This window comes from Vitis riparia, chromosome 16 (assembly GCF_004353265.1).
Source record: "Vitis riparia cultivar Riparia Gloire de Montpellier isolate 1030 chromosome 16, EGFV_Vit.rip_1.0, whole genome shotgun sequence".
Taxonomy (NCBI): Eukaryota; Viridiplantae; Streptophyta; class Magnoliopsida; order Vitales; family Vitaceae; genus Vitis; species Vitis riparia.
Genome location: NC_048446.1, coordinates 6,003,462 through 6,147,640, shown reverse-complemented (window position 1 = coordinate 6,147,640; position 144,179 = coordinate 6,003,462). Strand labels below are relative to the sequence as shown.

The 144,179-nt window shown below is 34.6% G+C and overlaps 2 protein-coding genes across 2 annotated transcripts; one reads left to right on the top strand and one right to left on the bottom strand.

Annotated features, from left to right (window-relative positions):
* Window positions 1-6,650: 6,650 nt before the first annotated feature.
* LOC117933190 (leucine-rich repeat extensin-like protein 3) lies at window positions 6,651-8,128 on the bottom strand. Its single transcript, XM_034854583.1, has 2 exons — window positions 8,062-8,128; window positions 6,651-7,700 (listed from the first exon to the last, which is right to left on the bottom strand). Exons 1-2 carry the CDS (start codon window positions 8,062-8,064, stop codon window positions 6,651-6,653), a joined length of 1,053 nt encoding a protein of 350 aa, XP_034710474.1. The 5' UTR covers window positions 8,065-8,128.
* Window positions 8,129-52,458: 44,330 nt separating this feature from the next.
* Window positions 52,459-128,117, top strand: LOC117934277 (polycomb group protein EMBRYONIC FLOWER 2). Its single transcript, XM_034855948.1, has 22 exons — window positions 52,459-52,553; window positions 53,211-53,345; window positions 65,966-66,113; window positions 66,518-66,573; window positions 67,103-67,217; window positions 67,311-67,470; window positions 67,563-67,631; window positions 68,610-68,749; window positions 76,570-76,632; window positions 76,761-76,882; window positions 88,700-88,764; window positions 96,490-96,542; window positions 96,674-96,727; window positions 96,811-96,870; window positions 107,665-107,711; window positions 107,831-107,949; window positions 109,800-110,052; window positions 123,995-124,043; window positions 125,003-125,086; window positions 125,560-125,639; window positions 126,360-126,449; window positions 127,756-128,117. Exons 2-22 carry the CDS (start codon window positions 53,311-53,313, stop codon window positions 127,880-127,882), a joined length of 1,989 nt encoding a protein of 662 aa, XP_034711839.1. The 5' UTR covers window positions 52,459-52,553; window positions 53,211-53,310; the 3' UTR covers window positions 127,883-128,117.
* Window positions 128,118-144,179: the final 16,062 nt, after the last annotated feature.

Below are 144,179 nucleotides of genomic sequence, written 5' to 3'. Positions count from 1 at the left end.
GTGATCTGACGGCCCAGATCACGCCCGTGTTGATCCAACGCCCAAATTTGAATCCCAACGTTAACAAAGAGATCCAACGGCCAAATTGCTTCCAAATTGTGATCCAACGGCCAAAATTAATTTTAAACGGTAACTTAACTTTCCAACGGCTATTTTGGCCCAAATTTCATCTATAAATAGCCAATTTTGCATCAATTTCATCCATTTTTACATGGATTCTTCATTTGCTCTCTTGTTGCTCCAATTTTTTCCAAGATTGCTCAATTATTCAATCATTTTAAGGTATGTTTGTTTGAAATTATAATTAATTTTGTTTGCAATAATTAATTCATTTATTTTTAATTAATTAGTATGTTTACATTCAATTGTAATTATTTTGTATATTTTTATTGAATTAATTTAGGTTATGATATATTTATTTTAGATGATTATTTGTGATTTAAATTCGCATTTAGAATTACATTAAACTAATTAACTTAGCTAAATTATTTAATTAATTTAATTAACATAGTAAATTATGTAATTAATTTAATTAACATGATTAATTATGGAATATTAAATATACTCAATTTTTTATATTATCGCGATTTATTTTCATATTCAATTATGATTAATTTCAATATTTAGTAAATTTGTCATAAAATTACATTTAGATTTTAAAATATTTAATTAGTTAAATTAACATGAACTACTATATATGGTATGAATAATTTCAATATTTAGTCAATTTGTCATAAAATTACATTTAGATTTTAAAAATTAACTTAGCTAATTTATTTAATTAGTTAAATTAACATGAACTACTATATATGGTATGATTAATTTCAATATTTAGTCAATTTGTCATAAAATTACATTTATATTTTAAAAATTAACTTAGCTAATTTATTTTAATTAGTTAAATTAACATGAACTACTATATATGGTATGATTAATTTCAATATTTAGTCAATTTGTCATAAAATTACATTTATATTTTAAAAATTAACTTAGCTAATTTATTTAATTAGTTAAATTAACATGAACTACTATATATGGTATGATTAATTTCAATATTTAGTCAATTTGTCATAAAATTACATTTATATTTTAAAAATTAACTTATCTAATTTATTTAATTAGTTAAATTAACATGAACTACTATATATGGAATATTAAATATGCTCAATTTTTTATATTCTCGCGATTTATTTTCATATTCAATTATGATTAATTTCAATATTTAGTCAATTTGTCATAAAATTACATTTAGATTTTAAAAATTAACTTAGCTAATTTATTTAATTAGTTTAATTAACATAGATTTAAATTTAAGTGTATTTTTCTTGCAATAGATTTAGCATGGTTAGTGAAGGTGGTTCTGGCGTGCCAGGGCGAGATCCGGCTTGAAAGTATTGTTCAACAATTGAGGGTAATCGAAATGGAACAATTTGTAATTTTTGTGGGTTGGTAATGAAAAGTGGAGGCATCACACGATTCAAGTCTCATTTAATGCATAAGGACCCGCATAACAACGCCAAAAAGTGTCCAAGAGTGCTGCCCGAAGTGAAAAAAGAGATACGATTATTGGTGCATGACAAACAAAAAGCAAAAGCAAAGAAAAATGCTGATATTGAAGAAATTCGTAGTCAATTACGTGGCACAATGGGGACGCATCATACACATTTGGTAAACGAAGATGATGGTGATGAAGATGCTGAGGATGAAGATGTGTATATGTATCAGACAGATATGCACCCAGACGAGCGAGATGCATATCGAGCTGCAGTTCATGCCTCGAAAGCATCTAATTGGGAACGTGAACAATATGAGAATATTGTAGGAAGCAAATGCAAATCGGGAGAGTCTTCTACTGGTATACCGTCGATGATGCAAAAATCACAGAGTATGCGACATTCGCAGCATTCACCCCCTATTGCCCCTTCGCTTTACAAGTCTTCTGCAGGAAAACAAAAAAATATCAAAGATATATTCAAGGGTGGTGCAATTAAAGAAACGATGGGACGCTTAATCAGCAAATTCTTCATTTATGAGAGTGTCGCACCCGCAAAAGCAAAGTCTCATCACTTCAAGAATATGATTATTGGTGCACAACAAGTAGGTAATTACTAATTTATCAAATGTTATATTGTGTTATACTTTTAGTAAGTATAGTATTTTATGACATGTTTTACATATGAAGTGTAGGAATGGGAATCGAACCTCCATCTCCATATGAAATAAAGAACAAATACTTGGAAATGGAGTACAAAGAAATGGAAGCTTATGTGGACCAACAAGGGGAAAAATGGAAGACATATGGGTGCACAATAATGTCAGATGGATGGACAGGGCCCACGAAATTAAGTATTATTAATTTCATGGTTTATTCTAAAGGGACCACAATGTTCCTTAAGTCAGTCGATGCATCGAACTATATCAAAGACCACAAGTATATATATAAGCTTTTGAAGACTATTATCAAAGAAGTCGGTAAGGAAAATGTGGTCCAAATTGTCACAGATAATGGGTCGGCATTCATGAAAGCAGGGAAACAATTGATGAAGAAGTATAACTTATATTGGACTCCGTGTGCGGCACACTGCATCGACTTAATCTTTGAAGACATCGGTAAAAGACCCAATGTTATCGAGGTGATAAACAATGCTCGCAAGATAACTAACTTCATTTACAATCATGGTTGGTTACTAGCACAAATGAGAAAGTATTGTGGTGGAGACATTGTTCAACCAGGAGCTACAAGGTTTGCTACCAATTATATTGCTCTTGACAGTCTTCTCAAAAAAAGGGTTGATTTGAAAAAATTGTTTATGAGTGATGAATGGGCACAACACAAACTTAGTCGAACAAAACTTGGACGAGAATTGGAGCAATTATTGTTTGACCATACGTATTGGGACAGATTGACAAATATAGTTTCATTATATGAGTCATTATACGTGGTGCTTCGACTTGTGGATTCTGAAGTTGTTCCCACAATGCCATTTGTGTACGAGCTTATGCACGTGATGAAAGAGAACCTTATTCGTCAAGGAGCTGGAGATTGGATGTTCAAAATAATACAAGATCGTTGGCAGAAAACACTAAAACATCCACTTCATGCAGCAGGTACTTAAATACTATATATCTTTATAAGTTTTTACTTTGTATTTAAGTTTCTTTAAAAAAAAATACTAACTCTACTAAATTTTATTGTAGCATACTTCTTGAATCCAAGATTTCAATATAGGCGTGGAGTTGGTAGTGATCCGGAACTACTTCAAGCTGTCCATGATGTTTTTGCAAAATTAGATCCAACTACTGAATCGCTTGGTCAATTTGGAAATGAGGTGAATAAAAAATTGTTATTTTTGTCAATAAAACAATAATTTCATTCATCAATTTATTTGAACGTTTACTAACAAATTAAATGTTGAATACATAGCTTGTACTTTTTCGAGATGCAAAAAGAGGATTCGGTGATCGAGCGGCAATTACATCAAGGTCAACCATGGTGCCTGGTGAGTCTTTATAAGAAAAAATTGATTATTATTATTGTAAATTCACCACATAAGTATTTATATGATTATCAAATTCGTTGCAGCTGAATGGTGGTTTATGTATGGGAATCAAACACCTACATTGAGAAAGTTAGCCATCAAAGTTCTCTCACAAACTGCGTCATCTTCTGCATGTGAGAGAAATTGGAGCACGTTTGCTCTCATCCACACAAAGCAACGAAATCGTTTGGCTTACTCTCGATTGGAGCAATTAGTGTTTTGTTACTATAATATGAGGCTAAAGTTACGCGATATGGAGGCAGAAAATGATCGAGTTGCTGAAAAAGATTACCTTGATCTTCTTGACATTTCAGCCGAGGTGGGTGAAGAAGAAGATAATCAGTTGTTCCAGTGGGTTAGGCCTATACACTTGGATGACGAAGTTGGAAATCCTGATCCATGAATTGCCGCTCATGCTCGAGAATTTGGAGTTAATGTTGAACGTGTGTTGTCCGAAGAAGTTCACTCTGAAAGTTTTAGCAAAGATACTGATGATTCACTTAATGCGACATTGCATTCCCACCAAGAGATTGACTCCACAAGTGATGGCCATAGTAGTCGACCTAGTGTTACAGGTACTTCTGCTTCTGGTTACGATGGTTCAAGAGGTGGAACTGATGATGGAGGTGATAATGGGGGAGGAGATATTGATGAACATCGACATAGTCAATATCCAATCAGCCAATTTACTTGTGAAAATGATTTCACACACTGCACACAGGATGAAGACCATGGCTCTAGAAGAGCTGGTCCAGGCATAGGAGCTATTGGGAGGCCTTATAGAGGAAGAGAACAAATGATGGAACCATATAACGAGGAGTTACTTTCAGGGAGTTTTGAATCTATGAGTATAGGGACTCAATTTAGTGACTCCTCGAATGAGGCTAACGTCTACCCTCCTCATGTGATGAGTTATGGTCAACCTTCAAGTTCAACAGATGAAGAGTATGGTATGTCACATTATTCCCCTTCCAAACAAATTCCATATCAGATGGAAGAAGGATTTGGCGCTAACACATGGGTGAACTTTGAGTATCCTATCCATGTAGAGGCAGTAGGTAGGATTCAAGAGATATATGCATGGCATGTTAGAATTTATAACCAATATTATCGAGGCTCATTGACTTGGTACCAATATTGTCTCCAACAGCAAGCCGGGGTTCCTTCATCTATCAATCCCATTGAACCACATCGATCCTCATTTTGGTACTAAAGGGACATTGCAATGTAATGTGTACAAATTATTGTTATTTAATGAAATGAAGTATTTGATGTGACTTTATAATGAGAACAATTACGAAATTAACATTTCTTATATATCGATATGATATAATTACATCTAATATCGCAAATTATATCATATATATATCAAATTTTTCAATAAAACAACTTTAAAATGTCTATTATACTTCTAATTATATTATTATGAGGTTTTTCTTGCATTTCCATGAGTTTTTAACAATTTTAAGTCTACCAATAATATCCACCGATATATCTCCGATATATCCAAAAATATCTCCGATATATCCGATATATCCGTAAAATCGAATTACCGATATATCCATGATTACCGATATTTTCATCCTTGGTTATATGGTTCATCCAAAGGAGAAATCAAGCTTTAAGAAATAATAAATGGTCTTATCAATACACAAATGTATAACTTCCCAAGAATTTCAATTTATGCACTCGCAATAACACTATGCCTTAAAAGTGAGACTTACACTAAGTGGTTAGTCTTAAATTGTTCTTTTTACTAGTGGACAGAACAATCAATGGTATATCAAAGGCCAATAACCCCCTTGTTGGCTAGCTTCATAACAATAAACGAATCATATGATATTTTCAATTTATTTTGTATATTGAGGAACAAATTATAACATATTTTAGAAAAAATATTACTTGATCCATTTTAGGGAATTTAAACATTTTGACACTTAAAAAACAAACGAAACATAAACAAAGAATTATAAAATGAGTTATTGCACTATTAACCCTTACCTTGAAAAAGTCACTCAAAAGCAATCCTAAAAACTTAATTCCGCATCTTTCTTTCTACTCTTCTTGAAATCAAAGTTCTCTAAAGACTTTTTTCCCTCTCATTTTGGCTTTTCAGTCTTTGAAAACACAGATAACTCATAATAAGATAGAGATAATGGAGCGGTTATATGGACAAAAAATTATCTTACATATCTTTTTTTTTTTTTTTAAATATATAAATATACCTAAAATCAAAGTATGTCTTTTAAAATTTTCAAAATGCATAAATATAAATCAAGGTAGGGATATTACATAAAATCCATGGGATGGATTGTATATCCAATTTGGAAGATTTTAAAATACCACCTTTGGTTTGAGCGAAGTTACAATTTCTTCTATTCTGTACTACACCTTTAATATACAAATTTATATTAAAGGTATCCAGCTTTTCTTATATGTGTGATTTATATGTTGATGCATTCCCTCTGGATTGCAATTGAATGGAATCTATGCCTGACTATGAAAAAGCTACAAAATTCATCCTGGCTTGAAAACTGAAGTGCTCATGCCAAGATACGCTCAAAATCATCCCTCTTCTTGCCCAAATGATCTATTAAATCTATACACATGGGTACAAAGGGACTAGTATTATCTAAAGACTAAAATAAACATTATGGTATTATCTAAAACCAACAATACCCACATCGAAGGAAAGAAATACCAAAGAGATGGATTGATTGCAAAACTATCAAATTTATCATTTGAGGATTTATTGTCAATTGCAGCGGGCAAAAACTTTTATTTGATGGATCTAACGTGATATCAATAGCAATCTTATTCTACTCTCTCATGAAATGAAAGATCTCATGCATTTTTCTGATCTGGAGCAGCTGGTTGGGCAGGGTTATGATGTCATGAAGGAGGAGCTGAAGACATGTTTGATGGGGATTTCATAACGCCAAATGTCTGTAGTGATGCTACAGTAAATGTAGGGCCGTGCATCTTCTTGGTTTGCTACGATGATATGTAAAAGATGCTGAAGGCATGGCTGATGAGGTGTCCTGATAGGCCTGACTTGAAGCGGGCTGGAGTTGCTGGAGGCATAACTGATGGGCTCTCCTGATAAGAAACCTAGGGTAGTTGATACCATGCAGCTGGAGGTGCCGGAGGTATGACTGATGGGTTCTCCTGATAAGAAGCCGATGGTGGTTGATACCAAGTAGCTACAGGTGTTGGAGGTATGGCTGGTGGGGTTGCTTGATACGCCTGATGCCAAGGAGTTGGAGGTGCTGGAGGTGCTGGAGGTGCTGGAGACATGGCTGGCGGGGTTGCCTGGTACCCCTGGTTCCATGCAGCTGGAGGTGCTGGAGACATGGCTGGTGGGGGTTCCTGGTACGCCTGATACCAAGAAGCAGGAGGTGCTGGAGACATGGCTGGTGGAGTTGCCTGGTATGCCTGATACCAAGCAGCTAAAGTTGCTGGAGGCATGGCTGGTGGGGTTGCCTGGTACCCCTGATGCCAACCGGCTGGAAGTGTAGGCGGCATGCCTGATGGGTTTTCCCAACCTGAAAAAGATGGTGCTTGATGCCAACTAGGTGGAGGTGGTGGAGTCATGGTTGATGGATTTGCTAGGTGTGAAGCACCTGGTGTTTGGTGCCAATTCCAAGGAAATGAAGGTATTGCATACATGGCTGATGGGTTTGTATAGTATGGAGCACCTGGTGGTTGATACCAAGCAGATGGAGATAGGGGAGGCATGAACAAATACGAAGAGAAAGGCTGGTGATAGAATAAAGGTATTTGAAGCACTCTTGGCAGTGCAAAAACGGAATTGCGCTGTAGCTGCATTGGAGGTTGTTGTCCTGGTGTGCGCCAGCAGCATCCACAAGGTGGGCTAATTCCCTCGTCTTGAATACTTGGTTCCATTTGATTGCTATTGAGGAATGGTGGAGACACAAGACAAGTTCCTGGCAAGGTGGATCCAGGACAGGGCTGTTGCTGCATTGGAGGTTGTCCTGGTGTGTGCCTGCAGCATCCACAAGGGGGCTGGTTTCTCTCATCTTGAGTATCTGGTTCCATTGGATCGCTGCTGGGGAATGTTGAAGGCCAAGTTTCTGGCCACATGAACCCGCAACAGGGCTGTTTCTGTATTGGAGATTGCTTGCTTCCGGATGCGAGATTCTGCGGAATGGCCATTAGGATAAGCCATTAAACCAACAGAACCCTAGCAATTATAATCATTATGTATTGACAAAAAACAGAAGGAACCAATGTATTCATCATCACAAGATCTCGTATATGCAAAAACCTGAATTCAATCCTTCGAAATGATCACATCAAGTATTAAAATATCATTCATTAGACTCATGGGAGTTTGCATTCATTAAGTTGAACTAAAAGCATCTTCCAACTCTGGTTAATTAAGCAGAAAAGGAACTTATCCAAATTGTGAGATTGCAGTTGAATGATATCAAAACTAAATGAATTCGAGAATCTTCAGCAATGAAAGAAACTAAAAACCCAAGAAACGCTGAAAATTTACCATGGTGCTCCGCAGTGGTTTCTTGAGAATTCTCCCACCCAACCCCGTTGCTTCTTCTTCTACTGGTTTTGAGTTATCTATCTATATGAACAGAAAACATGGCAATCATATATGGAAGGAGATAAATAGAAAATAATTATTTGGAAAGATATATTTACGCAGCAATTAGAGGAAGATTTTGTTAAGGTCAACTTGGAGAATATCCTCCCTCACACTATATCCTTCTTGAGTCAAAAATCAATCCTTTTTATAGGGGATTTTGGAAAAAAAAAATGCAATTAGTTGTGCAATTCTATTTTTTCAAGCAACTTCAAAATTCATTGTCATTTCTCCCAACCATAGATTTGAAAATATTTTCTTGAAGTCCCATATTTTAAAAAATATTTTTTAAACTACTATATTTTTTCAAAAATAAACCACTTCCAATGTATAAAACTAACCTATCACATTTTTTTACCCTAAAAATTAATGCCCAATTTAGACAAAAATGCTCTTACTTTTTGCTTATAAAAATAATCATTTCTTTTAAGATACATATGTAAATAATTAAAATATTAAAAGGTATTTATGTCAAAAAAAAAAAAATATAGAAGAGATTACTTTTGTACATTTGGAATCTTTCCATCCCCTTTAATCAATTAATTTTTTTAAAATTCACATGTTTTCACGGTGCTATAAGTTGCATGGAAATTAAACATTTTTTCTTTCCTAATACTATTATAAATATAAAAAATTTTAAGAAGTTAGATAAAAAAAAAAAATTAGGTTTCAAAGACTGAAAAAATAAATAAATAAGAATTTTTTATACATATTTTCAACGTTAAATGTTTGTTTAGTTTGAGATATTGTATTGGGTTGATAGACATGTATTAATAAAATTATAGGGAAAGAAACCAATAGGAGATAAGGGCAAGCAATAAAACTAAAAATGAGACAAACGATGAATTGATCTTATTTTGCTTTAGATAATGCTACTTTTTGCCTGGTTATGTATTCTTATTATTATCAAATCTCCAAGCACAAAAACTTTGAATTTATAGTACCTAAGAGTATTTAAGTGACAAATTCAAAGGAATGACTGAAGATGATAAAAAGAAAATTTTATTTTGTTATTATATTTATCTTTAAACATTTAAAGGGGGGGGGGGGGGGGGGGGGGGGGGGGGGGGGGCTGAGAAATAAGTTATCCAAATAAACTATGAAATAACCAAGACTGCAACCGTCATAGGGGCATCTCTCTGCCTAAGTACTCCATAAGTGGCAGCCACTACATCTAATTAACCTAGCCTAAACACTCGATGACCCATAATATGGGTGTTAAAAATCATTTATGCTCTATAAGGGCCAAACATACCTTTTATCAATTAGTCCATTTATATGCCTCAAGGTGTTGGGTTTTTCCTCATGTGGAAGACCCAAATTAAGAACCCAAAATTTAAGGCCTCTTAGGTCTTTATATAAAAGGGTTAGAAGAAGAATCCCTCTTCTTCTTCTTCTTCTTCTTCTTCTTCTTCTTCTTCCAATTTTTGCAACCACTAGAAGTAAAAGAAAAAGATAGTAGAAGGAGAAAAGAGAGAGAATGGGAGAACCACCATTTTTGAAGTTAGAGAGAAAAAACTCAATTTTTCTTCACTATCTTGATTTCATCAAAGGTCCGATCCCGCTTCGTCTGTGGGTCGATCGACTTGAAATTTGGAGGAGAGATTCATGACTCATTGATCTTAAATCTGAACAATGGAGATCAGATTTGGAGTTTTGGACAGTCGTCTTTCAATTCGAGAACATAGCCTTTATTTTGGTGAGTTTTCTATTCAGATAGTTTTGATCATGAGCTCCAATTAAGGTAATCAGTGGTTCGATTGAGCTGATTTTTGGTGAGCACGTTCAAAACTCATTGATCTTCATTCTGAACGGTAGAGATTGGATTTGGAGTTCGAAAAAGTTATATTTCGGTCCGAGAACAATAGTTGTATTTGGTAAAATTTCTCCATTATCTTTATGCAAAGTTGTTGAAATTGTCAAGATTAATTTGTCTTAAGATACAGTTGATGTATGCCTCTGGTTTTATCTAGAGAGAATTGTGTAACCCATTGATTATATTAATGGAGTTTTTAAGTGGCCTAAGGGTCCCATGGTTTTTACTTCTCACATTGAAGAAGGTTTTCCATGCTAAAAATATTGTGTTTATCCCATCACCAAATACCAGCCACTGTTCTCGGACTGAAATATAACTGTTCCGAACTCCAAATCCAATCTTCACCATTCAGAATGAAGATAAATGAGTTTTGAATGTGCTCATAAGAAATAAGCTCAATCAAACCACGGATTAACCTTGATCGGAGCTCATGATCAAAACTGTCCGGATTGAAAACTCACCAAAATAGAGGCTATGTTCTCGGACTCAAAGATGATTGTCCAAAACTCTAAATCCAATCTTCACCGTTCAAATTTAAGATCAATGAGTCACGAACCTCTCCTCCAAATTTTAGGTCGATCGATCCACAAATGAAGCGGGATCGGACCTTTGATGAAATCTGGACAATGAAAAAAAAACTGAGTTTTTCTTTTTAACTTCAAAAATGGTGGTTCCCCCTTCTCTCTCTTTTCTCCTTCTACTTTCTTTTTCTTCTACCTCTGGTGGTTGCAAAAATTGGAAGAAGAAGAAAAAGAGTGATTCTTCTTCTAACCTTTTTATATAAAGGCCTAAGATGCCTTAAATTTTGGGTTCTTAATTTGGGCCTTCCACATGAGGAAAAACCCAACACAAGGTCCTCCTAAATAGCTAAGGAAAATTCATATTGTTGAGCTAAGATGCCTCACTATCCCTACCTAGTGAAGTTGATGGTTAAATCATAGAGATGGACCAAATGCAAAAATATAAACTCTGCGGTCCTCAAATTGTTGTAAGAAGCTTAGGTGGATTGATCTTGGATTTTCTTCACCTTGGCCTTGGAATCTAGATACTTAAAGGGGCAATACTAGAGAATTAAACTTAAATCAAAGTTGAAAACTAAAACTATGAATGCTATAACTGAAAATGAAAGTTTACACTTCTTCAACTATAAGTTTCTCTAAATTTTTCTCTCTCTATCTTGTTGCTCTTACTTCACCTCTCTTATATAGTGAAATTATAGGGGAGCTTCATTTTAAGAAACATTAAATGAAAAGTAGGATAGATAATATCTAAGAGTGGCTTTCTTTTTGTCACGTAAAAGGATGGTACATAGCTAGAAAATGTAGCAACATAGATATTTCTAATCTTAAGTTCATATAATCTTCTATCATATTATAAGGTTTAGCCTTTCATTTTCATTTCGTTTACAATTTTTACATTATTATTTGTATAGAAAAGGGTTGTCATCAATAAAGAAAATCATGATAAATTGTCATTCAATCACCATGGAGGATCCAAACCATTTGTGTTTCATCGTGAAGGTAACATAAAGGTGAAATTAATATCTATTTTTAAACAACTTTTTCATACAGAGCATGTTTATTCTTAGTAATAATTTTGGTTTTTTATGGCATATGCATAAGGGAGAGCTATAGAGGGAGGTCGAGTTATTTCATGACACTCACTATAGTGCATGATGGATTAATGATACAACTCAATCCTCATATGTAAGGTCAATAGTATAAGAAAAACAAAAAACACTTTTGTGGTAGATGATATGATCATATGCTTAGTAATTAAAATTATATCTTTTTATAGGAGGAATTGTGTGAAATTTGAAAGGAGAGTACATAGGAAGGGATCAATCCTCTTATTAACTCGGAGATCACACAAAGAGCATATATGAGTTTTGGGATATGAGCCTCAACTTTTGTTCAAGTGCCACTACATCATCCGACATGGAGACAATTGAACTCTGTGATCTTGTTCAATCACAAGCATAATAAATCATAGAATTGTAAGAGTTCAAGACTATAGTTTCAACTTAATTAGTTGGAGCAATTAAAGGAATTCATGAAGATTTTCACCGCACAACAAGCCACCGACTCATCTCAACCACCACCTCCTCCATCAAACTCACCTCATGATATGGTTTAGCACTATTAACTTGGACAATTTCATTTTGTACAACGTTTAGATAATATTACCTTTTGATACAATTTATTATATATATATATATATATATACTAGTGAAACAAATGTTATGATATATTTTATTTCTATATATTAGACTTTTACATTATTGAATGCTTGATTTATTCAATATATTATTCTTAGGAATTGTTGAATTATATAAAATATCACATATTCTATACAAGTTTAACTAATAAATTCATGAGTTTCAAGTTTAATGGGTTCAAATAATACAATCATATATTTTAGGGATGAATTATATTCGTTTCCAATTAGAAACATTTAGGTACGAATATATTTCATCCCTAAAAATGTCTAACTTACCTTTGAGACAACTATTTCATCTCCACAAATGTATTTCTACATTTTGGAATGAAACTATTTCATCACCAATAATCCTATCTATCTTTTGAGGCGGTACTTTTTTATATCCAAAAATCCTTATACACCTTTTGGGACACAATGATCACATCTCTATAAATTTATGTAAAATAAAAAATAAAAAAAATAGTAGTAACTTTTATATAACATATCAGAACTGTTTAGAGACTTACATTTAAAAACATAATAGATTTAAAAATTGGTTAAAAAATTAAGGTGCAAAAAAAAATTATTATCTCAAAGTTTAAAATTTCTTAAAGTTAATTTTAAAAACATAAGAAAAAATTATACCAAAAGTTCAATGCTAGAAGTGTACCTAAATGGATATTGAGTAAAATCAAAATTAGTTAGAAATTTCTTCGCTTTAAAATTATTTATTTTTTATATAAATGAGGAAAAAATATTGAATTAAATGTGAAAAGTCATAAAAAAATATTTTATTAACTCTAAATCTATTATTTTTAATTTTTTTTCTCTTTTTAATTTTCTTTTTTATGTTTTTTCCCTCAAAAATTTTAAAAAACCAAACATTGTATAAAAGAATACCTTAGACACAAAAATAAATAAATAAATATTGAGCTCCCATGGTATCTTGATCCTCTTAAACATTGGCATCATTTACTTAAAACTTATATAAGAGCAACCATGAACATGGAAATAATATATGTACAAAAAGCAGAAACTTTTTAAGTCTCTCAAAACAATTAATCATATTTTTTCATTGTTAGATAATCCTTGTCCTTTTTTTTTCTAATTTTCTTAGTAAGACAAGTAAACATGAAACATATCATACAAAAAATTGTAGAATTGTTATGTAGATTTTTTTTCTCTTAATAAAACACATAAAAATGAAACTCATCATACAACAAAATAAAATTCTAATATAGCTCTTAAATTAGTTGTATTTTACTTAAAAAATTAACAAAAACTTTAAAATTTTGATAGATTTTGTTTTATATTATAATAGATTACTATATTAATTCATAACCAAAATTATGTTATAATAAATATTTGGAATTTTATAGCAAGGATAATGGTAATATTATATTACATTACACTACATTATTTAAAAAATTATATTATAAATAATAACTATTTCTAATTTTATATTAAGGATAATGGTAATTATAATTGGACCCTTGAACCAAAACCAATTTCAGAGAATTGGACGAACAATTCAAAGATGGATGACTCTTACTGAACCAAAAACTTACCAAAGGATGAATAAAAACTTGAAGTGGATGATAAGCTCGACATGAGAAAAGAATGTTTTATTCAAAGAGTATTAGAAGTGTGACATATTGGTGTCATATAATTAAGGAGGAGGATTGCTTTAAATAAAGATGAATTGCATGTTTTTTTAGATGCAACAAAAAATGGAGGATTGTTGTCAATATGTTTGAGAACTTTTGGAGCTCTTTCAGGTTGATAAAACAATTTGAGATAATGGAGGAAACTAAAGTTAATATTTTTAATTTACTTTATATATTAAGATTATTGATTTTGACTAGGCATGATTTATCAATAAAAAATGTGGTCTTACCCCTAAATTAGTTTAGCTGCCAATAAATTATAATTCCTTTGAACAAAACTAAAATTGCTTATAAATATCAATAATATTTAACTAAAATTGCTTGTAAAAAAATATCATTTAAAAAAAATACCTTCTATTAAACATTAATTGAAATTTATAAGTAAAATTTTATTTTTATTCAAACCATTTCAATTTCATCTCATTTAAGTTATTTCAAACATATAAATGAGAAAAAAAATTAATGAGATGTTGATTTCCACTTGTCATCCCCTACTTATCAAATATGACTTTACGGTAAAGAATAAATTAAAACTAACCTTTTAACACATCATCGGATTCTCCTGATCAAGTAATCGGAATAATTATTTTGGCATATTAAAAATTAATTGAAAAGTCTTTATTTTAATTGATCTTTAATAAGTGGTATTTTAATTTCTCCCAAATGATACATAACATATTTAAATTATTATTTTACGTCTTTATTTTCATTAGATTTATATGATTTTTTGTAATTAATTTTTTTTATCGAATAAATATTATTTTTCTTAGTCTTAAACAACTATAGAAGATATTCTTTTAAAATGATAATATAAAAAATCCTTTATATATAAAGGTAATATTATTTTATTTTTTTCCAATCTCATTCCCATTATTACCAAAAATTAAAATGAAAATAAATTAAGCATTGTAATTTAATAGATTACAAAACAAAAAAGAAATTTGGAGGTACTGTTTCCTATATTTTAATTTAAATAGGATAATCTATGGAAAAAGAAAAAGGAAACGGATATTTTTCAGTTTTAACCTTGGACTTCGGTTTTGAGAGTGGAAATGCAAATATTCTATTTTGGATTTAATTACTTTATGAATTTTGACTGCCCAAATTCCAATGTTTTGTAACATAAAAGATAATGCTTAGCCACTAAATGATAATGTCCATCTGTTGTAAACGTTTATCAATTAAAATGTTTATCATTTTTAGTTAAATTAGGAGTAGGAATGTTTATCCTTTTTAGTTAAACTGAGAGTAGGAGTTTTATGTAAATATCCACCTCTCTTCCTATATAAGTTGTACGTGTTTCACATTCTGCAGATAAGAAATTTTAGCCTTTATTCCACAACTTTTATAATGGTATCAGAGCTTGATACCTGAAGAAAATATATCATGGCAGAAAAATCTTCGACTCACACAAAAATGATAGAACCATCTTCACCTCTTTACCTACATCCATCTGATAATCCAAAGGCAACCATCACGACATGTGTGTTCCATGGTAAAAATTATGATATGTGGGAGAAGGCTGTTAGAAATGCATTGAGAGCGAAAAACAAGCTTGGGATCGTTGATGAGACAGTAAACAAACCAAAAGGAGAAAATGGAAACGAATTGAATGCATGGGAAGCATGTTACTAGATGATTATATCATGGATGTTTAATGTGATCAACAAGAGTTTACATTCGAGTGTAGCTTATGCGGAGACTGCAAAAGACATGTGGGAGGATCTCAAAGAAAGATATGTTGTTGGACATGCTCCAAGGGTTCATCAACTCAAAAGTGAAATCGTGAACTTGAAACAAGAAGGAATGACAGTTGCTACATATTATGCCAAAATAAAAGGCATGTGGGATAAATTAAATCAATACATTGAGATACCAGAGTGCACTTGTGGAGCAGCTCAAGCAATAGTAAAAAGCAAAGAAGATGAGAAGGCACATCAGTTTCTCATGGGTCTAGATGACACTACATTCGGGATCGTGAGATCGTCTATCTTAGCCCTTGATCCCTTACCTACTTTGGGAAAAATATATGCAATGGTTACACAAAAAGAACGCCATCATAGCGTGGCCAGAGGAGCTGATCATGCTAAAATAACAGTTTTTGCAGCGAAGATAGAGAAACCTGAAGGACAAACAAATAAAAGTGGGAGTTGTACACATTACGGAAAGACGGGACATGATGTTGCAGATTGCTTTCAACTAAAAAGATATCCCAACTGGTGGCCAACACGCCAGATGGACGAGGAAGGGGACATGGACATGGCTGCAACAGTTATGGTGGAAGATGAGCAACTTTAGGACGGGTTCATTATGCAAATGCAGTTGCTGAAGCAGATACGCAAGAAAAATGACAGTTCGTTGGACATGATGTGGAACGTAGTATGATCCTAGGACTGAATAATGACAACTTCCAAAAACTCATGGCTCTACTCAAAAATGGAAGCAGTAATGCTGAAAAACTGACCGATAAGAATAAAATTGTGGAAGAATGGATATTGGATAGTGGTGCATCCACGCATATGACAGGAATGAGAGATTTGTTCGATTGGCTACGTAAAGGGGAGACAGCATGTGTGAAACTGCTTGATGGAACAAAAATAGTAGGAAATGAAATGGGATATGCGAAGCTCTCTAAAGATTTATGCTTAAAAGATGTTTTATACGTCCCTACCTTGAAATGCAATTTAATCTCTATAGGCCAATTATTAAAAGAAAAAGATTATATAGTCACATTTATTGATTCATTTTGTGTGATACAAGATCACACTTCGAGGAATCCGATTGGAGTGGGTGAGCTAAGGAATGGAGTGTACTGCTACAAGCCATTACAAGAAGAGAAGGCGAACGTAGTGAAGTAGAAGAAAAGTACGAATTGTGGCACAGGAGGTTAGGGCATCCTTCAGATCGTGTTTTAGCTTTCATTCATAGTTTAGGAAATAATGTGATGAAAGGAATTAAGGACTATGTTTGTGATTCATGTTGTCGTGGAAAACAAGTACGAAATTATTTTCAGTTGAGTAATAAAAGAGCATCTAAAATTTTTAATCTCATACAGGTAGATATATGGGGTCCATATCGAACTCCCACTACTTCAGGGGCACATTATTTTCTTACCATTATAGATGATCATAGTAGAGGGATGTGGATATATCTCATGAAAGAAAAGAGCGAAACCAAAGATATTTTACAAAATTTTTGTTTTATGACCAAAACGCAATTTGATAAACCGGTTAAATACATCAGAAGTGATAATGGATTAGAATTTTGCTCAGGACAAATGATGAGTTTCTATAAGAGAGAAGGAATATTAAAGGAAAGCAGCCTGGTAAACACCCCACAACAAAATGGGAGAGTGGAGAGAAAACGCCAACACATATTAAATATTGCAAGGACATTACGATTTCAAGCTTGTCTACCAATAGAATTTTGGGGAGAATGTGTTTTAACGGCAGCATACTTGATAAATCGAACCCCCACACCTATATTAGAGGGAAAGAAACCTTATGAAATATTATTTGGCGAGAAACCGAATTATGAGCACCTAAGAGTCTTTGGTAGTTTGTGTTATGCCCATAAAAAGTCACGTAGTAATGATAAGTTTGATGCTAGAAGCCGGCAATGCGTATTTGTAGGTTATCCCTATGGAAAGAAAGGATGGAAACTTCACGATCTAGAAACCAAAGAATAGTTTGAGAATAGGGGTGTAATATATCATGAAACAATTTTTCCTTTTTGTCGAAGCAGCAAGGGAGATAAGGAACAAAAAATCTAGAACAATGGGAACATAGAATCTTACATTGAAGATGATGATGTCATAGTAAGGAAAACATGTGAAAGAGAGTGAGAAAAATAGTGAAAGAAAGAAAAAGGAAAAGAGTATGGAGATAGGAGAGGATCAAAGCCAGGGGAAGATGCTTGGTAGGGGACATAGACAACACAAAGAACCAAGACATCTCCAAGATTATATATGTTATTCGGCTAGAAGCTTAAGCACACTTTGTTCCAAGGCAAGCTCAATCCAAAAGGTACCCTTAGGTGAGCCTTATCCTATTGCGAATTATGTGACTTATACAAAATTTTCTGTTGGCCATCGAGCTCTTCTTGCAGCAATAAATATTGAAAAGGAACCAAGAACTTACAAAGAAGTGGTTATAAACAACAGATGGAGAGAATCCATGGCAAAGTGATTACTACTCAAAAAGTACTCTTTTGTAGCTTGAAACTAACTATTTTTAAACACTTTTGAGTAGTAGTTAATACATTTTAACTCAATTGGCACATTAAGGAACTTAGCAAGGGTTACTAATAAGTTTTTGGCAAGTTTTAGCATTTTTAATAGTTTTTTTATCATTGAAACAAGCCAAGAATGAGGGAGAATTTAGTGAAATCCATGGCAATGCAAGTTGAAGCTCAAATACATGAAGATTCCGAGCTTTGGAGCACTTCATAGCCTTTTGCCAAGCTTGGCAATAGGTTGCCAAGCCAATCAGAGATGAAAGGAAGAAAACCAGATAAAGAAATCCAACAACCAGCATCTTCGCATGGCTATGCGAAAATTTCGTATAGCATGCAAAAATCAAGATGAGGAACAGCTGCAGGACTGAGTGAAAGACAATTTCGCACAACATGTGAAACCACTTGAGGCAGTTAAAGAATTTCGCACACCATGCGAAATTTCGCATGGTATGCATAATCTTCCTATGCACCGACTCCGTTAGAATTTTATCTCCAGATATTTTGGGTAATTTCCTATTTTCTCCTTGTAATCAAAATAGATATTTACTTTTATATCTTTATATATTTGTTGTGTGTAACATCTGGGAGACACACAGGGATATATTGAGAGAACACTTGTAAAATTCTCGTAGGAAGAAATATACAGAGTTTTTGCTCTATCTTCCCTTCTCATTTTGTTTTCAATTTTCTTTCTAGCCAAACAACCTCTAAGGATGATTTCTCAGGGGATGAGTGGCTAGGTTTTACGTTTCTTGGAGTGAGGGAAGCTACGTGAAGGACCCGAATGCAAAGATGGGAGTTGTCCTTGCTTTAAATGAAAGTAGTTGTTAACCATTAATGGTTTTTATTTTAAGGTTTAGCTTTAAATCCCTTAAAAGCACCTTGAATGTCCAATACTTGGTAAGCTTTTCGGATTCTATGGATGCTTATTGCTAGATCCATGGATGTCTATTAGTTATCATTTACGAGCCATTGGAAGGTGGTTCAAGGTGAGGGTCTTTAGTGTTTGAAGCCATTAATGGGAAGCAACTATCATTTTCCATGAACCCTTTGGATCAAATCTTAATTGCTAAATATAAAACCGGTTCGGGAGATAACCATCCTTTATGTTATTATCCCCAACGCGAGGAGAAGATCCGGAATCTCCCCCTTTGTCTAAGGAACCCGATCCTAGTGACCTAAAGCTCCAAGAGACCTTTTCTTTGTAGTTAACTTCACTTATTATTTATGTTTAACCTAAAATCAATCTTTGCAACCACAATTCCATTTTCTTTAAAAGTTAATTTTCATAAGGAAAAGCATCATTTTATTTCCTTCACTTAAGTCAACTGTACGATGAAAACTCATCCCTGTGGACGATCCTAGAGCCACTATGCTATGTTAGCTATGCTACCCTAGTGTAAGGTGATTTAGGTTTTATAAATTTTGTTGATAACACCCGTCTAGGCTAGAAGCAAATGGCAAGAATGCAATGGGGACGAACCACAAAGGAAATTGAGGCGTTGGAGGCTACAGACATGGAAAGTAGTTGACCTATCGCCAGAAAAGAAAGCAATAGGATGCAAGCAGATATACAAAATAAAATACAACGTAGATGGATCAATCGAGCAATACAAAGCGAGGTTAGTGGCGTAGGGATTTACACAAATTGAAGGAATAGACTATCAAGAGACGTTTGCTCCAATGGCAAAAATGACAAGTGTAAGGTGCTTTCTAGCTATAGTGGTGGCGAAAAGCTGGGAATTACACCAAATGGACTTAAACAACGCATTTCTACATGGAGACCTTGAAAAAGAAGTAGTGTATATGAAGCTGCCAGAAGGGTTCAGGGCCATTGGAAAGAACAAAGTTTGCAAGTTACAAAAATCGTTGTATGGATTGAAACAAGCATCGAGACAATGGTTTGTGAAACTCACAACAGCTTTGAAAGAATATGGTTTTCAACAATCATTGGCTGATTATTCACTATTTACCTATCGACGTGGAAACATAGTGATGAACCTATTGGTATATTTAGATGATTTGATATTGGTTGGGAATAACAACAAAGTATACGAAGCTTTCAAAAACTTTCTTGACAGAAAATTTGGAATCAAGAATCTGGGACAACTGAAATACATTCTTGGAATTGAGGTGGTAAGAGGCAATGATGGATTATTTTTATCACAACGAAAATATGCTTTAAACATTATAGAGGAATGTGGGCTGTTAGGAGCAAGACCAGTAGAATTTCCAATAGAAGAAAACCACAAACTAGCACTTGCTAATGGGAGATTGCTAAATGACCCAAGAATGTACAGGCGACTTGTGGGACGATTGATATACTTGACTGTAACAAGACCAGACCTGACATATGTTGTTCATGTTTTGTCACAGTTCATGCAAAGCCCACGGGAAGAGCACCTAGATGCAACTTATAGAGTCGTTTGATATCTGAAGAAAGAACCAGGTCAAGGAATAGTTTTGAAAGCAAAAAATTATCTTTAGCTTTATTGTTATTCAGATTCGGACTGGGCAAGTTGTCCATTAACAAGACGATCAATCAACGGATGTTGCGTTAAACTTGGGACATCACCAATTTCATGAAGGTGCAAAAAGCAAGGAACTATATCAAGATCTTTAGCAGAAGCAGAGTATCGTTCAATGGCAATAGCAGCAAGCAAGTTAACATGGCTAAAATCACTTCTTGCATCATTAGAAGTGCTTCATGATAAGATAATGAAATTATACTGTGATAATAAAGTTTCTTTACACATTGCAGCAAATCTCGTATTCCATGAGATGACCAAACACATCGAAATAGACTGTCATTTTGTTCGAGAGAAGGTGCAATCAGGTGAGATAGTGACAACATATCTTCCTTCAAAGCTACAAGTAGCAGACATGTTCACCAAAGCACTTGGAAGACAACAATTCCTTTTCTTATCAAGTGATTCGTGCCTAATTGGTGTCTCAGCTGATTCGTGTCCAGCTGGTGCTCCTTGATTGAGGGATTAATCAACAAAATTTATAACCTATTACACCATATACTAGGGTAGCAAAGACAAAGCTACTATAGCATAGTGGCTCTAGGATCGTTCACTGGGATGGGTTTTCACTTTGTAAATGATATTAATTCAAAACTGAATTGGTGCCTTTTCATTTCAAGGTTAGCTTTAAAAGAAGACATAAGTTTGAACAAAGATTGGTTTTAAGCTAACCAAAAATAATAGTAATTGATTTTACTTACAAAGAAAAGTGTTTCTTAGAGTTTAGATCACTGGGCTCAGATTCCTTGTACAAAAAGGAGAGTTCCGGTCACTTGTTTCTTTTCCTCACATTAGAGAATTAACATATAGTTCCTTCTCCAACCGATGTTGTACAGATGCTTCCCATTAATGGTTTTAAACACTAAATCCCTCTCACTGATGCAACTTGCAATGGCTCATGCCTCTCACATAGCATTTGCCATTCAAGGTGATCTTTAACCTTGGATTACCCGTCAAAAGCTCACAAGAGATAACTAATGGATGTCTCCTTGGAGTCCAAAAGCTTACCAAGTGTTGGCAATTCTAGAAAATCATACCTTCAAGTCACCTCCCAGAGGCTCGCAAGAGGTAAACTAGTGAATCTCCATGGACGGAGATCACTTGCCTTACCAAGTATTGGCCCAGGTGATTTAAAGGCGTTTTAAGTTAACTAAAAAGATAAAAACCATTAACGGGTCACACTTTCTCTTCATTAAAAACTAAAACAACAAAACTTCCAATTTATGCATGAGGGAACTTACCCGGCTTTTTTCACTCCAAGAGACAAAGAGCCTAGCCTCTCATCCTCTGAGAAAAATCCTCAGAGTTTGATTGGCTAGAAAGAAAACTAACGAGAAAACAAAAATATATAGGAAAAACAGAGCAAGTGCTCTGTTCGTTGATTCTATATATGATATATTATATATGATGGATTATATATTTTACAATGGATGCAAGGGAGTTTATATAGGAAGGTAATTTACCCTTCCTTGGATACTTCCTAGCTAAGGAATTACATGAGTGGCAGAATACAAGGAGAAAATGGAAATTTATACAAAAATATCTGAAGAAAAGATCTAAAAGAGTCGGTGCACAACTATCGAGAAGCACTAAGGACCATTTCGCAGGTGAAAATGAGGTCTGCGAAATTTCACAGATGCACAAAAAGGGCTGCGAAATTTCTTCGCAGCAAAAGCCTGGTTCCGCAGCTCTGCGAAGTTGGCTTTCTTCTTGTGGTGTTTGGCTTCCATCGCGGCGTGAAACTTCAGGGGGAATTCACAGCACTGTGCAAAAAGGCTGCGAAATATCTCGCAACAAAAGGGTGATTTCGCAACACTTTGCAAAATCTTCCTTCAGCTTGGAGTGATCAGCTTCCAACGGCTGTAACTTCCTCATTTCGACTCCAAATTACACACGGTTTGAAGCGTTGGATTCTTGACTTCCTGAGCTTTGAAATGGTATATAGAATGTAGAAAATAGACTTCGGGAAGTGCTTCAAAAGTGTGAAAGAAGACTGCAGCTGTTGTCCTCTGTTTTCTTCTTTCTGTTTTCCTCTTTGCTTCTCTCCTTTTTGCATTCCAGATTGCTTATGGCAAAGGACTATGGAGTTCCAAAGCTTTGGTTCTTCATGTATTTGAGCTTTCCATTGCTTTGCCATGGATTCCAAATAACTCTCCTCAATCTTGGATTGCTTTGGTGATCAAATTACTAACAAAAACACCAAAACTTACACAATTTGATTAGAATTGATTGCAAAGGTCCTTAACATGTCAATTGAGTTAAAAGGCAATAATTACTACTCAAGAGTGTTTAAAAGAGTTAATTACAAGCTACAAAATAGCACTTTTTGAGTAGTAATCACTCCCCCCAACCGACATATTGCTAGTCCCTTAGCAATGAAGGAGAGAAAAATAAAATAAAAGTACCATAATTTACAACATCATGCTGATCACTTCAAAAAATTTTAAGTGGCATGACTGATCAAACTCTCACATGGAACATTAAAGAAATAAAACTCAAACTTCAATAGGAGCTATCAAATAATTTGCCTAGTCACAATTCATAAAGAGTAGGCATTATGCAAATTTAAGCTTCAAAATAATTTCCACTCCCAAAGGTCCAAACCTTACTCTTCCACAAAAATCTATGTGTTATTTATTAGTTTCCGGATATAGTATGTCAAACTAATCTCTCCCCTCAACCTAGTTCTTTTCAAAGCTTAGCAAACTAATCAACCTCCAATAGGCTAAGAACGCACCTCTTTTCTCACAATTTTTTTCTTCTTGTAGGAGTGTAAAGCTTAAAGGCATTCTTTTCTAAATTGTCCATGTAACGGGGGTCCATCAATGACTCCCAACCAATCAAGGTTTAGGGCATCAAGCTTTAAGGATCTTTCAACCACTAGCTCCTCGGATTTCACCCCGAACTTTTGAGAATGAATTTTTAAATACCCAAGCACCTACAGTATGCTAAACTCCACCTATTCACCCATGTAACGAGCATTGAGGTCGGTGACTCCCAACCAATTAAGGCTTAAGGCACCAGGCATTAAAGATTTTCACCATATACCCCTCAGACCTTGCTCGAGTTTCAAGGCAAGCAAACATTTTTTCTTTCTTTTTTTTTTTTTTTTTCAAAGACTCATTGTCCTTTTATAAGGTGTCCCAACACTATTAAATGAGGTCAAATGTACCAAGTCTAAATTTTCCTAAGTCAAGGGGGAAAATAGTTTTTCATCTTATAATCAGAACCTAGTGTGCACAGTGTGTGGATCGCTTAAAGTGGAAGAACTGAGGTTGAATTCAATAGATGTTTCAACAATTCATCAACTTTAGTAAGCATAATACAAACTCTAATACAAGTAAAAAGACAAAAATTCAATTTCTCCCTTTTCATTTTGAAATTTTTTCTTTAATAACCATGGAGAGTAGAATAAAAAAAAATTTTTAAATTAAACAAAAAACAACTAAATTACCAAAATAACTTAGCATTATTAACAATACTTACTTCCTCAACTCTCCCCCCAACCAAGCTGAACATTGTCCTCAATGTGACAAAAGCGATTAAAAAATAGGGAGGAAGTGGTACCTCCTGAGTGACATGGAGTCTGAGTCTTATAGGAGAAACCACATGTTTCAAAAAAACAAAAGAGTTAGTGAGTACAGAAAATAGAAAAAATGTCAAGTTTAAACAAGAATTGATGTCTATATATGATTCTGAGAAAGTAGAATATAAGATATGATCAATGGATACCTCAAATCCCAGAATATAAAACATCATAACATGGAGCTATGTATAATATATAAAGACAAAAAGTAAAGAGATGATCAAGTAATGGTAAGGTCCTGTGGAGCTGATGCATCTGTGGTGGCCTCTTGAGTGGGTTGGATCACGACTTTGACCTCTGTTCTGGTAGTCTCCTTAGATGGCATAGTCTCCTCAGCTGGAGCTATGGGATTTGATGGTTTAAGGAGGTAAGATATGGAATGAGAGGCTTTATGTGTGTGATCTCAGGGTGCCGCAGGGTTTTCCTCTAGTCTTGGCCATGGCTGAAATGGAGAGGTGGCTGTTCATGAGTTCCAGAGGGTACTCAGCTGGTGCGTGGGGCTCTGTTGGCATTTTAGCAACTTTCCTTGGCTTTACAAGGTGTTTTTACAAACTTCCCTCCATTTTGCAAGTCAATTTCGGAATTTGAAGGCCATTTCTAAGCTTGAAGGTGATTTGGCAACCATTTTGAAGCTTTGAGGTGATTTCGCAGCCCAAAAGTGATGAAAAGAAGGAAAAAAAAATTCGCAGCCCATTTCGCAGCTGCGAAATGAGGGTCACTGTGCTGCAAAATGGCACTCGTGTGCCAAAAAGTGGTTTCGCAGCTGCGAAACACCCTTCCAAATGGCGTCTCGACTGTGAAATTCCCGCTCAGCTTTGCGCGCTCGTCTTCAAATGGCCATAACTTCTTCATTTCACCTCCAAATTGCATACCGTTTGAAGCGCTGGACTCCTGACTTCCCAAGCTTTGAAACGACATATGGTATGTATAATTTGAGCTTCGAAAAGTGATCGAAATGTGTCCAATAGTTGCCGAAATGGGGGTGCAGCTGTGACATGTCTGTTCATGGTGTGTGCGCTGAAGGATTTTAAAGTATGGAGGTTTCGCAGCCATTTCGCAGCTGGGAAATGAGTGTACGGGGCTTCCAAATGGCACTCGTGTGCCAAAAGTTGGCTTCGCAGCTTCGAAATCCCCTTCCAAATGGAGCTTTGGCTGCGAAATTGGGATTTTTCACGCCTTAGAGCTTCGCAGCCCACTTCGCAGCTACGAAATGGGGGCTCCTGTGCTGCGAAGTGGCACTCGTGTGCCATTCTTGGATTCGCAGCTGCGAAAACTTTCGCAGAGGATTGAAAAGTGTTGCGAATTGATTTCGCAACAAAAAGCCGTTTTCGCAGAGAATTCCTCTTTGGCTGCGAAATCTCGCAAAGCTTTTTTTCTCCCCTGTTTTTGCTCTGTTTTTGCTCTATTTTCGCTCCGATTTCTTCCCGATTTCTTCCTTTGCAATTCCTCTTGATTTTGATTATCCAAAAACCTATATTACATCAAAACAAATTAGAATTAAAGCATTAAAATCAAAATTAAAGCATTGAAATCAAAATTAAAACATTGAAATCAAAATTAAAACAAGTAAAAATAAAAAAATAAAACAAAAAGCTATGGACTAGTTAGTCTTAAGAAAGACTAAGTCCATCAAAAAATTTTGATCCTTGGTTTAGCTTGCCCGGATCCCATATGAAGTTTGCATCTCTCACTTGAGACTTGCTTTGAATGATTTTCCCATACAAAGCTTGGAGAAAAAACGGATGCATGTGTTTCTTCATTTCTTCCTTGATGACTATCCTCTGTAGTCCTCCTTGTACATTAACATCATAGTCATCTTTCTCTATCCTTTTCCCCTTTCTCTTTCCTTTGATTTCTTCCTTCTTTTCTTTCTCTGTTTCACTCTCTTCATCATGCTCTAGCTTGCATGTGGGTAGATCAACCTCTTTACCACTCCTCAGAGTGATCACTTCTTTGACTTCCCTCTTTTGTGAAGATTCTCCCTCCTTAGCCTCCATTTCATGGATACTCATGGAATTTTGATAAGGTTGAGAAGGCGAGTTTCCTTTTTCTTGCATTGTGTTGAGGTTGGCAAACCTTGAGATTGAATCTTGGAGATTATCTATCTTCTGAGATAGATCATGTTGCTTTCCATCCATCATTTTCTCTACACTGTCAATTCTTTTACTGAGTTGAGCATTGATGGATTTGTTAGTTTCAGCAAAGTCTTCCATGACCTTGTTAAGATTCATCATAGCTTGTTCAAGGTTTGAGGCTTGTTGTGGTACTTGAGCAGGTTGCTGATACTGAGGTGGCTGTGGTTTCCAAGAGAAATTTGGATGGTCCCTCCAATTGGAATTGTAGGTATTGCAATCACCAAACATTTCCCTCTCGGCTGGAATGGTAGGACATTCCTTCACCAAGTGCTCATAAGATAGACAAATGGCATAAGGCATAGCTTGCAATAGTGTCTAAGAGATGGCTTGCACTTCTTGCATGTTCCTCATTTCTAGCCCATCCAATCTCCTTTCCATAGCTGCAATCTCTGCCTTCATGTCCATGCCGTCATTCAAAATATACATCTCACCCTTAACTTTAGGTTGAGACGTCATTCTTCCCATATCTCGAGCATTTGGTTCATCCAATCTTCTTGAAAATTCAGCCACATAACTCATGAAGTTCATGGCTTCCTCTGCTATCTCATATTCAATAGAGCATGCACAACTAGCAATTTGTGAATTAAAAACAGAGAACACAAAAGAAAACAAAAGAAAAACAATTCAAAGAAAGAAAATTAAGGTAAACTAAAAAACTAAATAAAAGGTATACTAAAATATGAATAATAAAGAAATAAAAAGAGTTAGTAAAAGGAAAAGAAAAGTCACCAAACTTGTGATGAAGATCACAAGTACTCTAAAAAGGTGATATCACTGTAAAGTGGCACCATCCCCGGCAACGGCGCCATTTGATTCATGCCTAATTGGTGTCTCAGTTGATTCATGTCCAGCTGGTGCTCCTTGATTGAGGAAGTAATCAACAAAATTTATAACCTATTACACCATATACTAGGGTAGCAAAGACAAAGCTACTATAGCATAGTGGCTCTAGGATCGTTCACTGGGATGGTTTTCACTTCACAAATGATATTATTTCAAAGATGAATTGGTGCCTTTTCATTTCAAGGTTAGCTTTAAAAGAAAACATAAAGATGTTTGAATGAAAAAGATTTGGTTTTAAACTAACCAAAAATAGTAGTAACTGATTTTACTTACAAAGAAAAGTGTTTCTTGGAGTTTCAGATCACTAGGCTCAGATTCCTCATACAAAAAGGGAGTTCCAGTCACTTGTTTCTTTTCCTCGCATTAGAGAATTAACATATAGTTCCTTCTCCAACCGGTGTTGTACAGATGTTTTCCATTAATGGGTTCAAACACTAAATCCCTCTCACTGATCCACCTTGCAATGGCTCATACCTCTCACCTAGCACTTGTCATTCAAGGTGATCTTTAACCTTGGATTACCCGTCAAAAGCTCGCAAGAGATAACTAATGGATGTCTCCTTGGAGTCCAAAAGCTTACCAAGTGTTGGCTATTCTAGAAAATCCTACCTTCAAGTCACCTCCCAGAGGCTCGCAAGGGGTAAACTAGTGAATCTCCATGGATGGAGATCACTTGCCTTACCAAGTGTTGGCCCAGGTGATTTAAAGGCGTTTTAAGTTAACTAAAAAAATAAAAACCATTAACGGGTCACTCTTTCTCTTCATTAAAAACTAAAACAACAAAACTTCCAATTTATGCATGTGGAAACTTACCCGGCTTTCTTCACTCCAAGAGACAAAGAGCCTAGCCTCTCATCCTCTAAGGAAAAATCCTCAGAGTTTGATTGGCTAGAAAGAAAACTAAAGAGAAAACAAGAATATATAGGAAAAACAGAGCAAGTGCTCTGTATTTTACTTCCTTTGAAACTTTTACAAAAGGTTCATCACCCTCAGAACAGGCTCTTCGGGCTATATTTATATCAAAATTACATTGATGGCTATTACATGGATATTTTTGCCAAATTCCTAACTTAAAAGCTAAGGAATCCAATGATGGGTGGGTTACAAGGAGATTTTGGGGATTTAAATAACAAAAATCTAATGAAAAATATCTCCAAGTGTCGGTTACAAATATTAGGAAGCACTAAAGACCATTTCGCAGGTGAAAAATGAGGTCTGCGAAATTTCGCAGATGAACCTCAATGGCTGCGAAATTTCTTCATAGCAACCAGCTGATTTCTCACTGCTGCAAAGTTGGCTTTCATCTTGTGGTGTTTGGCTTCCATCGCGTCGTGAAGCTTCAGGGGAAATCCATAGCACTGTGCAAAAAGGCTGCGAAATCATTCCGCAACAAAATGGTGATTTCGCAGCACTTTTCTAAATCCTTCCTTCAGCTTGGAGCAGTTGTCTTACAAAGGCTGTAACTTCCTCATTTCAGCTCCAAATCGTACACGGTTTGAAGCATTGGATTCTTGACTTCCTGAGCTTTGAAATGGTATATAGCATGTAGAAAATGGACTTCGGGAAGTGCTCCAAAAGTGCGAAAGAAGACTGTAGTTGCTGTCCTCTATTTTCTTCACTCTGTTTTCTCCTCTTTGTTTATCTCCTTTTTGCATTCCGGATTGCTTATGGCAAAGGACTATGGAGCTCCAAAGCTTTGGTTCTTCATGTATTTGAGCTTTCCATTGTTTTGCCATGGATTCCAAATAACTCTCCTCAATCTTGGATTGCTTTGGTGATCAAATTACTAACAAAAACACCAAAACTTACACAATTTGATTAAAATTGATTGCAAGGGTCCTTAACATGTCAATTGAGTTAAAAGGCAATAATTACTACTCAAGAGTGTTTAAAAGAGTTAATTACAAGCTACAAAATAGCACTTTTTGAGTAGTAATCATCAAGCAAGTTGGGCATTTGAGATCTTCATGCACCAACTTGAGGGGGAGTAACAGAAAAGATAATGCTTAGCCACTAAATGATAATGTCCATCTATTGTAAGCGTTTATCAGTTATAATGTTTATCCTTTTTAGTTAAACTAGGAGTAGGAATGTTTATCCTTTTTAGTTAAACTGGGAGTAGGAGTCTTTATGTAAATATCCACCTCTCTTCCTATATAAGTTGTACATGTTTCACATTCTGCAGATAAGAAATTTCAACATTTATTCCACAACTATTGTCATTTTGTTTGGATGAGAGCACTACAACTTTGATTTTTTTTTTCCCTTCTAGGAAAGTGGGACCTGAATTCAAACACGAGAAAGCACATGAGCTCTTCAATTACCCTATATAACCAACATGATACATATATATAATTTTCATAAAAAGAAAATTAAAATACAATGTTTTATTCATTATAATAAAATTTTTATGCAAAGATTTAAAGTAATGAGAAAGCAAAAAATTAGAGTTGTGTGATTATTTTCAAATAATTGAATAGATTATGTATGCATTATGAGGGATGTGCATGCAATAAGCCAATAACTAACATCTCTTAGGAATAAATGTTTGTTTAAAAAAAATGATAGTAATTATGATAAATAATGCAAGAAATCTTGGAGAGTTAACTTAAAAAATGATTGTTTTTAAAAGTTATTACCAAAAATTGAGATGGTAAAAAAGAAAGATTTTTTTTTTAAGTTACATTAACGAATATATATTCACAATCGATCGATAATATTACTTTTATAGCTGATATAATTATGTATGCTTATAATATTAAATTTGAGGAATTAAGTATATATTTTAAAATCTGACACAATAAATCTGTGATACAATAAGACATGATTATAATTATTCACTCTTAAATTTTGGGGTTGATTTATTATGTATCCTTAACAAATACATAACTTTATAACTCCTAAATTGCAAGTGTGTTTGCATGGTCACACAACTCATTTGCTTATAAGAATGACTTTCAAAAGTTGACTAGAATGGACTTGAATGTTATTGATTAGGCTATTTCAATCCATCTTGTGCAAATAGGAGATGAGTTTAGGTGCCCAAGTGGGCAGACTCAACTCGGTCCAACAAAAGGAAAAATGGAGGGAATAGTTTTTGGGAGTTAAAACTGCCTTTAAACTACCATTATGTAATTATTAAAAAAAAAAAACATTCTCTCTCACTCTTTTTCTGTGAAAATTCAAAAGAACTCCTATAGGAAGGTTTTCTCTCTTGAATTTCATCTATTTTTTTCTTCATGAAAAAAAAAATTAATGCATTTATGTTATGGAAATAGAGTTGGAAATAGAGTTGTTCTCAAATTTTTATAGTTCCATTCAAGACCACAGGCAAAGAATTCATCGATGAAACAACTAATCTAAATTTTGGGCATTTCATAAGGTGATTAATCTAAAGCCTTATTTCCATCACTCCTAATGAAGAAGGAAACAAGCTACCTCTTGAGAGCTATAACCATAGGTATTAATGACACCTCTTTCACAAGAATTTTGAATAACAACTTCAATCAAGAAAATATTTATGATATTACAGGAAAATATATTTGATAATCAGAAAATTGTTTTATGTTTTCTATTTTTTTTTAAAAAAAAAAACATGGTGTCTTTAGGGAAAAAAAAATAATGGTTTTCAATTGTTCTCACTAGAAAATGATTAAAAATAAAATATTAAATATAAAAATTATTTTTAAAACATATTTAAAAATACTAAAACAAATTCTCAACTTTTATTTTATAATGCCCTAGTGTATTAAATACAACAATGACCTGCAAAATAATTAAAATGAATTCTTAACTTTACTGCAACAATGCCCTAATGGTATTTTATCCTTCTTTTTCTCCCCGGTGGATGATATGGGACACTAATGTAATGTCAATCAATCTAATTTGCATCATGATACAACAATGACAGGAAAAATGATTAAAATTAATTCTCAACTTTACTCCTATAATGCTCTCATAGTATTTTAGCTCTCTTTTTCTACCTAATGGACAGTATGGGAGGAATTAAACTTAAAGGAAAGTCTTGAAATTATTCTTAGGAAAAATGATGATGATTCTCAAATTCCAATTCTCAATTAACATACGCATGCATCAGAACACGTTAGCCAGGCAGAACAAGTAATCTACAATTTGCGCACATCATTATACTCTAGAATGTGAGGTTTCTAAGGATTGAATCACATTTGTTGCATCAGGTACAACTACCTTTACCGCTTCCTTTTGTTGCATCAAGTACACCTACCTTTACCTTTACCGCTTCCCTTTCCACTTACCATTATGGCATGTTTGCCCTTTGTTAATCACCATGCAACACACACACACACACACACACACATATATATATATATATATATATATATATATATGTTAAAAGTGTTCATATACACAAAATATTAAAACAATCCTTCAAACAACAAATTAATTATAATTATTTTATAAGTAAATAAATTTTTTTCATATAATTAAGTAGCAAAAAGTTTTTAATATCATTAATATATTAATTAAATATTAAAAAATTATACATTTATTATCATTTAATACAATTAAATTAAATATATAATAATTTTAATATTAAATATATTTTAAAATTAAACAATAATCAAATATCACAATATTATTATTGAATAATATTTATGTAATTTAATAATCAATGTACATATATACATATATATATATATATATATATATATATATATATATATATATATATATATATATTAATTTCTTCAACAAAACAACTTTAAAATGCCTATTCTACTTTTGATTTCATTTAGTAGAGCTTTGTTTTATATTTTAATAAGTTTTGATCAATTTTAAGCGTCAATCGAAATATATGGCTACGGGTCAGTGCTTGGAAAAAGGCCCTTCCTTTTGCTGTTAAGGGGATTTGAACCCCAAATCAAAAGGTTTGAGGTTCAACCCACTTACCGTCCAGACAAACTTGGCCTTGGTATATAATATCCACTAAATATATATATATATATATATATATTTAAACTCATTATATAAAGAAAATATTAAGAGAATATTTTAACGAGCAAATTAATTATAATTATTTTATAATTAAATGCAAAATTTTCTTTTAATTGATTACCAAAAATATAAAAATTATATAATTTTCTTCATAGTGTTTTTAATATTAAAAAATTGTACATATATCGTATTTTATTTTATATTGTTTAATACAATTGAATTAAATGGATCATAATTTTAATATTAATATATATTTTAAAATTAGACATATTATAATCAAATATCATAATATTAGATGTAATTTAATAATAAATGTACACTTATAAAATTCATATTTTTATTGATGCATACGATATTATTATCAAATATGATAAATCATATTATAGATATATCAAATTATGTAATAAAACAACTTTAAAATATCATTATACTTCTAATTACATTTTTATAAAGTTTTTCTTATATTTTTATAAATTTTGATCAATTTTTGGCTTATCAATATTTTTTTCCAAAATATCCGCAAATATATCTTCGATATATCCGATATATCTATAAAATCGAACTACCGATATCCGTGATTACCGATATTTTCATCTTTGGTTATATATGAGTAAGCCATAGTTTTGTGTCAGAATGGTCCATTTATAATGTATATATATATATATACCATTTTATGAAACTTATGTTCAAATTAGCCTCTTTGGTGCCATTTAAAAGTCATGTCATAAAAATATTTTTTTATATATATAATTTTAGTTAAAGCCTCAATTGGCAACTGAGAATTCATTTTTAAACTAAAGTCGCAGTTGTCAATTAAGGCTTCAATTTTTGAACTAAAGTCGTAGTTGTCAATTTAGGATTCATTTTTTTAACTAAAGACTCAATTGCCAACTGATGCTTCATTTTTTAACTGAAGTCTCAATTGACAACTGAGGTTTCATTTTTTAGATAAAGTCGCAGTTGTCAATTGAAACTTCAATTGATTTTTTTAATTAAAAATTATTAAATTACAATTTATTATTGAAATTAAAAATATATACTTTAATAATAAATTATTTATATTTAAATTTAAGAATCTAATATTACTTCAACAAACATAAATTGATAAATATAATAGATTATAAATGAATATTTTATTTATTAATAATCTTAAAATAATAAATTTATATAACATATAAATAATATATAAAATTGTATAATTTATTAATTTAATATATTTAATTTGTTGTTTTTAAATATATTAATTTATTTGTATTATGAAAATTTTATCTTTATCAAAATAATAATATAGATTAAGTCATAGTTGCCAACTGAGATTTAAGTTTTTTTTTTTAATTTTAAAATTAATTAAAAATTATTAAACTACAATTTAATAATAAATTATTTATATTTAAACTTAAGAATCTAATATTACTTCAACAAACATATATTGAAAAATAGAAGATATTATAAATGAATATTTTATTTATTGATAAATCAATAATCTTAAAATAATAAATTTATATAACATGTAAATAATATATAAAATTGTATAATTTATTAATTTAAGATACTTAATTTGTTGCTTTTTTAAATATTAATTTATTTGTAGTATGAAAATTTTATCTTTATCGAAATAATAGTATCGATTAAGTCGCAGTTGCCATATATAGATTTTTTGACAAAATTAGTTAATGAAATTAATTAAAAAAAGTCTACTACAAAATGCAATTTTTAGTAGTTTAATCAAAGTCACCAAAAAAATACCCAGTAAACATTTATATAATGGAAAAAAAACCATATATAATCTCACATGCCTCCTCAAGGAAAGAACCTATGTGTAACTAGTACTCTCTTCCCTTTTAGTCGTTCATCTCTAACTCTAGCTAGCAAGTACTACATGTGACACATGAAGAACATTTGTCTATGGTGGAGTTGGAGCTGGAAATAAAGGCAGTGGTGGAGGTAGCAATCTAGGTCGATGTAAGCCCCGTCCACCTCTCGGAATGGTTGGGGTAAATCTAGTTGAGTAGATGTGTCAATCTACATACATATATGGACAAATATAGATGGCTTTGGTGATGGTAGAACCAATGTCCTAAACTCAAGTCCTAATGGAGTAGCTAAGGAAGCATCTAGGTGAAATGAAAGGTGATCGACATATAGAGTAGCAGGCATTGAAAGTGGGTCTAAAGAGGTAGGTGGTTGTATTGATAGTGGGTCTGATTAGGTAGGGGATTGCACTGATGATGGGTCTAAAGAAGTAAGGGGTTGTAATGGAGGTAGGTCTAAAAAGTTAGGGGGTTGCACTGATGGTGGGTTTGAAGAAGTAGGGGGCTAAATTGAAGGTAGGTCTAAAGAAATAGGGGGTTGTACTGATGGTGGGTCTAAAAAGGTAGGGGGTTTCACTAATGATAGGTCTGAAGAGGTAGGGGACTACACTGATGGTAGGTCTGAAGAGATGGGTGACTATACTAATCATGGGGATAAAAAGGTAGGGGGTTGTGATAATGCCAACACTGACAAGGTGATGGGCTGACGACTAATATATCTACTTCCCCCTTGAGATGTCGATCGACCTCAAACAAGTGGTAGTCGAGCATCTGTCGACTGAGCTGGTGACCTACCTTCTCTATGCTCTACATGTGGGATACGATAATCTTCTCGAATAATGCACATAACATCAGTGGCCATACAAATAATATCAATAATACTAGTGCAACAAGCATCACTATTTGAGTCCTCCAATGCATGACCTCCTTGAGATATGATCGATGTCATAGTCTCAATATGTCACATAAAATGATATATAATTATTTGTTGGAATAAATATTATACACAATATGTACATAATATTAAAGTGATACAAACCAATAAGTGGGAAGATAAGGCAGTAGCCTGGTACCGCATAGGTTCAAAATCATGCATAGGTGTAATAAAGCAATGTGTAATACAACAATACCATGTCATGTATGGAGCATGGTAGCCCATATGAGGCTCTATAGTCTCCGCAGTGACAATGTGGTCACTTCTAGCCTCCTATAATGCCATGTAGCGTTCATGATACAACCTCTAATCAAACTGAGATCGATTTCATCGATCTATGGAATGAAGGTCAGAATCTATATAGGATGTCAGAGGAATACCCTATATGAGTCACAACACACGCTCAGGACGATGCCATTAAACAATATCAAAAAATGTAAGTGGTGACATCGTATGTCAAATATCCTAATAAACTAAACAAATGTCTGGAAGCAATGCTAGTATATCATTTGTGTAAGGCTGCCATAATACTTGACATATTCAAATCTTAGTATGTATTTAATAAAGTTTAAATTACAATATTAATATTAATAATCTTGTTAAAGAATACTACTATTTAGCTCAAACTTGATCAAATCATTGTCTATCAAACTCATCTTTGTATGTGACCAACACATGATGAGGAATGTCTGTATGAGATAAGGGAACTCTCCACCTACTCCCTAGTGCATCTGGCGAGAGTCTCTCATCTATAGGCACTAGTGTATGGGGAAGTGATCTACTAGAATGACCCACGTGTAATCACTCCCATAACCATAACTAAAAATGTAACAAAATTATGTTTAAATGCACATAATTATGACAAAATGACATAATTAATAAGACTTATAGTTATACCTGCAACAACTGTAATGTTCCTGCAATAGTTTATGCACTATCTAAGCTAGCTCGACATAACTCTCTATAAAGATGTGCTAGTGTTGCACTTCCCCAACTATATCGTGCAGTCTCATCAAAATCTCTTAACATGGGTAGAATTTCTAATTGGAGGTAGGTTTCCTTCTTATCTGAAAATAATGAACCACCAACTAACCATAAAAGATATGCTCTAGCATGGCATTATAACGTGAGCTCATCTAAAACCTCTGGTAGTAAGTGGGAGAAATGGGTAGTAATAAAATGAACTCTAAGGGATGCTCCACGAATATCAGTTTTTATGGGTTGAACACCCAATAACCCCTCACAAAGTGCATGCCAATTGATATTTGTAGTACCAGTGATAGGATGACCATGTACACGTAATCCAAATAAGATGGTTACATCCTGCAATGTGATGGTCATCTCACCAACTGGCGTGTGGAATGTGTGCGTCTTTGGGTGCCATCTCTCTACCAGTGCAATAATAAAAGGTCAATCAACCTTAACATGCCCCACTCAATGAAAGGTATAAAATCTTGATTGTATAATGTATGGCCAAACACAATCATCCAAAACCCATTTTCGACGAAACCTATGTCGACAAGTCAAAACATGACCCATATCTGGATCAACATGAATGGTAGATGATTGATATTGATGCTAAAGAGTAAGCACAAATGTATCCTCAAGGTCAGGACAAACAGGAAATGATCAAGTGTCCATGTTTGCATGTACATCAATACATGATATAAGCAAAATATGAATGAATTGACAAGAAACAACAATTTCTAACAACATGAATTTCATTATTAAAATTCTAAAAAATTTAGCAATATCTCCCCTAAACAATTGTGATTCAGATTTTTTCCAAGTAACCTAATATAAGCAAAATATGAATGAATTAACAAGAAACAACAATTTCTAACAACATGAATTTCATGATTAAAATTTTAAAAATTTGAGCAGCATCTCCCTTAAATAGTAGAGATTCAATTTTTTTCCATGTAACCTAATATAAGCAAAATATGAATGAATTGACAAGAAATAACAATTTCTAACAAACAAACGTCAATAAGATGTTCAATAAGATAGTTTCTACATATATTTTAAAATGATTAAGGTCAATATTAGTAAATAAGAAAATAACAGTACAATAAGATGTTCATGAAGTACATCAACTCCTCATATAATTGGTTTCTCTATTAGGACAAGAACATCGATTGTGACCCAATTGCTTGCAAAGTCCACATGTTTGTGGAGTTCTAATTTCCCTTGCATCCATCTCATTATGCAAACGACTTGATTTTAGTCAACCAGAAGTTAGACGTTTCATTAAGTCCGAAAGTAAAATTATTAGTCCATTATATTGAGGTCACTCCAACTCATCAAATATGTGAGAAAACAAGGAAGCTCATGTTAATAGGTAAGCATGTGTGGTGTAATAACCTTGTACAAATTGTCGAAAATCAATTGATCGACAATGACAAGAAGTAAGAATGTGTGAACATGGGAATCCTAACAAAAGTGTTTTGTTACATGTACAAGACCCGTTTGAAGGTTAACATGATATGTACGAGGTTTCCTATTACTGCTTCCAACAGAATGTCTAGTTTTAACATGAAAACGTCCCTCCACACGATCAAACAAAGCAACCTCATGTGAACTTACCTTAACAACTTCAGCATTTATCTTGGCATCAATATATGGAGTGAATTCTTCACCCGAAGCAAGTCGACTAGCACCATGCTCTCGCCTGACTGTGAAGTAACTGTTAGCCCGATAGAAAGTTAATTGGACTAAAGTTGTTATTGGTAAGTTACGAGCACCCTTAAGGACACTATTAAAAACTTCAAACAAGTTAGTTGTCATAATCCCATATTTTGCCCACCATCATGTGTGAGTGCCCATTTTTTAAGAGAAATATGTTCCAACCAATTTCTAGCCTCGACATTTATCCGGCCAATTGAATCCATGTGAAAAATAAGTTTTTTAACTTTACTCTCCATAGCAACCCTACACATGAGACCTTTAAAGTCTTATCTTTGAACTTTGTGTTGAAGTTACTCGCTAAATAACAAAAACAAAATCTATAATAAGCATTTGACTCAATCCATCCTAAATATGTCTCATTTACAGCAGCTATAATGTCAGGATGATGGTCAAAAATCAGACACAAGCCTTTCCTTTGTGTTACTCCAACTCTGATACATGCCAAAAACCAATTCAAACTATCTATATTCTCTCTTTCTGTAATGACAAATGCAAGTGGAAACAATTGGTTATTACCATCACATCCCATAGCAATCAGCAAAGTCCCTTTATATTTTCCATACAAATGTGTCCCATCAATACTAAGAACTGGTCGACAAATAATAAACTCTTTAATAGATGGAGTGAATGCCCAAAAAAAATGCTTAAAATTTTCTTCATTCGGGTTGTTTCCAGGAACCATTTTGGAATACATAATACATCCAGGATTTGACTATTCCAAAGCAAAAAAAAAAAAAAAAAAGCGAGACAACTCTGCATTAGACTTGTATCAATCACCAAAAAATTGAGTCATTGCTTTCCTTTTTGCTTTCATTACTTTTTGATAAGAAATTTGATAACCAAATTATTCTACAACAATAGCTTGAATTGCAGCAACTGTAATAGTCATTTCTGCCTTCACTAATGTTTCAACATATCAGATACAAAGCTAGAATCCAACTGTGAATGATCCTGATTAATACATAGATTGACACATGTATGAGGACCTTTGTACTTTGTGATTCTAAACATACCAGTATCTTTCACCGTCATTACCCTTAGTTGCCATTGGCACTTTGGTGATTTTTTACATTTAAGAACTAACATACTTGCATTTGATCTATAAACAGTAAACTCTTTGTGCGACTTTATGGAAAACATTTTCATAGCATGTTGCAAATCTGATTTTAAGGGAAATATTTGGCCAATTGACAACTCCCCATCAACATTTCCTAAAGTTGGATTTTTCCATAGTGTCCAATCACTTACAACACAATTAATTGGCTCAACCTTATTTAAAAATTGTGGTGTAGGTGGCATATGGTATGAAACGGGTGCAAATGTTGTCTCTAGGTTTTCATTAGAGATATTAACTTGGGTGTCATGTGGGGAGACAACTGATAATGTGTTTTCAACCTCAAACTCAACCTCACGATTATTAGACCTATCACCAACTTCAAGGTTCACATATCTTGCGTTTTCACATTCCACCAGGGTTCAAAAAATCGGTTGAGTCTGGTACGACTTTGCCCAGTCATGACGAGTCTGATACCAGATACAGATTTATAAGAAAAAGAAAAAAAAAAAAACAAGTTTGAAACAAACCCGTGACACTTTCATAAGTCTTTAAAAAGAGAAAAATCAACAAATGATGAGACACGGTTGAAGATTTACTTACTTGACCCTAAATCTACCATTTCCGGAGTGTAGATCTTTCATCTTTGGTGCGCTACCGGTGCTGCAACGGTGACTAGACACTGACAAGACAACCCTCCTCCCTCCAATTTTAACCCTCCTCTCTTCGATTGTGGTTGTGTGGTAGCAGTCAGTGTGTTAAGAAAAGTCTGTCAATCTGTAGAACGTGATCGTCATGGTGTGTTGGGGAAGATAGTAGGCAAATCGTGGTGTGTTGGGTCCTTAAGGAAGACAAGATAGCAAATAAAGGTAAAATTTGATTTACCCTATTTAAATCAACACACCCACACTGCCATAGTCACACCACGTTGAGATTATATTTTTAATTTATTGAATCAAATTATATAAATTGGTAAATTATATTTTGTTGACTAATTTGATTCATAATTTGATATTAGATTAAAAAATTACATAATTTGAATCAATTAAAAATATATTTAAAATTTGATTTACCTTATTACGTTGAGATTATATTTTTAATTTATTAAATTATGTAATTTTTTATTTTATAATATTAAATTGATTTACATGTATTTAAATTGGTAAAATTAGGAAATTCATGTATGCAATGTAAAGTAATGTTTAGATGTAATGTTATGAAATTGAAAAATTGGAAAGTAATGTTTATATGAAATTGGAGAATTCATAATGATAATATTATGATGATATTATATATATTTATATGTAATGTTTTTATTTTATATAGAGATTATATTTTCAATTTATTAAATTATGTGATTTTTTTATCTTATAATATTAAATTAGTTCACTAAATTATTTTTGTATGATATAGAAATTATATTTCTTAATATAAAATACATTTATATGGTAAACTTTATATGATATAGATATTGTATTTTTAATTTATGTTTTTATCTTATAATATTGCAAAATTAAATTACATTAAAAAATTAATAATTATTTAAAACATTTTTTTTTCAAATAATCATAACTATAAAAGTAATGATTTAATAATACGGATTGAAGGGTATGCATTACATAGTATAGAAAAATTACATTTATATTTGAATCAATTTTACTTTATTATATCACGTAGATTTTTATTTTATAATATTCTACAATTAAATTACAATAGGAAATCAATAATTATCAAAACAAACTTTTTAAAAAGAATTTTGTTTTATAAAAATATTCATTTATTTAACTATTATTTATTTTAATTAAAAAACATATAAATAAGTGGAGAATAAAATATGGTGAACTTAGTTGAGATCGTGTTTATTTATTTTTTAGTAGAATTTATTTTTATATGGTAACAATATAAAACATATAAGTGAGTGGAAATTTGAATATTATAATTCTTATATAAATGTATTTATATATTTAATTTGAAAATTAAGTTGTTTTCCTTTTATACATGGTTAGGTTAAAATTTCAAAATGACTTTAAAACATGATATTGGTTGGGAGCATGCAGAACCTATTGGTGGTAGTAAAATAACTACAAAGTGTAAATATTGTGGGAAAGTTATACATGACGGTATAACAAGATTAAAGCAACACATCACTCATATATCTGGACAAGTGGAAGGATGTCCACGTGTACCAGTAGAAGTGTCACATAGTGTTAGAGAACATATGTCTGATACTTCAAAAGAAAAAGCACAATTAAAGAAAAAAAAATGAACGACTTTTGAGTTTCTTAAATAAAGAAAATTTCTATGAAATTGATGAGGGTGATTCTAATGATGAAATTGAGGAAGTTGCTACGGTTGATTTTGAAAGAAGACAAATGAAACAAGCAATGAAAGAAAGTTGTCGAATTTTTAAAGAAGGTAGACAAGAGCATCAAAAGGGTGCTAGTTCCTCATAGCCTTCTAATGCTAGGATTAAGCGCAGACTGATGCGTAGTTTCAGTGTAAGAGAAGGAGCTAGCATACCTCCGAAAGTAATTGATTCCTACATGTTCTCATCAAAGCAAAAATCAATAAAAAAATTGTTTTCTACTAAAGGCATGAAGAAAGTGGGCAAAACTATTTCTAAATACTTTCTCTTTAATGCAATACCCTTTAATGCAACTGACAGTGGGCCTTACTATCAATCAATGATTGATGTCATAGCAGAAGCAGGTCCAAGCATAAAGGGTCCTACGAGATACCAAATTGGAAACACAAATTTGGAAGAGGGGGTGCAAGAGCTTGAGGTATATATAACAACATTGAAGGTTAAATGGCTTATATATGGGTGCACAATCATGTGTGATGGTTGGAGTTCTAGGACTAAAAAGTTTATCATCAATTCCATGATTTATTATGATAGAAGTATGATATACCATTCTTCAGTTGACACTACCAACATACCTAAAACAGCAGATTACATCTTTTTCCTTATGGATAAAGTTGTAAAGGAAGTTAGGGAGGAAAATGTTGTTTAAGTAGTCAATGATAATGAGGCAAGTTTTAAAGCAGTCGGTATGTTGCTGATGGAGAAGTAGAAGCATTTGTTTTGGTCTCCTTGTGCAGCCCACTGTATTAATTTAATGTTTGAAGATATTGTAAGCATGAAGCGAATTAAGGAGACATTAGATCAAGCAAAGATGATCACAAGATTTATTCATAATAGCTTGAAAGTAGTAAATTTGATGAAAGTGTTCACCAAGGATAGAGATCTGTTAAGGCCAGGAATAACCCATTTTGTCACTAAATTCATTTCACTTGAGAGTCTTATACGTTATGAGGCTGATTTGAAGAGAATATGCACAACAAATGAGTGACGTGAATTCAATAAAGATAGGAGCAGAAAAAGTCTAAGAGATAAGGTATCCAATCTTATCTTAACTGATCGATTTTGGAAGAAGGTAAGGGAAATTCAAACCATCATGGAACCTCTCATCAAAGTATTGAAATTGGTTTATCAAGATAAAAATCCCACACTATCAATCATTTATGAAGCAATGGATAAAACTAAATTGGCTATCAAGGCATCGGTTAAGCAATGGGAAAAGTATTGGGAAGTCATTGATAGAAGGTGGGAAGGTCAATTGCACAGACATTTGCATGTTGTAGGTAATAAAAAAATTCTTTACATATTTTTTTATTATTTTTTTCAAATTGTTATAAATTGATCATTATTTAACTTATGGCAGCATATTTTTTAAATCCAATGTTCCAATATTCAAAGTATTTCTCCAACCATCCGAAAATTAAAATTGGATTAAGGGAGGTTATCAAGATATTAGAGTCAGATTTGGATAGACAAACAAAAACTATTAACGAGGTATAATAATAGTTTGTGACCTTTATATGATACATTTTGTATATGCAATGTGCATTAACAAAAAAAAATGTTAATGATGTAGGTGAAATTATTTGTTGACGGCCAAGAAGAATTTGGAAGTGCACTTACAAAGAAAGCAATAAATCAATATCTTCCAGGTACTCAATACATTTACGTCAATTACAAATAAGAAATTATCATAACTTTTTGTTAAATATATTATAATGATTAATAAGTATGCATTTTCTTTATTATTGTTGAATGGTTGAACAACTATGGCGATGAAGGTCCACATCTACAAAAGATTGCTATTAAAATTTTAAGTCAAACTTGTTCTTCATTAGGTTGTGAAATAAATTGGAGCACATGGTCATTGATTCACACAAAGTTGCACAATTGTTTGGCAATGAAAAAGTTGCATAAGTTAGTTTATGTGCACTATAATATGAGACTTCGAGTTAAGAATTTGATGCAAGAGCGAAACAATGAAGATTTATACAATCCAATTGATCTAAATTATATCTTTAATGATGATGACATATTAGATGAGTAAATACGAGAAGGAGATGAGCCTATTTTATCATCTAATAATTTGGATTGGTTGGATAAAGGTCTTCCCCCTAATGAAGAAGGTAAAGAAAAAGTTCATGATGATGATGGTGCCACAAATCGTAGAGTTAGTAGGTGTACAAGGAATACTACACAAGAAAGAGATATTGATTCCTGTCGTAAATGTAAGGCTCCTAGAACAATTTCTTCAAGTTCTAGTAGTGATGATGGTGACAATGGGGGCAGTAGGCAGGGTGGTGGCACTAGTGGGGGCAGTAGAGGAATTGGTGGCACTGGTGAGGGTACTAGAGGAGATGGTAGCACTAGGGGCGATTATGTTAGTCAAGTAGATCGTAGCATGTCATGGGCACAAGGAGATGAAAATTACTATGCCACACAAGATACATATCATGGATATCGACCAAGGATATGGGAACAACAAAAGCATTTGGAAATACTAACTACATTTCCCAACGATGATGATTATTCTAGTGGGCATGATTTTCATAGATCAAATTATCACCATATTGATGAGCACTTACAGAATTTGGGTATAGTATCAAGGTCGTATTTTAGAGGAGTAGATGATAGATCATATCACAACTTTAGAGACCATGATAGCTCTTCCAGTACTTTCAGTAGAAATGATTTTGATCCATTTCCAATGATGCATCCAGAGGGATATTCAAATACTAGAACACAAGCTAGTGATTCCTATGGATATGATTAATATTCTAGTAGCAATAGCATTGCTTATCGAGGTTTTGGATACTATCAATATGGTGTTGATCCCGAACAACCTTTGAAACCATATTTTCCTGATTATGGATCATCAAGCCAATCATCTCAATCAATATATTTGAGTTATGAATAACTCTTTCAACCATATCCTCACTACGGGAATTATCATCTCATTTTGTATGCTCATCATAGGATTGATGATGATGATGATTTTGAACCCCCTCGTCATTCAACATGGAATTGATTATTGTATTATATGTTTGTTAGTAAAAATGTTATTATATTTGAAATAAAATAATTTTCTTTTATTAGCATTATCATAAATAACTTTGAGTGGATACTTTTATAACTATTTAACTATTGTTAAATGTGAGACTATTTTATTTTATTAATTTTTGAGCTTATTTAATTGTATATATTTTTATGATGATTTACATAATATTTTTATAATTTTTTGAATTTTCCAATTAGCTTATTTTACGTATCGTCTGATACCAAGCCGATACACCGAGACCGATATGCCCCGAGACCCTCCAAGTCAGTGACCGATACCGCGACTTTGAACCATGCATTCCACAACTTGTTGGGCCATCACCAAATCAATATTTTCTCTTTGACAACAATTTTCATCATCATTAGGTAAATGAATCTCATCTCTATCGATTGCATCATCTCTATCATCTTCCTCATTTCTCTCATTTTCGTCATCAACATCAGTATCACCTCTCAATAATCGTGTCAAATGACCCATTTGATTACTCAAATGATAGTGATTGGGAATTTGCTCTATGAATAATTGAACTGAAGACATTCCATACTTCGATGGCACCGCTAGCATACATGCAATTATCCGATCATTTCTCACCACTAATATTTAAAATTTGTTCATTTCAATTGGATGTCAACATTTCAAGACTAATTAATAGTGTCTGTCAACACCAATGATATCATATATCATCTTCAACAATTCCACAAAGGTCGTATGAATGGGCACATCTATAGGCTCAATCTCTACATTATTTCGAATATATCTCAAATCCATTTTTGTCCTCAAAATTGTTCCATTCCAATAACATAGTACTTCCACAGTGGAATCAGTCATAATTGCCTTCATGTAGATAATAACAAAAGGTTATTATATAAAAAAAATATTTATTCAAGTAGAAATTAATACTTAACGGTCAATGATTCATAAAAGACAAGAATAAACCAAATAAATATTGAAATTGAACAAAACCTCATGTCTAAATACCAAGTTTAACTCAAATGAAAGCAATTTATAAGTTAATAAACGTATAAGTAAATAGTAGGATGATATTATGAATTAATATCATAATATCAAAAAATATTTGAAAATGAAGAACTCATAAACATGAAAACCAACCAACCAATTTCCAACAAATTTTCTTGGGCTAGCAAAGTCATTCTCGTTTTATTAAATCTAGCAAAAAATTTCAAAATATTGGAAAAATGAATCAAGAGTGTTTGATTGGAGGTGTGCTAGTGACGACATAGTTGACCATTGACAAGGTACAGTTATCGATGTGTAGGTGGAGATACTCACGGTGCAAAAAAAAAGAGATGAAATGATAGAAAACACTTAGAAATTCTAAATACACCAAAACCTTAACTTTACTCTTTACTCCTCATCCTTCTTCACTTTTTTTTCATTTTCCTCTCTTCTTATCCCTTTCTCTGCTTTTTCTTTTTCTTTTCCCTTCTCTAAGCTTAAGATTTAATTTTTTTCTCTTCTTTAAGATTAGGATTTAGGATTTGAAGAAAATGAGAGCATTGTAGCACATTCACATGTAATTTTATATTAAAAAAAATAGTATAGGGTTTAGGTTGCATTTCTTTTATTGACTTTTAAATAAAAAATCATGAGTATGTCTTAGGTGGCCTAAATAATGGCAATAAATTATAGCATTGGTCATAATACTAAACATCAATATGGGCATCAGGACCCTTGTCTTAGGTGGTAGCATATTTGAAATGAATAAGAATTATTCCATCATTCCCTAAATATAAGCTTCTACCTAACAGTTTTTCCTTTGACAATTTATACAACCACATGGAAAAAAAAAATTGAAAGGCTACTAAGGAAGTTCCCTGAGTTCCAATAACATATATCACATCTAAAAAGATAAGTCAACTAAATCTATTCTATAGTTCTTAAAAATTCAAATATGAAATACAATTTGCTCAGCTTATTCTTTATAAAATTACTACATACTTATATACAACACAAAAATTTATAAAATATTTTTAGAAAACTTGAATAGATAAATTTCAACTTTGAATGTCAGTGAGTGCCTACAAAGAAGTTACTTTTTCTAGCAAAAAATGTCATGAATCATATAAGATATCAATGTTGGGGTAGGCTCCTATTCCTACATCTCAACCACTAGACGGGTGGACCACCATAAATGTAAGATTGTATCAACGTAACACTGTTTAGGAACAACTCAGTCATAGTGGTTTTGGGTTTATGCATCGTGCCAACATGATATGTGTATGTAATCTTCAATTTGTCTTCCAAAAAGGGGGGATGAAAATGATGAAAAGCATCATCTAACCCATGGAGAGACCTAAAGGTAAAGACGAATAGTTTGCTGCTCCCATCCCTTATCATCATCAACAAAGCTTCAACAGAGATCTAAAGATGGAGTTTGCCTAGATCATAGGAAGGTTTTGGGCCCTTAAATAGTTTTACTGCAAACCTCTATCCCTAGGTAGAGTTACTGCTATAAAAGTGAGAATTGTTTAAGTGATGAGAGCAACAAAATAAGCTTCAAGAAAGATGTAATGAACATCAAATTTTCAGTTCTGTTTTAGGCAAGATGTCGCTATTCCTATAGGAAAATCTTTATGAGCAAAACATTTCCCAAGTCTTGAAATTGGGAACCCCGGGAAGTAACAATATAAGTTATACGAATAGAATTTCTAGTATGCAAAGAGGTCTATGGATATCAAGGGATCTTGGTTGATTGTTGGGTTTCCACTTTGTTGAAGACATTGCAAAAGCTTCTTCAGGCATCAGCTCTATAAAAGCTAGATTATCATCAAAATGGAAAGGGACACAAATATAGAAGGACGTGCATAATGGAAATACAAAAAAGAAATGCTAAAAATATAAATCTCTCAAGAAGTTAACCCCTAAATAGAACCATGGAACACAACCTTAACCAAATTTCTCATGCATGGAACACAACTTGTAAGCCAAAAAAAATTCTCACACATAAACTCAAAACTAACCTCAACTTTGCAGCTCCAAAAATGTCTCTCATAGTGGCCCACTAGTGGGGCTAGGGTTTGAAGAGAAACTTTGGAGAGAGTCAACCACGAGAGGAAAAACAAATGGAAAAGTAAAAAAAAAATAACATAAAAAAATGTTGTCTCTACTTATGTGGACAAATGAGCTTTTTTTGAAAAATAGTTTTGTGTGAAGCCCAATCTTAATATTAAGTTTGGAGAGAAAGTCATTTTGGCCCAAAACTCAGTAACCCAAGCTAACAGTTGTTTGCTAAACCAAGCTAACAGGTGTTTGCTAAACCAACTTAATCATTAAAAATAATTTAATAATTTAATTTAAGTTATTAAATAGATTAAGCATATTTGGTAAAATAACTTAATATTACAATTTTCAGTTAAAAATAACTTTAACTATTAAAATAATTAAATAATTTTTAATCTTAAATTTTTTTTATATCATTTGTTCGCATCCAATGAAAGTATATTTAATCTTCACATTAATGATTCATTTTTTATAACAAATACATTTTAAAGTTATCTTAAATATCTATAATACTTTAAATATGAATGTTTAATAAACAAATTTATTAGTTAAGATCAATGAAAATAAATTTCCATTAAAGTTAATAATGATAAATATGGATTATAACTAATGAAGACAAATATGTTAATTTTAATTTAAAATAAATTTTAAGTTCACTTTATCAAATAACCTTAATATTTAAAGTAAAAAATAAGTAATAAATTTTAAGTTAATAAATTGTTTGGTAAAACTTAATATTTATTACTTAATAACTTAAATTGACTTTAAGTTAAATTATATTTAAATTATTGAATTAAAAAATATTACTTAATTTTTACTTTTAGTAATAAGGTTGTTTGATAAAATTAATTTAAAACTTATTTTAAATCATCAAATTAATATATTTATCATAAATTATAATTGAGGCAAAGGTGATCAATTAACAATGAAGGTTCTAGAGTAGCAAAGGAAATTGTAAAGGTAACTAAAACAAATGAGGTCAAAAAGGTAAAATGAAGTAAGTTAATTATTTTTATTTATTACTTAAAATTATTTTAAACATTAACTCATACTATTAAGTTATTTTACCAAATATACTTAATTTATTTAATGACTTAAATTAAGTTATTAAGTTACTTTGAGTTATTAAGTTGGTTTACCAAATGCTCACTTAAAAATAATTTAAATTAAAGTCAACTTAATCATTTAATAATAAGTATTAAGTTTTACAAAACATCCACTAATATACCAGCCAAATAAAAAAATATAATTTGTTTAAAGTACCAATTAAGCATTATCCAAATGTATTTTTTAAGTAGTAATCAAGGTCCATTAACTCTTGATCAATTGACTACCATTTGTTTGTTGCTTATCACTAAAGCATAGTTTTTGATCTAGAGGTATTAAAACATTAAAATTAGCATACTCATAATTTTATAAGTATGTCATATAACAATAAAAATTAAATATACTAACATTTTAAGAAAAATTAATAAAATGTAGATATAATGAGCATGGTTAAAATAAATTATCTTAAAAGAAATTTGAAAAGCATGCACTACATATATACTTAGAATATGAATCATAATCAAAAGTGTGGTATATGCCACATAAAAATAGCTTCTCAAAATCGAATCCTCCATTTGGAGCTTTGGTGTAAAACTAGATTTAAGATCCTAATATCTTGCTAATTTACACTCTCTTGGATGGATTCCATCTATTGGACCAAGAATGAAATGCTTTAGAATTGCTAAGAAAGGTAAGCAAGAATTTTAATTCCAAAATTGAGATAACTTTATTAAAATCTTAAAAGGAAAATATATATATTAAACCTAGACATAATAACAAGGTTAGTCTAGAACAGGTCACCTCATCTCAATCTCATCATGTTTATTTATATCTATTTTCATCCTCTTCCAAAAGAAAAAAAGAAATTAAATATTACGAAAAAGACCAGAGGAGTATAAGAAATTTTCATACCTGTCCCACTCTCAGCTCTGTTTAAATTTTTTTTTTTTTCGTATTTTTCAGTTTTTAAATTTTTAATTTTTAAAATTTTAAACTTTATTAAAAATAAATATAATTTATAAATAAAAATATTATAAATATTTATAATTTATTTTTATAAAAAGTAATATTTTATTTATATTTAAAAAGATAAAAAATGAAGAAAAAAATCAACTAAAATAAAATTTTTATTTAAAATTATATATAATTAGGGTGGGGCGATATGGGATAAAGAGGGATAAAGTCATACCCAAATTCGTCCCATATTTTTAATAACTTCCCAAACCCTAACCTATTTATTTTTATCTTAAATATTTTCCATTAGGAGCAAGATGAGGCAGATATCCAAAAAGACTTGTCTAATTATCATCCTTTAGACCACGTTGTCAAGACCCTCAAATAGAAATTTCCATGAATTTCCCCAAATTTATTACCTTGAAAATCAAATTCGCCTCGCCACACAAAAACTTTTGTGTTTAATTCATTAACAAGTATATTCAATTTTAAAAATAATTTAAAGTCTCACACACTTCCAATGGATCCCAAAATTTGGGACTGAAACTAGTCTAAAATTGACCTTATCTGTCCTTTCCTATGCATTACCACAATTTCTCATGTTAGGTAAACAAATTTTGAATTCAGATTCATTATAGAGTCCACATGATTTTTTAGACTCAAACTTGTCCAAAATGACCCTTTCGGTTGTTCTTTGTACATTACCACATTTTCCTGAATGTAATAATTTTTAAAAATATTTTTGTGTCAGGACGCAACCCTAATAGACCCATGACTTTGGGAACTCAAACCAGTCTAGAAATAATCCTTTGGTTTTCTTTCCACATTACCACATTTTCCGAAAGTTTTTCGATAAGGAAATAGACTCTAAATCATACAAGACTTAGAGCATTTTATTTTCATTTTTCATAGGTTTTGCCTTAAGAAGGTTTGCATTTAATTTTTTAATATGAGATAATATGAATCTCACCTAACTTTTGACCATAATTGGTGTCTACCTACTTGTCACGAGGAAATCTAATGGCTTCAAGTGATGTATATAATTATGAGAATGTTGACTTGGGTTTGTATCTGCTGTTTTCTTTCTTTTCTTTTTTTTTTTCTTTAATTTTTTTTTTAGTATTTATACCAACTTTTTTAGTGTAGGGGTTCAACTTAGTAGGTGGAACAGACCCAACCCAACGTTCGGGTGGACTTATGTAATTATTTTTAATATTTAAATTGAGTTTTGATTAAGTTTTTTAATCTGAAATAAGTTTGAGTTACGTTTGAATTAAAATTCAAATAATTCAAATCTAACTCAAATCTGATTTAATATTTTCATAATAGTTATAATTTATATTTATCTATTTATTTATAGATTTTACAAAAAAAAAAAATCAAATTAGAATTATATTTTGTATATTTTTTATTTTTAAAAAAAGACATAATTTGTTTATCTATATATATATATATATGCTCGGGTGCATGCATGTGTACATATATGGTGCATGTGTACATATATATATCTCTCACAATTTTCATATAACAAGTTTTAATATAATTTATTATTGTCTTTTTGGTTTAAATGCGTTTTACCCCTTTAGTCTTTAACGTGTTTTATACTTTCCTTTCTTACATTCAAAACTCGAGAGTTATCCCCAAAATTGTTAAAGAACAATAACCCCAAATTATAAAACTTTCATGAAATTATATAAGATTTTTATTTTATTTTTCACACTCTGGTTTGAAAATTAGTTTGAATTTGGGTAGAATCAATTTTAAGTTGGTAGCTCTGGAGTAAAATTTTTCAAATGCCCTTAGAATATAATAGCTACTAGTTTTGATTTTTTATTTTAGAGTCATGATTTTCACGTAAGATTGCGAAATATGACAACTTTGATCCTAGGCAATAAGTGTGTTTCTTTACATTTCAACCTTATTTTTAATTTAACATGCTATTTATTAACTTTTTAATAAGTTTAGGAGATAAAATATTGTTTTTTGACAAATTTGATGAGCAAAATATTAAGTTTTGAATGTGATGAGATAAAATATAAAACACATCCAATGTTGAGGGATAAAGTATACTTAACCTTACTTTTTTTTTTTAGATACTTTCGTGGATGCTTAACTTCCTCAATACCCTTAACTTTTTAAGAAAATATATTAACTAACTTACCTTTTATAAATTCTCCACTTTATTAGGATGTTTAAATAATTTTTTTATTTAGTTGATTTGTTTTATTTTTATTCTTTTACTTTAATTTAATTTTTATTTCTTGATTGTCATTTGTAAAATCTATACGTAATAAATTTTTTTTTTATAGAAAAATGCATAATATGCTTTATAGTTATTTTACTTGCAGCAATAATTATATAAATATATAAAATGATTAAAAATAAAAATATAAAATTTAATTTTAAAATTTATTTAAAAATATTAATAATATATTAAAAATATTTTAGGTTTACAAATAAATTTTTATTCTATGAAATATTATACTAATCCAAACCATGAAAACTTGTATGCAGTCACTGTCAACTTCGATGGGAATCAATTGATTAGCCGGGAAGAGGTCATTCATATTGGTGACAAGAGATCCCATGTCTGTGAATAAAGGGAAATGCTTGAGCAATTCGTCTAGCTCTTCCTAATTAGGCACGCCCGCAGTTGCAACAAGGCTGATTGTAAGTTTGGGAAGGATCTACCCAGAATGGCCATGGTCTTTCCCATAGAATGAAAAGGAATCGACAGTTGGCGTAGACGGAGGTGCAACAGCTGTAGGAGGAGTAGGCGCAAACTTCGAGGTCGAACCCTTCTTAGCACTTGTCTTTCCCTTCTTAGCCGTGCCCCAATATAAAAATTATTTTTTAAAAGTATTTTTAAAAACAGTTCTCAAATCCAAAATTTCTTAAATAAAATATTAGAAATTCAGCCACTTGAAAAATTGAAAAATTTATTTTAAAATTCAAAAAATTATTTGAAAAGAATGTAAGACTAATATTTGATGTCTTCTTCTAAAAACGGTGGTTTCATTTTCTGATATATTATTAAATAAAATGAAATAATTTCCTCTTATAATCTTTTAGTTATTTTAAAATTAAACACTTTTTAAATTATAAATAATTTTATTTTAATTAGTCCCCAAAATAAAAGAAAAATGTTTTTTATCTTCAAAAAGAAGTCGTCCAAGAGTGGAAACAAAGTCAATCTGTCTCTTTTCTTTTTTGAAAAACGGCAAGCGAATTTCGTTTTGATTTATACATTTGGATGGTTGGGATTCGTTTCTATAATCTCGAGTTGGCAGTACACTGATCCGACGGTGGGCTTCTTTAGCTGTGGTGGCCCCACGTTACCACACGGACGCGCCTCTACAGGATTACAAGAAAAACAAATGAAATAAAAAATAAGACTTTTTATAGGAAAAGCCCTAGCTGCCGCAGACGGAGTGGACTCTGCTAAGCTCGTAAATCTTCGAGTCTTCCCTAAGATCGAAGGTTGCTTCTGAAATCCGATAATTACTAGTTTAATTTTTTTTTTTCCTGATTCTTCATTCAAATTAATATTTATTTATTTATTTATAAATTGGATAATTGATTCTTTAATTTTTAAAGGTTTTTTCGCTCTTGAAGTTGGATCATTGGGTCTCTGTGCGTACATATATTGATATTTTGATTCCTCTCTGAGTGAATTCTTTTTCTTTTGAAAATTATTATTATTTTTTCGAAATGCTTGAATTCGTTGAAACTGTTGAATTTGTAAATTGCCTGGTTATTCTGTGTTTGGATTTCTGGAAAGGGAAGGAAAATGCTTGAAACTCTATAGAAAGGGGTGTTTTTTCAAGCCATTTTTGAAATTCTTTTTGTGGAAATTTTTAGCTATTTGCAACGGTTGAATTTTGAAAATGGCTTATGATGCCGTTTTTGGATTTCCAGAAAGGGAAGGAAAATGCTGGGGATTGCTTAAAGATGAATTGTCCTCTTCAACCATTTTTGGAATTTGCTTTCCTATCGTTTTTCTCGTTCTTTCCAAAAATTGGCAATGTATTCTTATGGAATTTAATTTAAGTATCTTTGGTTCTATTTAATTTTTTGGGTTAATGCACTGTGTAATGAACCAAAATTGAATATAAAGGTTTTTGAATGCAATTGCAGGGGTTCCTGTTTCTGGTTCCAGCCCTGGGGTGGATAAAAGACAGTTAAATTGGAAAGTTGAAGTAGCTATGAAATTATATTCGCACATTGTGTAACAAGAATGCCAGGCATACCTTTAGTGGCTCGTGAAACAATGTAGGTCTTTTAAGATGGTATTTATCGTTACTTCTGTATTTTGTATGGGTACTTTCAACTAGGGTGATGCTAATGTCCCAAGTAACTGTTCTCTTTATCTACACCATGATTTTTAGTTTTCAAAGTCTCATTATCTTGTTCCTACTTTTGGGAGATATTTCGGCATTAATTTTGTCCATCTTTCCCATGTAATTGAATTCCAATGTAGATATTAAGAAGATTTCCATGTAACTTTCCTCCCAAAGCAGGTGACTACATCTATTTTACATGCTTATAAAATTTTGCATGCGAAAAAGAAGATGGTAGTCCTTAATTTAAACGAAATTGCAACAGAAGATTTTGCATCGCCAAATCTATCTCCCTTCATATGTATGTGCTCATGTGGGCATGAGTGCTTGTGCAAATGCCCTTTGCAATAGATTTTGCCTACTCTCAATCTTTGTCTATTAGAACATGGTTGATGATGACTCACTTGGGATGTATCAGTTGTACCCTTAGAAAGAATGGTACTTCATGCCAATTTACCTCCTTGGTCTATCTCTAGCCAAATATGTTGCTACTCCTATGGTACATCTTCTTCCTCACCAAGATGTTGCACCTCTTCTTCCTTGAACTTTTTTTGAACATCTGAAAATTGTCTTAACTATAGATTCGTATAAATTGAAACTCAATCCTTTGTTCAATTGACTTGTGATCTACTTGTTTGGGATTCATCAATCTCAATTTGAAATGATTCAATGTTTTGTAGATAAGGAGTTTAAAAACAATCACACCATGAGACATGGATTGGCATGGAAACCTCATCCAGAGGAAAAACCACAAACATCCAGTATACCAAACAGTCAACGATAGGATGATCACTTACAAGAGCTTAGTCTTATTGAATTCCAATTGATCAAGCACTTGATCATACCCAATATGTGCCTGCTCTTTGTACCTCGACCATTCAACTTCACAGTTCCCAACTAGGTACTCATTTCTCCATAAAGACTTATGGACACACCTTGACTTTTCACCAAAACACTTAATCTGTAACTAAGATTTTCTTGAACTTTAAAGTTTCTACAAAACGCATGAAGTCAAGTTAAGATTTCTTCAACCTTTTGATCTCTTGCAGAATCCCATTGAAACTAGATTGAACTACTCACAATCTCTTGACCTCTCAAGATCTGATCTATCACAGCAGAAAAGGAATATATCTATAATTTCTTCAAGAAGCCATTTCAAAATCAACTTGGTTTCAAGTTTCCCATCTTCAACCTATGAGTCTCAATTAAATCTTGAATAAATGCACAAGTTCCTCAGACGATACTAATCGACCAATTTATAGATCATTATATTAAAAAATCTTCAACAACTCTTCAATGCTGAATCTAGATTCTCTTCAATGAACTTGATTTCAGTGCATATGCAATCAAGTCACTTCAAGCACACACAAGACTTGAATAGCTTCCTTAACAAACACGAATTCTAGATTCTATCTTAGATGATGGAGCTCTCTTAGCCTCACAATGGAGAACAATTCAAAACCTAAATTTAGAGAAGAACCTAGGAATTATCTCACTTGAACTCTATCTAAGATGTATGTGTTGATTTCTTTGGAATGATCTACAAGTATGCTATTTATAGGCAATACTGGTTAGAGATGAGAAACACGAAACAACTCAATTGGACCTTTAAAAACCAAACACATGAAGTTCGATGCTGAAAATCATTTAAAAATAGTTTTCCTATAGTTTTTGAAGAAACCTACTTGGCCTCGAGCAAAAGATATGCTTGCCCTAGGGTAGAATATTTGCTAGGTGGATTTAACGTGGTAAGAGAAATGAATTCTCTCAAAATTTTGCCTTCTTGGATAAAGAACTATAGGAGCTGGTTGGCTAGCACCCAAAAATGTAGGGTGTTTCACCCAAAACCTGTTGGGAAAAATCCACTAAATGGATTTTTCGATGACTAAAAACTGAATATTTTGCTTGAAATCTACCCCTTGTGGTGGCAATTTGACCCTTCACAACACATAAATGTTGCTTCCAAAAATGCCCTCTCATGGTTTGCAAAACCACTTAGTGGTTTCTTTTTCCTCCCACACTCAATGCACTTTTTGACTATATTTTATGCATCAATTCATCTCTAATGCTTGACAAACTTCAAAGCAATGATGAACATCTAGTAAGGTCAACAAGCTATAGAACATAGCTATGTGCATCTCAATAAGCACTCATCCTGGTCTTGTGGTTTGAAGCTAAATTATCTTGAACATACATTAGTTGCAATGCCCTTCAAAGTAAGTTCCATTTTCAATTGAGTTTGACCAAATCTTGAACCCTAACACATGCTAAGTCTTTGTGAGTGATCATATGGATTTAAGTTAGTCCTACACCTATACACAAGCTTGTAATGAAACATGCCATGACATTGCTAACTTAAAACCATACATTTACACATTTTTCCCATCTTCTATAAAACTTTAGGCTTAACTTCACCCTCCCCTTCATAGGTGGTTCTTTTTTTCCCCTAGTAACACATTATTTCATTTAGAATTCACTAAGGTGGCCACTCCCTATTATGAGAAACTTAGAGTATTGGCATCAAATTTGAGGAGAAACATGAATTCTTTCATATAGTGGAAAATGCCCATAGAAGGAGGAATTTTTTAGTTAGGATTAAAGTAAATGGAATATGGATTTTTCAGGAGGAGGAGATAAAGGAGGGGTATCTCAAACCTTTCACAACGTTTTATCTGGCCTTAGTGATTGGAGACTAAAGTATTAGTGAATTGTCATTGAGGAGGTTGAGTAGAGATGTTGGTGAGGGTATGGAGGTCCTATTTTAGGAAGAGGAGGTTTTGTCAGCTCTTCAATTGATAAGTGGGGACAAGGTGCCAGGCCTGATTATTTCTCTATAGCTCTTTAGCAACATTGTTAGGATTTTGTGAAGTAGGAAGTGATGAGTTTCTTTAGGGAGTTTTATGAGTATGTATCTTTTGAAAGAATCTTAAATGCCACCTTTTGGTGTTGATTCCTAAGAATGGAAGGTAAAGGACTTGAAAGACTTTCGGCCTAATAGTTTGGTGGGTGGTTATACAAGTGGCTTGCAAGGGTCTTGGAAAATAGGTTAAAGAAAGTGGTAGCATCGATTGTTTCTATCTCTCAAAAATGCTTTTGTTGAAGGAGGACAAATTTTGGATGTGAGCTAATGGCCAATGAAGCAATAGACTCAAGACTAAATAATGGGTTGAATGATGCAATATGCAAGTTGGATATAGAACAGGCATATGACCATGTAAATGGGGCCTATTTGCTAGAAATCCTTGACGAAATGGGGTTTGATAAAAAAATAGATGGTTGGATTCAATCAATGCATTTCTACAGTGAAATTTTTTCTTTTTGATAGATAAAATTTTGTCCTTGTCAGAACTTGAACTTGGAAAAACCTTCCCTAACCCTTTGCCACTTGAGTCGGGCCTTAAGAACTATAATGAGATTTTTCGTGTTAGTGAATGAAACTTTTTCCGGTTTCTTTCAACGTTCTAGGGGTCTAAAGCAATGGGATCCCCTTTACCCTTATCTTTTGGTTTTAGCTATGGAGGGGCTTAGTTATTTTGCTGAAGAGGGCAAAGGAGGGAGGTTACATTTCGGGGTTTAAGTTAAGTGGTAAGGGAGGTAAAGTTTTTATTTATTTATTTATTAGAAACAAATATAAGTTTTTATTGGTAAGTAAGGGAGGTAAAGTTAAAGAGGTATCTCACCCTTTATTTGCATATGACACTCTTATTTTCTATAAAGTGAACCAAGATCAATTAGTTTACCTTAGTTGGATCTTTATGTGGCTTGAAGTTATCACGGTCAAAGATTAATCTGCAGGGAGTAATTTAATTCTGCTGGGAAATGTTTCTAAGGAGGAAAAGGAAGCTCTATCTATTGTGTATTTGGGCTTCTCCTTTAGGGCATCCTATAAATTGACAACATGTTGGCATTTGATGGAGGAGAGAGTCCGCAAGAGGCTGGCGATGTGGAAAAGACGGTATCTCTCTAAAGGTTGGAGTCTTACTCTTACCAAAAGCAACCTTTCAAGCTTGCTCATTTATCAAGTGTTTTTTTTTTGTCATGCCTAAAAGAGTAAGCTTAAGGCTTGAGAAGATTTAGAGGGACTTCTTGTGGGGTGGGGTTCTTCAGAAAAAATGCCTCATCTAATGAGATGTGATATTACTTGTAGGGAGAAAAGAGGTGGAGGCTTTGGTATTAGAAAAATTTTCAATCCTTAGTAAGGTGTAAATGGGAAAGTGGTTATAAAGGTTTGCTTAAAAAAATGAGCCTCTTGGAAGAGGGTTATTGCTAGGAAGTATTGGGGTGGGTGTTGGAGGGGCATTGGTGTTCTTAGAAAGAGAGGATGGTTTTGGAGTTGGGTTGCGGAAGGCCATTAGTAGTGGGTGGGACATCATTAGAGGACTCTTTATAATGTGTAATGGTAGAAGGGTGAAGTTTCAGAAAGATATTTGGTGTGGTGATTCAACTATAAGAGAATCTTTTCCTTGTTATATTCCATATCCTTGACAAAAGAAGCTTGGGTGGGGGATATTTGGGACTGTCACGAAGAGGGTGGGCTTTGGAACACCCATTTCTCAAGAAATTTGAAGGATTAGTAGTTGGAAAGGGTTGAGGAGTTTCTCTCAAGGCTTCAAGGAAAGCCGATGAGAAGGAATGAAGATGATAGCCTACATTGGTTGGATGCTACGAAGGGGAAGTTTATAGTCAAATCCTTGTACTCTTTTCTGGGGTAGGAAAGAGTGGTTGCTTTCCCTTTAAAGGCTATGGAAATTGACCAAAGTAGTTTTTTATTTTTTGTTTGCATGGACCAACTGCAAAGAAGGGGATGGTCTTTGATGAATCGATTTTTTCTTTGTATGAAAGAGGGATGGATGGTTAATCACATTCTCCTTCATTATGCTTGAGCTCGAGGCTTATGGAATTTGGTATTCTCTTTGTTTGGTGTTGCATTGGTGATGCCATGTTCCGTAAAAGAGACTCTGTTAGGGTGAGATAGATCCTTCTTAGTTGAAAAAGGAAGAAGGTTTGAAGGGCTATGTGTTTTTTGGACAACATAGAAGGAGAGGAACGAAAGATTTTTGAAGGCTCCTTAATCATGTTAGAGATTATTGACTATTTAGATTCGTCTTGAAGGGGCAATTGGTTTTTTTTGCCCCTTTTTTTGTTGCTATTTTGGCTTCCTTTGTATATGACCTGTGTTCTTTGGTCCACCTTTAGTTAACTTTTTATTTCTTTATTTTGTTTACCTATCCACAAAAAAAGGGATTCAATGTACCTTCATTAGTTGTGCAATAAAAAATTCTCGAACTAGTATAACTAGCAAGGGAACTAAATAATGTCTTAGGAATGTCTTAGAACCAAGTGGTTAAGTGAGATATATTTGCCCATTAACATGATGAATCAACTATTAAGCTCAAAGTCCTTTGAAAATCCCACATTTTGAAAACTTGCATTGTGTGGGACAATCTTCATTTTTGTGGAACTCATTAAACTTGTTCACTCGCCCAAATTCCATGTTAGCTATCCTACTTTTTATCCAAGAAACCTTGTTGGCTTAGCCTTGTTGTCCCCCTCTTACTCATACCTAAGAGGCATATGCCATAATTTTTTTTTTTCTTATTCGTAAGTAAGAAAATATATTAGAAATGCCTAAGAAGAGATGCGCCAAAGTACACATGATGTATACAATATGCACGAAAAGGTTAACCAAGAAAAGGGAAAATAAAAAGCAAACTCCCTCTCCTTACTTGAAGCTTGACCAATCTACAAAGTTTATCAAGGACATTGCATGGCCCCTATGTACACTTTCACATTCCCAAAAAATAGACATAAAATAAGATTCGCTAGCTTGGTTTGGCTACTTTACTTCATTAAACAACCTCCTATTTCTTTGCATTCATAAGGTTTAATACAAGCACAAGGAGCAACTCTCCATGCATTCTTCCTCTTTCCTTTAAATGAACCAGGCCAACACAAGAGGTTTCCTCTAACTGTAGAATGCAACACCTAAATCACTCCAAAAAGAGAATAAATCAGTTGCCACAACATTCTTTCTTTGGGTAATGACCAAACAAATGATCAACCCACTTTTCATCCTTTTTACATGTATAACATCCATTCAATAAACTTTATCTCTCCTTATGAGATGATCTAGTGCCAGTAATCTTCTCCAAACCGCTTCCCATGTGAAGAATCCAACCTTTGTTGGTACCCAAAGATTTCACACAATGATTATGGGTAAAGACTCTCTACCTCCCCTTTGTAGGGATGTGTAAAAGGGATCTAAATGATCACTCTTAGTTTTCTTGCAACTCAAGTCATCTTCCTTATATCTTCTTATTGATAAAGTATGCAATTTCCTTTCAAAAACTCTCCCTCCCTCACGTTCTCAATCATCAAGCTGTTTTGAGAATTTGGGACTCCAACTATCCCCTTCTTCTTGACCTGCTCCCACACCTTTGCTACCTAATCATCTTTGGAGGAAATTATGGAAAATATCACATGGAACGACTTTTCCAAGAACAAGTCACTGCATTATCTATCTTTCCAAAATTTTGCCCTCTTGCTATTCCATGGGACCTACTTTTTATAACCTCAAACCAATTTCTGATTGCATTCTACATCCCAAACCAATGGCCTTCTTGCACGCTTTGGGAACACCAACCCCCTTTCTATTCTCCAATGTTCTAACCTATTTTTCATAAGGACTTTGTTAGGTTTATGTGCTAATCAACTTAATGTAATCACCTAAGAGGAGGGTGAATTGGGTGACAGTCACTTTTTATAAAATTTAACAATTTTGAATGCAAGTGATAATTATATGTAATAATATAACGTTACTTATAAAAAAAAAAATTGTAATAATATAACGAAAACAATATATAAACTATTGCTTATAAATTAAATAGAGAATAGAAGAGAAATTGAAGCTCAATATTTTATAGTGATTTGGCGCAACCCAACGTATATCCACTCTCCTCAATCTTTTAACCATGTTGAGGGTTCCACTAACAAGGCTTCCAACCCAAGCCTTCAAACTTTATACTTGGATTATGGTTTGGTTCCCAAGGACCCTTACAATAACAAAACTTTTAGTGACAGAGTTTTCAAACTATCTCCCTTGAATTATGGTTCCAATGGACCCTCTCAAGTGATACCCCATTCTTAAGCTCCTTAAAACTTGGTAATCTTCACAAGGTTAACAATTGATAGAAAATTGATTTTATAAAATCCTAGTACAAGTTTAAGCTCAAATTCATACAAGATAAAATTAGGGTTGAGGTGTACTAAGTTGAAATGCAAGTTTTGACCCAAAGTGCTCTCAAAGTATTCTTTAAGGCTTAATTAATGATTGAAGAACAATGTATAATAATTCCCTCTACAATAAATTAAGTATAAGAACCTTATATAGGAGTTGCATAAGTAAACTGGCCATTAGTATAATTGTATTGTAGGGGATCGTTGGGCCTTGTAGATTAATTGGTAGCACCAACAATCAACCACTAGCTTCAACTAATTGAACCAACCATAATTGGTTAAGTCTTTAACTTTACTGCCTAAAACCATCTCAACCAATTGAAACTTATGGTTGACCGGTTTGATCAATTGTTTTTTTTTTGATGAATAAAAAGCAATATATTAAAAGAAAAAGGCACATCAAGGACGCGCCCCAAAGCATACAGGTAGTATACAAGAGAGAAAAAAGAACCCCTTAACCAGAGCCTAACCAATCTACAAAATCCACAAAGGGGGGCTAGAGTAAAAAGAACCCCTAAGTCCATGCCCAAAGATTACAAAGGAAAAACGATTTACACCCTTGAACCGAATGCCCCTCATTTTCCAAAGCCCTACTGTTTATTTCCTTCCAAACAATCCAAAAAAGACACAAGGGAGCTGAAAACCACACTTTCTTCCTCTCTTTTCCCACACAAGGCCCAAGCCACCCCACCTATTGTGGATCAATTGTTAGAATCCCACAAATCTTGTAAGTTTAAGCTTTTAGAAAAATTGTTTGTCTAACAACTTGGTCAAATATATAAAAAATATAGAAAATTGATGTACAAATGACCTTTAACGACTCATATTATTTCAATATGAAAATTTAAGAGAAAAACTCTTTTTAATGATAATATGTATGTCAAAACATGAGCTTTTATTCTTGAAATAATCACTCTCATTTTTCATAAAAATCATTAAAAAAAATTGCATAAAAACTTTTGCATTTCTAGTGCAATATCCTTTTGGAAACTTGGCTATATACACTCCTTATCATTTTGAAAACCTTTTTAACCATGAATAATACTAATCAAAGGTGGTTTTTATTTAAAATGATTATTCATCCAATTTATAAAAGAATAAAATCGATTTAGGCATGTGTTATTTATCAAAAAAAAAAAAAAATCGATTTAGGCATGTGGATGATTTTGTGCTTAAATAAAAATGTAATGCACTATGAACCTAGTGCACCAACAACCCTACAAAAAGGTCCTAGAAAGATTAACTTGGAATTCCATCTCCTTGAAGTCTTCTCGATTTCCTTTTAGGTTGATATATCTTCTTGATTGCCTATTTGGAAACCTCCAACTTGATTTTCCAAGCAAAGCCTTGTTTATAGTAGAAAGATTGCGAATGCCAAGTCTCCTCCCCCTTTTTGCGAAACAGAAAATGGAACAATTAACCAAGTGAGGTCTTTTCTCTGGAGCACCACTAACCTAAAGGAAAATTTTCTGGATCTGCTCCAACTTGAGACTCATCTTTCTTGAAATGACAAATAGAGAAATGAAATAGATTGGAAGAGAGGCAACATGCTTTTAATCAAAGTAATTCTCCCTCATTTCGAAAGGTATTGCCTCTTCCACAAAGTATAAATAAGAAATGAAATGTATCTTAATTCAACCTTTCCTATGTCAACAACATCACAAACTACATCAATGATTGGGAGGTAGTCTTGGTGGAGCAGTTGCTCATGACAATCCAAGGAAAGAGAGTTAGTGCAGAAGTGGAGGGTAGGGTTTGGAAAAAGACAAAAAGTGGGTTTTTCATAGTTAAGCCTCTTTATAGTGCTGGGGAGCTTGGAAGTATAGTTCGGTTTCCAAGAAAAATAATTTGGAGTCCTTATGTTCCTCCTAGAGTGGGTTTTTTTTTGCTTGGGAAGTCTCGTGGGGGAAGTTTTAACTTTGGATTAACTCAAGAGGGGTTGGACCCTTGCTAATAGATGTTTCTTTTGTCTAGCCTAAGAGGAGTCTACTAATCACATCTTTATCCATTGCATGAAGACTAGAGTTTGTGGGAGTTATTATTCACTCTCTTTGGAGTGACTTGGGTTCTCCCTTGCTCGGTAAGGGAGACTCTCCTTGGTTGGTTTGAGTCCTTTGTGGGCAAGAAGCGCAAAAAAGCTCTAGCTCCTTTATGCCTTTTTTGGGCAGTGTGGAAAGATAGAAATAGGATAACATTCGACAATGAAGAGATTTCAGTTCATAGGTTGAAGTATTCTTTTGTGTGTAGTTTATGGTCTTAGACAAAGTTGTATATAGATGCTGACCCTTTATCTTTAATTGACTTTTTTGATTGGTTGGGCTCTAGGTGAGGGTGGGTGTGGTTTTTGTTTTCCCTCTTGTTTTGCTCTTTTTAGCCTTTTGGCTCCTGCTGTATACTTCTTGTATGCCTTGGGTTGCCCTTCAGGCTTCCTTTTTCTAATTAATATATTCTCTTCTGTGTTTACCCATAAAAAACAAAAACAAAAAAATCATAAACTACATCAATTCTAATAAGAACCTTCCTAACATCTATTGACTCACAAGTCTTGAACTATTCCCTATTAGGAGAAATGATGCAACACCTTGAAAAAAGAATGCCTCTTTACCTGAGTTACCTCTAGTAAATTTAGAGAAATGCTTTCATCTATGACTTTTATATCACTTGAATTAGAGGCTTTCTTCTTTTAGTTTTTGTAATGCTTTGTACAATTTATTCTAATGCGCCATTCCTTGTCTCAAGTGTAACGCTTGACACTTGAAAACTTTTGGGTTGATATGAACTTATCCTTCTTTGCTATAGTTATTCCCAACCAAACCTTCACTACAAACATATTTTGTATACTCATAGGCCATTTTCTTGGACTTATTTGAGTTTAAGGTTGTCCATACATACTCCATGGAGAGTCTCTTTATTATCATGGTATCCATAGGGTGTTTATAGAAGTTTGGTAGGGAATAGATAAAAAAGTCATGCCTTCTTCTTTAGATATATAATAACAGTGTTTTAAAAGGCTATTAAGGCTTATGCCTTGAGGCGAGGTTATGCAAATTAGCCTTGAGGCTTATAACCTTAAGGTTATAGCTCGAGGCTATTGAGGCTTAAGCCTTAAATATTCAAAACGTTTTGATGGGTTTAGGGCCTTTATGGGCTTTTTGTATATATAAATGACCAAAATTATATGTAATCATTATCTTATTATTGATGGATAAAGAAAAAAAGATCACTATAATTAATGGATAAAAAGGAAATTTGAGTTGACATTAACATTGATGGATAGGATAATAGAACAATTGGATATAATTTTGATTCATTAGAGGATCCTACTAGCGATAGTGATGGTAGTTTTGAAGATTATTGATAAATGCATGAGAAGAAGTTGGATTTTAAAAGGAAAAAAGAAAAAAAGAAAACTTAAATTAGAAGCTATTAAAAATGACATATAATTAATTTGATTATTATACATCATAGAAACTATTGAAAATGACATGCAATTAATTTGATTATTATACATTGTATGGTTTTCTTAGGATTTAATTGTAATGTTATTTTATTAGTATTTTTCTGATTTTAAATATTTTTTTCTTTTTACTATCATTATTATTTTTAAGTTGAGGCTTATGCCTTGTTTTGCCTCAAGGCTTATGCTTCACCTCATTTTGGCAAAAACACCTCAAGACTGCCTTTAGCCTTTTAAAACATTGTATAATAGTTGAAATAAATTTATTAAAATGATATTGTTTGAGTGTACCTTCTTGATCTTCAAAGTGAACAATAGCTTCTTTAAATACGAATAACTCACAAGAGACTTTATCTTGTATAGACTTAAGTTTTTGTCTTAACTAGACAGTTGTTTCTTCTTTTTGTGGCCTTAAGAAGAGCCATATTACTCAAACTCAGTAGAATAAGAGAGTGGACTTTTTCTCTGAGTTCATCTTTCACTTGGGCATTTCGAAATTAATAGAGCATGCGTCTTAATGCCTTGTTAATAAAATTTCTCTATCTCTCTAATCAAACTTCTCAACCTTGAATATTGCTGTTGTTATAGACCTAACCACCTTAGCTATCACCCATTTTCTGGGATAGTAGAATCCTTGTTGCAACAAAATTCTTTTCTTTACTCTTTAGGACTTAGTTAGGATGTCATGGACTGCAATTGTTGCTTGAGCATAGGACAATGCATGGCCTAGAATTGGCATGAGCCTTACTTTTTCCCAGAGTTTTAAAAGGTGTGCTTAAAGTGTGCCTTGGCCTAAGCCGCAACTACTTAGCGCCTTGCTTGTCAAGGCATGTGCCTTGTTGGAAAGGTGTACCTTGTCTACTTTATTTTAATTTTTTAAACACTTTCATTCTTGAAATTTCTAACTGTATATTGAAATTTATATAATTTAATTACCTTTTTGTTGAATGCTTTTTTTAAATTTTTGGAATTTTAAAGTCTTCATTTATTATATTAGATTTTGGATAATATATTTTTTTGATAGATTAAAATCTTCATTGTTGAATGCTTTTAAATTTTGGAATTTTAAAATCTTCACTGATCATATTTGATTTTGGAGCATATTTGTATAATTGATATGCATCCTAAGTCATGTTTCACTTCACTCAAGTGCCTACATTGTGTTGGGTCTTGCACATAAGCTGTAGGAGAGTTTTGCCTCTTCGGTGTGCTTTGCGCTTTCCAAAACTATTCTTTTGCCTACCTAATTGAACTATGTCAAGTTGGTATTCGGCCAAACCATGTGTTGTTTCCCAAGCCCAACCCACCAAGTCATTATTCAGAGGCCCATACACTTTATAATATTATTTCCAAGTATAAAATTACCTTATTTAGGTTAATTTCTGATTTGCTTGATTTTGGCATCCTAGCAAAATTAGGAAGGTTTCATACCCATGTAAGATTTGAGTTTTTATTTTCCTTTTTTCCTATTCCTTGGGGATGAAGATAAAAGGAAGGTGGAAAACATATTTTATTTCCTTTATTTATAAGTAAATCAAATTTTTATAAGTACTATCTCAAATGTTGTTATTTATATTTATAAGTAAATCACTTTGTTGTCTTTTTATGCGGTTTTGTCCCTCCATGGTTTCTTAATGTGATTGGTGCGCCTTTAAAGCAATTAATGCAAAATATTTCAAGAATATAGCAAAGGTCTTGACTTCTTGGCATCTGAGTGGTTGAATGATAGAGTGCTAGATACTTGCAATATGGTTGTTTGAAGTACAAATGGAAGTGTAACAATTTTCCTTTTTCCTTTTTCTTTTGATGGGTCATTTCATCACATTTCATGAAAAGAAAATTCATGTTTGCAATTGCAGCTATTCTAGAAGCGCAGATCAGATGTGCCGCCAAGATTCTCGTGTGCACTTATCTGCAGAGGAGGAAATTGCAGCAGAAGAGTCTTTATCCATTTACTGCAAGCCTGTCGAACTTTATAACATTCTTCAACGGCGTGCTGTAGGAAATGTAATGTATTTAATTGTCAATATTTCAACTTGTTTTCTGCTTCTGTATTTTGTATGTTCTATTCTGTTTTTTTTTCTTTGTTTTCTTATTAAAATAGTTTGGTGTAGTTACAATATATTTCCTTGGAAGTTTAATATGGTTTGCAATTATCATTATTTTGAAACATCATACTTGCCTTTCCTTGAAAGAGATACTTGATTTCCCAAAACAAATATAGTGGCAATGAAATTCTTGATAGTTGGATATACTAATTTTTAGCCATGAAAACTTCTTTTCTTTATTCCATTAAATCTTTGTTCAATTCTTTTGGTGCTAATAACCTGTAGATGTATTACTTATTTGAATGGTAATCAAGATTCTTTCTTTAATTTTATGTTTCTAACTGTACTCTTTTAATAATGTAGCCATCATTTCTTCAAAGATGTTTGCGATACAAAATACAAGCAAAGCACAAAAGAAGGTAACAATTTCATTGCTAATTTTACATGCCCCTTTGTGTTAAATAATGAGGTCTATTTAAATATCTTTTTCTCACACACTTCGGAGGTTATTATTCAGCTCACAAACTGTATATTTTATTATTTTCCTATTTTTATGTAGTCTTGTATGTTCTCTCTCTCTCTCTCTCATTGCTTATTGGAAAAAAAAAAAAAATGTATACATGTATAGAACACATAAGAGCGCACACACACACATGCAAGAGAGAGGGAAATTGACATTCGTAAATATCATCTATGGGAAAGTGGTTTTAGAGGTTCCTAATGGATCAAATTTCACTTTAGCACACTGTTGCAAAAGCAAATAGGGTTGCGGAGAAAAAACTTATAATTTTTCCTATCGTAGTCAAACTGCAATTGTTCAAGATACTGAATGAGTTTCAGTTGCTTAAGTTTTGAGGATGTTGGCTCTTTTTCTTAGCTGCATCAATAGCATAAAATCCAACTGCATTTTGAGGGCATTAACTGGATTGCTGCTGGTTGGTTTTGTAGGATTCAAATGACAATTTCTCTACCAGGGTCTACATATGATGGAGTACAAGCTCAGAGTCCATTTCCTTTGTATATCTTGTTAGCAAGACCAATATCTGACATTGCACTTGCAGAGGTATGAATGCATGCGTCTTTTTAAGTTATACTGATCAATTCCATGCATATCTTGAATATTATTTTCTTCTTCTCTGATGTTCTTTGGAGACAGTACCCTGCAGTTTATCGGTTCAATCGAGCATGCATTTTGACCAGTTCAACCAGAGTTGATGGTAGTCATCAAGCTCAAGCAAATTTTATTCTCCCTGATATTAGTAAGCTAGCAATGGAATCCAAATCTGGATCACTAACAATCTTGATTGTTAAGTGTGGTATGTAATTCTGTGTTGGATTTTTATTGGTTTTTGAGGATTTAGGTATGCTTTCCTTTGCGATACTTGGTCTAATTTCTATTTTCTTGCAGCTGAAAGCAAGGAGTCAATTAGTGGATTTGGTTTACCCAAGGACATAATGGACATGGCACCTTTTTCAAGTAAGAGGCTTTAGTTGCTTAAATTTTTGATGTCTTCATAATTGCAATGTGGAGGATCTAGCTGGTGTACCTGGATGCAGGGTGGGGACACTGCCCACCACCAATCTATGCCTTTTGTTGGGAGCCTATTTCATATTATCTCGAGTTTGGGACATGGTGGAGGAAAGATTTTAGAAACAGCTCATTATGTGGAATAGATAGCATCTATTAAAAGGATGAAGACTAACTCTGATAAAAAAATGCTCTGTCGAGTTTACCAATTTATTTAATGTCATTATTTGTCATCTCGAGAAAGGTGATCTAAGGCTGGAAAATTTCCAAAGGGATTTATCCTTCAAGAGTAGGGGCTCTTGAGAGAAAGTTGCATATGGTGAATTGGTCAATAGTTGTTGCTTCGGGTTTATCACATATTGGTAAAATAAGTACTATGGCTTTCCTTGTGCTTCCAGGTTTATCACATAAATTACACTGTAGATGCAGCTTTTATGATGAGTACCAATAATGTGTCACTTCCTAATTGATGCTAAAAATTTGTCCACATCTTGAGTCTGTGATTATGCTATTATACATTGAGTTTCCTCTCACTTGTGCCCATTCAATTTTGACCTGAGTAACTTTTATAACAATTTGCAGGGGCTTGGGTTTTGCAATTACCTGAAATTAAAGCTCAGTCATATAAGAGCTATAGAGAGCTAAACATTGGTAGTATTTAATGGTTAAATACGTGAGAATCTAGGTCTTTTTTTTTTTTCCTTTGGTTTGATGTGTACCAATCTGTTTCTTGGCATCTTGCTAATCAATTCAGGATTAAGAACATTGTTAACGTCTTGTTTTGCTCTTTATTTTACCATGTTTATTCTTTACCAAATTATAAAATATTTTTCAATTGTTGCAGTTCTAATCTGAAGTCTTATTTTAAACGTTCTCAGTCTCTCTCTTTCTCTCTCCCCAATTTAATTCCAATTTTTGACTAAACAGCAAATGTTGGAGGACACTGCCTGTGGGGCAAGATACCAATGGAATCGCTCTATTTGTCATGGAAAATGTCTCCAAACCTGAGTTTAGGGCAGAGAGCTGAGATCATATCAACTGTTGACTTGGATCCATGCTTCATGAAGGTACAGCAATAATAGAAAGCTATTAGGTAGCCCTTTTTGTCTAACTACTTAGATTTGGTGATTATTTGGATGTTGTCATTGGTGAGAATTTGTGTCCATTTTGATGACCTTCCTGTTTTTTTTTTTTATTTGAAATAAAAAATTTCTATATAAAAGTAAAACATCTTGTGCAAAATGTATGGATTTGCTTTAAAGACATGCCTCTGAAAATCACTTTAAAAATTTAAAACTTGAGGTTTTGATACCTCAATTTTTTTAAACAGTTTTTCAAACCATCAATCTTTCAATGCAAGTCCCTAAGAGCTCTTGTATATTATTTAAAAGTTACTATTATTTTCTTATTTTAAAAAGAGAAAATATGAAGTGTATCTAAATGGACACTTAGTTTTACATTAATTATTTATTTTCTTTGGCCATTTTTTTTTCATAGAGCACTCTGTTGATGCCTACTTATGTGGTTACTTGGTTGCTTTTTTAAGGTTTTCATTTGTATTTGGTAATTGAAAACTTAGGAATTGGTAATTGATGTCCATGAGGCATGTCATTATCATCATCCATTCATCTTCTCTTCTTTGTTCCCTGAACAGTGTTCTAAATAATCAATGTCCTCTTCTTTAGTTGTGTAAGGGCCCTTTGAAGAGAAAAGTTCAAATTTAAGCCTTATATTCCAATTAATATGATTCTCTCCCAAAGGGAAAGGAGTAGACAAGGGAGAATAACCTCAACAATGAGGAGATTTGCTCAGATAATTGATGACTTAGGGCTTGTTGATCTTCTGTTGCAAGGGGGATTATTTACTTGGAGTGGGGGTCTGAATAATCAGTCCTGGGCTAGACTGGACAGATTTCTTGCGACTCTCAGCTGGCTTGATCAGTTCAGTAGTGTTCTATAGAGAAGGTTGCCTCGGCCTACCTCGGATCATTTCCCCATCTCACTAAAGGGTGGTGGCTTAAGAAGAGGACCCTTTCCTTTCAGGTTCGAAAATATGTGGCTTAAAGTGGAGGGGTTTAAAGATCTTATTCGTAGTAGGTGGCAGGGGATAGAGGTCAGAGGCAGTGCTAGTTATAGATTGGCTGTAAAGATGAAGGAGATTAAACAAAATTTAAAAGTTTGGAATAGGGATGTGTTCGGGAGACTGGAGAGCAATAAAGCTTCAGCTTTCCAACAAGTGGAATACTAGGATCTGGTGGAAAGTGAGAGAAGTTTGACAAAGGACGAAACGGTTTCTAAAAAGGAAGCCAAAGAGTGGTACGCTAAGTGGGTGTCCTTGGAAGAAATCCATTGGAGACAGTTATCAAGGGAGTTATGGTTAAGGGAAGGGGATAGAAATACGGGCTACTTCCATTGTATGGAAACTGCCCATCAAAGAAGTAATTCCTTGGACAAAATAAAGATAAATGGGGCGTGGTTGTCAGAGGAGCAAGAAGTGAGGGAAGGGGTAGCGAATGCCTTTCAACAGTTGCTCTCAGAAAATTCGGAGTGGAAGGCAGATATAGGGAGACTGCAGTTAAAGCAGATCAGTCAGCAAGAAGCGGAGTGTTTGGAGCTCCCTTTTTCTGAGGTTGAGGTCCATTCTATTTGATGGATATGAATGGAGACAAAGCCCCTGGACCGGATGGTTTCATTGTGGCTTTTTGGTAAAGCTGTTGGGAATTGTAAAAGAGGAGATATTGGAAATGTTTAAGGAGTTCCATGAGCAAAATTCTTTCCTCAAGAGCCTTAACAACACGTTTCTGGTCTTGATACCTAAGAGAGGGGGGGCTGAGGACCTTGGGGATTTTAGACCTGTTAGCCTCTTGGGGGGGCTGTATAAATTGTTGGCTAAGGTGCTGGCTAATAGACTTAAGAAGATGATAGGAAAAGTGGTCTCCTCTGATCAGAATGCTTTTGTCATGGGTAGGCAGATTCTAGATGCCTCTTTAATTGCAAATGAGGTAATTGACTTATGGAAAAAAAGAGGAGAGAAAGGCCTAATATGCAAATTGGATATCAAGAAGGCGTATGATAGCATTAACTGACAGTTTTTGCTGAAGGTTTTGCAAAAAATGGGGTTTGGGTCAAAGTGGGTGGGTTGGATGTGGAGTTGTATTTCTATAGCCAAGTTCTCAGTTTTGGTAAATGGAGTGCCAACTGGTTTCTTTCCAAGTTCTAAGGGGTTGCGCCAAGGAGACCCTCTTTCTCCCTACCTCTTTGTCATGGGAATGAAAGTGCTGAGTGTTCTAATTAGGAGGGCTGTGGAAGTGGGTTATCTTTCTGGGTGTAGCATCTGGGGGGGTAGAAGACCGGCTGTCAACATTTCACACTTACTCTTTGCTGATGATACAGTGGTTTTTTGTGAGGCAAAGAAGGAGCACTTAACGCATTTGAGCTGGATTCTTTTTTGGTTTGAAGCTGCTTCAGGGTTAAGGATTAATTTGGCAAAAGTGAAATTATCCCAGTTGGTGAGGTGCAAGAGGTTGAAGAGATGGTAGTGGAGCTAGGATGCAGGGTGGGGCTTTTGCCTTCAGTCTATTTGGGGCTGCCCTTGGGGGCGCCTAATAAGGCTTCTTCCGTCTGGGATGGGGTGGAAGAGAGAGTGAGGAGGAGACTTGCGCTTTGGAAACGTCAATATATTTCCAAAGGAGGGAGAATCACTCTTATAAAGAGCACGATGGCTAGTATGCCTTTGTATCAAATGTCCCTTTTTCGTATGTCCAAGACAGTGGCAAGGAGGTTAGAAAAGTTGTAAAGAGATTTTCTGTGAGGAGGGGGAAATCTGGAAAGGAAAGCCCACTTAGTTAACTGAGAGGTGATTTGTGCGGATAAGGAAAAGAGGGGGCTTGGCTTAAAGAAGCTAGCCCTTTTGAACAAAGCCTTGCTTGGCAAATGGGTATGGAGATTTGCTTGTGTTAAGGATGATCTTTGGAAGCAGGTGCTTGTGGCGAAGTATGGGCAAGAGGATTTTGGTTGGAGGACAAAGAAGGCTAATGGGGCGTTTGGAGTAGGGGTTTGGAAGGAGATCTTGAAGGAATCGGATTGGTGCTGGGAAAATATGGCATTTAATGTGGGAAAAGGCACCAAAATTAGATTTTGGACTGATCTTTGGTGCGGGTGTACAGTACTGTCCCAAAGATTCCCTCATCTTTATGCCATGGCGGTTCATCGGAATGCCACAGTGGATGAGATGCGGGACCAGAATTTCGGCCATGGAGGCTGGAATTTAAGATTTCTTAGGGACTTTAATGATTGGGAATTGGATATGGTAGGTAATTTGCTTCATGTTTTGAGGGGTCACAGGATTACTTTGGAGGAAGACTCGGTCTATTGAAAGGGAGGAAGAAACGGGCAGTTCAAAGCCAAGAAAGTGTACAGCTTGTTGGTCAGCCCCATTGTCTCCGTTTTTCCAAAAAGTTGCATTTGGGTGGATAAAGTTTCAACCAAAATTGCGTTCTTTGCGTGGGAGGACACTTGGGGGAAGGTGCTTACCCTAGATAGGCTCCAGAAAAGAGGGTGGCAACTCCCTAATTGTTGTTTCTTGTGTGGTTGTGAAGAAATCATATTCTCATACACTGTACAGTGGCCAGAGTGCTGTGGGATATTGTTCTTGGTTTGTTTGGTGTTCAATGGGTCTTTTCAGAAACTGTAAAGGAGGTCTTATTTAGCTGGAGGGGCCCTTTTGTGGGAAAAAGAAGGAAAAAGATTTGGAAATCCATTCCGTTGTACATTTTTTGGACGGTTTGGAAGGAGAGGAATAGACTAGCCTTTAAGGGGGGGGGGTAGGTGTTAATAATTCAGAAGCTCAAAAATTCTTTTGTTTGTAATTTATGGGGTTGGGTTAAATTGTATATTGGAGAGGAGTTGCTCTCCCTTATAAGCTTCTTGGAGTGGTTAGCCTCCAGTTAAGGGTTGTTGAGTTTTTTGTTTTTCTTTTTTGGTTGTGAGGCCTTAGCTGCCTAGTATACCCCCTGTATGCTTTGTGGTTTTTTTGTCTTTTGTTATACAATCTGTGCTTATTTATCAAAAAAAAAAAAAATTCCAATTATTTGGAGTTTATTATATGAATTCTTGACCACTGTTAAATTCCTATCATTAAATGCATGCCTAGGTCTTCAAAAAGGTGCGAGGCACAGTGAGGGGTAAAAGAACTCTGAAACAGTAAAAAAGATGCTACAAAATGGAGCCTTTGTTTGCCTGTCGTCCTTTTATCTTTAAATTGATTGTAGTAACCTCTTCTTGCTCATGTGCTCATTGGTCTTTTTGGTGGCCATCTGCATCATTTTAAATGATAATCTTCCTTAATTCCGCTATTTGTATTGGTTTCTTACTATGCCTTATTTTGCTACTCAGCTATCTTACTATCCTCATTTCCGAAACTAATTCTTTTAACCTTTTTTTCCCTTAACTATTGACACATCCTGCCCCATAAAGCATGGCAGCTTGTGCAATTATCTTATTATGATTCCCTTTAACTTGATGGTATATGGTAATTACTTGACACTTTGGAGCCAGTCTTGTGCTTTTCCAATTTGATTGAATTTCATGTGCAATATCCTCTCAATTCTATACATATAGTCAAACCAATGTTTTAAAAGGCTAAAGGTGGTCTTGAGGCATTTTGCCTAAATGAGATGAGACATAACCTCAAGCCAAAATGATGAGGAAACCTAAATAAATAACTAATAAAAAGACTCAAAAAATAAAAAATACTAATAAGGGTTAATTTCATTTACCTTCTCTAAAGTTTGGCCTAAACACACTTATCCATTATTGATTTCAAATTTTTCAATACCTCCCTTACTTTGAGTCTAAGGAGAGGTGTGTAGAATTTAACAAATGAGAAGGGTAGGGGTGGTATTTGACAAAATTTGAAATAATGGTGGCTAAGTGTATTTAGCTAAGTGTATTTAGTTCAATCCTTAGGAGGTGAGTAAAATTAAGCTATACTAATGAAGTCACAAGAAAATTGAATGATTAAAAGGAATAAACTTCATAATAATAAGGTTAATTATTTGTCATTATTAATACTTTCTAATTCAATTCCTTTTTCTCTCTTTTAAATTCAACTCTCTCATGGATTCATCAAATAATTTTTGGCAATATTGTAAACATCACTAATAGTATCTTCCAAAGAATATAATCATATCCTTTCTCATTAAAAAAAAAAAAAGAATACAATCATATCGAATTGCTATATTATCCTCCCCATGAGTGTTTTCTTTGATAGGCAAAAAAGAGTGTATATATATATATATATATATATATATATAAAGATGTCTAAACAGAGGTGCACCAAAGTACACATGATGTATAAAATAGTTGCCTAGGCTAAAAGGAGAGAAAAAGAAAAATTATCCTCATTGGGGTTATTAAAATTCATGGGGGGATTCCCCATTAGTGTTAATATCCACTCATTCTTTTTTTCATTTCTTAATTATAGTGGTATTTTTCCTTATTTATCAATAATAAGATAATGATTATATATGAGTTCAACCAGTAGGTCAACAACAATTCCCTTATTCCTTATTCTTAATTTCTATTTTTCCCCTTCATTTAAAGGGTTAATTGAAAGTCAATTAAGTCCTTATTTGTAAAAGGTTTAACCCAAATTGGGACCTAATACAAAACTTATAAAATTTGTACCAATAGCCCCAAAAAAGCATAGAACCTTTAAAACTCATTGAACATTGAGGCTTGAGCCTCTTATAAAATATATAGCAAAGATGCCCACAAAGGCCAATATCCGATTACAACTGTTTGGATATTGAGACTTAAGCTGCAATATCACTTTACTATAACCATATTAAAAATGATTAAAATAAGAAATTTAAAATAATAAATAATGATAAATATAAATATAAATATATAAATAAAAAAAATTAATAGTACAAAGGATAGTTGCCTCAATTTGCAAAGCATTGGCTCAAGGTGTAAGCCTCAATAGCCTTTTAAAACATTGGTCAAAACTCTCATTTCAGTTTGCTCGTTACTACTAATTTTAACTATTTCCATATTCTTTTCTTTCATCTTCTTCTTCTTTTAAAACATTGGAGAAGGCTTTTGGTATCTGGCTAGTGCAGGTAGCTCCTAGATATATCTCTGACATGCTGGCTATCTTCTGGCTGTTTGATTGATTTGCTGTTACAGTTGGGGTGGGGGGTTAAGTGTCACTATTTCTGGTAGATGTGTGGGAGAACATTTATTTCCTCATTACTAATTGGATGTCAGTTACCAAGGGGTTTCATGGAATCCCCTGTCGCATTATCTTTCTGGATTGAAAACTGGTCTACCTCCCATGTAAGAGAGTGATGGAGCACAATGAGTTGGCCTCTCTTTGTCTAGGTACCCTAAAGCTTCATTTTTTTTTTTGATTGGAAACGACACAAAGATATATTGATAGAAAAAAGAAGTACAAGAAGAAGGATGAGAAATCCTCCCACCAAAGACAACTAAATTATAGGAAAATACACATAAAACAAACGAACTCTCACTAAGGACCAATCCTTATGGAGTACACGCCGCTATCCAATCCAGTTGAATCACATTAAGGGGAGTCCCCTTAAATGCCTTGGAACAGAAAGCCCAAAGGGAAGCAAGGAAAACAATAGAGTCCCAAAGGAACTCTGAATTCCTTGCTTTATCCTCGAAAATCCTTGCGTTTCTTTCCCACCACACAACCCAAATTAGAGCGATGCTCGTAGCTTGCCACAAAACTATCCCTCTCTTAGAATTACTGAAGCCTTTAAATTTGATGAATATCATGTCATATATGCTCCTTGGGGGAACCCAATCCATCTTAGCTAACTGAAATAACCTGTGCCACAACCCAATCGTCAAGGAACAATGAAGAAGAAGATGATCTGCTGATTCCCCATGCTTCATGCACAGAATACAAATATCAGGACTAAGGGCCTTTGTAGGGTCTTCTCACTTGTAACATGTCATTAACCCTAAAACTTCATTTTGATAACTGCTCCTTAGGTAATTAATGGTTGGTGCGTGGGAGATCATCTATTTCCTCACAGTATTTAGATGTTAATTGCCATGTAGTTTTCTGGAATCCCCTTTAGCATTATTTTGTTGGATTGAGGATTGGTCTGCCTTTCGTGTAAGAGAGTGGTGGAGTTTCAGGCTGAGTTGGCTTCTCTGCCTGTAGGTAACTTAAAACTTAATTTTGATGGCTACTTCTCAAGTAACCCAGGTTGGATGGGAATGGTGGACTCATATATAACACAGGTGGGATTATTTGAGTTTTTCTGAAGGGGGCTAGTTTTGATTTGGCCATTGAAGCAGAGATTGGGGCACTACTGGAGGGCCTGAAGGTGGCAAGAGCTGGGTGCCTCTAATCTTGTGATGGACATTTCAGTGATGTTTTTTCCCCTTCTTTTGGGTATCATATGCACATAGAAAGTCATTGAGATACTATCGCTATGTCAGAAGGAATTGTTTTCACTAGAGTTTCAGGGTGTTCATTTTCTTGGAAGCCTAAATTAGCAATTCATGAGTTGATAGGCTAAGAGAGGAGCCATTTCCCTTGTGTTCATGTCATCCTTGAGGTTTGTGGTGGGCTTGTTTTTTGTGGGGAATTTGTTTCTCTCTTTAGTCCATTGGTTCCTTTGTATATTTTATTGTTGAAGTACCTGACTCCTTTCTCTTTATATCTTTCTTCTATTTAATGCAAACACACTATCTTACTAAAGTAAATGAGTGAGGGTTTGCTCTTTACCCGAAAAAGATAAATTGTAAGAATAATTTCTTTCATTTATTGTATGGCATGTGGTTGTAAAGGATTTGTGATGTTTTATGCTGGTTTTTATCATCACTGTTTTTCTTTCATTTTGCAGTCAAGTTGTTTGGACGACGACAAGTGCATTTCTTTTCAAAATCCTTATAATTCTGGGACTCTGGTTTGTTCTGGCCCTTATGCTTTATTTTGGTCTTTGTAAGACAAGCCAACTTCACTTCTTTCATACTGCTGTGCAAAATAATCATTCTTTCTGGATGTCCGTTGCTTTGTTATTGTTTGGTCCTAAAGAGTAAAGCCCAGCAATTTCAAGTTACCATTTCTGCGGAAGAGGTTGGGGCCAAGGATAAATCCCCTTATAATTCATACACATACACTGATGTTCCTACTTCATCATTATCTGATATTATTCGGTAATCTTCACTTTCTTTTTTAAATGTTCTGTTCCTTTTCTTCCACAACATTCATTGTCTTCACTAATACTATGGTCCATTTCAAAGAATTTTTGTTCTTGTCTTCACTGGTAATTTATTTTCTCCAATTTAATATATTTGCTGCCCAGATTTGGATGCTTGGTTGTTCCTTTACTTATAATCTAGGACTTGTTATCAAGTACATGCTCTATTAAATTTATTTTATCACCTCTTTATGTCTCTAAACAAAAACTAGAATGAGCTTCTTTGGAAACTGTTCTCCAGAATAATTTTCTGTCATTTAGAATAGAAACTAACTTTGAAAAAACATTTGACAAACTTTTGATAAAAAACAGTTTTTTGAGAATTTGTTCTATAAATAGATTGTTTTCTAGAACAAATTTGAGGTATTATCACTGGTTTTTTGAGGAGTATTCCGAGTAATAATGAAAATATAAAGAATACTTTGGGAACTTTTGCAGTGTACATTACATTCATGGAGAGTAAGCTGAGTGTATATCTTCCATATTTGACTTCCCAAACAAAATTTTGTTTCTGAAGCCAATTAATAATTATTTTTAAGGACCATTTTCAAAAACTATTTTCAAATACATTGACAAACAAGCCCTTAGTTTTTAGTCTTTCTTGTGCTAATGCTTCTTTTTGTTTTGAACTTTGTCTTTTAATCGAAGTTGAGTTTTTGAGGAAGTGATAATGACATGCAATCCAAAATACAATTTTGAGTCACAAGTTTGTAGGGGGGAATTATCTTAGACATTTTTTACTTTCAAAACTATAAAATATCTCGTCTTAGTCCTGAACTTTGTATATGAGCCATTTGCTTTCCTGCTTTAGTTATATCGATGGATTTCCCTCTTTGAGGATCTTGGTTTCATGGGGTTTGGGGTTTGAAGTTTTTTGTGTTCCTTTAGGAGGTGGTATTATTAATATTACATGATAATATTTGTGGTAAGGACATATGAAGACATTCTTGACCTCTATTTGTGCATTTTCTTATTTTGAATGACATAGTTGGATTAGTCTCTAGTTAGTTGCAGTCAGTTCCTTTCATTATGTTCCCAGATATTCTTTTTTTCTTTCTATTTTTCCTGTCACCTCTCTCCCTTGCCTCAATAAAAAATCCACAAGCTAGAACATAAGAATTGAAGAAGCAATTCGAAAGTAGGTGACTCTTGGCTTTCAAAGGGGACCAAGTTGTTGAGAGGGATATCCAATTTCTTCCGACAATTGTACTTGGATTCAGAGGTTAGATGACCTAGTTTAGAAGGGGCTGGTTTGATGGAAACTGAAAAGTTATTATAGCTACTTTCCAATTAGAGACTATAACTAAATTACTCCAAACACTGTCATAGCCAAGATTTCTTAAGGAAAAATTTAGGAAAAACCCTTTGCATAAGCTGAAATCAGAAAGTTCTGGTTAATCACTTTTTATACCTTTTTTCTAGATAATCATCAAAAGTCCTTACAATAAGTAGGTTCTTCTCTTTTATAATGATAACCTTCAACTAGTTTCTGAAGGTTTCCAAGACACAATTAATAACCTTTAATAACAAAAAACTGACATTTTGAATTTTAATTTAATAACAAACTTTTTCCATTCAAACCTTCGATATTTTCAAACTTGCCATAAATTGTCTATTAATGACTGCATCATTCTCTCCTCCTAAGAAGAAACTGTTGGAAAATAAAATCTTCTTCTTATTTCTTTGAAAAATTAATACAAATATATATACAACTTTCAAACTTGTACAATAAATGGAAATAGAATAAGATAATTGACCTATTCCTAAAATTCTTCCTACAAATCTTCTAAATTACAACTCCCCTAATTTACATAATCAACTAATCTAAATATGCAGAAAATATGCATAAAATCAGGAATAAATCAAATAAACTCCATGAAATCAGGAATAATTATTGGATTCCAACACTCTCCCTCAAGCTGGTTCAAAATATCTTCCATTTCCAACTTGCTAACCATTGAGTTGAGTGTAGGATTCTAAACTCCCTCTGTGAAGACATCAACTAGTTGTATTTTGGATGCAACAAACAGAGTGCAAATCAGTCCACTATTAATCTTTCTTTAATAAAATGTCTATCAATCTCGATATGTTTAGTCTTGTCATGTTGTATTGGGTTGTGAGCAATGCTTATTGCAACCTTGTTATCACAATATAGTCTTATGGGATTCTCAAGATTAACTTGTAGTTCCTTTCATAAACTTTAGCCACATGAGTTCACAAATGCCAAGGTCCATGGCTCGAAACTCCGCTTTAGCACTAGACCGAACAACTACATGTTGCTTTTTCTTCTCCAAGTAACCAAGTTGTGGCCCACAAAAGTACAATACCTTGAAGTAGGTCTCCTATCAGTGATAGAACCTGCCCAATTTGCATCTGTGTAAGCTTTAACTCTGAGGTGATTGTTCTCTGAGAACAATAAACCTTTTCTTGGAGTTGACTTTAGGCACCTCAAGATTCTTAAGACTGCATCTATGTGACTTTTTAAGGGGGAGTGCATAAACTGGCTTACCATGCTAACGACATATGCTATATTTGGTCTGGTGTGGGATAAATAAATTAATCTCCCAACAAGTTTTTGATATCTTCCTTTTTCAACCGTATTCCTTCAGTGATGGCACCTAATTGATGATTTTGATTAATAGGTGTACCCGTAGGTTTGCATCCTAGCATTCTGGTTTCATTTAGCAAATCAAAAATATATACTTCTTTTGTGTCACATAAATTCCCCTTTTAGATCTTGCTATCTCAATGCCAAGAAAATATCTTAGATTATGTCATCTACGTAACAGTAAGTGTAGTAATATTCTTTTCAGGTGATTGCTTGTTGAAAAGAGTATGATCTCCTTGGCTTTGGTGATAGCCAAATTTGAGCAGAGACTTAATAAATCTCTTAAACCATGCCGGAGGAGATTGCTTCAAACCATACAATGATTTTTTCAATCTAAAAACCTTTCAATTGCTGAATTTTCCTTCAAAACTAGGAGACAAATCCATAAATACTTATTTTTCCAAGTTCCCATGAAAAAAACATTTTTTACATCAAATTGTTATAGAGGCCAATCAAGATTTGCTGCTAAGGATAAAAGAACTCTAATGGAATTCATTTTTGCCACAGGTGCAAAAGTTTCTTAGTTATCAATTCCATAGATTTGTATGTATTCCTTTGTTACTAACCTAGCTTTATACTTCTCAATCGAACCATCAACTTTGTATTTAATGGTGAACACCCACTTGCATCCTACTAATTTTTTATCTTTGGACAAATCAACAATATCCAATGTTTCATTTTTATACAAGGCTTTCATCTCTTCATTTATAGCCTCCTTCCACATAGGATCACTTTCAGCCTCTTGTACATATTTAGGAACTGAATCTGAGGACAAATGAGTGGTAAAGGCCTAATATTGGTGGCAAGGTCTATGATAGGATAGAAAGTTTGACAAAGGATGTTTAATATAACTTCTAACACCTTTGTGAATAGCTATAGGAATATTAAGATCAGTGTCAAAACCATGATTAAGAAGAGAAGGATTAGAAGGATTAGATGTACCTGATTCTGGAGTTGATGATTGATTGTGTGTAAGAGAGATTGGGTCTTGCTCTTGCATTGGTAGCCTTGGCCTCATAGAGTAAACCATCAAGTCTGAATCAGCATTTTCGGCTATTGCTGGTTTTATGATGTGGGTTTCTTTTCCTGCTGCTGGTTGTATGTTGTCCATCTCCTCTACATCACCATGTTTTGTAGCATTTTCTACTACTACTGGTTTTATGATGTTAGTTTCTTTTCCTATTGCTGGTTGTATGTTGTCTACTTGCTCTACATCACCATGTTCGGTTGCATGACTCCAAAAGTGTAAAGGGCATCTAAGACTGATTTTCTTGCAATATTTTCTCCCCTTGAAGATCATATTTCTGGTAATAGGGCTGGTTTTCAAAAAAACATACATTCATGGAGACAAATATAGTATAACCAAAGACCTTGGGTGGAAGGGAGCCAAGGCAATTTATGTGAGGTAGGTGTTGTTTTAGGATGTCAATTAGAGTCTTGGAGTTTAGGCTTTTTGTGGGCATTCTCTTGATAAGGTAGATAATTGTAAGCACTGCATCTCCCTAAAAAAACTTAGGAACATTTCTAGCAAACATTAAGGCCTCCAACAAATGTCTAATCTTCCTTTTAGCTACCCCATTTTGTTGAGGAGTACCTACACAAGAGGTTTGATGAATAATCCCATTCTCCAAGAAATAATTTCCAAGGGTTTGGTTTAAATACTCCCCTCCATTGTCCAACTCCACAACTTGCAATTTTGCATTAAACTGGGTTTGGATCATTTGATGGAATTGTTTAAGGGTGAGGATAGTATCAGATTTTTCTTTTAGGAGATAGATCCATGTGGTTCGAGTACAATCATCTATAAAACTTATGAACAATGCTCCTAAATGATAAGTAACTTGTGAAGGACCCCAAACATCAGTGTGGATGAGAGAAAAAGGAATTTCACTTATTTTACTGCTCAAGGAATAAGAAATATAGTGGTTTTTTAACAAATCCAAGTTGACACACAATTTAGGGTACAAAGTTTTCAAAGAGAAAAAACTTGGATGCCCTAATCTTTCATGCATTAACCATAGTTCTTTTAAAAAGGGCCGACCCATTGCTAAAGCCTTAAAAGGGGCTAGGGCTCACCTCATCATGTAGAGATCACCGACGAAGCTCTAATGGAGGAGGCCTCCAGGTACACAACTCCTCCCCTTTGTTCTTTGTTCTTCTTGGGGAAGCGGGATCTTTCTTCTTCTTCTTCTTCTACTCCTTCTGGGTTGGATGGGACACTCGTCACCACTAGCAGGGGATCCGATTGGGGCTATGTTTCAAAGGAGGACATGCTAGCAATTTTGGACCCCTTAAGGATGATTTTGGCAGATGGGAGGGAGGCAGAGGGTTTTGGATTTTTAGGTAAGGAACTAAGGGCTGTTGAGGAAGTGATAGAGGTTTCATCGGAAAGGGCAATACAGGAGGTTTTGGAGGAGGGTGAGGAAGCGGGTACTCTTAGCTGGTCATCTAGTTGTTTGGCTAAGTTCAGTTGCTGGATAGGAATGTCGACGGAGGGATTCAAAGGGGAGATTTTGACCTTGTTAAAAAGGATGAAAGAGAGGAAAGATTAGAAGGGGAAGTTGGATGGTAGGAAAAGGAAAAAATTGGAGTCATCAAGGTTTGAAAAGGAGTTGAGAAAGCTAGAATGTATTGTGAATTATATTGGAGGAGGAGGAGAAGAAGGGGGCAACACTTTCAGGTCTAGATGAAGATTTGAATGCTTTCCTGGAATGTAAGAGGGGCTAATGACAGTGACAAAAGGAAGGTGATCAAAGCTTTGATAAAAAAGAATAAGGTGGATTTGGTTTGCTTACAGGAAACTAAGATCTAGGGAATGTCAAGGGGTCTCATTCGTAGCTTAGGAGTGGGGAGATTCTTAGAATGGGGAACTGTGGACTCAAGGGGTGCTGCTAGAGTTATAGTGGTTTTTTTGGGATAATAGGGTGTTGGAGTTGGTCAATTTCGAAACGGGAGTGTTCTTAATCTCATTCCAATGTAAGAATTGTGAGGATGGCTTCATTTGAACTTTTATAGGGGTTTATGGCCTGACTTTGAGGAGGGATAGGGAGTGTTCCTGGGGTGAGTTGGGGGCCATAAAGGGACTTTGGAGTGGCCCGTGGTGTGTTGCTGGGGATTTTAACTCGATTAAATGCCCTGAAGAGTGTAGCAGGGGAGAGTTTGAACTCAAACATGAGAAGGATCTCTGAGGTAATAGAAGACTTAGAGTTAAAGGACCTGCCGTTGTTGAGGGTTCCTTTTACCTGGAGTGGAGGGGTGAACAATCAGTTATTGTCAAGGCTGGATCCTTTTTTAGTGAATGAGGGGTGGGATTGCTGTTTTAGCGGGTCGATGCAGTGTGTCCTTTTGAGACTTGTGTCTGACCATTTCCCAATTCTTTTAGATGGAGGAAGTCTAATAAAAGGCCCCTCCTCCCTTTTTAGATTTGAGAATATGTGGCTGAAGGTGGAGGGCTTTAAGGATCTTCTGAAGATGTGGTGGGAGGGGGACAACTTTAGTGGCTCTTCAATTTTTATTTTGGTGGCAAAATTAAAGGCCTTGAAGTCTAAACTGAATGAGTGGAACAGAGATGTTTTTGGTAGGGTTGAAGCCGGGAAGGATTTGGCTCTGAATCAAGTGGGCTATTAAGATGCTAAGGAAAAGACTAGCACCCTGTCTTTGGAGGAGTTGGAAGCTAGAAAAGAAGCGAGGGAAGAATATAAAAAATGGGTTATGCTAGAAGAGATCTCTTGGCGGTAAAAATCTAGGGAAGTGTGGCTAAAAGAGGGTGACAAAAATATGAGATTCTTTCACAAGATGGCCAATGCACACAGAAGGAGGAATAATGTGGACAAAATTAAGATTAATGGTATTTGGCTTTCAGAGGAGAATGAAATCAAGGAAGGGGTGGTTAGAGTCTTTCAATCTTTGCTGTCCAATCTAGGGGATTGGTGTCCTTTATTTGGGCTGCAATTTGAGACTCTGGACGCTTTAGCTTTGAAGGTGCCATTCACAGAAGAGGTGTTTGGTGCTCTGTTGGGGTGTAGTGGGGACAAAGCACCAGAGCCTGACGGTTTCTCTATGGCATTCTGGTAGTTTTCTTGGGACTTTGTGAAGGATGATGTGATGAGATTTTTCAACGAATTCTACGAACACTGTAACTTTGTTAAAAGCCTAAATGCAACCTTTCTGGTTTTAATCCCAAAAAAAGCGAGTGTTGGAGATTTAAGGGATTTTAGGCCTATAAGTTTGTTGGGGGGTTTGTACAAGTGAGGTTTTAGCCAATAGGCTAAGAAAGGTGGTCTTTGAGTCTCTAGTTAGTTGCAGCCAGTTCCTTTTATTATGTTCCCAGATTTTCTTTTTTTCCTTTTTTTTTAAGCCCGTCACCTCTCTCCCTTGCCACCATAAAAAATCCACATACTAGTACATAAGAATTGAAGAAGCAGATCGAAAGTAGGTGACTCTTATCTTTCAAAGGGGACTAGGTTGTGGGAGGGATAGCCAATTTCTTATGGCAATTGAACTTGGATTTAGAGGTTAGATGACTTGGTTTAGAAGGGGCTAGTTTCAAGCAGGTAGATGAGGTGGACAATAGGGTATTGGATGGAGTTTTCATTGAAGAGGAGGCATTGGAGGCTCTTACAAGAGAGATTAAAATTGTCAAGCCTATGGGCTTTTGGAAACATTAAGATATGAGTTGATGAGCTTTTTCCATGAATTTCATTACTTTGGTTTGTTTTGGAGAAGCCTTCATGCATTTAGCTTGGTCTTAATCCCTATAAAGGGAAGGCTAGTGGATATCAAGGACCTTTGGCCTATTAATTTAGTGGATAAGGTGTACAATCTTTTGGTGGGAGTATTGACAATCAGGCTAAAAAAAGGTTATAATTTATTAGCAAAGTTGTATCAAATTCCCAAAATGCTTTTATTTAAGCCAAGCTAATTTTGGATGCTATATTGATACTAATGAAGCCATGGATTCCAAAATCAAAATAGTAGTATTTGGTTTGAAAATTGGATATAGAAAAAACTTATGATCACATGAATTGGAGCTTTCTTTTTTCAATAGGGTATAATATGGGTTTCAACCAAACATGGATTGTGTAGATTAAATTTTGCATTTCTATAGTTCATTTTTTAGTGTTTGTGAATTAGACTTCAATTGGTTTTTTTTAGGGTTGGAGAGGCTTGAGACAAGAAGATTCTCTCCTGCCCTACTTTTTTATTACGATGATGAAGGCCTTGATTCCCATCATAGACCCATGATATGCAAGCACATCAATTTCATCCAAGATACCTATGTTGGCACAATAGGACACAAGTGCAAGTGTGAGATCCATATCGGATATGCTTTTATTACATCGGATATGATTTAGGTCATGATTGTTTTATCTTTTTCTTTATTATTATTTCTTTTTAAATTTTTGTCTCTTTCTTTATTTATTTTTTTAAATTGCACTTATATTGCATTAAATACATTATTTTTCTCTTTACCTATTTCTTAATTTAAAAAAAAAGTTGTCAAATAATAGTGCAAAATATATTGTAATAAAAAATAAAGAATTTTTTATTTAATTTTTAAAAGTTCTTTATCTCTTTCTTATTTTTTTAAAATTATTATAGAAAAAATTTAAAGATATATAATAATTATAATAGAAAAAATCACAAGATAAATAGAAAAATTGGATATCTTAAAAAATTTTAGAGATAAATTATAATAAATATGAATCATATTTTATCAACGTCTAGGGTAATTTTTATTACAAAATCAATACAAAAAATTTAAAGTTTTGAATTAAACAAAGTTTACTAATAATATTTTCCTAAAGATTTTTCTCAACATTGTATTAAAATAACAGACCTATAATCAGTAGGTTTTTTCTGTACAATTAGTGGTAACATTGAAGTAAAATAATGCTTAGCACCTTATAGAAAAGATATAATAAATATGTTCTCCAACAATAATTAGCCATGTGATATTATAAATTACTTATGCTTATCATATTGTGCTTATTTTAGTGTTAATTTATTCTCATTAATGTTATATCTAAGTACTTGTGCCCATAGTTGAGATCCTTTTTAACCAAATGCCCATGCCATATAAGATTTTAGGATTCAAGGGAACTAACACTCGACACATGTACTTGAACCCATGTAACATAGCCTGATAGTTAATGGAAGCTAAGGTAGGAGGAAGGGAAGGAGGAGATGTTTTGATCTCTCATATTATTTTCGTTATGACTCTTCTATTTTATGAGCTAGTAGTGAGCAACTATTATACTTGAGATGGGTGCTATTGTATTTTAAAGCTGTTTTGGGATTAAAAATAAATAAGAAAAAGACTGAGCTTATTCCATAGGGCTAGGAGAGGAGGTTGAGCAACTGGCCTCAAGTTCTGGATGTAGAGTGAGTTAGCTTTTCCAAAAATATTCAGGTTTGCCTTTGGTGGCCTCTTTCAAATGTCCATCATTTTGGTATGTAGCACAGGAGAGATTTAAAAATAACATTGACTTCTTGGAAGTTGTATCTCTTGAAGGTTAGTAGGCTCACTAGTCTCCCAATATATTTTGTCTTCCTTAATAATCCCAAAGAAAGGGCAAACCAGATCGGAGGAAATTCAGAGAGATTTTATGTGGGAGAATGAGTCTTTTAGTGGAAAGATCCATATAGGCAAGTTGGGCATAGTGTGATCAGAAAAGACCAAAGGAGGTTTAGGGGTTAGAAGGCTTTTAGTGTTGAAAAATGCGTTGCTTGAGACATGGTTATGGAGATTTTCTTGTGAACTTAATTACTGTTGGAGGAGAGTTCATCATGGGGAGTATGGTGAGACAGTAAGGAGTTGGTGCTCCGATATTGGTCAGGATTCTTTTGGCGGCAATCTCTGCAAAGAGATAAGTAGACGTTGGGATGATTTTCAAACCAGCATCTCCATAGGTAATAATCAAACAACAGAATTTTGAACAAATAAGTGGTGTGGTAAGATGCCCATTTCTTTCTACATTGCCTGTTAATATTAGGGCTTTGGCACAAGTTATTTAGTTTAACCAAAATGGATTGGGTTCTACCTAGGAGTATATGTGACATGATAACCATCTTGTGGGAGTTCTATCATAGGCAAAATCCTTTGATAAATTGCTTGTCTCACTATTCCTTTTGAGATGTTGTGGGATTAACTTCATTTCTATTCCTCCTTTTGGGCTTCTTGTACCAACACCTTTAAAGGTTGAAAAGGGATGGTGCATTTGAAGCTAATTTATCTATCATAGGTAAAATCTAATAGTGCATATGTGGTTAGTGTAGTAAGCCAATTTATCCATTCACTATTGAAGTTTCATTTAGAGTGTACAGAATACTCTGGTATTTCAAGGCAGCCGCAGGTAAACGAATCATGTTTCAAAACAATGGAGACCTATAGTTAGAAGCCACACAGATGCATTAGGCATGTTCTCTTGTTGATGGAAGATCGAAAATAGGGTATTATACTCCATTTGGAGGAAATCTCAGTGCCTAGAGGAGCAAGAAGCAATCAATAGTGGCACAATTAAGTGCTAAGGTTGAATTCAGAGCTCCGGTTTAAGGGATTTGTGAGTTACTCTAGCTTAAAATAGTACTTACAGATCTTAATGTCATAATTGAAGAACCTATGATGTTATTCTGTGACAATAAAACAACCATAACATTGCCTACAATCCAATCCAGTCCATCATGGTATGACAAAGCTTGTGTATATGGGCTGACATTTTATCAAGGAAAAATCAGACAATGGATAAGTGTGTACATCCTATATTTCATCAATCAAGTAGTTGGTCAACTTACCTGGGGATTACCAAGTTCCACAGTCTATCAATTCTTAGATAAGATGGGAATGCAAAATATCTTTGCATCCGCTTAATCTTGGAGTAGTGGAATATCTAATGGAATGGTGCTTAATTCATTTTTTCCTTAAATTGATCATGTAGCTGTCTATCAAATTGTATGGTTGTCTAGATCTATTCTGTATTCCTAAATCAAATGTAATTAGAATAGGTTAGCTATGTTTCCCTTCTTTTAGCCTAAGAGAAGTCAACTTTGTATGTATTAGATACGTTCATTGTCAAGAGGAATGATAGAACTGTTTCTACATTTTAGCCTTTAGAACCATATTAAAAGACAATGGTGTCAAAAAGCATTAGAGTAGGATCAAAAGGTTACAGAACTAACCTAATAGAATTCCACAAGGAAGAAGAAAATTAACAAAAAGGAAGAAAAAGGGAAAAGATGAATAGTGTGGGAAAAAGACTATCGAAGAAATGTAAAGAAATTGTAGGCTAAAATCAATATATGAGATATCGCTTGTTAGTGAGGGGCCTCCTTCTTATGATACTTGCATAGACTTAGTCATAATTATTGGTTGTGGTTGTGATTACTTTGTGGGGACTTTGATGACTTATTGAAGTGTCCCCTTTTCTTTTTTCACACTTCATAACAAAATGAGTCATACATGCATGGCTTTACATTTTCATCCGCAAAAAACTATCATTTGCATAAATGAATAAAGTTCAAACGGCCATCTAATAAACTAATAACTTGGAACATGTTTTGATGCAAGACCATTAAATTTTTTGCTGCATAAAAGTTATTCCTTTGATGTATAATGAAATGAGAGATCAAAGAAGACAAAAGAAAAGGAGGGAAAAGAAAAGATAGATCCTTGGCAATCACACCAGGGTTCTTAGGCAATTACACCTAAGATTCTTTAAGCAATCACACGTGAGTGAAAAGAAAAGGGAAAAAAATAGATCTTTGGCAGTTGCACTAAGGCTCCTAGGCAATCATGCTTAGAAAAGGCAAATCACACTTTTAAGAAGCCACATAGCAACCACATTCTCAATAAATTCTATTTATTAAAATTGCAACTCTACACAAGTTCATATAGACTCATACAACTCCTTTTCTTCTAAATCAAATTAGAAATTATAAAATGAGAAATTTGACTAAAAGATAATAATAAAATTACTATTATGAACTTTTGTCATAAATAGTCTTTTTAGCTCAAATTTAAACCAACTTTATGAACTTTTCTATTTGGAAATAGATAATCTAGTGTGTTTAGTATGCTTACTGTTCTATGTGTGCCTCATTGGTCTTGATATACTTTATTTGTTCATGTGGGTGTGCACTTTTAATTTTGTTGCTTGTATTGTGTAGGTTGAGAACTGGAAACGTCATTTTCAACTATAGGTACTACAATAATAAGTTGCAAAGAACTGAAGGTATGTTGGTTTCTTTCTTGAGGTTAATTTGGTGAAATATTTTATATTTTTCACTTTTAGTTGATTATTATGTTATTTATTATCTACATGAATAAAATTTTAAGTTGTTGGTTGTAGCATGTCATACATATGCAATCCAATTAAAGTATCCATACAACTCCAAGCCATTTGGCTTTTCCTATTCTTTTTATTATTTACTATCTATGTTTATATATATATATATATAAATATTTATAGATAAGGACCAAGAAAATTATTAGGGAGGAAGGGGTAAAGGGGAGAGTGGTCCTTGTAATAGAAAGCTAAAAAATGAAATAAGAAATGGAAAACAAATCATTCTCCAATCTAGCAAAAGAATGCTAAAAGGAACTCATTCCAATTTGAACCACAAGAAACGTAATGAGAGATGTGACTAACTCATTCTCCAATCTTTCGAAAACATGCTTTAAGGAACTCTTGGTAACTCCTTGGTCACAAACATCCAAAGAGTCCTAGGGTAGGTAAAACTCTCTGAAGCATTCCCTCCACTATATGGAGCAGCCAACACACATAAGGGAGAGAGATTACCTCCCTATATGAGTTTACCTAAAAGCTAGGAAAGAGATAAGCAACATGTTTGTAATGCCCCTTGGAGCAGCCCACACACATGGGATAGATAGATAGATAGGTTTTCAACTTTCTTAATAATAATCACATTAGAGAAAAATAAGAATTAGTTGAAAAGTGAATTTTTGTAAGAATGTTTAGAAGAAAACAAAATGGGATTAGTGTTGAACAAAACAATAACCTCACAAGACTGGTGTTGAACCCCCACTATTCCTCCCCTTTCCTCTGATAGTGCACGAAGAACTGTTGCAATTAACTGCGCACTCAAGTTTTCATAGTTCCCTCTCAAGACAGGATGCTGAGAGATGATTCCTCTTTCTGCTTAAGATCTTCACCCCACTCCCTTTTTTGCCTCTAAATTCTTTAGAGGGGAGCGAATCTCCTTCTCAAATCCCGCACTGAGAACTATTGTAATAAGTTGCGTACTCAAGTTTACGTAGTTCCCTCTCAAGATAGGATGCTAAGACATGATTCCTCTTTCTGTCTGAGATCTTCACCCCATGCCCTTTTCTTGCCCCAAATTCTTCAGAAGGGAGCTAATCTCTTTCTTGAATCTCTCAATTGGCCTTCCCACGAAGTTGTTAAAATGTACGAACTTGCTGGGAAGGCTAATAGGATCCTCTTCTTCCAAGATGCAAGCATGCTCCAAGGCCTTAGAGGGTCTGGACTCCTCAGCCCTAACTGCTAACTCCTTACCTGAAGGATCCTTTGAATCACTTCCAAACATCTCCAACACTTAACCATCCCGAAGCAACATTTGGAGTGACCGGCTCCTAGTGTCCAAAAGGATGCCTATTCGCCTCCTCCATGAGGGCTTCATCAGTGAGTGCCACATGAGAACATGACGCTTGCAGCAAAACTTCCCTTTCCACCTCATCTTCGACACAACTCCTAAACTCAGTCTCTTGGGTCTTAGTAGAAGAGACAGCCTCTTCGAGAAGCCGTAGTGAACCCATCGATCCCTTGGCCACATCCAAAGGAACACTGCCTGCCTCTCCTCCTTAAAACCTTCTTCCTTTCCAAATAAACCTCTTCCTGTGTCTGGCCTACTTTTAACGAACGCCACCCCCCTCATGAATCCATAAACTGTTTGGGCTGCAGAAGCAAAAGGTCCAATAAGGCCTCCAAGGCCTTTTGGATCCCGATCCCCACTTAGCTGACTGTTGAACCCACTATTCCTTGTCTTATGAGCCTCTATAACTGGCCTATTACGACCTTGGGTCTGGAGGGACGTGTGGTCAATAGGCCCACCCCTCCACTGGGGATCCAAAGAAAGAGGCCTAGACTCCCACCAAACGCATCACTCCTTCTCCAACTGTTGACCAGCATACTGGGGATCCACTCACTTTGATCTTGGTCTTCCCCTACCCTTGCAACTTTCGATCAACATACAACTACATCTTCCTTTGTCTGAGGATCCTTCCCAAAAGTTTGCAACATGACACTGCCTGCAACATCCATTGGTTGCCTTTCCTTTCCCACTCTCACACCAGTGTGTGAACCACCCTTCCCATCTTCCCTTTCCTCTTGACTGCAAGGCTCATTGCAACTATTGGTTGAAGCCACCACTGAAAAACTAGGTGGAGCTTCCCACCACAACTAAACGGAGAAACTGGAGTACCCTACTTGTAGAGAACCGTGCAAGACTCTCCCGTTGAACTTAACCAAAATCCTCGCCTACAGTAGATCATGAGACAAGAGCGTAGTGTCCTCATCCACAGTGACAAAACCCCCACAACGGTCCCCTACTTTTTTAAACACCTCCCGACCCCATAGTTGTAGCGGAAGTCTTAGCTCCCTCACCCAAAGGTCCTTAGTAGACCCCCCTTTACGCAGACACCCTACCTTAGGATGCCATCTTATTAGATGCAGAAAATTCTCCTTGAACCTTCTTGCCCCTCTAACGGGCACCCTCTTTGCCTTAAAGCTATCTTCAAAGTCAAACAAGAGTAGGGCTCCCTCGAAGACTCAGATCTTCACCCCCCTTTTCAAAGACCAGAGACTTGTCACAAAGTTTCTCAACTAAGAAAAATTTGGTAGCTGGACTGATGTCTCCTCAAACCAACCTACCAAACACTGCCTTAACTTCTCCTCCCTACACTTCACCTCACCCTCCAATTGAAGTTGAGCAACTTCTCTAACCACCCCTGGGTCTTTCCTAACCACTTCTGCAAAGGACCCAACAACAGTCCCTTCGGTTTGAAGACTCTTCACCTCAACTGGGGAGATTGCTCCCTTAATCTCTGAAGAGGGAACAATTCCTAAAGAACAAAGCTTCTCCGCCATAATAGACCATCCCCCAAGTTGGCTCCTCCTTTCAAGGAAGATCAATGAAAACCTTTTCACCTCCTTTGTAAGAACCAAACAGAACAAAAACCTCCCTGCCCCATTTGAACGCCGCTCCAGCTTGAACTTCCTCCCACCCTCCTTCCAAGACATATGCCACCTTGCTAAGACTTCATCTCTACAGTAAGTTTCCACCCTTTCCAAAAGATAATGTAAACTCAAATCCCCGAACCTAAACTAGGTTGTAAGGTCTCTCCCTCTTTCCTCAATAATGCCTTTCAACTTCCCTCCCACCACATCTATAGAAATATCAAAGGACTTAGAGTCTACATCAGACCAACATCGCCTTCCATGTGCCGACATACCTTCATCTTTGGCATATCTTTAATTTGAGTTGTAAAGGATCAAATACCTGGACATATACCTGCATGTTACGTTTATACCTAAATCTAGGCAACATAGGTCCACATTGACTATCAACTACTCTTGATTGGAAACTGTCTATTGATGAGAGTCAAATTGGCTGAACAGCCAAAGCATTGGTTAATTGGTAGGACATCTCAAATTCTGTTGACACTGATTTATCTAGTTTTTAAATAGCCTTTCAATATTGGTGTCATGTTTACTAATGTGTGTTGCAGGAGTACCAATCTGTGCATTGTTATTGATCCTTGGCATAAAACTTCAGACTTATAGTTAGATATTCTTTTCAATTGATCTTAAAGAAAACCAAGTTTAGTTAGTGTTTCACTCTTATGAATGTTTATACATTTGTGGATTGGGTAGGTTCTCTATAGGGTGCGGTAGTGGGTTTTTGTGTCTTTGTGCATTTTTTTGTCTTTTGTGTTCTTTGTATACGACATGTATACTTTATTTCTCTTAATACAATTCTTATTTACCTATCAAACAAAACCTTGGCATGAGCTTCATAAGCTCATCTAGTAAGAATTGGCTTCACTCTTACTATTGACTTTTCTCTAGCGAGTTATTTGGTGATTGATAGTGACTTTTTAGCTATTATAATTCTATTCTAGTGGATAAAGTTAGGAGGGGTTGGTATTGTAGTAACATATAGAAAAATCTCTTTTTAATTGTGTTAAAAAAGGAAATCTCTTTTCTCTTGCGAGTTATTGCTATAACATCTTATCAATTGGGACCTAGTGTGTAGTTAAGAGGAGTTGGAGGTTTGGGCTTTAGGAAGACTTCTTTGGGGAATCGTGCTTTCTTTAGAAATTAGCTTTGGAGGTTTCTTAAGGAAAATTTTGCCCTTTTGCATCAAGTTATTTTGAATTTATAGGACATATTCTAATAGATGAGATGCCAACATTCTGGTTAGATTGTCATATCGATGTCCTTGAAAGGTTATTGCATAGGTATTTGAAGATTTCTCTTCATGCACTTACTTTGTGATAGGTGATGAGGTGAGAGTTCGTTTTTGGGAAGATTTGTAGTAGGAAAATCAACCATTGTGTTCATGATTTTTAGGTCTTTATAGGGTTTTCACAGTTAAATATCATTATATCTTGAAACCTTAATTTTGTTCCAACCTCACTGATTTGGAAATTGAGAACCTTGAGATACTCATGTCCTCACTCTTGTGCACTTGTCGCCATCCATCGCAAATTCAAGAGCTTCATCTTTATCCTCTTTAGACTTATTTTTAGTAAAACTATTCTTTTTAGCTTTGCTCAACATATCAGATCCAATTTCTCTCTCTAGCCAAATTCTTATGGAAATCTAAAGTCTCATCTAAGGTTACAACCTTTGCTTGGCTAATGGCACACAAGTAGGTAAGCAACCAATGACATGCCATAGTTGAGAAGGCCTTTCAAACCCCTTAATTATGATTGGTGCATCTTATGCATGGAGAGTGGAGGACGATAGAGATGTTGTGAGATCTATTTTACTTCTATTCTTCTACCTGAGCCTCCAGTTCTGATGCCTTTAAAGGCATTCTTCACAATGTTATTCATCTCAATTGGCATTCGGTGTGTAAATCAAAGAGGTTTGGGCAACAATGAGGGTGAGTTTAGTCCAGAATAGTGGACATGACATCTATGTATATCCTTAAGTGGAGTAAAACCATTTTGTATAGGTCTCCTTATATAGTGGAGGAGCTCAGTCATACTTTGCTTAATTTCTTGAATATTGTGGGGAGGACCCTCATCCCTCTCATGTACTTTTTATACATACTTAATACATTTTTTATTTTTTATTTAGAAAAAAAGGGTGGATGAATGCTAGGATACGGGAAATATATAGAGGATGACCCAATGATGGTTAGTGAGAAAGAAACAAAATAGACAAAGCATCCACCGTAAGCTTCAGAACAATCAAGAAGGGTAGCTATCTCCCAATAAACATTTCACTAATTGAGCATCTCTAACCACCTAGTTGACTGATCTGGATCTCCACAAAAAAGTAGATATCATGTTAAACTGTTATTAGCTTGGGTGGACTTTGTGGGTATGTGGGGTTGTAAGTAGGTTTTTCTTGAAATTTCTACCAGGAATTACTTGAAAATTAGATATTGAATTAATTCTTTATTGTTCTAAAGCTATTCAAATGCCCAAAATATAAGTTTTCAGTAGAAATATTCTCAACCAAGCAACTTTAATGGAGAAAAGTAAGTCAAGCAGGATAATATATTTTTACTTGAAAACCTCTAAAAGGGGAAAAAAATCATGGGACTTCTGTCCAAAGATATTTATGAGACATGGAAGTACCAGAGTACCATTATATGCCAGTCATATTCAACTTCTATCCACTCACTCCATAATTCTATAGTTTTATGAATTCTTACTCTTATTGATCATGATTCCACATGTTTTCACGCGTGAATACCAGTACTGTCCCTGATCTGAAGCTTTAGTAAACTGGACTTTCACCAGAACCTGTCAATCCTCACAACTAAACACTCCATGAGCAGTAGGGAAAGGTTTTCTCAGGGTGTCTACTGATATGATTCTGTCCATAGCACATTTAGTTGGCTCAGAACAATGTCTTTTTCAGTTTACTCAATAAAGAAGACGCTCTACTAATGAGATAAAGGACTTGGAGAGATGATTCCTTTGATACAATCATTCAACCATTAAGTCTTGCAATGGTGTTCTATCCCATGTCCATGATATTCTTTTAGGTATATTGCAACTCTTGACCATGACCCGAAAGGATTTCCTTTTTGACTTGATGTATACAGGATGGGATTGGCTGGTTTTCCATATCGGTTCTCTTCAGGGTTTTTTTTTTCACTACATTGTTTTTTTCTCCACATTCTGTCAAATTTTCAAACCGCCATTGTATTCTTTCTGTCAGGAATAATAGAAAGGCTGTTTTGCTTCCATTCTAGGTTTTTGAGATATAAGGGAATTTTTTGCTTTCTATTGGTTGTGAACTCAAGATTATGAATTCTGTTTTGATCCTGATTTTTCTTATGAAATCCCATTCATTTCTTCCCTTTTGTGACTTTCAATTTTCTCAGCAAGCCACTCCACACCTTTGTTCTCTGGCTGCAAAGTCCCAGGCTGCCTCTAATCCTTTTTTGCCTCTAATTCTTTGTTGTGATTATCATCTAAGCAATGCCATTCCCATATGCAACCTTGAGATAACAACATTTCCTTTGCTAGATTTAGAGGACTCTTAATTTTTTGCCTATGTCCTATGTCCAATAAAAAAATATTGATATTGTCAGATTTGTATTAAACTTATTCTACAATTTTTGAATTTGTGGTTTGATCAAATCACAAATAATAGATATTCATATACTCAAGCAGTTAATCATTTGCAAATAAAAATATAGAATTTGATTAATCAATTTGGTAAATATATTAAAATATACTTAAGGTCAATGTGTTTAACTGAATTCTATAATCCATATGCATTAAACCTGTTTTACTAATTTTAAACTGTTGTCGGCCAATGAAATAAAAAATAGCAGATATTTGTATCCTAACAATTAGCTCATTGTGAATTGAAATATTGAACTAGATTAACCAACATTGGTAAATACATGTAAAACATACTTAGGCCTGTTTGTTAATGTAATAAATAATCAATACGAACTCCATTAATCATCATCGGCAATCTTTTACGTGGAAAACCCTTTTGATAAAAACTCAAGATTAGAAGTTAGATCAAAATAGGAAGCTTGAAACTTTACTCACCTGTTAGTTGAGATGAGATTTCTGTTGATCAAGTTTACATAATTTAAGCCTTTGGCTTGCTGCTAGATTTCGCAAACTGTTTGCTTCTCCAGCATGATTCGCCTGAGAGTTTCAAGGGTTATTTTGAGAAAATTTAGGCCAGATATTAACAGCTAGAACCTAAGGTCTATAATTACTTACCATCCTAAGAGTGTGGAATGAAAATGGAACCAAAGTTTTCAAATGCACATGCATGGCTTTGTTTTTGCAGCTTCAACATTATACCCAGGAGTAAAATTACTCAACCATACTCTTTCTTGCCGATTTGCAAAGGGAACTTGCCAAGAGACACATGTCTAGAAATTGGTCTTTGGATTTACAAAACCAACACTTTCATCTGTTTTTTAATTTTTATTCTTGCTGGTGGCATTACATGATTTGGCTTTCCCTCCTTGCATTCTCTAACATGTGCTTTCTTTGAGAAATAAACCTGATATATACATTTTCTTGTTTCATACATGATCGGTATAGCTATCTTGCGGCCCTTGTCAAAATTTTCCACATTTTTTTATCATCCTTTGTGTTTTGAATGGATTTCTCATCCTTCACTTGTACTTAGGAATCCATATTAATAAATACTTTTGTTTCTGATTAAAATATAAAAAAGACCTGATATATACTCTCCATGCAGTGACGGAAGACTTCTCCTGTCCCTTCTGCTTGGTCAAATGTGCAAGCTTCAAGGTTAAATCACCTCTTGGCATATTTGCATTTCCTTTTTTTTTTTCATTTTTTTCTTTTTGTATTTAATGAACATGAATTTAAATAACTAAATTTATGGCTTCATACTTACAACTACTTAATTTCTTTTATAGGGTCTGAGATATCACTTGTCCTCATCACATGATCTATTCAACTTTGAGTTTTGGGTTGGTAAACTTCAGGAATCAGTAGTGGCATTCTGATAAATAAGCTCTTGTGATCCTTAACTATATAACCCTTGGATTTGTAGGTAACTGAAGAGTATCAAGCTGTAAATGTATCTGTGAAAACTGATATTTGGAGAACCGAGGTCAGGACAATATTTCCACCATAAAAAGTACTTATGGAGGATTTTTTATGGTACTTAGTTACTTTTTCTGTTTGGTTGTTTGTTTATATACAAATAAAAAGTGACTCTAAGCTTCAAATCTGGATACACTAGCCACCTTGCTTTGGTTTTTATTTAATGTACTTTTTCATTCTGATGCCCTACATTCACACATATGTATGTAGTATTCTTTAATATACTATTTTTTTTTTTTTTTTTTTTAATCTATTTTAAGTTGCTCTTTAATATCATTTTTCTATTGTTTTGGGGATGATGAAAAGAAAAGAAAAAAAAAGTTCGGTAATTTTAAAGGGTACGTGCTTGTTAACCTGAGAGAAATTGCTAACAAAAAGTAAATAAAAAATTCTTGGGCTCATGAAAATCCATGAAGTACTTGCATGAACAGCCACCCTACAACAATTTACCTCATGAAAATGTTGCTATGAGGCGAAAACTTCCAAAAGGAGAATCTATAAAAGAATTTCTAGTGAGGGATGTGTGTGTGTGTGTGCGTAAAAAATGCTTGGGAATAAATAGAATTGGAGAATAAAAGTTGCTTATAAAAGAAACAACCTCATATACAGCTGACAATCTGTACACAAATGACAAATCTAAGCATCTCTCCAAACTTATCATAATGCCCATTAAGCTAGGCATAAAATAATAAATTACCCTGCTTATAACAGCATCTTAACCTTGCCTGCTTTTAATAAATTATTCAGTTACCTATGAAAAGAACTAATATCTCATCTTTGCCCTCAATCAATGACTGAAGTGCTATCGGCGTTCTGTAATGGATGATTGTTAAAGTTTGCCTCATAATACTAAGCATGCCATGGTTGAGCTATGAACAATAAACTTTTGCAAATTGATACGAGGACGTTCAAATTTGCGGGGTAGAGATTTGTTATACAGTTTTTGCTGAACATGTGCATGAAAGGGAAAGTTCAGTTATGGCAGTTTTAGCTTGGGAATCAAGGCCCTTGGTGATTGGCAGGTTGTGTGGACTTGGGGGATTGTTAGAGATCAAAGGCTCATCTGCTTAAAAACTTCAGAGATCGGTTTTGTCTCTTTTGCTGAAGATGAAGAGGCAGGGAAGATGCCTTATGTTATTACTGTTTCTCAAAAAGGGAATACTTTGTACTGTTGATTTTGGAAGGTTGAACCCATACTTGGCTCCTGTCCCTTGATGTAGGTTATGGTGGTAGAGCCACCCGATCATCAATCAAGGTGCATTGCGAGTTGATGTTTCAGATGGGATTTGGGCTAGAAGGGGAAATAAAAAGGGGATATGGCAGACGAAATTTTGAAAGCTGATGTATGGGAGCTGTTGAGATGGAGAAATGGCCAAACTGATAATAGAGGTTGACAGTGATCAGAGAAATTGGACTTCTGCTGCTTTTATGGTGGAGCTATGGTTGTGGATACAATTAATGAAGATGTGAAAGAAAAGGAGGTGCCCGACATTGGCTAGGGTATTAATGGGGTAGGGGGTTGAGGGAACAACATTTGCCCGAAATTATCACTGTTAGATTGAGGTCTTTAAATTCTTGAGTTCTACATGGAAAAAATATGCCCTAGTCTAGATATGGCAACAGTGTGAAGAAAAGGGAATGAAGTTTACTTGATTGGGTAAGCTGGAAAAGTTTGTCTGTTATTGATGGTTCAAAATTTTAATTATTTTATAGATCTTCTAGTGGGCCAAGGGCTGAAAAAAGAACTATAGCTGGGTTTTTGGGGGGTTTTTTGTTGGGCCTAACATGAGCGACTTAAGAGTTGAACTTAAAAGGGGATTGGAGAAGTGTGTCCAAGTGAGGAGCTATTTTGATACTTTGGTTATGAAAAAGGCCAATATACTAGGGAGGGGGTGGGGTTGTTGGTTTTGGTGCGGTTTAAGTCCAAGGAAAGCAAAGGACTGATAAGAAGAAGATACCATTTTCAATTCTAACACTAGGGAGGAAGAACTGTAGACTCTCAAGAGTCTTTTGCTTTGGGCATATTTCTGGGCTCAAGGTCAACCTGGACAAGAGTAATATTGATGGCATCAATCTTGATCAGAATCATCTTTCTAGGTTGGCTGAGTTGCTTGATTGCAAGGCTTCTGGTTGGCCTATACTCTATCTGGGTCTTCCTTTGGGAGGGAATCCCAAGGCTTGTGGCTTTTGAGATCTAGTGATTGAAAGAATCTCAAGAAGATTAGATGGGTAGCAAAAGACTTATTTATCTTTTGGAGGAATGATAACTCTTATCCAATCTTGCCTCACCCACATGCCCTGTTACTTCCTCTCTTTGTTTAAGATACCTGCTTCAATGGCTGCAAAAATTGAGAGGTTGCAAAGGGATTTTTTATGGTCAGGGATTGGGGAAGGTAAAAGAGATCATTTAGTTAGTTGAGAGTCAAAGAAAATGAGCAGTGAGGACGTGGTAATTGGATCTTTTTCTGTCTCAGTCAAGTTCTTGTTGGATGGATGTGGACCTTTGTGGTTGTCCGCAATTTATGGTCCAAATAGCCCCTTAACTAGGAAGGATTTTTGGGTGGAGCTGTTAGACCTTTTTGGCCTTACTTTTCCTTCATGGTGTGTGGGAGGTGACTTCAATGTTATAAGGAGAAGATCAGAAAAACTGGGTGGCTCCAGATTCACTTCTAGCATGAGAGATTTTGATGGCTTTATAAGAGAATGTGAATTACATGATCCCCTATTACGGAATGCCTCTTTTACTTGGTCAAATATGCAAGAGTCACCGGTGTGTAAGAGATTGGATCAGTTTCTCTATTCAATTAAGTTGGAGCTTTCCTTCCCTCAAAGCCTTCAAGAAGTTCTTCCTAGATGGACATCGGATCATTGGCCGATTGTATTGGATACCAATCCTTTCAAGTGGGGTCCAACACCTTTTAGGTTTGAGAATATGTGGTTGCAACATCATAGTTTCAAAGAGTGCTTTAGTAGTTGGTGGAGAGAATTTGAAGGAAATGGTTGGGAAGGTCACAAGTTCATGAGGAAGTTACAATTTGTTAAGGCAAAATTGAAAAATTGGAATAAAAATACTTTTGGAATGCTTAAGGAAAGGAAAAAAACCATCTTGGATGAAATAACTAACATTGATGCCAATGAACAAGAAGGGGCTCTCTCTTCTGATCTTGCTGTTCAAAGAGCTATAAGAAAAGGGGAGCTAGAGTAAATAATTTTGAGGGAAGAAATTCATTGGAGACAAAAAGTTAAGGTAAAATGGGTTAAGGACGGGGATTGCAACTCAAAGTTGTTTCACAAAGTGGCTAACGGGAGACGAAACAAGAATTTCATCAAATTCTTGGAGAATGAAAGAGGGTTGGTGTTGGACAATTCCGAGAGCATCACAGAGGAGATATTACTTTATTTCAAAAAGCTCTACTCGAGTCCTCTTGGTGAGTCTTAGAGAGTAGAAGGTATTGATTGGTCTCCTATATAAGAAGAGAGTGTTTCTAGGCTGGATTCCCCTTTCTCTGAAGTAGAGATCTTTAATGCCATCTTTTAGTTAGATAGGGATAAGGCGTCGGTGCCTGATGGTTTAACCATAGCAGTGTTTCGGGATTGTTGGGATGTGATCAAAGATGACTTAGTGAGGGTGTTTGTAGAGTTTCACAATAGCGGGATTATTAATCAAAACACCAATGCCTCCTTCATAGTTCTTTTGCCCAAAAAGAGTCAGTCAAAGAAGATTTTGGATTTTAGACCTATCAGCCTGATCACTTGTCTCTATAAGGTAATAGCAAAAGTCTTGTTAGGGCGACTAAGAGGAGTACTACAGGAGACCATCCACTCCACTCAAGGTGCTTTTGTTAAAGGGAGACAAATTCTGGATGCAGTTCTTATAGCCAATGAGATTGTGGATGAGAAAAGGCGATCAGGGGAGGAAGGAGTTGTATTCAAGATAGACTTTGAAAAGGCTTATGACCATGTTAAATGAGATTTTTTGGATCATGTGTTGGAGAAGAAGGGATTTAGTTCTAAATGGAGGAATTGGATGAGAGGTTGTCTGTTGTCGGTCTCTTATGCTATTCTAGTGAATGGTAATGCTAAAGGGTGGGTCAAGGCTTCTAGAGGTTTGAGGCAAGGTGACCGTTTATCCCCTTTCCTGTTCACTATTGTTGCAGATGTGTTGAGTAGAATGTTGTTGAAAACTGAGGAAAGAAGTTTGCTAGAGGGTTTCAAGGTAGGTAGAAATAGGTGTAGGGTGTCCCATCTACAATTCGCAGACGATACCATCCTCTTTGCTAGTTCTAGAGAGGAAGAACTGCAAACTCTTAAGAGTTTATTGTTAGTGTTTGGTCAAGTTTTTGGGCTTAAGGTCAATCTTGACAAGAGTAATCTTTTTGGCATCGACCTTGATCAAAATCATCTCTCTAGGTTAGCCTTGTTACTTGACTGCAAGGCTTCAGATTGGCCTATACTTTATCTGGGTCTTCCTTTGGGAGGGAATCCAACTGCTTGTGGATTTTGGGATCCAATGATTGAGAGAATCTCTAGGTGATTAGATAGGTGGCAAAAGGCTTACTTATCTTTCGGTGGTAGGATAACTCTCCTACACTCATGCCTATCCCACATCCCTAGCTACTTTCTTTCTCTGTTTAAGATTCCTGCTTTAGTGGCTGCAAAAGTTGAGAGGATGCAAAGGGACTTTATTTGGTTAGGGGTTGGGGAAGGTAAAAGAGACCATCTTGTTAGTTGGGATGCAGTGTGTAAGCCGAGGGTAAAAGGGGGTTTGGGGATTAGGAAGATTCCTTTAAGGAATCGCGCTCTTTTAGGGAAATGGTTGTGGAGGTTTCCTAGGGAGAGTACAACTCTGTGGTATTAGGTCATTCTTAGCATCTACGGGACACACTCAAATGGTTGGGATGCCAACACTTTAGTCAGGTGGTTACGTCATTGTCCTTGGAAGGCCATTGCACAAGTCTTTCAGGATTTTTCCAAGTATACTCGGTTTGTCGTAGGAGATGGGGAAAGAATTCGCTTTTGGGAAGATTTGTGGTGGGGGGACCAAATCTTCAAAGACCAATATCTAAGACTATTTAGAGTAGTAACGGATAAAAGTATTCCTATATCTTCAATTCTCAGTTCGACCCGCCCTTTCTCATGGAACTTTAATTTCCGTCGTAATCTAACCGATTCTGAGATAGAAGATCTAGAACGCCTCATGCGCTCTCTTGATTGTATGACTTTATCCACTTCCGCTTCAGATGCGAGATCTTGGTCCTTATTGTCTTCAGGATTGTTTACAGCCAAGTCTTTCTTTACAGCCTTGTCCTAAATGCCTGATTCATATACTTTTTTCCTCACTAAGTTTGTATGGAAATCTCAAGTCCCTTCAAAGTTAAGGCCTTTGTCTGGCTTGTGGCACACAAGAAGGTAAATACCAATGACTTGCTATAATTGAGGAGACCCCACAAAGCTCTTAGCCTTGACATTTGTAAGTTGTGTATGGAGCAAGGAGAATCAGCAGATCATCTCTTCCTTCGTTGTTCTATGACATTGGGGTTGTGGCACAGACTATTTCAGCTAGCCAAGATGGATTGGGTTCCTCCGAAAAGCATTTCAGAGATGATGTTCATCAATTATAAAGGTTTTGGCAAGTCTAAGAGAGGGTTAGTTTTGTGGCAAAACGCGTGCACAACTTTAATTTGGGTTGTGTGGCGGGAAAGAAATGCTAGGATATTTGAGGACAAAGCTAGGAATTTAGAGAATCTTTGGGACTCCATTCATTTCCTCGCTTCGTTTTGGGCTTTTTGTTCCGCGGGTTTTAAGGGCATTCCCCTTAACGTTTTACAACTAGATTGGCTAGCAGTGTGTAGTTCCAATGAGACGGTGTAGTGTCTTGTTATTTTTTTTGTGTTGTTTAGTTTTACCTTTGGCGGGAGGATTTCTCATCCTCCTTTTGTACTTTTTTTTTTCTATCAATATATTCAGGCGTGGTTTCCTATCAAAAAGAAAAAAAAAAATGTAGTGTGTAATCCGAAGGCAAAAAGGGGATTAGGATTTGGGAAGATTTCTCTAAGGAATCTCGCTCTCTTAGGGAAATGGTTGTGGAGGTACCCTAGAGAGGGTTCAGCTCTATGGCATCAGGTCATCTTTAGCATTTATGGTTCACACTCTAATGGTTGGGATGCTAATACTTTAGTAAGATGGTCACATCGTTGTCCTTGGAAGGCTATTGCACAAGTCTTTCAGGAGTTTTCCATGTTTACTCGGTTTGTGGTAGGAAATGGGGAAAGAATTCGATTCTGAGAAGATTTGTGGTGGGGGGACCAATCTTTGAGATCCCAATATCCAAGACTATTTAGAGTAGTCTTGGATAAAAATATTCTTATTTCTTCAATTCTCGGTTCTACTCGTCATTTCTCTTGGAACTTTAATTTTCGCCATAACCTTTCAGATTCTGAGATAGAAGATTTAGAAGGTCTCATATGGTCACTTGATGGTTTGCATCTATCACCTTCGGTTTCAAATGCCAGATCCTGACCTTTATCTTCTTCAGGGTTTTTTTTCAGTCAAATCTTTCTTTCTAGCCTTATCCTAATTTTCTGGTTCTCCTCCGGTTTTTCCTTCTAAGTTCGTTTGGAATTCTCAAGTCCCTTTCAAAGTGAAGTCCTTTGTCTGGTTAGTGGCACACAAGAAGGTAAATACTAATGACATGCTACAATTGAAAAGACCTTACAAAGCTTTTAGTCTTGATATTTGTATTCTGTGCATGAAGTATGGGGAATCAGCAGATCATCTTTTCCTACATTGCTCTTTGATGATGGGGTTGTGGCGCAGATTATTTCAGTTAGCCAAGATGGATTGGGTCCCCCCGAGGAGCATCTTTGACATGATGTCCATCAAATTTAATGGTTTTGGTTCATCTAAGAGGGGGATAGTTTTGTGGCAAGCTGCGAGCATCGCTTTAATTTAGGTTGTGTGGCGGGAAAGAAACGCGAGGATTTTTTAGGATAAAGCAAGGAATTCAGAATATCTTTGGGATTCTATTTTTTTCCTTGTTTCTCTTTGAGCTTTCTATTCCAAGGTTTTTAAGGGGACTCCCCTTAATGTGTTACAACTTGATTGGTTAACGGTGCGTAATTCCCAAGGATTGGTCTAATCTAGAGTGCTAGCTTGTTTAATTGTGTACTTTCTTGTTTTTGTATTCTTGTAGTTTAGTTTTCTTTGGTGGGAGGATTTCTCATCCTTCTCTTGTACTTCTTTTTTCTTTCAATATATCTCTTTGTCGTTTCCTATAAAAAAAAAAGAAAAAAAGAAGACCTCTTTAGATGAAGTGGTTTTGGGGCAAGTTTTTAGTCAGTTGGGTTAAATTAGCATTCTGAGCAGTGTAATGCATGCTTAAGAATTGAAGGTAAGGAGAAGCGAGTGAGTGGTAGGGCCAACTTAGGTAAAAAAAAAAAAAAACAACCCCTGTTCTGCAGAATTGGTACTTCTCAATTTGGGTTTGGGAGTTAAATGGAAGTTTTCAGCTAGAGGAATCTCTAGCAGTGGTGTGGATGTGGGTGATTGCTGCAGATCAGGTTGTTCTAGGATTGTCATTAGATTGGGAGTTTACCCTTTGTAGAGATAATGAGGAGTTTGGTTAAAAGGCTAAAAGCTGCTGCTGCTCAGGTTGGTGTAGGATTGTTCTTGGATGTGGGTTTGATAAAAAAACCAGGCACATTGAGTTTGTGATGTAGGACAACTCTAGGATAGTTGCCTACACTCAAGGGTAGGTGGACTATGGTTTTATTTTTTAGGGTGTAAGGAGAGAAACAAAGAATAAATTTTATGGTAGAGAAAATTATAAGATTAGAAATAGAGAGAAAGAAGAAACAATGAAGTAAAGATGGAAAACCTTAAGAGTCTCACTAAGGCTTTCTAGGAGTCTCATCTAAAAGAAAATCAATGGAGTCTCACCATTGAGGGTTGCAACTTTGCAATGAAAGAAAATATAATATTATTCACACAATCACGCAAGCAGGACTCACATCCACATGGCTCTGGCAACATGTGAACTCATATGGCTGACAGGACTCACACGCAAGCGACGACAAAGATGAAAAACGAGGGACCATTTTCTGAAACTTGGATAGACTAGGGTGGCCCAGGTGACTGTGGATGAGGAGGGGAGCATCAGTGGAAATGCAAACTGCAAGAGTTGAAGGCGAGGTGAGGTGATAGAGGCCTTGAGACTCACATCCTATGCCAATCGTCTTCCCTGTACTCCGGTCCTGCAAGGTCACAAATTTATTAGAGAAAGTGATAGAACAATTAAGAGTGCGAGTTATTTTGCTGATGGAAATAAGATTAAAAGGACACTTAGGGGCATAAAGGACAGAATGGAGAGGTAGCAAAGGGAGAGGATGAGCTAAACCAAAACCTTTAGCCATAGTTTGGGAACCATTAGCTAAAGTAACAGTAGGTAAGGCAGAGGTAGTAGTAATAGAAGAGGAAAGATCCTTATTACCAGATATGTGATCAGAAGCGCCAGAATCTAGAACCCAAGGTCCAAGAGAAGATGTGTGGGTAAGACAAGCAGAAGCATTACCAGTCTGGGCAATAGAAGCAACTGAAGCTGACTTGGTGGCCTGATAGCGGAGATAGTCATCATACTCACTGTCAGTGAGGGAAATACCCTGAGATGTGGAGGAACTCGGAGGTTGAGGCGGTTGAGGATCAGATGACTGGGCCACGTGGGTAGTGCGGGGAGGCCGCCCATGTAACTGATAACACCGATCACAAGTGTGGCCAAGCTTATTGCAATAGGTGCAATGAGGACGTTGGCCTCTACCTCGGTTACCACTGCGTCCTCCTCGAGAGTTGGTTTGAGAAACTAACACAGAAGAATCTGAAGTGTTATCAGATGGCAAAGTCTGAGTGGAGGAGATATGGAGGAGGCGAGCAAACACATCATCCAAGGATGGAACAAAGGAATTGCCAAGAATTTGATCGTGGACGGTCTCAAGATCTGGACGGAGGCCAATAAGCGTAAGAACCATGAAGAACTTGTCAATCTGTGTTTGTTGATCCCCAACATCAGTAGTAAGAGGCATCACGGTCAAGAATTCCTCCTTAAGAGAGGCAATCTGGCCAATATAAGTAGATAAATCCATGTCTTATTGTCTGACATTGACAATAGAAGAAGCCACCTTATAAAGACGTTGGATATCATTCGAGTATAGCCCTTTCGCCTGATTCCAAAATTTAAAGCATGTTTTATAGGCCTGAAGATGAAGCAGAATCTTAGGATCAACTGATTGCCATGACACACTACATAACTGTGCATCTATCTTCCTCCATTGTACTCTGTCAACCTCAGGGATATCCGCCTCCTGCGTAACAAGGTGATCCTCATAACCTTGACTCATAAACCAAAGCTCCACAGAGGCAGACCAAGACAAATAATTTTCACTACCAACCAATTTCTCTGAAGTAATCATAGGAGATCCAGGTATGACAGAGGAAAAAATGGAACTTTTAGTAGTCATATCTACTTATCTGGAGAACGAAATATGTTTGGATCGAAGAGAGCCCTAATACGGCTTCAGATCGCGGTTGAAAGAAGAAAAACTGAGGATCCGCGGCTGTGAGAGACCAAATAGTAAAGAAAAATAAATGTGGCACTACTGGAAGGGTAGAAGAACACTTCTTAAGACACGTGCAGGGCTCGGGGTGGAGAGGAAGTCACCGGAGGTCGCCGAAAAGGCTGTTTAGAGGGCCGGTGGAGACAAAAAAACCCAAAAAAATGCACTTGCAGGGCTCGGAAGGGACAGACACGGATGGAGGATAGCTAGATGACGTTAGGGGAGGATAGCTAGATGACGTTAGGCGAGGCTGGAGGTGGAAGCGCGTGGCCAGAAAGTGCTCCATGCGCCGGTGCGTGAGGTTCAGGCCGCTGGAGAAGAAATGCGTGTGGCTGAGAATCTCCCTCTTGTGCTTTGACAAAACTTGAAGATCTCCTCCTTGCGCACCTGATGGTATGGTCGGTGTTGGAAAAGGACTTCGCCGGAAAAGTTGCCAGCGGTGAGGGTTTTCTGACGGCGATATGGTTGATCGGAAAGCTTTAGGAGATGGGAAAGGTGATCGGAATGAAACACGGTCACTGAAAGGTTTCCCAAAATTGATTCATGGATAAACCGGAAATAATTAGGTTTTTTTTTTCCCTAGGCTCTGATACCATGTGAAAAAAGAGAAAAGGGAGAATCCCTAATTTTTGTTATTGAAAAATTGTTAATTATACACATTGGACTTGGGTATATATATGCATGTTAATGGGACCCACAATACAATAAGGAAAGAAAAGGAAAAGTAAATAACTGAAATAACTATACACTATCTAACAATTCATATTCAGTTATTATGCTGAATGGATTACGTAATTTCTATGTTTTTGTATATTATTTCTTTTCAATACAACCTAAAAGCTCTTTGTATGTATTTGGTTTCGTCATTTTGGCAGTCAATTAATGGTGTTAATGATCTTCTAGAGGGAGAAACCTCTTGGTGCTGCTTTTATTTCTCTGCATCTGTTTTTTAAAGTTTCATGTTGGAATGGAAAGTGGATCTTCTATTCTGTGGCACAATCTGAACCCTCATATTGGACTGCCATCTACATTCAATGTGATAAAAATGTTTATTTCTTGTATTATATATCTTTTCTTTTTTTGTTAATACTATTGTCTAAATAACCAAAATTATGTAAATTATTATGTGGTATTTTCTATGATGGAAGTTGTTTATGTATGTTCTAGAAATTTATGTGTGGATACATTATATTCAGATTGTTGCAGATGGAGTTGACCCTAAGCAACAAACTTTTTCCTTCTGGTAGGTTACAGTTTTGGTCCTGATTTGATACTGCAAAGTTTTCTTTTGGCATTATTTTTTGATAGTTGATCAATCAGAAAACCAGGAATGAAAATTGGTGAATTCATTTTTATGTACAGTTCAAAGCCGCTAAGACGAAGAAGATCGAAGAATCTAGCTCAAAATGCAAAGCATGTACATCCACTCACCCTGGAGTCAGACTTGCATGCTGTAGTCAGTAATCTGGGGAAGGCAAATGGTACATGTTCATTTCTTCTGACTCATTCTCTGGCTCTGATGGATAGGAAGCCTCTTGATGAACTATTTTGAAAAATTGGAAGTGGAATCACTCCTTGTTTGTAGTATTGCATTATTTTACTTTGTTTTTCTGTTTTTTTCTTCTTCTTTTTTTCCTTTTTTTTTGGGTATTAAATCATAAACCCTTTGAAGAAAACTATGAGATTGATGCATCCTCAAAATCTAGGAACAAAAGAAAAAAATAGGAGGCAGAAATCTAGCTACAAAAGTTCGAAAGTAAAAATAAAATGAGACAACTGTGAGCTAAGAATAACTTATCTCCTAAAGATCTTTACTGGATAATGGTCAACAAGGTTTTACATTTTCTTGTCTCTATAGGCAAGAGGAATATGTAAAACATACCATGAGTGACTTAGATCATCATATGTGATAAATGGAGTGAAATTCATTGGGCTCAAACTTCGTTTTTTTCTTTTCCCTTTTTCTTTTTTAATTTTTTTTTTAAATTTTCCTTTTTTATTTGCTTCTTTTTGATGTCCTTTCCCTCAGCTTCACATTCCAAAAGGAACCTTGGAAATTGATGAAATCAATAGACAAGGTCATGGGACTCTATCCTATTGACAGATCTATAAATTAGGAACTCTCTTCTGCAAAAGAGCTATCAACCATGCAGACAAAGATTTTAGAAAAAAATTGTTTTAGTTTCAACTTCAAGAGCTTATTTTCAGCAGATATTCTGCAATCTGTCTCTCTAGAAACACGAAGATGATTACCATTGTGTTGGTCTTTGTACTTTCCTCCTGTTCTTGACAAATTTCTGGTGTCAACAAGGAAAAGTTCCCCTAATGAATTTAGAAAAACCCAAGAAAAATTGAAATAAACACCAAAGACTAGAGGTTATACATCATTGAAAAATTAATTTGAGGTGATTAACTGACTTGTCCTCATTTTCCACATGGAAATATCATTCCCCGTTTCATATGTTGGTCAGCTGTTAGAATATTTAATGAAGTGTCAAATTTCTTGTCAGATTCCAAGGTGCTTTACCATTCATCCATGCTCTATTTTTTTATTATTATTAGAAATAATAATTCCAAAATAGCGAACAGAAGTAGAAAGAAATGATGAGTTGGTCCTTCATGGAAAAGGTCTACTTGTTCCAAAAAATGGAGGAATCATTGGTGTCCACTTTCATTGAGATCAGGCTAGAAGTTTATGGGCTTTATTATTCTCTCTTTTTGGAGTTTGTTGGGAGCTTCAAAAAACAGTAAAAGCTTTTGCATGGCTGGCATGGTAACTTCATGGGAAAGAAGCACAAAAAAGGATGGAGAGTGGGTGCCTTATGTCTACTTTGTAGAATGGAATACAAGGACGTTCAAGGTGTCGAATGGTTGGAGTTTGCTCTTAAAGGCCACTTGCTAAAAACCTTCTTTCTTTTGTTATTTCCTAACTGGCAATCAGCACTTGCTTTAATCAAGGTAATGGGCAGGTTGGATTAGCTGCTTGGCAGATATTTGAAAGGGTTTTTTTTAAGTTCTATGCCAAGCATCCTGCTGATAGACAACTATGGATGTTAGGATTGTGTTAGTGCTTATACTTCCTTTTTAAGGACTTGCTTTGGGGGTTGCAAATAGTAATTCATTCTCGTGCCATTCTGGTGAATGCATTTCAAACAGATGGAGCCTACTCCTTGCATCTTTTCCAAAAAGTCTCAGGGGTTAAATATTACCGTTGGTTTCCTGTAGATTTATGTAACACACTGATTTGATAAGTAGTTTTGAGCAGAAATTATTAGTCATCAGCCTTCATGCTCCTTTTATGAAATAATGATGAACTAAATTCTTGTTCCAGATGCTCATTCCAGTAAAGGTGAAAGGGCTCGTATTTTAAGTGGGAATGATTCACAGGCTGTCCCAGGTGCTGCGCTGTGTGTGGAACGAGTTTTGTCAAGTCATAATGTTCCAGGGGTTTCAAGTGCAACAGTTCAATCAAATGCAGATCCAGAATGTGTTCAATCAGGCCCTGCAAGCAATCTTGCACCACCTGCCTTGCTACAGTTTGCAAAGACAAGAAAGTTGTCAATCGAACGCTCTGACCCTAGAAGGTATGTATGCCATTGTGTGATTTTCTTTTATATGTCTGCATTTTTATTCTGAAAGAACTTAATGTATTTTCCATAAAAAGATATCACGATTTCACACACCTGCGCATGTGCTCATGCACATATGTGCAAACATTCTGTTACAGTTAGTTCAGCAGGGTTGAAGTGTTGTCCAATCACTGTCAGGCTGTCTACCATCTGCATTAGGTTGTACATTGTTGCTGGAAGCCAATGCAAGACTGAACTGTCCAAACTACAAGCCAATAAGTGTATATGGTTGTCATCTGGGGGTTGGAACCCCAGTCACTTTCTTAAGTAATTACAACATTCTCATGGAAAGTGCAAACCTAATGGTTTAGAATCATCTCATCGTTCTAGGTTTTCATAATTTTGATGCTTTCCTAGAATTAATTGTTATTAGTTTGCACATCTCTGCTCTCTCTTACCATTGCAACAAATTTGGTCACCTAAGTTGATAATTCTTTGATCTACTGAAAGCCTTAAACAATTGGAATTATAGTTCTTAAGTAACACAAAATTTCATTTATTTTATGTGAATTTAGATGGCTACACATGGTATTTTCGATGATTCGTTTTCTCTATATATATTTATATATTTCTAATATTATAGATATTGAGCTTTAAGTGGGTACAAGTGTTGTAAAAACCATGCTAAGTACCTTCTATTTAAGTTAATCCCTTCTTGTGATACACATAAATAATCTGCATGCATATGCAAGATATTATAAAGTGTAAAACTTGTTGTCCTTTTTTTTTAATAAATTAAAAAAGAAGAAGAGTTTTTGTCTTCCTTTTTTAATGGTTTGTTCTCCTTCATTCTTTCAAATGTTGTTTTTGCCTAACATAATACAAGTATCATTTCTTATTAAAAAAAATCAGAAGATACAGGTGGCAGATAGTGAATGTATGACCCATTCTCTAAAGCCTTTCCTTTTCTTCTGTCTATGGGTATAGATTGGTTTATCATAGTGAAGAATTATTACTAGATGAGGAATAAAGGTTTCTCTTACTAACATATAGAGATTACAGGAAAAATAGACAAAGGAAACTTCTGTACACTAGCCTAAGAATCAGTTGATCATAGGAGGTTGTGGGTCAACCATACAAGAAAGGAAAGTCCCCAATTTACAACCTATAGATTTGGCCACACAATTTACTTCTCCCTTCAACATTCCCCCTCAAAATGGTGAGTAGATGTTCTTCATTCCTAGCTTTCTTGCAATTGTTTGAACTGAATGAGTTGCAAAGTCCTTAGTCAGTATATTAGCTAGTTGACTACTTACAGAAATATAGGGACCGCAAATGAGCCCACTATCCCATTCACTTCCACATGCTTCGTGCGAACATGTTGGACTGTATTGTGGGTAATATTTATTACTGATTTATTATCACAATAAAGTTCATTGGTCCTTCTCAATTGATTTTAAGATCAATAAGGATGATCTTTTTCCAAAGGAGTTCATGTATCCTATGTGCCATGGCTCTAAACTTTGCTTCCACGCTTCATCTAGTCACCCCTTATTGCTTCTTACTTCTCTAATTAACCAATTTCCTTCAAAGAAAGTGCACCCTAATGTTTACCTCTAATGCATGACTAAATGTGCCCAACCAGCACCTTTATAGGCTTTAAGGTCTATTTTTGCAAATTTCTGAAGGAGAATACCTCTTCCAAGTGTTGTTTTAGATATTAAAACATGCTATTAGATATTAAAACATGCTAAGGACTGCTTTCATGTGTATCTCCTTGGGTAAGTCAATAAAATGACTTTTCATACTCAAGACATGGGCTATATCTGGTCTGGTTTGTGATAAAGAGATTAACTTCCCTCCCATGTGGTAATACCTACTGCGATCCACTAGTCCATCCTCCTTACCCTCATTCAATCCATGATTTGGTTCAATTAGAGTTTCTATCAGTTTGTAGCCTAGTATCCCTCTTTCTTTTGAGAAGTTTTAGATTATATAATCCTGGAAAATGACAATTCTCTTTCTTGACTGTGCAACTTCAATTCCCAGACGATATGTAAGCCTTCCCAATTCTTTAATTTTGAATTCCCTTGCAAGATGCTCCTTCAATTTCCTATTTTTTCCAAGTCATTTCTAGTCATAATAATATCATCAGCATATACAATGAGAGTTGTCACCTTTCCTGAACTTGAGTACTTAATCAACAATGTGTGATCATCTTTCGGTGAATCTTCCAAACCATGGTGCTTTCTTAAGTCTGCAAACTTTATTTCTAGTGGAATCTTTGCTTAGTTCAGGTAGCATCTCCATGTGAACCTCCTTTTCCAAGTGTCTATGTAGAAAGACATTCTTTACATCAAATTGTTTCAAGGGCTGATCAACGTCAGTAGCCAAGGATAACAAGAGAGAAATGTTATTCATTTTTGCCACTGAAGGAAAAGTTCCCTGATGGTTTGTCCTTTAAGTTTGTGTAGCCTAACCTTGTACCGCTCAAGTGTCACATGTACTCTATGCTTCACCATAATACCCACTTACATCCACCAAGTTTCTTTCCAATAGGAAAATCAACTACCTTTCATGCCTTTTTTTTTTTTCCTAGTGCACTCATTTTGTCCATCATTGCCTTCCTCCAAATCTCATCCCTAAGTGCCTTCTAAACCTTTTTAGATATCTCAATGTAGTTTAATTTAGTAACAAAGGCTCAGAATAACAATCTATCTAGAGAAACAAAATTGGACACAAGGTGTTGGGCGCTTTGTCTTTCCATTTCTAATTCCATTAAGTAAATCTAGATCATCAAGATAATTAAAGCTTGAATTAATTTAGCTTTGAGTACTTGTCATGGAGTTAATGGCAGTTTCTTAGGCTGGATGCTTCCTCCTTGAATAGACTCTGAGTGGTAGCATATGATCTGACCCTTTTCTTCCTTGCAGGGTATTTGGTAAGGTTCCATAACTCTGGACTTAGATTCATTTTAGTTGGGGATTTGGGTGTGGCCTCAGGCATGAACTGTATGATTGTTTAAGATGTTGTAAGGATTTTAATCTGGGTTACAAGTTCTTATGCTCAAGCTAATTTTCTTGTGATGTTGAAAGATTAAGGAAAAACTCCTTATCTTTGCAACAGGCTCTTTTTGAAGATAAAGTTGAGAGAAATAATGTTGATTTTCAAGTAGAATCAAGTCTATGGATGCAAAGAATTTCCTAGGAGGTGGGTGATAGCACCTGTACCCCTTTTTGTTAGGATAATCACTAATTAACGTCCCTTTTAAGAGCCTGAAGATCAAATTTAGTTATTTGATTGGCAGGAATATAAATGCAAACAACACATCCAAAACTTAAGGAGGAATACGACTAAACCCATCAACATGGAGATAAAGTTGGGTGAGGAAACTCATTGGAGTTTTTTAGTTAAAAAACTTAGATTTTAATCTGTTGATGAGATAAATAGCCAAAAAAAAAAACTTTTCCCCATTATGATTTTATCATATTCATCTGAAATGCGGGGCTCTAGCAATCTCCGATAAGTGTCTAATTTTTTGTTCAACACCCTTATTTTGTTGTGATATATTTGTATAAGATTGGTGAATAACACCTCCTTTTGGAAATAAGGTGAAAGATGTTGGTTGAAATATTCTCTTATTATTAAGTCTCTTTGAATCTTAGAATCAAATTAAGTACACAACATCTTATGAAATATGATAAAATAGTGTTAACATCTGATCTTTATCTTCATAAGATACACCCATGTGACAATCATCAATGAAAGAAACAAACCACTTTTCTCCTGAAATATTATGGACCCAAGAAGGCCTCCAAATATCTGTACAGATTAAACTGAACAGAGTCGAACTTTTTCTATTACCTGTAGGAAATGATACTAGATTGATGTTTGGAAAAATTCATACACTTCACAAAAGAAAAACTTTGAACATCAAGGTTTTCAAACAACAAAAACACTCTTTTAACAAAACAAAAGATGGATGTCAAGATGAAAATGAAACAACCTAACTTGGTGTTTATTGGATACAAATTTCTATTAAAGGTGGGAAAGATGGAACACAATCATCATTGCCACTTTCAACTTTAAGAATCTTCCTTTTTGGCATGATTATCTTCTCTGTGCCTAGCTCCTGAAACACACAGTGAGATGGAGTGAATGTCATGGAACAATTTAGGTCCTTAGTAATATGGTGATTGGACAACAATTACCAGAAAGTTTAGGGACATGCAAAACTGATTTTAAAGACAAGGAAGTTGTCAAAGAGAGTTTCTTGACCTCAAAATATAACCAAGGATCCATCAGCAATCTTTATTTTTTTTTTTAATACCATGACAAGGACTATAGTGGTGAAAAGGTTGAAGTAATTTCTCATATGATCTATGGCTTCTGAATCTGTGAACTTGAAAAATAGCTTTTGTAGGGACTTAGAGCTAGGAAGTACTTACCTGCATGAGCAAACATATACAATCCTCTTGGTTTCTCAAGCTTTGCAAGGAGCTTTTTGAGTTTGTCTATTTCTCCTTGTTTACCTCTGTCCCCATTTATGATAGCAACTACTTGAAAATTTTCCTCCATATTAGCATTGTGTATTTGTACCCTAGATCTACTCCTTTTCCTCCATCTCCCTTTCCCAAGAATGAAGGTTTTCTATGAAGCTTTCAATAATTCTCTCAAGTTTCTTGGCCTGTTGCAATAGTTACACCATGACCATCTTTCTCTCTTGATTTTTGCCCTCAAATTTCTTTGTGTTGCAGCAGTCCCTTCATTATTATGATTTTGAAGCAACCAGTGCCAATCCATCATGCATGTTGATTTCCAGCATCATCACTCTATGAGTCTCCTCTCCTGTTATAATTGTGAATGCCTCTCTCAGTGGAGGGTAACAACTCCTTCCTAGGACTTGGACTCATGTATGATCCAACTACCAGCAAGAAACTCAAATGATATCTCCCTTTCCACTAACTTTTGAAAGTTTTTTGCATCCTTATTACATTCTATCTTGATATTTTGATAATGGTAAAATTCCACCGTGTCCCCTCATAGTTGGTATAATATTTAGTCACAAACAAATCTCCTTGTTTAATAACATGCATTTTGCAATTGATTTCATAAATTTGTGCTATTATGTTTATCTTTGAGTAAGTTTGTGATGGGGCTTCCCAAATGTCTGAGTAATGGTGAGAAATATCTATGTCTTACTAATCCTTAGTTGCATAGCATTTGACAACCAAGACATGACCACGGAATCTTCTTCAGCCCAAGAGTTAAACATAGGGTCCTCCTTGCTTAGTTCAGGCTCAAGAAGGTGATTCAACTTTCCTCTTCCTTAAATAAAAGCTTTGACTTGTTGGGACCACCCAAGATAGTTACTACCGTTCAGTCTGAAAGGAACTTGGAGGCTCTTATTATTTCTGAAGGGATTTCCAACAATAGTTGTTGATCTTGTGTAAACTATGGGAGAGGAGGTAGCACCCAATTCTTTGGATATGGTGTATTGAGAATAAGCAATGGAGGTTGAATTTTTGGTGACAAAAAATCAGATGGGCCTGATGTTGAGACCTGATTATGTTTCCATGGATAATATGATGATGAAGGCTAGGAGGAAAAAAAAGGAGAGAAAAAATTGTCGATGAAAACTAGTGAAGAACATGGAGCCATATGAAAGCCAAAAAATGTTAATTAATGAAATGTATGTCTCTAATATCATGAAGAGCAATTTGAAGAACTATTGACTAATATACACTAATATATAATGATTGTGGGCAAACGAAGAAAAAGATACTTTATACACCAGCCTAAGAATCAACTATAGAAGAATGGAAACTCCCAAATTTATGGTCAATACATCTAAATATGCAGTATGCTTTCCTCTTTAAAACATAAGTTCTCTCCATTTTTATTTTTCTGCTTAATATTTTGTCAAAGATAGCTAAATGCTTTTGGATGTTTTTGGATTCATACAGATTTCAAGGTTTAAATAATCTTTTTATATTTCATAGAGTTTTCCCAAATTTAACATCTTCAAAAATATTTTGATGGAGTATGAAATTTGGGAATCCATTTTCATCTCATTTCATGTTTGATAAGTTCAATTTTTTTTGGGTCTTTATTATTTACTTTAATCTATTTGTTGAAATATGGAATTTGGGAATTCATTATTATGTATGATAACGTTAAGTTTCAAAGAGAGAGAGAGAGAGAGAGAGAGAGGGAGTATCGATTATTGTCCTTTATTTGTAGAAATATATTTTCTTGATCTTAAATACATGTTTAGAGAGAGAGAGAAAGAGAGAGGGTTTCTATTTATGGTATTAAATATATGTTAAGAGAGGAGAGGGGAGTTATTATCCGTGGTCTTAAATATTTGTAGAGAGAAAGGAGGAGTGGGGGTCGGGGTTGGGGAGGGAGGGAGCAAGATGTGAATTATTCTACTTCTTTTTTCAATATATGGAAGTTGAGAATTCATTTTCATCCCAAGTTATTTTTAATAAGTCTAAGTTTTTGGTTTCAAACATACGATGAAAGAGGGAGGCAATCTCTGAGAGAGAGAGAGATTAGGCTTAAACATACAATGAAAGGAGACGAAATCTCTATTGTGGTATTAAATACATTTTTTAAGAGAGAGAAATAGAGGAGAGAGAGATGTGAATTATTTTATTTATTTGTTGATATATGGAATTTGGCAATTAATTTTCATCCCAAATTATGGTTGATAAGTCCAAGAAAGAGAGAGAGAGGGAGAGATTTAAATTATTTTACTTTATTTGCAAATATATGGAATTTGGGAATTCATTTCCATTGTATTAACCAGTCTAAGATTTTTTGGTTTTAAACAGAAGATGAAAAGGAGAGGAAATCCCATGTTGTAGTATTAGATATATGTTTTGAGAGAGGGAGAGGATTAATAGAGAGTTTCCACTTTGTTTGTTGAATATGGAACTTGTGAATTTATTTCCTTCTCAGGTTTGGTTTGATAATTTCAGTTTGTGTGTATTAAGTATATGTTGTTGTTAAGAGAGAGAGAAGAAAACCTTAATTCTCATTCATATGATTGACAACTTACAATTGAGAAGTATATATATATATATATATATATATATATATATATACAAGCCTAGGAGAACTAACTACCATACATGTAACCTATATTAAAAAAGGAAAGATTGTACACTATATATACATTATATTCAACACTCCCCCTCAAGCTGGAGCATATATGTCATATGCACCAAGCTTGTTACAAATGTATTTAATCCTAGGACCTCTGAGAGATTTAGTGAAGATGTCTGCTAGTTGATCATTTGAATTAACAAAACTTGTAGCAACACATCCTGATGCGATCTTCTCTCTAATGAAGTGACAGTCAACTTCAATATGCTTAGTCCTTTTATGAAAGACTGGATTAGATGCAATATGTAATGCGGCCTGGTTATCACAGATGAGTTTCATCTGTTCATCCTTTCCAAATCTCAACTCTTGAAGAAAATGTCTCAACCATATGAGTTCACATGTTGCTAGAGCCATAGCTTGATACTCAGCTTCAGCGCTAGATCTGGCCACTACATCTTGTTTCTTACTCTTCCAAGATATTAGATTACCTCCAATAAAAACACAGTACCCTGAAGTGGAACATCTATCTGTGGGTGAGCCAGCCCAATCTGCATCTGTGTAACCAACAACCTGAGTATGACCTCTGTTCTCGTACAACACACCTTGGCTTGGTGTGTTTTTGATATATCGAAGAATGCGGATTACGACATCCCAATGGCTATCACATGGTGACTGTAGGAATTGACTAACAACACTCACAGGAAAAGAAATGTTTGGACGAATAATGGTGAGGTAGTTCAATTTACCTACGAGTCGTCGATATCTCCCAGGGTCTCCTAAAGGCTCCCCCTGTCCTGGTACAAGTTTGACATTCGGATCCATAGGTGTGTCTACCGGTTTCTTCCAGGATGTCTAAAGCATACTTCCTTTGGGAAAGGACCACACCGGAACTGGATTGAGCTATCTCAATTCCCAAGAAATACTTGAGTTTCCCCAAGTCTTTAGTCTGAAAGTGGGTAAAAAGATGTTGCTTTAGTTTCTGAATACCATCCTGATCACTACCTGTAATGACGATATCGTCCACATAAACAACCAGATAAATACACTGCCCTAAAGAGTTATGATGATAGAAAACTGAATGGTCTGCTGTACTGCGAAGCATGCCAAACTCTTGAACAACAGAGCTAAAACGGCCAAACCATGCTCGAGGAGATTGTTTCAAGCCATATAGAGAACGGCGTAACCTGCACACTAAACCAGACTCCTCCTGAGCAACAAAACCAGGAGGTTGCTCCATATAAACTTCCTCGGCAAGATCACCATGAAGGAAGACATTTTTAATATCCAACTAATAAAGAGGCCAAGAACACATAGCAGCCATGGAGAGAAGCAGACGGACAGAAGCAATCTTGGCAACAGGGGAGAATGTGTCACCATAATCAGAACCATAAACCTGAGTATAGCCTTTAGCAACAAAGCGGGCCTTAAGGCAATCAACCTGACCATCAGGACCAACCTTAACTGCGTAGACCCAACGACAGCCAACTGTAGATTTACCAGAGGGTAAAACAACAAGATCCCAAGTGCCATTAGAGTGCAGAGCAGCCATTTCATCCACCATTGCCTGTCGCTAGCCTGGATGGGAAAGAGCTTCATGGGTGCTCTTTGGAAGAGAAACAGAGGATATAGCAGAAACAAAAGCAGAATAGGGTGAAGATAATCGATGATAACTCAAAAAATTGTAAATAGGATGAGGATTACGAGTAGAGCGAGTACCTTTCCGAATAGCAATGGGTAAATCATCAGGAGAAAGCAGAGCCGGGGTAGGAGAAGCCGAAGGGGTAGGAAGTGAGTCAGCAGGTGCCTCAGCAAAAAGGAGAGGAGCGGCGACACGAGGGCGACGATGATAAGCCTGAAGTGGTCGAGGAGGCACGACATCAGCTGGGGAGACAATGGGAAGGGGCAAGACTTCAGAAACAGGAAGAGACTCAGAAGTGGTGGAAAAGAATGGTGAGTCCTCAAAGAAGGTGACATCAGCGGAGATAAAGTATCGATGAGTCTCAAGGGAATAACAACGATAACCTTTCTGAAGTCTGGAATATCCCAAGAAGAGGCACTTCATGGCTTTGGCAGAAAGCTTGTCCTGTCCAGGAGTGAGAATATGAACAAAGCAAGTACAACCAAAGACACGAGGAGGAAGGAAATAAAGTGGTTGGTCAGGGAAGAGAAGGGAGTGAGGAATCTGATCGTGTAAGACAGAGGAGGGCATACGATTAATCAAATAACAAACGGTAAGAATAGCGTCCCCCCAAAAACGAAAAGGAACATTACGATGGAGGAGGATAGTACGAGCTGTCTCAACAAGATGTCGATTCTTGCGTTCAGCTACCCCATTTTGTTGAGGAGTATGAGTACAAGAAGACTGATGAAGAATCCCATGATAAGACATAAACGAAGTAAATGGGGCTGAAAAATATTCCCTGGCATTGTCACTGCGTAACACACAAATAGAAATATTGAACTGGGTTTGGATTTCAGCATAAAATTTCTGGAAAATAGAGAATAACTCAGCTCGATTTTTCATTAAAAATAACCAAGTACATCGAGAATAGTTATCAATGAAAGTGACAAAATACTGAAATCCTAAAGTAGACGCAGTCCGACAAGGACCCCAAACATCAGTGTGGACAAGCTCAAAAGGAGACTTTGTCCGATTATTCAAACGCTTTGGGAACAAGACACGAGTATGTTTCCCAAGCTGACATGACTCACACGGAAGCGACGACAAAGTGGAAAAACGAGGGACCATCTTCTGGAACTTGGAGAGACTAGGATGACCCAGACGATTGTGAATGAGGAGAGGAACATCAGTGGAAATGCAAACTGCAGGAGATGAATCTGAGGTGAGGTGATAGAGGCCTTGAGACTCACGTCCTATGCCAATCGTCTTCCCCGTACTCCGGTCCTGCAAGGTCACAAATTTATCAAAAAAGGTAATAGAGCAATTAAGAGTACGAGTGATTTTGCTGATGAAATAAGATTAAAAGGACATTCAGGAGTATAAAGGACAGAAGTGAGAGGTAGAGAAGGCAGAGGAAGGGTCAAACCAATACCTTTAGCCACAGTTTGAGAACCATTAGCTAAGGTAACAGTAGGTAAAGCAGAGGTAGTAGTAATAGAGGAGAAAAGATCCTTATTACCAGATAGGTGATCAGAAGCTCCAGAATCTAGAATCCAGGGTCCAAGAGAAGATGTGTGGGTAAGGCAGGCAGAGGCATTACTAGGCTGGGCAACAGATGCAATAGAAGCCTGAGATGTCTGAGATGCGGAGGAGCTCGGAGGCTGAGGCAGCGGAGAATCGAGGACTGGGCCATATGGGCAGTGCGAGGAGGCCGTTCATGTAACTGATAGCAACGATCGCGAGTGTGGCCAAGTTTATTGCAATAGGTGCAATGAGGACGTTGGCCTCTACCTCGGGTACCACTGTGTCCTCCTCGAGAGGTAGTTTGAGAAACTAACACAGCAGAATCTGAAGTGCTATCAGATGGCAAAGTCTGAGTGGATGAGATACGGAGGAGGCGAGCAAACACATCATCCAAGGACGGAACTGATGAACTACCAAGAATCTGATCACGGATAGACTCAAGATCCGGACGGAGGCCAATAAGAGTAAAGACCATGAAGAACTTGTCAAGCTGTGTTTGTTGAGCCCCAACATCAGGAGTAAGAGGCATCACAGTCAAGAACTCCTCCTTAAGAGAGGCAATCTGACCAATATAAGTAGATAGATCCAAGTCCTGTTGGCTGATATGGACAATAGCAGAAGCCACCTTATAAAGACGCTAGATATCATTCGTGTATAATCCTTTGGCCTGAGTCCAAAATTTAAAACAAGTTTTGTAGGCCCGAAGATGAAGAAGAATCCTGGGATCAACTGATTGCCATAATACACTACATAACTATGCATCTATCTTCCTCCACTGTACGCGGTCAACCTCAGGGATATCTGCCTCCTGGGTAACCAAGTGATCCTCATATCTTTGACCCATAAACCAAAGTTCAACAGAGGCAGACCAGGAAAGATAATTTTCACTGCCAACCAATTTCTCCGAAATAATCATAGGAGATCCAGATATGATAGAGGAAAAAATGGAAGTTTTAGTAGCCATATCCACTTATCTGGAGAATGAAGTATGTTTGGATCGAAGAGAGCCCTAATACGGCTTCAGATTGCGGCGTGGCACCACCGAAAAAGGGAGACAGCCTTAGATTGCGGTGTGGTACCACCAGAGAGGTAGAAGAACACTTCCCAAGGCACGTGCAGGGATTGGGGTGGAGAAAAAGTAGCCGGAGCTTCGCCGGAAAGACTGTTTGGAGGGCCGACGGAGACAAAAATCCCCAAAAGAGGTACGTGCAGGGCTCAGATGGGAAAACCAGGGATATAGGGAGGCTGGTCGGCGTCTGGCGAAGCTGGAGGAGGAGGTGCGTCGCCGGAAAAGGCCTCACGCGCCGGCGCGTGAGATTCAGTCGCCGTCCGTAAAAGTGCGTGTGGCCGGCGCGTGGACTGTTTTCTGGCTCTGGTGCTTTGGGAAAAGTTGGAGATCTCCTCCAGGCGCTCCTCTTGGTGTGGTCGGTGTCGAAAAAAGATGTCGCCGGAAAGTTCGCCGGAAAAGTTGCCAGCGGTGAGTGTTTTCTGACGACTATTTGAATAACCGGAAAGTTTTGGGAGATGGGGAAGGTGACTGGAATGAAACACGATCACCGAAAGGTTTCCCGGAATGGATGACACGGGGAAACTGGAAAGAATTAGGTTTTCTCCCTTGGCTCTGATACCATGTTAAGAGAGAGAGAAGAAAACTTTAATTCTCATTCATATGATTGACAACTTACAATTGAGAAGTATATATATATATATACAAGCCTAGGAGAACTAACTACCATACATGTAACCTATATTAAAAAAGGAAAGAATGTACACTATATATACATTATATTCAACAGTTGCAAGAATGAGAGAGCTTCTATCCATGGTATTAAATGTCTGTTGAGAGAGATCCCTAGTTAAATTTGATAAGTTTAAGCTTTTAGCTCTTTTTTTTATGGGTAAATTTTGTCCCTATTGGACTAAATCTGGAACCTCTTACAAAAGTTCGTCAACCCTTTACCACTTGAACCAGCCTCAAGGGGAAGTTTAAGCTTTTGGGTCCTAAGTATATGTTGAAAGGAAAAGAGAGATTTCATCTACCGTATTAGGTGAATTTTGAGTGTGAGAGAGAAATGTAGTATTACATGTGTTGGGAAAATATATATTGAAAGCGAGAGATTTTCTATCCTTAAATATAGATTGAGAGAGAAAGGGAGAGAGAGAAAGTGAGAGAGAGGATATCCAGTATTAAACATATGTTGAGAGAATAATTTTTATCAAGAGTTAGAGTTTCTATTTGTGGTATTAAATATGTGGAGAGAGAGAGAAAGGTGTCAACTATTCTACATTATTTGTTGATATATGGAATTTGAGACTTCATCTCCATCCCTAATGATCTTTGATAAGTCTTAGTCTTTTTTGTCTTGAACATATGATGAAGGGAGAGGAAATCTTTAATGCGGGTACTAAACATATGTTTTGAGAGAGTATGTGTGTTTTTGGTGTTAATCATACAATCCAAGGGAGAGGAGATCTCTGTCGTGGTATTAGATATCCGTTTTGGGAGAGACAATGGGTGAGTGTTTTTGGTCTAAAGTATACAATGGAAGGAGTGGAACTCTCTTTGTGTATTAAATATATGTTGAGAGAGAGAGAGATGTGAATTATGATACTTTTGTTTGTTGATTTATGGAATTTAGGATCCATTTCCATCCCAAGTTATCTTCGATAAGTCTAAGAAAGAGAAATGCAAATTATTTTACCTTATTTGTTGATATATGGAATTGGAAATTCATTTTGATCCCATTGATAAGTAAGTTTGTTGGTCTTAAACATATGATGAAAGGAAGAGTAAATCTCTATTATGGTAGTGAATGTATGTTTTGAGAGAGGGAGAGGGAAACAGAGATAGAGAGTTTCTACTTTAGTTGTTGACTATGAAAGTTGTGAATATTTACTTCCATCTCAAGTACCTGTTAGTTGCGGAATATTGTTGAGATTTCTAATTTTTTATATCATTTCCTTTCAACCAGGACTGACTTGTTGCCTAAAGTGGATTTGATTCATTGTAAAGGCAGTTGTATCATTGAATTTGTCAATTTATACCTCAGTCACTGCTTACCCATGTAATGGCTCTCTGAAGATCTGGGTTGATGCAAGAGCCATTTTGAGGTGATATTGGGAGGGTCTAAACACTCTGTTGTCCTGTGGATGGATTGAGGTTCTTGACCCATATTGTCAACTTATTAAAACATCCTGCCTCTGGAAGGAGCTAGATTTAGATTCCCCACCCTCTTGTCTACGGATGTGTTGAATTGGGATTTAGGTTCCTGAGCCAAACAGAGTGTCACAGCCTATTATGGAGTACCTCTTCTGCATTGTTAAAGCAATGTGATGCTGTTGTGAGCCACTACAGACCAATCAATGCCCATCTAAGGAATAAAACCCTTATGTTTGCATCAGGATGGCTGTTCCTACTTAATAAAATTTGATGGTTGATTTAGAGTTTTATATGAAACTAGTGTCAATGGTTGATATGTTGATACAAGTGCTGAGTTAGTTGGTTGCCAGGCAATAATAAGGGCATATATTGACAGTCAGTTTAGCTATTCTGGTTTGCTTGTTTATCAGAGGGCAGATTGCAGTATTGATATTTGCTAGATTTTTCTTGTATATCTTTTGATTTCTTTTAAATAAAAAATTATGATTCTGTTTCTTAGAGAAATAAATTGGATTTTATCTATTTATTCTCTCTTTCAGCCGTGCACTCCTGCAGAAACGACAGTTCTTTCACTCGCATAGAGCTCAGGTAACAATGGATTCTTTTCTTATTAATTATTTTCTTTCCTCATCTGTTTGTTTGTTAGTTTAAGTATGTATCATTGTATTCGTCAATTCTATCTGTGCTCATTTGCCCTATCTTCTTTTCTCAAAAATTTTCCACAATTTGTAAATTAATTTTCTGTCATCGAAGTATGAAAATAGACAAATTTACTCATCAGGCACTCTGATGTCTCACAGAAATTGATGGCCTTGCAAGTTTCTGGGTGTTAAGCATTATAGGTTTGTAATATTACTAAAAACATTGGCAGGATTTCACTAAATGATTCTCAACGTTTTAATATTGTACTTGTTTGTCTGTCACTTGAGCATTATAGTTTTTGTAACATTTTGTAAAACATCAGCCGAGGATTTTGTTAAATGGCTTGTCTGAAACTTTTAAATATTGTTTGTGGTGAAGTCTGCTGCTTGGAAATGCTATGGGCTTTAAATGCTCTGGAAAATGGAAGAAATTGATTTATTTTTCTTCGGACTTCCAATTGTACACATGATCTATCAGAATAGAGGTCTATTGAGAGGAAACTTTTGATAATTTCATTAAATTTGGTGTTACTAAGAGCTTGAAGGAAATTTTGTTTATGTGAAGGTTTCCCAGATTAAAGATGAAGATGACCACTTATGCTTATGGTTTTCTGGAACATGTGTGGAAATATAATTTCTGATGGGAAATCTAAAACTTTAAAACCATGAGACCCATGTTCTGCAAACTGATTTGAGATAACCAAGAAAAAGAGAAATCTCTTGTGGCAAAAATTTCAAATGACAGGTTTGAAAGTGGTTTGGTTTGACTAAGTGCTTAAACTTAGCATCTTGTCTTGGATGAGGTAGAATGTGTTCTCTTTTTCCTTTATTGATTAATCTGCAATGATTTTCAGAGACTTCCGTGCATGAAAAATTAATGTGCTTGTATTTTTCTTGTGCTTGAAGCCGATGGGCATGGAACAAGTATTATCTGATCGGGATAGTGAGGATGAAGTTGATGATGATGTTGCAGATTTTGAAGACCGAAGGGTATATTTGATGAATACAGATCTTTATGTTGTTTTTCTTTTTCATATGGGACTTTATGTTAGGAGAAGGCAAGAAAACTTCTTGTATCCGTTCATGCTACCGATTCTGTAAATTTTTTTTCAGTGGAATGAATATGGATGGTTCAAAAATGAGTGAACTTTCTTGGGTCAATACATTATGTAACTAAAATTGTATTTATATATGTGTGGATCATAGTTTTTCCTCTTTTTGGCTGTTTCACAAAACTTGCTTCTCATCCTTTTCTATAGGTGCAACCCAAGCCCAATCCAAACTTTTCATGCGTAGTGGTTTATTTATTTATTTTGAATGTGAAAATTATTGGTCAAGTGCCTTTAATTGAATTAACAAATTGGCACAGCAGGGCCTTTTTGGGCTCCTGTTGGATGTTCTGTTTTTGTTCCTAGTCAACAAATTATTATGATTATGAAAATTAACACTCTCCTATGTTACAGATGCTTGATGATTTTGTGGATGTGACTAAAGATGAGAAGCAACTAATGCATCTATGGAACTCTTTTGTAAGGAAGCAACGGTAATGTGCAAACTCCTTTAATTGTTTTTTTTTTTTTTTTTTGGGAGTCTATCATACAAGTGTTTTGAGCACTGTAATTGTGCGCCTTGTGGGGTTGATTTCATCTTCATGTGAGCCTATATACATTGGAAAGTAGCTAGCTTGACATGGTATTAGAGCTATAATTAACTATAGGTTTTGTGTTCAAGTCTCTTATTCTTTATTGTGTTGTGTGATTGCTTCTGATTTGTCTCTCCATGTGTGGATAAGAGCCACATAAGACAGAGGGTGTTAGTCTAGTATACATTGTGGGTCCATATCCTAATAATTTAAGCTTTTAAGAAAACTGGTGGCTTAATACTGTAAAAATCGCCACGTTCGTGCCTTTTTGGACTCATTAAGAGGGGAAAAGCTCTACGATGGTATCATAATTGTTGGAATTGAACAGATGTGCACACATTATTTGTGGCTACAAGTTCAGATTTGATGGGTTAATATCTCTCTAGTTCACTTATTTATCCAATAAATGAGGCGTGAGTATGCACATGCACACATTGTATGAGACTTCAACAAGTTCGGATTTGATCGGTCTTTTTCTGCTGGTTTCTTCATTTCACTTACATAAGGCATGATTTGGATGATGCCTATATGTGACATTGAGCAAATTATTATTATATATTTTTTTAAACAATTTTCCCTTGAAAGTTTTTCTCCAATATATTTTACTTCTTGTGATGGCAGGGTGTTAGCAGATGGGCACATTCCTTGGGCATGTGAGGCATTTTCAAGATTGCATGGACATGATCTTGCCCAGGCCCCAGCGCTGAGTTGGTAATTCTTTTCATTCTTATTTGTTTTGACTTGTGATGTGGGTTCTATCCTTTATATGTGACTTCTGCACCTTACCTTTCCCTGCTTCTCCTAAACGCTGCCCTTCTTCACAAGTATAAACACATTAATTCACACACAAACACCCTACAGCCAACAACTTCTTTATATAGAAACAGTCCATATATACGTTCTCTTTAATGCCTTATGTCTACAATGTTGAGCTAAAAAATGCTTCCTAGAAAATGATGCCTTTGTAATCATGTGTAAGTGTTGTTTGATGTTTCTTTTCAACATTGTTATCCTTCATACCTGCAACTAAAGATATTTAGGACTTTCCCATAAATTTTACTGTTGGATGTATTTACTGGGACGTACTCCCTTGGATGCATCCCATCCATAGGCCTAGATAAAGGCAATGATAAACATGGTGGTATGCGGCCCCAGTCTAATTCTTATGAAGTTTCTCAAAAATCTTAAATCGGTTGTTCCATCAAGCTAATTCATGTTAAAATTGCCCCAGTTATTTTGGGGGACAAAAAAATAATGTTCTACTATTTCATCAACCATAACACATACTTTTCATGGGAGTTCGTCAAACTCAGAACTTTAGTCTATTTGTGATAGCTGCTTTCAGCCTTCCAGCATTTTTTTTTTCCTTTCATTTTATTTGAGATGTTCAGATGTTCCCATGATTAACACTGGAAGTAGAATGCAACTCATCAATTCAGCTCTTAATTCTAAGGGCAAACTCCTCTATAATCTCTAGGATCATCAAGCCAAGCTCCTAAGTTTTTGTCAGTCTTTGGGCTGTCAACACTCTTTCGGACACGTCTAAGCGTGGAGTACCTGTGTCAGAAAAAACCATGAGCTGTTGGCTATGGGATGTGTTCAATATGCCTGTTGGTAGGATACATAGGTGTTCCAGTGGAAAATAAGAACAAGTCTTCCATTTCAATCTAAGCAACCTTGGATTCATATTGGACAATTAGCTAAACTAGCTTCAGTTTTCCCCAACAGATAGAATGAGAGAAAAGAAATTTAATTATTTAGCCATGCCCTCATGCCCTAAGAACACACCACCACTGATACTTGAACCGAAATAGAAGTAACACAGCTCAACCCTGATTGTACATATAGTTTGATAATCTATTCTGGGTACATGCATATATAATGCTGCAAGGCTGCTAGGTTTGCATTGCTTTCTGGTGAAAATTGATTGTCTGCTAGGTTAGTTTGTAGAAGAGACTGCTCTACTTTTCATGGTCATATATATAAATCTGACATGCTTATGGTTATGGGTTGGCAGGTGTTGGAGATTATTCATGATCAAACTGTGGAATCACGGTCTCCTCGATGCACGCGCCATGAACAATTGTAATAAAATTATCGAACAGTGCAACAAAAACCAGGATTCGGATCCTAAAACAAGCTAAACAGAAGATCTTATTTGGGGAATCAAAAACTGGGATGGAGAAAGGCGAAGATTTCCTGATTAGTCCACTGATCTGTATTGTATTCTCTTAAGCTCTACACACTCTGTTTATGGGGCCCTAATTTTCCCCATGGATATTACTTCATTGTGATGTTTTTACTCTCTACCTTTTGGATTTGGGATACTCCAAGATGGTTATAAAAAGAGATTCATCATAAGATTTTTCATTTTTTTTATCCATTTCCTGTATGTTAATTTAGCGCCTTAAATATATTATTACTATTATTATTATTATTATTATTATTATTATTATATGTGCAAATGAAAGGACACTTGCATATGGTGTGTTTAAAAATTAATTTGAATTCTTAATTTTTATAATTAGTAACTATTAGTATTGTATTCTATATATTATATAATTTTTATAATTAGTAATGATTTGTATTATATTTTTTAAATTATATCATTTTTAGTTAATTGAGAAATTAAGTCAGTATGTCATATAGGTGGAGTGAGAAGAAATAACACTTCAAAAAATACTTAGTAATTAGCGATTACAAAGATTTTAATTTATTATTTTGTTATTAAGAAAAGTAATTTGAGACAAGTTATTTCCTTCAAACCATTTTTAAATACTTTAAACTAAAATAATATATATCCCTTTACACTTTGTATCATCATACACGGGACTTTTAGAGTTTGGATATAATGTGTTGTACTTTTTAGTATTTTCTTCCATTTATCTCAATTAATAAATATATAGTAAATCTAAATTCATGAATGCAAGCATATAATAGATGCTCATTCATGATATTTTGGTGTTATTAGAAATAATATAAATGATAAATTTATTAATATTATTAAGGAGGGGATGATAAATAATAATTTATTAATTATAGATTATTAACTATTTTCATGTTATTTTAGATATTTATGAAAATGTCAAAATACAATGGCGTCTTTAAAGATTTAAATTCATTAAGGGTATTATATAATATAATATAATGTAATATCATATCATATAATTAATTATTAATATATTTAAATACCAACAATAAATTTAAAAAAAATATATATTTATAAATAGATGTATCAAATAAATTATTCCTATTAATATAATAGCAAATATAAATTTAAAAATATACCAATGAATCACAAGTGTTTTTCCTTGTGTGGATCTTATTTCAATGGGAACTTGATAACTTGATCTACTTACACATCTTGCTTTTATTGTTGTATCGAGAGTTACTCCATATATTGCTTGATGTAAAACATATAGTAGATTTGTTTCTATCTTTTGTTGAATCTTTTTTATGGATTGATAGATAATTTGATAAGCCAATGATTTTTTTTTTTTTTTTTCAGTGTTTCAAAATTCAGTTAACCAACATGTTAACTAATCGATTATGATAAGTTGGATCGAAATTTGTAATTTTTTTCTTCTACAGTACCTAAATGTGACATGAGCGTGAAAGATCAATTTGCACAATGGTAACAATTTGCATATTGCAATTTTTTCTTTTGTAGTTTTCTTTTTGTAAGGTCTAAAATAATTTATTTTGGCTTTTTGACCCCATGTTGTAGGGTGGATCTCAAAACATATGAAAGATCTCCCTCCAAGTTGTACATACAACTTTCATTGAATACGACTTTCCATATAATTCTATATGTACCCATGAGATTGAGTATGAAATTCTGTTTTGCATTGAGTGTGAATAGAAATGGGTATTAGAATGAAAACAAAAATAAATCATAATATTAAGTAGACACGGAAAACCAAAATCTATTATTATGTATTGATGTGCCAGTGATAAAGGAGAAATGAAATGATTTTTCATTTCATATTATGTTCCAATCTAAACAGAGTCTCGGTATTTGTAATTAATATATAGAATTTATTTCACTTACTTTACACTTAGTCCTTATTAGTTTGAAATTTGATTAAAAATCTTCCTTATTTTGAGTTAAAGGAAATGAATAAAATTAATCAATAAAAAGTATGAGAGAGGTTTTAAACAAAATTTCAAATTAATATTGATAGACATATTTAACTAAATATGTGGGTAAAATTAACCCTTAATATAAATGAATAATTAGATATATTAATTTTTATAATATGTTAAATTTGTTTTGTTTTTGTTGATTTTTTTTAATGGTTGAATGTTTTTATTTTATTATTTTATTTTTATGTTTATTTAAGGAGAATTTTCAAATAATTTGATAAAAGTAAATCAATAGTTGAAACTTTCCATGGTCATCAATCTGTAAAAAAATAAAAATAAAAAAAATATTTGTTTTATGTTTGAAATTCTTTTATGTTTTTCTTCCTTCTTGCATTTAAATAAGTATCTATTTATTTGTTTAAAATATGAGATTTTGAGGCTTGATCTACCAAGATCTTCACAATCCCTAAATTTTCTCTAAGTGCATCATACAACTTATTTTTGTCCTTTACATACACCTAAATATTTTAGTAGAATGACTTTTAAAGATAATTATGAAATTTATGAATTTCTAAATTTCTAAGCTTTTGGATTTCATATACAACTATTTTTTTAATATATAATATGGGGTTGATAATTCATAATTTATTTTTATTTTGTTTCTCAAAAATATGCCTGTAAACATATCCAGAAAATAGTCTTATTTTCCAAAAATTACAAATTGTGCTAATTACATGAATTACATGATTTTTTTTATGGAATTATAAGGAATTGGTGTCTTGAGCAATAAATTACCATTTGACAAATTATGATTATTACCGTCAGTGATTACAAGTTTCAACGATCATTCCAAGCAAAAATTATATTTTTCAACATTGTTATTATCTTTAAGATAAATTATATAGAAAAATTTAATATGATATAGAATGAAATAAAATTGAGTTTGATTCTCATTTTTGCTATAAAGTATTTAACACAAATAATGTATCTCACTTTCCTTCCCCATTACCTCAAAACCATTTGCAAACATTTTCCGTTTGTGTTCGGCAGGGGATATAGTTGTTTCTGTCTAATTTGATTGGAAGTGAGTGGTGGTTGCAGAATTGTGAGTTACTCTAAGTTGCAGGTTGAAGGGGTGAAAAAGAAATATGCTGTTTCTTAATCACTTTGGGTAGATGAGAGGGTGTCTACACTTTCTGAATTTTCTTGGAAAAATTTTGTTCAAGAACTAATAGGTAGTTCTGATACCATGAAATATTCTCACAATTGTAGAAAGAAAGAAAAACTAACTGCTGTTAACCTAACAACCTGACTAACAGTCTCACAATCGTAGAAAGAAAGAAAAACTAACTGCTGTTAACCTAACAACCTGACTAACAGCATGTTGGTGAACCTGTTGAACTACTATTAACAGTTTGGGGGTTGGCTGCTGAGGATCTTGATGGTTTTGATGTTATATGTTTATAATTTTCTTTCTGATATTTAAAATTCTATATATGTGATTACCCTTCCACTATTGAATTTGGTATATATTAACTCTTTTAACTTCCTCCAATATCTTAAACTATGCTATCATGAAAAATGAATACAAAATGATGTATATGTAAATCACCTAATTTAGAATAGTTGTAATTTATGTATATGTATTTTTGGGTCATATCATAAACATTGAAATTTTTTTCATGTAAAATATATTTAGAATACTTTGAAAATTTTCATATAAAATACATTTAGAATACATTTGAAAGTCATGGTAAACTCATGAACATGAAATTATTTCACAACATTAATATGATATAAAATTTCTATCATCTCATGGAAAATCACAAATAATCAATTAAAAAACATCTAAGAACAACAATTCAAATAAATGTCATAAATATCACTACTAAGTCATTTTTGAACAATGTAAGATTTATTTATATGTGGGAAATTGTTAGACTTCCTCAAACTTCAATTAAATATAAAATATTAAATGATCATTATTTTAGAAAATAAGAAAATCTGTCCTCTTTCCCCCTTTTTTTAATGGAAATGGAAATAGTTTTTAAATTTCTTAAAAAGCATCATAGAAAATAAAAATGGATAAAAATATACTTGATAAGACAATCATGACAAATAAAAACCTCAACTAAATAGAGGGACTTATTTTTCTCCACTAAGGCTCATCTATAGACATATAAAATGGGGAATCATTAAATGAATTGTTTTCCATAATTAATTTTGTTTTCAATTAAAAAAGACCAAATCCTGCCCTAAGTATATGGTATACAAAAGGCTTTTTTTTTCCCTTCTAATAAAGTTTTTATTTAAACTATTCCGCTAAAAAAAAAAAAAACTGTTTAATATAATACTACTAGCTAGGGAACAGACCAGGCCGGTCATAGATCCTCTTGGTTGGAGTTCTGACTAAGCCTAGACCACTCTCTAACCTCAAGTAGGATTTTCCAGTTGTGAAATCAACTCTAAACCCATACCCGACCCGAAGTCCTAGTTCTTTAATATATACAATAGCCATCGATTCTTAGGTATATTAATTTTTCACCTTTTATACGAGTTCAAATTTCATTCCATATAACATTTTTGTATATTTTTGGGTTTTAATCCTTGGGTTGGGCTTGGATTAGCCCACGGGTTGGCTCATAAATAAAAATATCAACCCAAGTGTGATAGTTAAGGGATTGGTTGGGCTACAACCTAGCTTAGATGTGGGGCGTGTTTTGGCCCGAAAATTTCAAGCCAGCTCGGCCAAGCTTTAGGGCAACAAACCAAATTTACATACTCAAATATATTTGCAGTACAAACAACGCTATTTTGTTCTTTCATCTTCGTTCAAGTAATTAATTTTGTGACTCTTATTGCCGAAGAATTGACATAGTTTAGTGTTACAACAATTTCATTAAGTGGTGTCAGATTTGCTCTTCAAGGAATTTTGTTCAATTGTTTTACTTAAAATCAGTGTTTCTTTGAGGAAAAAATTAGTTCAACTCAAATTATATAATTTTCATGTATATGTATAATGAGGGTTAAGAGATGAGTATGAAAACCCAATTTTGGAAATTTAACCATTCATCGTTGTTTGACCATATTTTGATAAAAATGTCTTTATTCTTTTATTATAAAAATAACATTTTCTTTTAAAACCTACATGTAAATACTTGAAAAGTTAAGGACATTTATATCAAAAATTGGTTACTCTTTACACAAAAACATGAAAGATGTTAAATCCGTAAATACGAGGATTATTTAATTATTTTTAACCAATTAATTATAATATAAAAAAAAAAAAATTAGTCTGCTATACCCATCTATAATTAGTGGTTTATTGGTAGTAGTAGTAGTCGATTAAAAAGGATTTGGAGATCGGAAAGGGGATGAATTCAAAAGAGACGAAGAGGGCATACCTTAAAAGTGCTCTTAGTCTATAACAATTTTTATTAGCAACTTTCATTATAAATATTTTTTGAGGATAATTACTTGGTATTTGACTATAAACAAAAATATATTTTAATTGTATTTTTTATTTATTTATAATAAGTTATATAAAAAAAATGGTTTACAAAATAATGATCTAGGTTATCCAAAAAAATTTAAAATTGATCATCAAATATTTACCTTGTTTGGGAGTGATTTTGAGAGGGATTAAAAGTGTAGAGAAATTCATGAATTTATATGTTATGAGTTTTAGTAGAATTATTTTTGTAGAGAAATTCATAAATTTCTAAATTTCTAAATTTTGTATACCTAATTTGTTTCTATTATTTTTTTTAATAAATAAATATGTCATTTGAAGTTATGTATAAAAACTTATAATTAAAAATTTTATTAAATTTTATATATTTTTAGTTGTAGAAAAATGAGAATAGACAACAAGAAAATAAGAACATCTTGGAAAAAACCATGGGCATATGAGAAAAAAAATCCATTGTATAAAAAATTGGTACAAAAGAGGATAGAATCAAACAATTATTGCAGAAACATAAACATCATAACTCTAAATCCTACACACAATATATATATATATATATCAATCTCAAATATTAATGCTCATAAAGACCAACTATCTATCATATCAAAATGGTAGAAATATCTTAAGCACCTCTATCAAGATGTATGAGTTAATACCATCTATGCTTTGTCATATGAACTAAAACAGGAGGTGGAAGTATTTTATAACAAAACAATTATTTTTCTAGAGATGAGTAATCCCTTTTAACTTTGGTTCACATTTAAAGATATTTTGTATAACATATGCCTATAACATGAATCAATCTCAAATATTAATGTTGATAAAGACTAAGTATCTATCATATCAACATGGTAGAAGAATTTAAGGCCCTATTACTTCTATCAAGATGTATGTGTTAATATCCTTTAAGTTTTGTCATTCAAATTAAAACAGGAGATGAAAGTATATCATAACAGAACAATTATTTTTCTAGAGATGAGTAGTCTCTTTTAACTTAGGTAAACATAAATCAATCTCAAATATTAATGGTTGATAAAGATTGGGTATCCACCGTATCAAAATGGTAGAAGTATCTTAAGGCTATACTATCTTTATCAAGATATATGTATTAATACCCTCCAAATTTTGTCATCTAAATTAAATCAAGAGGTGGAAGTATATAATATCAGAATAATTATTTTTCTAAAGATGAATAGTTCCTTTCAACTTAAGTTCACATTCAAATATATTTAGTATATATATATATCTTTTGCACAAACATCGGAAAAATCATCAAACCCAATAAAATATCATTAAAAAAAATTCTATCAGTTGAGATATAATTGCAAGTTTCTTCTCCTATTTTAAAAACAAAAGTGAAACAAGAATTACAAAAAGTATTTAAAATTTTAAACCATAACTAAGACATTATTTATATTTTACTTTAATATATATATATATATATATATCTAAATACAACCTAAGGATATCACCATAGTAGAAAAAAATATTTCAGTAAAGAGCAGTAGTAGGAGGGAAATTTTGTACGTGGTACCCCACCAAACACTCCAAGATGATGTTATTCCAAGATGATATTAATTATTATTAATGTATCTTGAAGTCATTACTGACTATTTGTGTTCGTGCATGTCGACGTCTAACTTTGGATTTGTATTTATGAAAAGGTCTTAATTGCTTAGTTTGTTTTAATTTTTAGTTGATTAATAATTGAATGCATCGTAGTCATAAGCCACTTTGAGATGGTGTAAGTTCTAGTGTTATTGTAGAGGAGTGATAGGCAAACTACTCAGGGTCTTGCTCGACAGAAGACCTTACAACATCATGGTGATTTATTTTTTTCTCTCTCTATTTTTGAAACTCTACATAACTATGTTTGGTTCCTAAAAAATTTGAGGGGAAATGTAAGTTAAAGAAAATAGAGAAGAAAAGTAAAAAAAAAAAAAAACAAAAATGAAAGAAAAATAAAATATAAATTTAAATAATTTGAAAATACATAAGTTTTTAACTAATTTCAATTATATTTGATTTTCTTTGACATGTTTTGTAGTACGAACAAAAATGAGAAAATAATTTTTTTAATATATTTTTTTTCTTTTCTTAATATGTTTTTAGAATCAAACATAACCTATGGTTTCTTCAAATTTCTGACATCCTAGAGTAGCCTTTTGACTATGTTCATGAAATAAGAAAATATGTGAAACTAATCAATTGTATAATTGTTTAAAATAATTTTAGGCTTTTAGCTTGAATATACGACTAAATATGCATGCATCTCCTTTAACTAGACTTATGCCAACTTCCAATAATTACTCTCCATTTTGATATAGAGTACAATGAATTAAATAACATGTTATTAGGGTATTAATCTATTAAGTGAAAGTGAAATTAATATAGAAATCCTAACGATGATCAAGACGTGACCATTTATATGAAAGTGGTAGATGTATCTATGTTCAAACTCTACCAACTTCATCGTAAGAGTTAAAAGGAGTAGATGGAGGTAGAAAAGAGCAACATAATTGTTTTGATAGAAGTGTGTGGCTCATTCAAAGCTAAAATCCATATTTTCAATGTTGTTTGTCCAAATAGGATATTATTTTTTCTTTTTGGCATGGATAAGAATAGCTTTTAAGAATAAGAGAAATAAAGCTTTTTTTTTTGGTTTATTATTATTTTTTTGGAAAAATTTAATTTATATAAATTAAATTTAAAATAAAAAAGTTATAGTTACAAGTCGCCCATTATCTTATTTTTGTTATCAAATTTGACAATATTGGTGCCTTAAATGTGAAAATTGAAAAATTATCAAAAAAGAAAAAAAAAAAGTTTTTTCTTTTTGTTATACTATCAAATATATATTTTTCCCTATTTTTGTCAATAAAAAAATTAACCTAGGATTAGAAAATATATTTCCTAATTGGGCTATTGCAGTAGTGATGAAGGAGAACGCAATTGAAGGATCCACTTGACGCAGTCCGCTTGACCGAATTGGGCTGCACGTTCTTTTTTGGGGTCAGTTGGACATGAAGATCATATTTAAGAGCAGGTTCCTGAAGGACATGGGTGTCACCATCTGCTGCAGCCACGTACACTGTAGGATCCATGAATGTGATGTGGGTCAGGCTACCATCTTCAGCCGCAGCCTGGTTGATATAGATCCATGAAGATATATATTTTGCTCCAAGGATGGGAAACTAGTTGAGCAATTGTTTAATGCAGTGGGTGGCTCTTAGCTCAACCTTGGGAGAGGTTGATACTTTTTATAGGCCGCAGGCCAAAACGTTAGGCTAATGCTAAAACATGGATTACAATTTCCCATCTCATTGGATGGATCCATATGCATGAACAGTACAAAGAAATATTTGGTCACATATTCAATTTTTTCCCATGCATGATCAAAGAAGTTCATTGAATTTTATCCAAAAAAATGTAAGGATTATTCCAATTATGTCTTTTATTTTTATAAATATTAAATATATTTGGTAGCTTCATTTTGTGCTAATTGTATTAAAAATAATTAATAAAATATTATTTTTTATAATTATTATATGCTTTTTTTTTTTTTTTTATGATTTCTTCAATGGATTTTAATGACTTTTAATATGGACAAGCAAGACATCCATGTTGTTGATTTAATTGTAAAAGAAAAAAATGTGGTGAATTTTGAGGATTAATTTTGTAAATTGAAATGTGGAAACGGTTGGTTTCCGTTCATTTATGATTTATTTTTTCTTTCAATTAAGGGATGATTAAGAATAAGGGCGTGGAACTTAGGAAAGTGCTAGAATGTAGGTAGTAATTGTTTTCCAAAATAGTTTTGAAAAATAAATTTTTAAAACAGTTTTTAAAAATTGTTTTCCAATATCTTATAAAACAAAGATTCATTTGGAAACTTGAAAATTTTTTAACATATTTTTAATGTTTTTAAATATATTTTTAAAATAATTTTTTTATATCTAATGTTTTATTTTTAATCATTTTACTTATTTATATAATTATTTTAAAAAAATATTGTCTAGAAAACAAGCGAAAACAACTAAAAATAATTTTAAAAAAATATTATTTGAAAATACCATATTTTTTATTTTTAAGAATAGAAAATAAAAAACAATTTTTTGATTGTCAAATATATTTTCCTATTTTTTCTATTTAGGATGACAAAAAACTATATATTTGATTTTAAAACATTGCAATTGCAATTGCAATTTTCTAATAACATTGCAATTGTATTATAAGTTATGTCGAAAACAATCCACCATAAGGCATAGTAAAATTTCTTTTCCCATTCATATATAAATTATTTAATTAATGAAATTGTCATTAACTTATTCTAATCTAAATTCAACCATTGTGTTGAAAAACAATTACCTTGTTGCAATTGTATGATCCACAAACTTTTTTCTTACCAATTTTTTCAGAGTGAGATTATAGTTTTTCATTAGGATAAGAATTTTGGAGTTTGCTAGCTAGGAATTGACAAACTTGAAGTTAGCAAATTAGTATATATCCGATACGAGAAAGTTGAGTTACACAAAGAATAAAGCTATTCCGAGAACGATAAAGCAGAGTGCATTACTGTGATAGAGCTACTTTTGTAAGGCAACAAGCTTACTGGTAGCGTTCATCATAAGATTGCAGGTCTAGCAAACTTAACCTTGCTTGATGAGTCTTTCAATGTTTGATAGGGCCAGCTGTACCAAAGTTCTTTGCTTTGAGAAATCTTCAGGGACTTGTCCTTGCACACAACCAGCTAGCTGAAACCATCCCTGTTGATCTGGGCTTGTTGATGAAGGGAATTAAGCCGAATTCCCAACCTGTGAGAAACAAAAAAAATAGAGAAAATACACGTCAAAGAAAAAACAATCACACGCACAAGATAGTATTTACGTGGTTCGACAATTTGCCTACGTCTACGGGGTTGTAGGGATATCACTATTATCAGGAAAGAATATAGAGTACAACTTGCGGCTACAATATTTTCTCTCTATATATAACATGGCAACCACACCACACTAAAAAACCCTAATTACAAAAGGCGGTTCCACAATGGGCTAAACGGGCCTATCGGCCCAAGCCTTCGCTCCATGGACTAAGCCTCAGTAAATCTCCCATTAAAAAACCATGCAATATTATTGGGGTCGGATCGTCAAACCGGATCAAACAAAACTAAGCTCCACAAAGCCTAACAAATCTCCCACTTGGAGACTAGTTCAATCACAACATCAAACCGCTATCCTCCAAGAAACAATCCCTCATCCCTGCAACTCATCCTCATGTCCTTAAGCTAAAAGACCAATTGAAGCTGCGCATAGCTTCAACTTCTCAATAGTGACACCCTTAGTCAACATGTCTTCCGGGTTCTTATATCCACAAATCTTTTCAAGTATTATCAATTTATCTTCAATAAGGTAACGGATAAAGTGGTATTTTGTTTGTATATGCTTTGACTTTGAATGTAAAGCTGAATTTTTGGCAAGAAAAATTGCACTCTGATTGTCATTGTGTAGAATGCTCATTTCCTGCTTCTTACCTAATTCATCTAAGAAACCATGTAGCCAAATCATCTCCTTTCCAACTTCAGCTGCTGCAACATACTCAGCTTCTGTAGTAGACAAAGCAACAATCTTCTGTAGATTTAAAGCCCATGATATAGTTGTACCACCTAGAGTAAAAACAAACCCAATAGTACTCTTTCTACTATCAATATCACCAGCAAAATCAACATCTACATAATCCTATAGTTTCAAACTTGCACCTATGAAGCAAAGACATGTATCTAATGAACCCTTCAGATATCTTAGAATCTACTTGACTGCCTCCTAATGCTGCTTTCTAGGCTTACTCATGAATCTGCTCACAACTCCTACTGCATGTGCAATGTCTGGCCTTGTACACATCATAGCATACATCAAGCTGCCAATAGTTAAGGCATAGGGCACCTTGCTCATATGGTCCCTTTCTTCTTCTATCTTCGGTGACTGTTCTTTGCTTAGTTTGAAATGACTACCTAAGGGTGTGCTCACTGGTTTAGCTTCATTCATGTTGAACCTGCTAAGAACTTTCTTCACATACTCTGATTGTGAAAGCTTCAATGTACTATTAGCCTTGTCTCTAATGATTCTCATACCAAGGATTTGCTTTGCAGCTCCCAAATCCTTCTTTGCAAATTGTTTGGACAATTGCTTCTTCAGATTATTAATCTTCTCGATGCCAGACCCTACAATAAGCATATCATCCACATACAACAGTAATATGATGTAAGAATTGTCAAAAGACTTAACATAGCAACAGCGATCAAATTCACATCTCTTGAACCCAATTCTATGCATAAAACTGTTAAACTTCTTGTAGTCTAGGAGCTTGTTTAAGGTCATACAAGCTCTTTCTCAGTTTGTAGACTAGATTCTCTTATTCCTTAACAATGAACTCTTTTCGTTGAATCATGTAAAGGTCTTCTTCCAAGTCACCATGAAGGAATGTTGTCTTCATATCTAACTGCTCAAGATGTAAGTTTTATGCAGCCACCATTTCCAGTACAATTCTGATTGTTGACATCTTCACAACTGGAGAAAATGTCTCTATGTAGTCAATGCTCTTCTTCTATTGGAACCCTTTAACAACTAATCTGGCCTTGTAATGTTTGCTACCATCATGCTCATTTTTTATTCTATATACCCACTTGTTGTGCAAAGCCTTCTTTCCTACTGGCAATTCAGTCAGTTCCCATGTCTGATTCCCCAATAAGGACTCCATCTCATCCTTCATGGCTAATTCCCATTTGCTTGAATTCTCATCTTGCAAGGCTTCATCATAACACTTTGGCTCACCACCATCAGTCAACAGGAGATAATTTAAAACAGGTGAATAACGCTGTGGAGGTCTAATGTTCCTAGAAGATCTGCGAACTTCAGCTACAGGCGTACTCAGATCTACCTGTGAATTTACATTCTCCTTATCTTCTTCACTCCCTTTTTGAACAGTACTTTCAGTCAATTCATCTAAGTTGACAGACTCAGATTTCTTTTGATCTATCTTTGTAACATCTGACACTACAGTTGACTTGTCCTTGTACATAACCTGTTCATTAAATATCACATTTCCACTTTTGATGATTTTCCTATTTTGTTCATCCTAAAACCTATAGCCACATTTCTCATCACCATAGCCAATGAAAAAACATATTTTTGACTTTGCATCAAGTTTACTACGAGCATCAGAATCAATATGAACATAAGAAACACAACCAAAAACTTTTAAATGTGAAAACTTTACCTCTTTACCACTCCAAACCTCCTCAGGAAGTCTGAACTCCATGGGAACTGATGGTCTTCAGTTTATCAGGTAAGCTGCAGTGCTAACAATATCAACCCAAAAAGTTTTTGGTAGTCTAACATGCAACCTCATACTTCTAGCATGCTCATTGAGAGTTTTGTTCATGCGCTCAGCCACACCATTCTGCTGTGGTGTCTTAGGAATGGTCTTCTCCATCCTAATTCCTTGTGCAACACAATACTCACTGAACCCTCCATTTATGTACTCTCCTCCATTATTTGACCTCAAAAATTTTACTTTCAAACCTGTTTCTGTCTCAACCATGACCTTCCACTTCTTAAAAGTTTCAAATACATCAGATTTATTTTTTAGAAAATAAACCCATACTTTTCTGCTTGAGTCATCAATAGAATAGATGTAGTACCTTGAACCTCCAAGGGATGCAACCGGGGAAGGCCCCTATAAATCAGTGTGTACTAGTTCCAATTTTTCAACCTTCGGTGTCCTGCTAGTTTTCAAGAAGCTCACCCATTTTTGCTTTCTTAAGATGCAACTTTCACACATGTCAAAATCAATGGACTTTTGCCATAGACTTGTATCAGTACTTGCATCAGCAACTACAATTGTGTTTCTTGGACATGAGGTCATATATAGAGTACCGGTCTTCTTTCCACGAACCAATACCCTAGCTCTCTTTGTAACCTTCTAAGTACCACCAACAAATAGCATTGCATTTCCTTCATCATCAAGTTTTCCAACAAAAATCAGATTCCTCCTTAGGTCAGCAATATGTCGAACCTTCTCTAGTAACCAAATAGACCCAATGGGCAACGATATCTGGACATCTCCTAGACCCACAACATCCAAGGCTGAACCATAAACCAAATACACCTTACCAAAATCACCTACAACATAATTTTGTATGATTTCTCGATGTGGAGTGGTATGAAATGAAGCTCCTGAATCCAAAACCCAATCATCAAGTGGACTGTCTACTGCAAGAAGTAATGCATCCTATACATTTTCTGTTACATCATTAGCAAAATCATCTTCATTATTCTTCTTAGGACTTTTGCATTGCCTTCTAAAGTGACCTGTTTTCCCACAGTTCCAACATTGTACTTGTTGACCTAATCTAGATTTGCTTCTGTTCCGATTAGAATTTTTGGATTTTGATATACCTTGGTTTGAATTTCCGTCATTACCTCTACCTCTTGTCTCAAGGTTTAGGGCAGAACCAGATCCTAAGGTTTCACCTGCATCTCTTCGGCGAATCTCCTTAACCAGAATTAAATCTTGTATATCATTGTACTTGAGCTTTTCCTTTCCCGTAGAATTGCTTACTACCATCCTCATTGCCTCCCAACTCTTTGGCAAAGAAGTTAAGACGATCAGAGCACGAATCTCATCATCAAAATCAATTTCTACATACAACAATTGATTTGTGATTGTATTAAATTCATTCAGATGTTGTGCTACTGATGCGTTCTCTGCCATATTCAAATTGAATAGTTTCTTCATCAGATGCACCTTATTGTTTGCGGATGACTTTTCATACATATTAGACAAAGCCTTCATCAGATCTGTTGTGGTCTTCTCCTTTACAACATTGTGTGCAACATACCTAGACAGAGTTAACCTAATAAATTCTATAACCTGTTTGTCAAGAAGCACCCATTTCTCAGCCTTCATACATTAGGTTTTGTCCCCAAAAGAGGCAGATCCAATTTCCTCCCATAGAGATAATCTTCAATCTACATCCTCAAATACGCAAAGTCTGTGCCATCAAACTTTTCTATTCTAGATGCCTTTCCTGCTTCCTCTGCCATTGCTCCCACTCAAACCTAACCCTAGGCTCTGATACTAGTTGAAGGGAATTAAGCCGAATTTCCAACCTGTGAGAAACAAAAAAAATAGAGAAAACACACGCCAAAGAAAAAACAATCACACACACAAGACATTATTTATGTGGTTTGGCAATTTGCCTACGTCCACGGAGTTGCAGGGATATCACTATTATCAAGGAAGAATACAGAGTACAACTTGCGACTACAATATTTTCTCTCTATATATAACACGGCAACCACACCACACTAAAAAACCCTAATTACAAAAGACAAATCCACAATGGGCTAAACGGGCCTATCGACCCAAGCCTTCACTCCATGGACTAAGTCTCAGTAAATCTCCCATTAAAAAACCATGCAATATTATTCGGATCGGGTCGTCAAATCGGATCAAACAAAACTAGGCTCCACAAAGCCCAACAGTTGATGCCAAACTTAGATAAGCTTGATTTTCCAAACAAGTGGCTCATTGGATCACTTTGACTTCCCTAATTTATTTTCAGCATGAACAGGTTGACCCATCTAGACATTAGCATGAATTCTTTCTTGGGTCTCATTTCTCTTGATTTTAAAATCTGCAACTCTCTATTGGTTCTAAATGTTAGCAACTAACCTTTGTCTTTGACTTTTTTCTGAAATATAACTTTCCCTTCTATTTTATACCTTTAGAACAACATAGTCATAGACAACTTATTCACTCTCAAAACTTGTTGCCTTGGCATACCTCAATTTCTCCAATAACAATTTCCAAATATACCATGCTATAGTTATGACATAGTAGGCCTTGACTTTGTCAATTTCTCTGGCAACAGATTCATTGGCTATGCACCAGATATTTGCATGGACCAACAACGCTCAACACTCCTGCCTTTATCTCTTCTTGGCAGGGCTACCCAGTTGTGAGGGCTTTGACCCAAGCCTCTGTTTAGGCTATTGAACCAAATCAAATTAGAAAAAAGAAATTATTGAATTTAAATAACATTTTTTTTCCCATTGTTTTCTCTTGCTTGCATTTTTCATGTGCTAACAGAGCCATAACATGTGTGTTGGTTGTATGTTTGCTTTTTTTTTTAAGCAATTGACCTGAAAAGAATTCTTGTCAGCCCCTTAGAACCTTGACTCGATGATGAAACAAAAGGCCTCATGGGTAAGCCTTGTACCCATGGGGACTCTAGGTAGAGAGTAAGGAAAACCTAAAGGTTTGGTGGTTCGGCCTTAGGAAGCTAAGTGTGAAGGTAGGCCCAAATGGCACAGGCTACACGGGCACCAAGTGCGCACCAAGTGCACATCAGGCGCACACCATGCGTGCACCAGATCAGCATTAGGTGAACATTAGGCATGCATCGCATGCGCACCAATCATGCGCCCATGCACGCATCAATCCCCATTTTGCATGAGCATATCAATCCCGTGCCTACACACACATCTTGTGCACATCCTATGCACTTAGGTGTCTTCAATAGATGACTTGTGCCTTGAAATGGCTGTGGTGATGATGCAGATGGAGGTTGAGGTTATTGGTCAAATATATCTATTAATTATTTAAATATTCCATTATGTTTCCTCCAAGAGGTTTGATTTCTCCTCCATACATTTGTAAAATGACCCATAATGCTATTTAAGAAGGAGCTAGGTGACTCAAGGGGGCACTAAGGCCAAGCCTTGGCCACACTTAGGGGGCACCATGTCACGACCTTGGGTGTGCCTAGGACACACAGATGACATAGTAGTGCACACACATGGGCTCCATGACATGTGTGGCGCGTA

What these genes read in the sequence shown, in the direction of transcription:
- LOC117934277 (XM_034855948.1), top strand. Translation starts at nt 53,311, where the DNA reads ATGCCAGGCATACCTTTAGTGGCTCGTGAAACAAT. An exon ending in CTGACATTGCACTTGCAGAG is followed by an intron (nt 67,218 to 67,310) that starts GTATGAATGCAT and finishes CTTTGGAGACAG; the next exon opens with TACCCTGCAGTTTATCGGTT. An exon ending in TAAGTTGCAAAGAACTGAAG is followed by an intron (nt 88,765 to 96,489) that starts GTATGTTGGTTT and finishes CTCTCCATGCAG; the next exon opens with TGACGGAAGACTTCTCCTGT.